The sequence below is a fragment of the Bufo gargarizans genome, chromosome 1 (genome assembly GCF_014858855.1).
Source record: "Bufo gargarizans isolate SCDJY-AF-19 chromosome 1, ASM1485885v1, whole genome shotgun sequence".
Taxonomy (NCBI): Eukaryota; Metazoa; Chordata; class Amphibia; order Anura; family Bufonidae; genus Bufo; species Bufo gargarizans.
In genome coordinates, this window is record NC_058080.1 from 542990804 (window position 1) to 543125563 (window position 134760).

The following is a 134760-nucleotide window of genomic DNA, read 5'->3' on the forward strand; positions in this document are numbered from 1 at the left end:
TCGCATTTCTGCACCTTCCAGTCCTTAGCTTGCTTTCTTCTGACCAGGGCATGGACATGGTCACTGCAGCTAATGCCTGGCTTAAGCAGTCATGGGCTTCAGTGCCACATGTGGCCATGTCCATGCAATAGCTGGAAGAAACCAAGCCAAAGATCTGAAGATGGAGGAATGGCAGCAATGGAGCGGTGGGAAGGAGGTAAGTATGACTTTTTCGGGAAATAATGCAGGCTAGGGGCCTTCCCTTAAAGGTATTATCATGTATTATATATGATTACAGTGCTCCTCTGAGCCAGCCTCAGTGAGTTTTGTTGCTGCAGGGCGAGGTCAGACAGCCCAATGCTACTCTCCAAGCCACTGAAAAGGAGGACTCTCAGACGTACATCCAGGCCTTAAACCTGAGGGAGGACCGCAAGGGAGCCAATAAGCCGGACATCTGGTCACTCTATATATGCCCCTGGGGTAGAGTTAGCGTAGTAACACATGACTGCCTGGTCACACGACACAGAATGCAAAAAAGTGAGGTAGGCCTGGATTCAGACATTAAAGGGGTTATCCGAGTTATTTTTTGTTCTTTCTATGTTCCTAACTAAGCAAATGTAACAGCATTCCAATTAACTCACTTTATCTGCAGTGCCTGGTTTATCAGATTTCACTGAGGGTCACATGACCTGTGATGTCAGCTTCTCTCCCTGCTCTGATAAAGGTCGTTTACAAGCCTGTAAACCAGTGGTTCTCAACCTTTCTAAAGCCGTGAACCCTTAATACAGTTCCTCATGTTGTGGTGACCCCCAACCATTACATTTTTTCCTTGCTACGTCATAACTAATTTTGCCACTGTTATGAATTGTAATGAAAATATCTGATATGCAGGATGTATGCCAGTCTATTACAAGGTGTTAGGTAGTTCTGTAATTGGCGCTGTGTTGTGGGGGATCTGTGGAGGGCGCTGTGTTGTGGGGGATCTGTGGAGGACGCTGTTATATGGGGGATCTGTGGAGGACGCTGTTATATGGGGGATCTGTGGAGGGCGCTGTGTTGTGGGGGATCTGTGGAGGGCGCTGTGTTGTGGGGGATCTGTGGAGGGCGCTGTGTTGTGGGGGATCTGTGGAGGGCGCTGTGTTGTGGGGGATCTGTGGAGGGCGCTGTGTTGTGGGGGATCTGTGGAGGACGCTGTTATATGGGGGATCTGTGGAGGACGCTGTTATATGGGGGATCTGTGGAGGGCGCTGTGTTGTGGGGGATCTGTGGAGGGCGCTGTGTTGTGGGGGATCTGTGGAGGACGCTGTTATATGGGGGATCTGTGGAGGACGCTGTTATATGGGGGATCTGTGGAGGACGCTGTTATATGGGGGATCTGTGGAGGACGCTGTTATATGGGGGATCTGTGGAGGACGCTGTTATATGGGGGATCTGTGGAGGACGCTGTTATGGGGGATCTGTGGAGTACGCTGTTATAGGGGATGTGTGCTATGACACATAGGGCCATGAGGGGGGCCAGCATAAGACATATAGCATCTTATGCTGGTCCCCCTCATGGCCCTATGTGTCCCCTCATGTGTCCTAAACTGCGCACATAACTGTCTTTGCATGTAAAGTATGTTACTTCTGTGTGAAACAATCTCTCGTTATACTACCCTACCTCGTGAGATTTCCCTACCTGAGTTTTGACGATCTGCGCACGCGCAAACCGACAGTTTATGGAAAATCTCAGCGGAGTTCAGCTTTACACCGGGACACTGCGCATGCGCAGGAGAGCCTTAGTAGGAAAATATTACGGCCCAGTGCGCAAGCGCGGCTAACTCCGGACGGCGCATGCGCAGTGTCCCGGTGTGAAGCTGAACTCCGTTGAGATTTTCCATAAACTGTCGGTTTGCGCATGCGCAGATCGTCAAAACTCAGGAACGCCTCCTCACATCATTAGCAGTGCGACGGGAAGTCAGGAGGTAGGGAAATCTCACGAAGTAGGGTAATGTAACGCTACAATCGTGCAGCCCTAATAGGAAGCCTCAGGCGACCCTCCGGAAAGGGCCGATCGACCCCCAAAGGGGTCGTGACCCCTAGGTTGAGAACCGCTGCTGTAAACGAAAGGTCACTGTGCTGGCCACGCCCCCCCCCCTTCACTGCCGTCTACTCTCTGCTAGGATTCTTAACCCTTTCAGCTGCACAGCTCTGCAGGCAGGGACAATTCTGGGCACTGGAGCTGATATACTAGAGACAGCATTGCACAAGAAGGTAGGGGGAAGATCCTGTGTGTATTAGCAGTGTCATTATACAGCTGGGAATTGTAGTTCTACACATATAACATGCTGCAAAGTCTCCCAGCAGGCGGACATGTCACTCAGGGCAGCACTTGTATTCACTCCCTTAGCAGTGACATTATACAGCTGGGACTTATAGTCCTACACATACAACATGCTGCTGAGTCTCCCAGCAGGCAGACATGTCAATCAGGGCAGCTCTTGTACCCACTCCCTTAGCAGTGTCATTATACAGCTGGGACTTGTAGTCCTACACATACAACATGCTGTAGAGTCTCCCAGCAGGCAGACATGTCACTCAGGGCAGCACTTGTATTCACTCCCTTAGCAGTGTCATTACACAGCTGGGACTTGTAGTCCTACATATACAACATGCTGCAGAGTCTCCCAGCAGGCAGACATGTCATTCAGGGCAGCACTTGTATCCACTCCCTTAGCAGTGTCATTATACAGCTGGGACTTGTAGTCTTACACATACAACATGCTGTTGAGTCTCCCAGCAGGCAGACATGTCACTCAGGGCAGCACTTGTATCCAGTGGTGTATCTTGGTTTTATGCTGCCCTAGGCGAGACTAAACTCGGGCACCCCCCTAATATAAAATTGACCCACCCCTTCCTGTCACGGCCAAACCCCCTTCCTCTGTAAACCCCACCCCTTCCTCTTTAGGCTCCACCCTTTCCTGTTTTGCATAACAATATTAAGAAATTTATCATGATAACGATATATATCGCAAGAAATACCAGTTTAAAAGAAAAAACACAAGGGGACATTATACTGTATGGGGCAGCCTCAAGGAGACGTTATACTGTATGGGGCAGCTTCAAGGAGACGTTATACTGTATGGGGGGCGGGGGCAGCCACAAGGAGACATTATACATACTGTATGGCATTGGGGGCAGACATAAGGAGACATTATACTGTATGGGGGGCCGGGGGCAGCCACAAGGAGACACTAAACTGTATGGGGGATTGGGGGCTGCCCGGCTGCCACAAGCAAATAGTGCACTGTGTCATAAATAAAGGTGGGATGTCAGACTATCTATGGTGACCCTGGCCTCTCCTCGAGGCTGCCCCAGGCCATACAATCTGTATGGGGCAGCCTCAAGGAGAGGCCAGGGTCACCATAGATAGTCTGACATCCCACCTTTATTTATGACACAGTGCACTATAGACAGTCTGACATCCCACCTTTATTTATGAGTCTCACTCTCACTGTGAACCTGCAGTATTTGCTTTTTAACTCTCTTGTCTCACTCTCACTCACTCCTGTTTGTTCCTCTGCCTGGACCTGGTCCTGGTCTGGACACTCCTCGCAGGGTAGGTAGGCCAGGAGTCAGGCAAAGTGGCCAACTGTCTGAGGAGGGAGCCGGTCTGGGCAGACTTTTCCCGGCCGGCTGTGGCTGCCGCTTGTGTTTTGAATATTCTGACCCACTGCGCATGCGCAAATAAGACGACTCGGCGCAGGCGCAGTAGGAGCCGGAATTTTCTGCTACTACGCCTCCTACTGCGCTTCGGGCATGCGCACTGGGCCGGAATATTCTGCTACGGGGCCTGCGCCAACAAACCCCCAGCAGAGCCAGTCAGGAGCGGAGGGAAGAGACGCACCTCCCACGTCACTACTGGAAGTGACGTGGGTAGCAAGGCCGGGTAGGAAAAAATTCCGGAAACACCTGGGGTCGGGAGGAGGAGGGAGGAGATAAGTAATAAGTCACTCCTTCACTATGCGGCGCCGGCGATGCTGCCGCTCGCAGCGGCATAGTGAAGGATCGGATCGATCGGCAAGTATTTGTGTAGGCAAACAAGGCATTTTGCCGCCCCATTGGCAAGTGCCGCCCCCATCAAATGCCTTGTTTGCCTCGCGATAGATACGCCTCTGCTTGTATCCACTCCCTTAGCAGTGTCATTATACGACTGGGACTTGTAGTCCTACACATACAACATGCTGCTGATTCTCCCAGCACTCAGGGCAGCACTTGTATTCACTCCATTAGCAGTGTCATTATACAGCTGGGACTTGTAGTCCTACACATACAACATGCTGCTGAGTCTCCCAGCAGGCAGACATGTCACTCAGGGCAGCTCTTGTATTCACTCCCTTAGCAGTGTCATTATACAGCTGGGACTTGTAGTCCTACACATACAACATGCTGCTGAGTCTCCCAGCAGGCAGACATGTCACTCAGGGCAGCACTTGTATCCACTCCCTTAGCAGTGTCATTATACAGCTGGGACTTGTAGTCCTACACATACAACATGCTGCAGAGTCTCCCAGCAGGCAGACATGTCACTCAGGGCAGCTCTTGTATCCACTCCCTTAGCAGTGTCATTATACAGCTGGGACTTGTAGTCCTACACATACAACATACTGCTGAGTCTCCCAGCAGGCAGACATGTCACTCAGGGCAGCACTTGTATCCACTCCCTTAGCAGTGTCATTATACAGATGGGACTTGTAGTCCTACACATACAACATGCTGCTGAGTCCCCCAGCAGGCAGACATGTCACTCAGGGCAGCTCTTGTATTCACTCCCTTAGCAGTGTCATTATACAGCTGGGACTTGTAGTCCTACACATACAACATGCTGCTGAGTCTCCCAGCACTCAGGGCAGCACTTGTATTCACTCCCTTAGCAGTGTCATTATACAGCTGGGACTTATAGTCCTACACATACAACATGCTGCTGAGTCTCCCAGCACTCAGGGCAGCACTTGTATTCACTCCCTTAGCAGTGTCATTATACAGCTGGGACTTGTAGTCCTACACATACAACATGCTGCAGAGTCTCCCAGCAGGCAGACATGTCACTCAGGGCAGCTCTTGTACCCACTCCCTTAGCAGTGTCATTATACAGCTGGGACTTGTAGTCCTACACATACAACATGCTGCAGAGTCTCCCAGCAGGCAGACATGTCACTCAGGGCAGCACTTGTATCCACTCCCTTAGCAGTGTCATTATACAGCTGGGACTTGTAGTCCTACACATACAACATGCTACAGAGTCTCCCAGCAGGCAGACATGTCACTCAGGGCAGCTCTTGTATCCACTCCCTTAGCAGAGCAGGGGAAGGGGCAGAGATTGTTTTTATTGCATGTAAACGAAGAGCCAGAAAAGAACCAGGGAAATGAGGAAAAATACAGTGGGATGCGAAAGTTTGGGCAACCTTGTTAATTGTCATGATTTTCCTGTATAAATCGTTGGTTGTTACGATAAAATATGTCAGTTAAATATATCATATAGGAGACACACACAGTGATATTTGAGAAGTGAAATGAAGTTTATTGGATTTACAGAAAGTGTGCTATAATTGTTTAAATAAAATTAGGCAGGTGCACAAATTTGGCCACCACAAAAAAAGAAATGAAATCAATATTTAGTAGATCCTCCTTTTGCAGAAATTACAGCCGCTAAATGCTTCTTGTAGGTTCCAATGAGATTCTGGTTGAAGGTATTTTGGACCATTCCTCTTTACAAAACATCTTTAGTTCATTCAGGTTTGATGGCTTCCGAGCATGGACAGCTCTCTTTAAAGGGGTTGTCCAGGTTCAGAGCTGAACCTGGACATCCCTCCATTTTCACCCCGGCAGCCCCCCTGACATGAGCATCAGAGCAGTTCATGCTCCGATGCTCTCCTTTGCCCTGCGCTAAATCGCACAGGGCAAAGGCATTTTTCTGAGTTCTGGTGACATACCGGGCTCTCTATGGGGCTGACAGGCAGCCCGGTGACGTCACCGGCACTGATGGGCGGGATTTGGCTCTGCCCTAGCCAGTAAAACGGCTAGGGCAGAGCTAAAGCCCGCCCCTCAGAGCCGGTGACGTCACCGAACACACTGCTGGGCGGAAGTTACCGCCCGGCAGTGTGTTATTGAAAACACAAGAGCCTGTGCCCTGCGCGATCTAGCGCAGGGCACGGGAGCGCATCGGAGCATGAGATGCTCCGATGCCAGGCTCAGGAGGGCTGCCGGGGTGAAAATAAGGGTATGTCCGGGTTCAGCTCTGAACCCGGACAACCCCTTTAAGTCACACCACAGATTTTCAATGATATTCAGGTCTGGGGACTGAGATGGCCATGCCAGAACGTTGTACTTGTTCCTCTGCATAAATGCCTTAGTGGATTTTGAGCAGTGTTTGGGGTCGTTGTCTTGTTGAAAGATCCAGCCCCGGCGCAGCTTCAGCTTTGTCACTGATTCCTGGACATTGGTCTCCAGAATCTGCTGATACTGAGTGGAATCCATGCGTCCCTCAACTTTGACAAGATTCCCAGTCCCTGCACTGGCCACACAGCCCCACAGCCTGATGGAACCACCACCATATTTTACTGTAGGTAGCAGGTGTTTTTCTTGGAATGCTGTGTTCTTTTTCCTCCATGCATAACGCCCCTTGTTATGGACAAATAACTCAATGTTAGTTTCATCAGTCCACAACACCTTATTCCAAAATGAAGCTGGCCTGTCCAAATGTGCTTTAGCCCACCTCAAGTGGCACTTTTTGTGCTGTGGGCGGAGAAAAGGCTTCCTCTGCATCACTCTCGCATACAGCATCTCCTTGTGTAAAGTGCGCCGAATGGTTGAACGATGCACAGTGACTCCATCTGCAGCGAGATGATGTTGTAGGTCTTTGGTGCTGGTCTGTGGGTTGACTCTGAATGTTCTCACCATTCGTCGCTTCTGTCTATCCGAGATTCTTCTTGGTCTGCCACTTCGAGCCTTAACTTGAACTCCATTTCCTCAATATGTTCCTAACTGTGGAAACAGACAGCTGAAATCTCTGAGACAGCTTTCTGTATCCTTCCTCTAAACCATGATGGTGAACAATCTTTGTCTTCAGGTCATTTGAGAGTTGTTTTGAGACCCCCATGTTGCTACTCTTCAGAGAAAATTAAAAGAGGAGGGAAACTTACAATTGACCCCCTTAAATACTGTTTCTCATAATTGGATTCACCTGTGTATGTAGGTCAGGGGTCACTGAGCTTACCAAGCCAATTTGAGTTCCAATAATTAGTTCTAAGGCCCCTTTCACACGGGCGAGTATTCCGCGCGGGTGCGATGCGTGAGTTGAACGCATTGCACCCGCACTGAATCCTGACCCATTCATTTCTATGGGGCTGTTCACATGAGCGGTGATTTTCACGCATCACTTATGCGTTGCGTGAAAATCGCAGCATGTTTACGTAACGCAGGCCCCATAGAAATGAATGGGGTTGCGTGAAAATCGCAAGCATCCGCAAGCAAGTGGGGATGCGGTGATTTTCACGCATGGGTTCTAGGTGACAGTCTATTCACTGTATTATTTTCCCTTATAACATGGTTATAAGGGAAAATAATAGCATTCTGAATACAGAATGCAGAGTATAATAGTGCTGGAAGGGTTAAAAAAAAAAAAAAAAGTTAACTCACCTTATCCTCTTGATCGCGTAGTTCCCGGTCGGTCTCTTCTTTAGCTGTGGGCTAAAGGACCTGTGGAGATGTCAGATCACATGCTCCATCACCACGGTGATGGACCATGTGATTGGAGCATGTGATCTGACATTACCACAGGTCATTTAGCCCACAGCTAGTAAAGAAGGGACAGGGAACTACGCGATCAAGAGGATAAGGTGAGTTAACTTTTTTATTTATTTTTTTAACCCTTCCAGCCCTATCATACTAAGCATTCTGTATTCAGAATGCTATTATTTTCCCTTATAACCATGTTATAAGGGAAAATAATACAATCTTCAGAACATCAATCCCAAGCCCGAACTTCTGTGAAGAAGTTCGGGTTTGGGTACCAAACATGCACGATTTTTCTCACGTGAGTGCAAAACGCATGACAATGTTTTGCACTCGCGCGGAAAAATCGTGCATTTTCCCGCAACGCACCCGCCTCTTATCCGGGCAAAAAACATGACGGCCGTGTGAAAGAGGCCTAAAGGTTTTGGAATCAATAAAATGACAACAGTGCCCAAATTTATGCACCTGCCTAATTTTGCTTAAACAACTATAGCACACTTTCTGTAAATCCAATAAACTTCATTTCACTTCTCAAATATCACTGTCTGTGTCTCCTATATGATATATTTAACTGACATTTTTTAATCGTAACAACCAACGATTTATACAGGAAAATCATGACGATTTACAAGGTTGCCCAAACTTTCGCATCCCACTGTATATATTTTTTTGCATAAAACTTGCTTAGCTCAGTTATATATCAGATTTTCAGTGCTATATATATTTTTTCATAACTCGGACAACCCCTTTAAGGCGGTCATTTACGATCAGAAATATGCCTATATTAGGTGTATTTCTGGCGCATATTGCGGTGCAAAGGTTTTTTCTACGTCTGTTTTAGGCCTTATGCACACGGCCGTTGTTTTGGCCGTATCTGAGCCGCCATTTTGGCGGCTCGGATGCGGACCCATTCGCTTCAATGGGTCCGCATCCATTGCTCCGTTCAGTGGCCCTGCTAAAAAAATATAACATGTCCTATTCTTGTCCGCAATTTGCGGACAAGAATAGACATTTATATTAAAGGCTGTCCGTGCTGTTCCGCAAATTGCGAAACGCGCACGGACACCATCCGTGTTTTGCGGACTGCAAAACACACCACGGTCGTGTGCATGAGGCCTTAGGCGTAGAAAATGGTCTAAATGTAACCCAGCAAGGAAGTTGGCTCACATTTAGACCGGGACTGGATACGCCAAAGTTATGCCTAAAACGCCGGTCTTAATAAGTGACCCCTTAAGTTGTGATGTGGCGTTAAGGGCAGTTTTGATGTTTCAAAAGTATTTATTTGATTTTTAAGGGCAACAATTTGCCCAAAAAAAAACTCTTGCAGGGGATAAACATGAACATGAGGTAACATTATAAAGTATACCAATGAAATAGAGTAAAAATAACAAGCATAGTAATAGGATTTTCACGAGCATCTTCCACAGAGGCCTATATAAGAGCTTGAAGAACCATATTAAGCCTCATTCACACTTCAGTGTTTCACAGACGTGTGCTGTACGTGTTCTCCACGGACAGCACACGTCCCTATTCATTTGAATGTGTGTATTCACACATCAGTGTTTCAGTGCGGTCCGTGGGTCCGTTTTTTTAGCATGGATGCAAGCTCTATTTTGTCCGTATTCACGGATCAATCACGCCCAATATAGTCTATGGGTCCATGAAAACCACGGATGCCATCCGTGTTGCATCCATGTTTCACGGATCATTAAAAAGAGATTCATTGAAAATTATTTTTCAGCTGTTCAGTGTCAGTAAAACACGGATGCAACAGCAAAAAAACGGACCCACAGACCCAACACGGATCTGTCACGGGAGAAAACACGGATTGAACACAGTCCGTTTTACCACTAATCCAAAACTGACACGGACGTCTGCATGAGGCATTACAGAGTGAAGCTAAACTTTGGACACACATTGACTTCCAATGTGTGAAAGTATTAACTTTTTGCAAATCTGACATGTGTCACTTTATGTGGTAATAATTTTAACCCCTTAGTGACCACCCATACACCTTTTTACGGCGGTCACTAAGGGACCCTAGGCTGGGCAGCCGCGTTTTTACGGCCCAGCCTAAGTCTGGGCCGTGCAGCAGGGAGCGCGGACCCAGCTCTCACATGAGAGTCGGGGCCCTGCTCTAACAGCCCGGACCGGCAGGAGTGCGTATTCGGGCTGTTTAACCCTTTACATGCCGGGCACAATGGTGCCCGCTGCTTGTAAAGTGGTGACAGAGGGAGCGGACTCCCTCTGTCTCCCATCAGCACCCCGAAAATGCGATCGCGGGGTGCTTATGTGTTGGGAAGCTTACCTCGCTTCAGATCAGGGCCCCAATCTGTCTTCAGTTATCTCCAGTAGCCTGTGCCTCTCTGGCTCAGCCTGCTGGTCAATGTTTGAATAGCATTGCTATCGAACTGTAATACATTATAGAGATAATGCATTACATTTTAAAAGCAATCAAAATACTGTATATTATAGTCCCCTTGTGGGACTATTAAGTAGTAAAAAAACTAAAACACATTTATTAAATAAAAAAAATTCCATAAAATAAAAAAATATGCATTTTTTCCATTAAAATTACACTTTTCAATGATAAAAATTGCAAAAAGAAAATATCCCCCATATATTTGGTATTGATGCGTCCGTAACGACCCGGACTACATAAATATTACATAAATTATCCCCTACGGTGAACGCCGTAAAAATAAAATAAAAAAAAGACAGAATTTCTAATTTATTCTTAGTTTCCTCTGAAAAAAACTTAATAACAAGCGATCAAAAAGCGGCATTTACTCCAAAATGATACCAACAACTCCATAGAAAAAAAAAAGCTATGGGTCTTGTGAAGTGGCAATGCAAAAGCATTTTTTGGTTAATAAAAGGGGTTTTATTGAAAAAAAAAGTAGTAAAACGTAAAACAAATTATAAGTATTTAGTATCACTGTGATCGTACTGACCCAGAGAATAAAGATATTATGTTATTTGTACCGAAAAATGAACACTGTAAAATTTATAATGTAAAAACGCACTGGCAGTATTGCTATTTTTCCCCATCTCCCTCCAGAAAGAGTTAATAAAAGTTAATCAGAAAGTTATGTGTACCCCAAAATGGCGCCATTAAAAACTACATCTTGTCCTGTAAAAAACAACCCCTTAGGCCTCTTTCACACGGGCGTCATGTTTTTTGCCCGGATAAGAGGCGGGTGCGTTGCGGAAAAATGCGCAATTTTTCCGTGCGAGTGCAAAACATTGTCATGCGTTTTGCACTCACGTGAGAAAAATCGCGCATGTTTGGTGCCCAAACCCGAACTTCTTCACAGAAGTTCGGGCTTGGGATTGATGTTCTGAAGATTGTATTATTTTCCCTTATAACATGGTTATAAGGGAAAATAATAGCATTCTGAATACAGAATGCATAGTATAATAGTGCTGGAAGGGTTAAAAAAATAAAAAAGTTAACTCACCTTATCCTCTTGTTCGCGTAGTTCGTTCCCGGTCTGTTCTTTGCTAGCTGTGGGCTTGGGCTAAAGGACCTGTGGTGATGGACCATGTGATTGGAGCATGTCATCTGACATCACCACAGGTCATTCAGCCCAAGCCCACAGCTAGCAAAGAACAGACCGGGAACGAACTACGCGAACAAGAGGATAAGGTGAGTTAACTTTTTTTATTTTTTTAACCCTTCCAGCACTATTATACTATGCATTCTGTAGTCAGAATGCTATTATTTTCCCTTATAACCATGTTATAAGGGAAAATAATACAGTGAATAGACTGTCACCTAGAACCCATGCGTGAAAATCGCACCGCATCCGCACTTGCTTGCGGATGCTTGCGATTTTCACGCAACCCTATTCACTTCTATGGGGCCTGCATTGCGTGGATTATCGCACCGCAACGCACAAAAGAGGAGCATGCTGCGATTTTCATGCAACGCATAAGTGATGCGTGAAAATCACCGCTCATGTGAACAGCCCCATAGAAATGAATGGGTCAGGATTCAGTGCGGGTGCAATGCGTTCAACTCACGCATCGCACCCGCGCGGAATACTCGCTCGTGTGAAAGGGGCCTTATAAAGCTATATAGACGAAAAAATTGAAAAGTTATAGCTCTTGGAACGAGACCATGAAAAAAGGAAGAAAAACCCTTGGTCATAAAGGCCCAAACAGGCTTGGTCACTAAGGGGTTAAAACGCTTTTACTTATCATGACAGTGGTAAAATTGAGTCAAAAAAATTTATAATTAAAAAAAAAATATACCAAATTTACCAAAGATTTTGAAAAATTTGCAGATAGTAATAACTCCAAATATAGTTATTACTTTAGATTCCCCATATGTCTACTTCATGTTTGGATCATTTTGAAATTTATTTTTTTGGGACGTTAGAAGGCTTAGAAGTTTAGAAGCAAATCTTAAAATTTTTAAGAACATTTCCAAACCCCAATTTTTTCAGGATTACATATTAGAAACCACCCATAAATCACCCCATTTTAGAAACTACACCACTCAAGCGATTGAAAACTGATTTTACAAACTTTGTAAACCCTTTAGGTGCCCCACGAGAATTAAATGAAAAAAAGTTTCACTTTTTTTTTTAGCAGATTTAAATTTCAATCTATTTTTTCTGCAACACATCAAGAGTTAACAGGCAAACAAAACCCCAAATCTATTACCCTGAATCTGGAGTTTACATAAATACCCCATGTGTGCTCAAAAACTGGGCGCACACAGGGCCGGCCTTTGTGGTGTGCGAGCTGTGCGGCTGCACAGAGAGCCATCGCAACAGGGGCGCCTGGCGGCCAACACAGCCACTGGCGGATCCAGGGGGGGCAACGGGGAAATTGTGGCACGGCGGCAGGGGGGGGCTCATCTCCATAGTCATCTGTATTGCCATCCTCAGGACAGCGATACAGATGGCTGTGCTGAGGCAGGGGAGGGAGAGGCGTGTTCCTTTCTCTGATAGGCTTCAGGCACTAGGCCGGCAGCCTATTAGAGGCCGGCACAGGGGGGGACACAGGCCAAAAGAGGCCTGCATCGCATTGCTGACACTGAGGTAAGTATAAGTGTTTTTTTTTTAATATATATATGCAATACTTTTACTGGCACATTGGGGGTCTATTACTGGCACATTGGGGGTCTGTTATTACTGGTACATTGGGGGGCTATTACTGGCACATTGGGGGGGCTGTTATTACTGGTACATTGGGGGAGGCTGTTATTAATGGCACATGGGGGGCTGTTATTACTGGCACATGATGGGGGGGCTGTTATTACTGGCACATGATGGGGGGCTGTCATTACTCACACATGATGGGGGGGCTCTTATTACTGGCACATGATGGGGGGCCGTTATTACTGGCACATGATGGGGAGCCGTTATTACTGGCACATGATTGGGGGGGTTGCTCTTGTTACTGGCACTATAGGGGCATCTACTGAGGCCACAAAGAAGGGGTATTTTATGTGGGGGCTCTGTACAGTAGAATTGTATACTGGGACACATTATGGTCGGCACTATGGGGAAGGGGGAGATAAAACCGTAGCATGCTGCGGTTTTCTCTTTTGCCTGATCAGTCAAAACGACTGAACTGAAGACATCCTGATGCAAACTGAACGGATTGCTCTCCATTCAGAATGCATGGGGATAAAACTGATCAGTTCTTTTCCGGTATAGAGCCCCTGTGACGGAACTCTATGCCGGAAAAGAAAAACGCAAGTGTGAAAGTACCCTAAGCCCTTAGGGCTCTTTCACACTTGCGTTCTTCTCTTCCGGCATAGAGTTCCATCGTCGGGGCTCTATGCCGGAAGAATCCTGATCAGTTTTATCCTAATGCATTCTGAATGGCGAGAAATCCGTTCAGGATGCATCAGGATGTCTTCAGTTCCGGACCGGAACGTTTTTTGGCCGGAGAAAATACCGCAGCATGCTGCGCTTTTTGCTCCGGCCAAAAATCCTGAACACTTGCCGCAAGGCCGGATCCGGAATTAATGCCCATTGAAAGGCATTGATCCGGATCCGGCCTTAAGCTAAACGTCGTTTCGGCGCATTGCCGGATCCGACGTTTAGCTTTTTCTGAATGGTTACCATGGCTGCCGGGACGCTAAAGTCCTGGCAGCCATGGTAAAGTGTAGTGGGGAGCGGTATACTTACCATCCGTGCGGCTCCCTAGGCGCTCCAGAGTGACGTCACGGTGCCCCACGCGCATGGATGACGTGATTGCATGGCACGTCAGAGCGCCCCATGCGCATAGATGACGTCATTCTGGAGCGCCCCGGGAGCCGCACGGACTGTAAGTATACTGCTCCCCCGCTCCCCACTACTACTATGGCAACCATAATAAGCGTCCTGGCTGCCATAGTAACACTGAATGCATTTTGAAGACGGATCCGTCTTCAAATGCTTTTAGTTCACTTGCGTTTTTCTGGATCCGGCGTGTAATTCCGGCAAGTGGAGTACACGCCGGGTCCGGACAACGCAAGTGTGAAAGAGGCCTTACCTGTGCCTGTGCCCGGAGTCGGCCTGAAATCAAATGCTGTCACCGGGAGCAGGCAGTTCCGGGAACAGCCGCCGGGGGCCTTCATTAGGCTGTTCTTGGAACTGCCTGCTCCCGCTGACCGCGTTTGATTTCAGACCGTCTCCCGGCACAGGTAAGGGCTCACCTGTGCATCGCCGGACGGGTGAGTCAAGATGGCAGCCCGCATGTGTTCATTGGCGAACACTGCGAACTGACCATCACTGTTTATTATAGGTTGACCCCGAGTTGTCCAATTATCTCTTGAAACCTGACCACCCCTTTAAGTTGTCGTGCGGTACACACCAGATTATAGGGATGCTGCTGAACACATTCACAGCAGTATGTACACACATTTCATATTACAGTTTATTTTTGTATTTATTAAAGTGTACCTAAACTTATAAATAAAATACATAATTTTTTCTAATATGCTTTTTTTCCCCCATGTGATTTAGGCACCTAAGGTTCAGGTACTTATAGCGCTTTGCAATCCATATTCCAGTACGGAGTACGGATTCCCCTGCAGCCACATTGAGCACTGTACAATAAGCTCCATAGCACATGGCAGGCAGGAGCAACAATATGCTATGGAGCAGCGCTCAGTGCTGCCGCAGGGGAATCCGTACTCCTATACACAGCAATGTACTGGAATATGGATTGCAAAGTGCTATAGTCATCTCAACGTCCGGTGCCTATATCACATGGAAAGCAATAAACAAATAAATAAAGTATATTACAAAAAATCATTTTAGGGTATTTACAGTAGGTTTTAATAAACTTTATGTATAAGTTTAGGTACACTGTAACCATTTTCCAGGATGAGCTGTAATAAAAAAGCAATGAATTTCTAGAGTTAATCACACACACCAAAGGGTAGGTGAGCAGAGATCACACTCTCCTACAGATTTCGGTGTCAGAAAATAGAACAAATGCCTTTCCCTTTGTATAAGGAATTAAGGGATTTGGAAACAGATCTATCAAAAGGATTTGAGTTATCTGAGGGTAATAAAAGCGAAGAGGAGGGGGAAGGATTAAGTCAGGAGCTGTTTACTTCGATAAGATCATTGTAATGTTCCAGCAAAGCACAAAAGATGTGAAACCATGTAACGTGCCACACAGGAAAACAGTTTAGAACATACGATAAGTATCCTACAGTTGATACCTGTATTTGCAATCAAGTCCCTCAAACACTAATGTCATTGGGCTCCGGACTTGAATGGCTTGAATCAACATATTCCATAATTCGATTTTGCTACTGCAGGTTTGCAGGAAAATGTGTGGCGCAAAACCTCTACTACATCTTAAAGGGAACCTGTCACCTCCAAAACACATTTTAAACCGACATCATTACCTTACAGTAGCCCCCAGTGAGTTCCTAATCATAGTTTTCATTCCTCCACTGGTTGTTGTATACTTTATAAAAATGCTGTTTTAGGCTACATGCACACGAACGTTGTCTCCGTGTCCGTTCCATTTTTTTTGCGGATAGGATGCGGACCCATTCATTTCAATGGGTCCACAAAAAATGCTGTCCGCATCAGTATGTCTGTTCCTTAGCCCGGCAAAAAAAATAGAACATGTCCTATTCTTGTCCGTTTTAGGCATTGTTACAATGGATCCGCAAAAAAAAAAACGGATGACATATGGATGTCACCTTTTTTTTTTTTTGCGGACCGTAAAACACTTACAGTCGTGTGCATGTAGCCTTAATCTGTGTTTTCGCTAACCTCAGAGTCAGTTTGAAGTCAAGTGGGCAGCGGCCTCCTTGCTTCAAGTCAAGCTAAGCCCGCCCCTTACCCGTCCTCCCTTCACTGCGATTGACATCCTGCTGTGAGGCTGGGATCGTGCAAGTCTCACGCATGCGCGGTGCGCTCCTTGTCACTGCGCGATCCCGTCTCCGGCTCCCGCACTCAACCGCCCGCTTTCCTCTCTCTGCGCATGCGCCGGGCTTTTCCATCGTGCGCGCTCGCCCGGCACATCCGCAGAGAGAGGAAAGCGGCCAGCTGAGTGTGGGAGACGGGATCGCGCAGTGACAAGGAGCGCACCACGCATGCGCGAGACTTGCACGATCCCAGCCGCACAGCAGGATGTCAAACACAGTGAAGGGAGGACGGGTAAGGGGCGGGCTTAGCTTGACTTGAAGCAAGGAGGCCGCTGCCCACTTGACTTCAAACTGACTCTGACAGTGTTTTTATAAAATATACAAGAACCAGTGGAGGAATGAAAAACATGATTAGGAACTCACTGGGGGCTACTGTAAGGTAATGATGTCGGTTTAAAATGTGTTTTTGAGGTGACAGGTTCCCTTTAAGAAAAGGAAAGTTACTTATAGTCAAAATACAAGACATTGCTTTCAAGTTTTTTGTACCCACTACTTTGGTCCACACCGCAGCTGCTTCAGAGGTTAGTGCAGGAGGGTGGCTGTCAATCGCGGACGCTCTCACTCCTGATCGCAGGTATTCTACACGCACAGTCAGCAACAACTTACACGTATGGAATCCTGCAGGAACTATTACCACTGATGACGATCTTGTAAATTGTTCTGCATTAAGGGGCTAATTAAACTGCCACAGTTTTGGTTCACATATAGCCTTACAAATTATCTTTTGTTAACTTTTTCTGGGAGGAAAGAAAAGAAAACCAGGAATTGTTTTTGCCTTATACACTTTGCGCTGTTCACCATGCAGCAGAAGTAATATGATAGGCTTATTCCGCAGTCAGTACAGTCACAGCAATAACAGATATGCACTGTATATTTATTTTGTTTTATTACTTTTGCATTTTGACGTTGCCATATTTTAAGAGCTATAATTTTTTCATTTGCCCATGAACAGAGCTGTGCGAGGGGGATAGGTTGACATTTTAATTAATGATTTCACAGTTTCATGGGTTGACATTTTAATTTTGGGGTACATGTGACTTTATGATTACTTCTTATTTCATTGTCTTGTGAGGCAAGATCAACAAAAGTATTTATGCCATTTTCTATTTTTCTGTTTTATGGCATTCATCATGTGGGTAAAATAATGTCATAATCTGATATTGATGACCTATCCTGAGGATAGGTCATCAATATTACAAAAGTGGACAACCCTTTCAATACCAGCCATGTATACGTATGGCATTTTGTATTAAGGGGCTAAAGGAAATGTATCATCAGAAACTTTCCCATTATTTACAGCTAAAGGGTTTTCTGAGATTTTTTTTACTGATGAACTGTCCTCTGGATAGGTCACCAGTATCTGATCGGTGGGGATCTAACACCCCCGCCGATCAGCTGTTTTGAGAAGGCATCAGAACTCCTGTGCGCTCCGCTGCCTTCTCACAGCTTACCAAGCACAGTGCCATACATAGTATAGTGGCTGTGCTTGGTATCGCAGCTCAGCCCCAGTCACTTGAATGGGGCTGAGCTGCTCCTAGGCCACGAGAACGATGAACGTGACGTCACTTGCCTAGGAAAAGCAGAGAGAAGGCTGTGGAGCTCAGTCCCTGGTGTCAGACCCCCACTGATCAGATACTGATGACCTATCCTGAGGATGGGTCATCAGTGTTAAAATCTTGGAAAAAACCTTTGACTTTTTTTATTTTTCTATCAATGTGGTTGTAAGAGGGATTGTTTTTTGCACCATTTTGAGTTACTGATATATATACTGTGTGTGTGTGTGTGTGTGTATATATATATATATATATATATATATACACACACACACACACACACACAAATACACAGCAGTGAGTGTGTGTAGCACAAGTTGCATGTGTCACTCACAACCCCTGAATCACAAAAAATCTAACTCTGATGGATTTTTTGTGATCCAGGGGTTGCGGTCACAGCACACATGCAACTTCTGCTGTGATCCCATGCATTTCTACAATCATATCGCTACAGAATTTTAATAATTAATAAGTAAATAATAATATGTGAATATTAATATCCACTAGTAATAATTCCGCCTATCTGCAAAGGTCACAAGGGGTTGCCTCGTTTCTTTCCTCTTTCCTTGGTATAACTATCTCTATTACCTTTCCTTATTTGTGTACGAGCTAAGTCACGAGACTGTTAATAACAAGAATACTTTTATTGTACACAAATCTAACACACAGTACTGCCACGGTCCCGCCTGTGACAGGGACTAGAAGATCGAGGAGACTGGCTGCATGTGATTGACAGCCTCTTTGGTTTCACTTTTCTGTGTTCTTGCTGCGGATGACCACACCTCTTGTCTCAGGTGTAGCTAAGGGCTCTTTCACACCTGCGTTCTTGTCTTCCGGCATAGAGTTCCGTCATCGGGGCTCTATGCCGGAAGAATCCTGATCAGGATTATCCCAATGCATTCTGAATGGAGAGAAATCCGTTCAGGATGCATCAGGATGTCTTCAGTTCCGGACCGGAACGTTTTTTGGCCGGAGAAAATACCGCAGCATGCTGCGCTTTTTGCTCCGGCCAAAAATCCTGAACACTTGCCGCAAGGCCGGATCCGGAATTAATGCCCATTGAAAGGCATTAATCCGGATCTGGCCTTAAGCTAAACGTCGTTTCGGCGCATTACCGGATCCGACGTTTAGCTTTTTCTGAATGGTTACCATGGCTGCCAGGACGCTAAAGTCCTGTTTGCCATGGTAAAGTGTAGTGGGGAGCGGGGGAGCAGTATACTTACCGTCCGTGCGGCTCCCGGGGCGCTTCAGAGTGACGTCAGGGCGCCCCACGCGCATGGATGACGTGATCGCATGGATCAAGTCATCCATGTGCATGGGGCGCTCTGACGTCATTCTGGAGCGCCCCGGGAGCCGCACAGACGGTAAGTATACTGCTCCCCACTACTACTATGGCAACCAGGACTTTAAAGGGCTTCTGTCACCCCACTAAACCGTTTTTTTTTTTTTGTTTACTTATAATCCCTACACTGCGATTTATGCCTACATAATCTAATTAATCATTTTGGTCCAGTAGATTTTGTTTAAAACGTGCTTTATCTTGCTACCAGCAAGTAGGGCGGCTACTTGCTGGTAGCAGCCGCATCCTCCGATCCTAAAGACGCCCCCTCCGCATGTTGATTGACAGGGCCAGCGAACGGGATCGTCCTCTGCTGGCCCTGTCTGCTATCAAGATCTCGCGCCTGCGCCGTAACGGTATTCAGTCGGCGCAGGCGCACTGAGAGGTGGCCGCTCCATCCTCAATGCGCCTGCGCCGATGACGTCACATCTACACCTGGCGCAGGCGCATTGAGGATAGAGCGGCCGAGTGAGCGGCCGCCTCTCAGTGCGCCTGCGCCGATTGAAGACAGGTAAGGCGCAGGCGCGAGATTTTGAATGCAAACAGGGCCAGCAGAGAACGATCCCGTTCCCTGGCCCTGTCAATAAACATGCGGAGGGGGCGTCTTTAGGATAGGAGGATGTGGCTGCTACCAGCAAGTAGCCGCCCTACTTGCTGGTAGCAAGGTAATTTGCATATTTTAAAAGCACGTTTTAAACAAAATCTACTGGACCAAAATGATTAATTAGATTATATATGCATAAATCGCAGTGTAGGGATTATAAGTAAAAAAACAAAAAAAAACGGTTTAGTGGGGTGACAGAAGCCCTTTAATAGCGTCCTGGCTGCTATAGTAACACTGAACGCATTTTAAAGACGGATCCGTCTTCAAATGCTTTCAGTTCACTTGCGTTTTTCCGGATCCGGCGTGTAATTCCAGCAAATGTAGTACACGACGGATCCGGACAACGCAAGTGTGAAAGAGCCCTTAACTGGTCATTCGTTCTCCTCTATTTAGTCTGGCCTCACCCATCATGCTATGCGGTTGATAGCTCCTTGTTTGTGCAAGTCCTGGTGTTGGTTCTCTCTGAGTTCCTGCTCGTCCGCATACTTCTGGAAGTTAAGTTTATCTTCTTTGTTTGTTGTTTTCCCCTACCTGCTGATATTAGGCCTGAGGGGGTCTCCTATTCCTTCGTCTGGGAAGGAATAGGCCATCCGTGTCCTGATACTATCTGCAGGGACCTGTTAGGGTGAGATTGGGCTTAGGTTCCTGCGTATGAACATTATTACCAACAAGGTCTGTTCATAATGATAGCAGTCAGGGCTTGGCGTAGGGACTCACTAGGTGTGACCATTTCCCTTTCCCTAGGTTCCAAGGCCTAATACCTTTTCCCTTCCCTTCTGTGTTCAGTGTGGAGTGTATTTACTACACTGTGCCGTGACAAGTACATTGCATAAAATATATATAAACAGAGTATAGTATCAGTATACTTCAATACACATAATAACCATCAATATGTATTAAGTATACTAACACTACCTGTGGCACGATATATATATCTACAACGCATCAACTATCCCCTTACAATACTACTACACACCCACAATTCTACAAGCACAATACAATACACCACTTAAAACTTCACCAATGACCACAAAAACACACCTGGCTCTAACTGTCTCTATAACTAAGGGTACACAATAAGGGGCTGAGAGAAAAGGAGTTTGCTGGGCAGATAACAGCAGCACAAGGGGTTAGGGCTATTAGCGGATCGTAAAGTAGGATAGGATTAGTAGGGGAGAGGAAAGTCACTTAGAGGGCGATTTACTAACCAGAAATATGCCTATATTAGTCATATTTATCACGCAGATTGCGGCGCAAAGGTCACGCCAGGTCTAAAAAAGTGGGTCGGGGGAAAACTATTTTAAAACTGAGATGTGAAGTACCAAAGCCGACTTCGGATCCCAGTTTTAATTGTTTTCAAGTTGAATGATTGATGTCCGAATTTATTCACCGAAGTCTCCCGTGACTTTGGAGATAACGAATTTCACCTCGGCGGAGCCCATACATTTGAATGCTGTACGGAGACGATTTTGACAGAATCGACTTCAGATTCGTTTACCACTAGATACAGTAGAACAATGGGTGATCCTCAGTATCTATATACCTCCTGTGGCTTCACCCACAGAAGAACAAAAAGGGATCTGACTAGCATTTTCCTGTGCAATGTGTCAGGAACATCTCCCTGCATAAGTAGGCCTGAAACTAAATGAATGCGCACACACACACACACACACACACACGTGTATATTAACACATAACACTTCCCTTTATAACACGCAACATTGTCCTCCTGACAAGCCTGTTTTAATAGCTTCATGCATCCCCCATGTAATAATTCTAGAACATCTAGTCTTATGGCTGTACGTTGTGCCATTCCTTTATTATTTGTACTAGAAGTTATGGGTAAATTGCTAGCAGTCTGCAGTAAGGGTACAGAGGGGAGGTAACCAGTTAGGGGGGGGGGGGGTACCTGCACAGTGTACACCCCCTAACTGGTTACCTCCCCTCTGTACCCTTACTGCAGACTGCTAGCAATTTACCCATAACTTCTAGTACAAATAATAAAGGAATGGCACAACGTACAGCCATAAGACTAGATGTTCTAGAATTATTACATGGGGAATGCATGTGGCTATTAACACAGACATGTCAGGAGCGGTGAACAGTTCTATTTAATTGTTGAGGAGTGTATACATACAATACATTCGGAAAGTCACATTTTTTCTTACATATTATGTTGTGGTCTTGTCTTAAAAAAAAAAAAAAATCATGTTGTTCCATCATTCTGCATTCAGTACCCCATGATGAAAAGTGAAAACAGAAGGTTCAAAATCTTTGCTAATTTATTTAAGAGGAAAAACTAAAATCTTGCATTGACATAAGTATTCAGGCCCTTTTGTCTCCACATCCATTCCGCAATTTTTCAATGGGGCCGCAAAAGATGCGGACAAGAATAGGCATTTCTATCACAGGGCCGGCTACATTCACACGGCTGGTATCCGTGTTTTGCTGATCCGCAATTTGCAGACCGCAAAACACATACGGTCGTGTAAATGTAGCCTTACTCTGTACTTAGTGGAAGCACCTTTGCCAGTGATTACAGTCTCCAGTCTTCTTGGGGATGATGCCACAAGGTTTACACATCTGGATTTGGAGATTTTCTGCCAGGCTTCTCTTCAGATCCTCTCAAGCTCTCTCAGGTTGGATGGGGACCATTGGTTAGACCTCCATTTTCAAGTCGCTCCGGAGATGTTTGATTGGGTTCAAGTCAGGGCTCTGGCTGGGTCACGTGGTTGTTGGGTAAAGTGCGGTCGGTGAATGGTGGAGCAGGGAGCTCTCTGTGTCACCACTGCATCCTCAGAATGCAGATTCAGCTGAAATCAGGACATACCTCGGCCACTGAAATGCAGGATGGTTGGGGAGGTATGGACTTAAAAAAAAAAAAAAGTTTACTGTTGTGAATTCTAAAGAAAAGTGGTTTCCTCTTACAGGAAAAATCAAGAAATGTTTTGAATGAACTACAGTGTGGATAAGAAGGAGTCACCAAGCAGGGCTTAGGGTACTTTCACACTAGCGTTGCTGGATTCCGGAAGGCAGTTCCATCGCTATGCAAACAGACAGCATTTGTAGACGGATCCGTCTCACAAATGCATTGCAATACCGGATCTGTCTCTCAGGTTGTCATCCGGAAAAACTGATCCAGTATTTATCTTTTTCACATTTTTAAAAGGTCTGAGCACGCGCAGACTGCAAACCCCAATCCGTTTTTCCGAAACACTTGGGGTCGGATTCGGCATTAATGCATTTCAATGGAAAATAATGCCGGATACGGCATTCCGGCAAATGTTCCAGAATTTTGGACTGAGAAAATACTACAGCATGCTGCGGTATTTTCTCCGTCCAAAAACCGTACAGTGACTGAAGACATCCTGATGCATCCATTCAGAATGCAAGTTCAGGATAAAACTGATCAGTTTTTTTCCGGTATTGAGTCCCTAGGACGGAACTCAATACCGGAAAAGTTTAACGCAAGTGTGAAAGTACCCCTACACCATGTACCATTCTCTGACCTTCATTTTTCATAAATTACTCTTTCACTGTCCTGTGTAGATCCCGAAGTAAACGCAGGTTGGTGACAATACTGACCCAGGTTTCACCCTGTATAAGGGATGCTGCTGTCCTGTCACCACGACCCCTCAGGATTGCAGCACAGGCTCCTGCTGTAATATATCAACTGTATTTGCATCACAAGACACAAATACGGTGGGAAACTGCTCTGCTTTCATAGAGACCGGTGCACGTCGGCCCCATGGTCAAAGCTGCAGAGCAGCTGCTGTCCGGTGTCAGTTCTCCTCCGCGTCAGCAGGGGGCGATGTGCAGCGCGTACATCGTTACCACTGGTGGGAAGTACACTGTGGTGAGGGCAGGGCTGACAGCTGATGGCTGCTTCCAGGATGGCCCACGCTGGAGAGATGGAGCCCGGGCAGTGTGCTCGTTTCTATCAGGAGCGGGGGCTGCATTCCCTGTGTTCAGTGGCGCAGGCGCTCAGCCAGTTCGCAGAGTGAGTGCCCCGTCCAGCTTCCCTCTCATATAGCCTTGCAGTGTGTACTGACGAGCTGTCCGTGCATTACTACACATTGCCTGATAGCAGTGAGCAGGTTATGTGCTTTCTGTGGTGGAAGGCGTATGCCTGCTGGAGCACAAGTTTTCATGTAGATTTCTCAGCGTTTCCACACCAAAATGTACATGTTATGGTAGATTTACATCACCATTTCGTTAGCCTTTAATTTTGGCGCGGACAAAAGTCTGCTGCCTTCTCGAAACCGCCCAGCCTGCCGCCTTGAGACCGCCCCCCGGCCTTTCGCAGCGAAACCGCCCCCTTGGCCTTTCGCAGCGAAACCGCCCCCCGGCCTTTCGCAGCGAAACCGCCCCCGGCCTTTCGCAGCGAAACCGCCCCCCCCGGCCTTTCGCAGCGAAACCGCCCCCCCGGCCTTTCGCAGCGAAACCGCCCCCCCGGCCTTTCGCAGCGAAACCGCCCCCCCCGGCCTTTCGCAGCGAAACCGTCCCCCCGGCCTTTCGCAGCGAAACCGTCCCCCCGGCCTTTCGCAGCGAAACCGCCCCCCCGGCCTTTCGCAGCGAAACCGCCCCCCCGGCCTTTCGCAGCGAAACCGCCCCCCCGGCCTTTCGCAGCGAAACCGCCCCCCCGGCCTGCCGCAGCGAAACCGCCCCCCGGCCTGCCGCAGCGAAACCGCCCCCCGGCCTGCCGCAGCGAAACTGCCGCGAGACCTCCCCAACCTTCTGCAGTGAAACAGTTTTTGGTGTCTAAGGGTACAGCCACACGTTCAGGTTTTTTGATGCAGCTGTTGAAGCCAAAATCGGGAGTAAACGAGAAGTATCAGCCCTTGATATGTTCTCTCCTTTTATGATCCACTTCTGATTTTCACTTGTGAAACTGCATAAACCTGAACGTGTGACCATACACTTAGGCCCATCCCAGGCAAGTGAGTTGACAGTGGGGAAACACGCTCCGTGTGGGAGCATAGTTTCCTGGCCTGAACTCTGCTCTTGTAATGGGACTTCACTGCATAAGGCCTCATGCACACGACCGTTGTTGTGGTCCGCATCCGAGCCGCAGTATTTGCGGCTTGGATGCGGACCCATAAGCTTCAATTGGGCCGCAAAAAATTGCGGACAGCACTCTGTGTGCTTTCTGCATCCGTTGCTCCGTAAAAATTCTCAAATTGTGGAATGCACACGGATGCCATCTGTGTTTTGCGTATCCGCAATTTGTGGACCGCAAAACACACAACGGTCGTGTGCATGAGGCCTTTTAATGATTTTTAATGCTGTGTGTCCCTGCCCGTCATCAGCTGTAATGATTTGAACTGATGGCATTATGTGAGTACAGTTCATTACAGCCGCTGTCGGGCTGGGATACGCAGCATTATAGATCATTATAATGCTGTAAGGTCCCATCACAGGGGCAGTGTTCAGGATGGGAAATGACTACCAGACAGAGCGTCTTTGGTCATCCCCTTTAAAGACTATGGACACTTGGGAGTCATCTTTTTGGGGCTAAAAAAGCAAAAGGTTTCTTACCTTGGTTTCCTGAATAGCAATCCGACTAATTATCCTACAGTATCCTGCAGTATATCTGTGTGTACCTAGGCAGAACTGGTATTGTGCAGTGAGAGAAAGCTGGGTAACATCCTGTGTGGGGCTGTGATGTCCTGCTGCTCTGATACTGTATCATAGACACACACAATGTATTGGGGCTCAGTAGTCTGTGCTGTGCAGGGTCGTAGGAAAGCAGGGTGATAAGTCAGTCTGGCCATATGGGGGGAATTATCACTACATAACAGTGTGGGAGATCTGGGTAAAAACCTCTACAGGGTCATCATAATGGTGACCACACTTGGTACATACATATGGCATCAGGACAACAGTGAGTATGCTATATGACTACATTGGTCTCCAGTATACCTCATTGGTGGTTACCTTGCTGGTGAAACCTCCCGAATGGCAAACCTGCCTGATTAGGCAGCAATATGGGAAAAGGGAATTATAATGGAGGAATTATCTTTCCGGATCTTTGGAGAGCTGGGTGGCTTCCTGAGGACTGTAATGGAGGCCCCTAGACTGTGTTGATGCTAAATGTATGTATACAGAGGCAGCATATTTAATATCAGATAGCTGGGACCCCCGCCGATCCCACACATTTCAATGGGACGGATCGCTCCTATAGAAGTGTATAGGAACGAGCCGTCCCATTGAAATGAATGGGACGGCTTGGGTGTAATTACACCTGCTCACCGCTGCAGATGCGACAGCGAGCAGGTAAACAATGAAAAGAAGGCAGCGCTGGCACAGCGCGCGTCTTCTCTTCAAACAGCTGATCGGCGGGGGTCTCGGCTGTTGGACCCCCGCCGATCTGATATTGATGACCTATTCTGAGGATAGGTCATCAATAAATATAACTTGGACAACCCCTTTAACATTCCGGAGTAGCTCCGGTGCTGGAGCCACCAATCTCTCTCCATTGTGGAGTGGACAGAGCTGGATACTGCAGCGCTGCTCCCAAACAGCTGACTGGTGACAGCGTGAAATGTAGGACCCACCGATCTGATTGATGGCTTATCCTGAGGATATAAACATCCTGGAAAATCCATTTAAAGATTTCTGCATTTGTATATAGTATTGGGACAATGATACAGTTCTGATCAAAAGTTTAAGACCACTTGAAAAATGGCAAAAAGTCATATTTAGCATGGCTGGATCTTAACAAGGTTCCAAGTAGAGCTTCAACATGCAACAAGAAGAAATGGGAGTGAGACAAAACATTTTTTGAGCATTCAATTTAATGAAAACAACGAATAAACTGAAACAGGCTGTTTTTCAGCTGATCAAAAGTTTAGGACCACACCTCCAAAAAAAAATAAACCCCCCAAAACAGAAATCCAACTTCCAAACATGAACTCAGTAATGAGTAGCTCCGCCGTTATTGTTTATCACTTCAAAAATTTGTTTCGGCATGCTTGATGCAAGCGTTTCCATGAGGTGAGTGGAAACATTTCTCCAAGTGGTGAAGATGGCCGCACGAAGGCCATCTACTCTCTGGAACTGTTGTCCATTTTTGTAAACTTCCCTTTCCATCCATCCCCAAAGGTTCTCAATTGGATTTAGATCAGTGGAACACGCAGGATGGGCCAAAAGAGTGATATTATTCTCCTGGAAGAAGTCCTTGTCCTGCAGGCATTGTGTACTGTAGCGTTGTCCTGTTGAAAAACCCAGTCGTTACCACACAGACGAGGGCCCTCAGTCATGAGTAATGCTCTCTGCAACATCTGGACATAGCCAGCGGCCGTTTGATGCCCCTGCACTTCCTGAAGCTCCATTGTGCCACTGAAGGAAAAAGCACCCCAGACCATTATGGCGCCCCCTCCACTGTGGCGCGTAGAAAACATCTCAGGTGGGATCTGCTTGTCATCCCAGTAACGTTGGAAACCATCAGGACCATCAAGGTAAAAAAAAATTCTCATCAGAGAATAAAACTTTCTTCCACCTTTGAATGTCCCGTGTTTGGTGCTCTCTTGCAAAGTCCAAACGAGCAGTTCTTTAGCGTTCAAGGAGGACGAGGTCTTTGAAGACTTTTTTTTTTTTTAAGCCCTTTAGTCTCAGATGCCGTCTGATGGTTATGGGGCTGCAGTCAGCACCAGTAAGGGCCTTAATTTAGGTTGAGGATTGTCAGTGTCTTGACGGACAGCCAATTTGAGCCTCCGGCTCAGTGCTGGTGAAATTTTTTTGGGTCTTCCACTTGACTTTTTTGTTCCATAACCCTCAGGATCATTTCAGAAATTCCAAATGACTGCCTTACTGCGTCCCACCTCAGCAGCGATGGCGCGCTGTGAGAGACCCTGCTTATGCAGTTAAACAACCCGACCACGTTCAAAAAGGGAGAGTTTTTCTGCCTTTGCCATCACAACGTGTGACTACCTGACAGAAAATGACAATGAATCCACATCTTTGCACAGATTTGTCCTTTTAAAGGCATGCGGTCCTAAACTTTTGATCAGCTGAAAAACAGCCTGTTTCAGTTTATTCGTTGTTTTCATTAAATTGAATGCTCAAAAAATGTTTTGTCTCACTCTCATTTCTTCTTGTTGCATGTTGAAGCTCTACTTGGAACCTTGTTATGATCCAGCCACGCTAAATATGATTTTTTGCCATTTTTCAAGTGGTCTTAAACTTTTGATCAGGACTTGCATATATGTGATCTGTAGCATTGCTTCTGCCACAGAAACACCTTCTGCTGCGTCCAAAAATGCACTGCACTACAGCCGGCAAGTTCACTATGTGTGATGTGTGTTGTACTGATCCTGGAACTGTTACTACCATTGGTAGCTATGAAATTCCTAGCAACGTAAAACCGCCATGCTCACTGTGTAGACAAAAATGATACAGTCTGAACCCAGCCTCTGCCTCTTCCAGGCTCACTTGTAGCATTAGAGGGGATAATGGTAAAAGTCCATGCAGATGTTGGTCACATTGGATCCCCGAACCCCGGGATTTCAGCAGTGCTAACTATGTACCGAGCCACCGTGCTGCCCACTCCCACATCTTCTGCTTTTGGCAATCCTTTTGTCATGGTATTGTCTATTCCTCCGCAGATCATCAGTGAAGCGCTGTAAAGACAAGCATCTAGATGAGGCTGTCCAGGCGTTAGAAGCAGCAGCACGTGTACTGAAAACCCTTTCTGGTGATGAGCTGCTTCCATTACTCCATTATATCTTCACCACGCAGATGGCTTGTAGCAGCTCTTCCAGTTTTTTCCTGAAGCTAGAAAAGGTAAATGAAAGGGGGTCTGACAGCAGGTAGGTAGTTGCATGACAGACCTATATTGCGGCATTCATTACAGGCAGGACTGAGGAAGTGAAGTTTTCTTCTGTCGGGATCCACTTACAGATGCCTAAAATAATCTATATGTACAGTGCCTGTAGAATTCAATAGGCTTGTATTATCCCTCTGTGTGTCTTCTATTCTATATAGAGACTCATACAGGTTTTCCCCTATATATTCTGTCCTTTGATGCATGCTGTATTATTCCCTTGCATTACTTCTAGGAGAGAATGCTTCTATCGGAGACACAGGATCCATAGTGTAGTCTTTTTGCCTCCGTGTCAACTCCATTCACAGAATGAAGCCTTTCCAGGACCAAAAAAGAATAGGTCATCAGTATGAGATCAGTCAGGGTGTCACCCCACCGATCAGCTCTGTACACTGTGTATTGGCTGTTTTGGGGTATTGCAGCTCAACTCCTTTTCAAGTACATTGGAGCTAAGGATAGGTTCTCATCTCTGTTAGGTAAATCCGGTACTCTGACTACCAGAGCTACCGAATCGGGCATAGCCAAGCACCGCCAGATCCCCATTCACTATAATGAGATCCGAATGCCGGCGTTCTCCAGAGAAATACTGCTGCGTGCAGCAGTGGTTTTCTGGCAGACATCTGGTATTTATGCTGTAGACCAGCCTGATGTCTGTGGAATCCCTTTATAGTGAAGAGGGATCTGGCAGTGCCCCTCTGCCAGGACAGAATACTGTATTTACCTAATGGACATGTGAATGAACCCTTAGATGATATACTTGAGAATTGCCATTACACAGTGCACAGAGCGGTTGTCTATACGCTGTTTACTTCTGGAACCACTACTGCTGCCAACAGCTGATTGGCGGGGGTGCTGGGTGTAACCCTCGCTGACCTGATGACCTGTCCTGTGGATAAGTCATCGATGTGTTGGTAATGTAAAACCCCAGAAATCCTTGATTAGTAATCCTGGATACTAATGTTTCTTTACGTGTATTTAATCTATATGTTTATATTAATGAATAGACTGACTGGAAACACATGACATCTACAGTTATACAATTCTGTTACTTTACAAACGTATATGAGGTGCTCTTATAGTGTTTTGTGCAAAGGAAATGATTCCTTATTGATTGGTTTAATAAAATGACGTTCTGAGTGAACATATGCACCTCTGTTGTTTTCCTCAGGTTCTAGAAAGGATTTCCCAGGACAGACCAAACCTTGTGGCACAGCACAGAGAACCATTTTTGACTCGCCTCTTACAGAGTAAAGAGGTGAGCTTAAAGGGGTTGTCCCTCTTCATTAAATATGTTTTATCTAATTTATTTACCCCCACAGAACATATCTTCCTATCTATGTCATTATCAAAAAGCTACCTTTCTTTCAATAAATCCAGATATGCGATCCCTTTTTTTTTTTTCAGTATCCCATGGATACGGCCTCTTCTGGCCGGCCGCATCGCTGTGCCGCGCCTGCGCACAACTGCTGAACACAGTCATCGGGCCGCCTCTCTATTCGTACGAGTACGCGCACGTCCGCGCATGCGCAAATACAGGAGGCGGGTGCCGGAATCAAATAGCCGGCACCCGACCTCTATGACAGGGAGCGGCACCTTAGGGGTTAACTGCCGCTGATCGCAGCCCCCTATCATAGAGGTCGGGTGCCGGCTATTTCACTCCGGCACCCACCTCCTGCATTTGTATTGACATTGGTGGCGCAGTGCGCCCCCCGAACACCCCAGTATAATAAACATTGAGTGCGGCCCCCCCCCCCCAGTATAATAAACATTGAGTGAGGCCCCCCCCCCAGTATAATAAACATTGAGTGCGGCCCCCCCCCCCCAGTATAATAAACATTGGTGGCGCAGTGGGAAGTGCCAATGAGGGTTAAAAAATAAAATAAAAAATTAACTCCCCTCCACCAATTGATAGCGCAGCTGCCGGTCTCCTGTTCTTGCTTCAGGACCTGTGGTGACATCACTGAGCTAATCACATGGTCCATTACCATGGTGATGGATCATATGATGTACCATGTGATGACCACAGTGATGTCACCCAGGTCCTTTGACAGGTCCTAAAGAAAGAACAGGAGACCGGCAGCTGCGTGATCAATTGGTGGAGGTGAGTTAATTTTTTATTTATTTTTTTAACCCTCATTGGCACTTCCCACTGCGCCACCAATGTTTATTATACTGGGGGGGGGGGGGCCGCACTCAATGTTTATTATACTGGCGGCGGGGGCCGCACTCAATGTTTATTATACTGGGGGGGGGGGGGGCCGCACTCAATGTTTATTATACTGGGGGGGTGGGGCCGCACTCAATGTATATTATACTGGGGGGGGCGCACTCAATGTATATTATACTGGGGGGGTGCACTCAATGTATATTATACTGGGGGGGGGGCCGCACTCAATGTTTATTATACTGGGGTGGGGGGCGGCACACAAGTTTATTATACTGGGGGGGGGGCCTCACTCACTTATTATACTGAGGGGGGGGGCCTCACATACATTGTCGGCTCCAGAAGGATGACTCATCCACATGAACGAGCACGCAAGGACTGAGCTCTCAGGGTGAGTCATGAGGAGGCGTGGCCGGCCTTCACTCAACTACAGGAGCCAAACCAGGAAGTTATCAGGACATTTACTGCTGGTAAGATTGAAAAAGCAAAGTGGGACAACCCCTTTAAGTTGACATAAAACACTTCTACTAGAGTTTTCTTACATTTTAGTTCATATTTATTAAGGTAAATGTACGCAAGAAAACATCTTCCCTCCACAGGTTAGTACCATGTGCTAATTAGACAAAATGTCATGAGAACCCCTGTAGGGCCCATGCACATGGCGGTTGCCGCTTTTGCGGTCTGCAAATTGCGAATACGCAAAACACAGATACCAGCTGTGTGCATTACACATTTTGCATAACAGAAGGACCAGCTTCCTATAGAACTGTCCAATTTTTGTCCGTAATACATTTTTTGGCGGGTGATGCGACATGGATGTGGTCAGCACACCAGGTTAACCTGTTAAGAGATGGGCAGGAATATATATATATAGTACAGACCAAAAGTTTGGACATACATTCTCATTTAAAGGGAGTCTTTCACCTAAAATGACAATTATACACCACAAACATCATGATAACCATTACATTCCCCATATTATAATCTTACCTTTCATATTGCTGTCCGTCGCCTATTCTCTCTTAAAAACGCTGTTCAAATCAAACCCCTCCCCTTTCACCCCTCTGGCCCGCCCTCGGTTCGTCAGATACCATCCTCCAGTTAATGACAAATCCGGCGCCTGCGCACTCCATTACCCACTAGGGCAGAGGCAGCAGAGCGTTTAATGCGCATGCGCCGGCCCGTACATCCCGATATTTTGGTAGTTTACTTCCGCCGGCTAGATCGGGCCGGCGCATGCGCATTAAACGCTCTGCTGCCTCTGCCCTAGTGGGTAATGGAGTGCGCAGGCGCAGGCGCCGGATTTGTCATTAACTGGATGATGGTATCTGACGAACCGAGGGCGGGCCAGAGGGGTGAAAGGGGAGGGGTTTGATTTGAACAGCGCCGTGGAGCCTGGGCACCGGCCGCATAAACGCCGCCCCTGGGCACCTTCAGAAACTAATTAGCATATGGATTAAAAGTGTTTTTAAGAGAGAATAGGCGACGGACAGCAATATGAAAGGTAAGATTATAATATGGGGAATGTAATGGTTATCATGATGTTTGTGTTGTGTAATGGTCATTTTAGGTGAAAGACTCCCTTTAAAGAGTTTTCTTTATTTTCATGACTATGAAAATTGTAGATTCACACTAAAGGCATCAAAACTATGAATTAACACGTGGAATTATATACATAACAAAAAAGTGTGAATCAACTGAAAATATGTCATATTCTAGGTTCTTCAAAGTAGCCACCTTTTGCTTTGATTACTGCTTTGCACACTCTTGGCATTCTCTTGATGAGCTTCAAGAGGTAGTCACCTGAAATGGTCTTCCAACAGTCTTGAAGGAGTTCCCAGAGATGCTTAGCACTTGTTGGCCCTTTTGCCTTCACTCTGCGGTCCAGCTCACACCAAACCATCTCGATTGGGTTCAGGTCCGGTGACTGTGGAGGCCAGGTCATCTGGCGCAGCACCCCATCACTCTCCTTCATGGTCAAATAGCCCTTACACAGCCTGGAGGTGTGTTTGGGGTCATTGTCCTGTTGAAAAATAAATGATGGTCCAACTAAACACAAAATGTATGGAATAGCATGCCGCTGCAAGATGCTGTGGTAGCCATGCTGGTTCAGTATGCCTTCAATTTTGAATAAATTCCCAACAGTGTCAGCAGCAAAGCACCCCCACACCATCACACCTCCTCCTCCATGCTTCACGGTGGGAACCAGGCATGTAGAGTCCATCCGTTCACCTTTTCTGCGTCGCACAAAGACACGGTGGTTGGAACCAAAGATCTCAAATTTGGACTCATCAGACCAAAGCACAGATTTCCACTGGTCTAATGTCCATTCCTTGTGTTCTTTAGCCCAAACAAGTCTCTTCTGCTTGTTGCCTGTCCTTAGCAGTGGTTTCTTTGCAGATATTCTACCATGAAGGCCTGATTCACACAGTCTCCTCTTAACAGTTGTTCTAGAGATGTGTCTGCTGCTAGAACTCTGTGTGGCATTGACCTGGTCTCTAATCTGAGCTGCTGTTAACCGATTTTTGAGGCTGGTGACTCAGATGAACATATCCTCCGCAGCAGAGGTGACTCTTGGTCTTCCTTTCCTGGGGCGGTCGGCATGTGAGCCAGTTTCTTTGTAGCTCTTGATGGTTTTTGTGACTGCACTTGGGGACACTTTCAAAGTTTTCCAAATTTTTCGGATTGACTGACCTTCATTTCTTAAAGTAATGATGGGCACTTGTTTTTCTTTTCTTAGCTGCTTTTTTCTTGCCATAATAGAAATTCTAACAGTCTATTCAGTAGGACTATCAGCTGTGTATCCACCTGACTTCTCCACAACGCAACTGATGGTCCCAACCCCATTTATAAGGCAATAAATCCCACTTATTAAACCTGACAGGGCACACCTGTGAAGTGAAAACCATTTCAGGTGACTACCTCTTGAAGTTCATCAAGAGAATGCCAAGAGTGTGCAAAGCAGTAATCAAAGCAAAAGGTGGCTACTTTGTTATGTATATAATTCCACATGTGTTAATTCATAGTTGTGATGCCTTCAGTGTGAATTTACAATTTTCATAGTCATGGAAATAAAGAAAACTCTTTGAATGAGAAGGTGTGTCCAAACTTTTGGTCTGTACTGTATATATACACATATATACAGTACAGACCAAAAGTTTGGACACACCTTCTCATTCAAAGAGTTTTCTTTATTTTCATGACTATGAAAATTGTAGATTTACACTGAAGGCATCAAAACTATGAATTAACACATGTGGAATTATATACAGGTCCTTCTAAAAAAATTAGCATATTGTGATAAAGTTCATTATTTTCTGTAATGTACTGATAAACATTAGACTTTTATATATTTTAGATTCATTACACACAACTGAAGTAGTTCAAGCCTTTTATTGTTTTAATATTGATGATTTTGGCATACAGCTCATGAAAAAAATTAGCATATTTCATCCGACCAATAAAAGAAAAGTGTTTTTAATACCAAAAAAGTCAACCTTTAAATAATTATGTTCAGTTATGCACTCAATACTTGGTCGGGAATTCTTTTGCAGAAATGACTGCTTCAATGCGGCGTGGCATGGAGGCAATCAGCCTGTGGCACTGCTGAGGTGTTATGGAGGCCCAGGATGCTTCGATAGCGGCCTTAAGCTCATCCAGAGTGTTGGGTCTTGCGTCTCTCAACTTTCTCTTCCCAATATCCCACAGATTCTCTATGGGGTTCAGGTCAGAAGAGTTGGCAGGCCAATTGAGCACAGTAATGCCATGGTCAGTAAACCATTTACCAGTGGTTTTGGCACTGTGAGCAGGTGCCAGGTCGTGCTGAAAAATGAAATCTTCATCTCCATAAAGCTTTTCAGCAGATGGAAGCATGAAGTGCTCCAAAATCTCCTGATAGCTAGCTGCATTGACCCTGCCCTTGATAAAACACAGTGGGCCAACACCAGCAGCTGACATGGCACCCCAGACCATCACTGACTGTGGGTACTTGACACTGGACTTCAGGCATTTTGGCATTTCCCTCTCCCCAGTCTTCCTCCAGACTCTGGCACCTTGATTTCCGAATGACATACAACAGTCCAGTGCTGCTTCTCTGTAGCCCAGGTCAGGCGCTTCTGCCGCTGTTTCTGGTTCAAAAGTGGCTTGACCTGGGGAATGCGGCACCTGTAGCCCATTTCCTGCACACGCCTGTACACGGTGGCTCTGGATGTTTCTACTCCAGACTCAGTCCACTGCTTCCACAGGTCCCCCAAGGTCTGGAATCGGTCCTTCTCCACAATCTTCCTCAGGGTCCGGTCACCTCTTCTCGTTGTGCAGCGTTTTCTGACACACTTTTTCCTTCCCACAGACTTCCCACTGAGGTGCCTTGATACAGCACTCTGGGAACAGCCTATTCGTTCAGAAATTTCTTTCTGTGTCTTACCCTCTTGCTTGAGGGTGTCAATGATGGCCTTCTGGACAGCAGTCAGGTCGGCAGTCTTACCCATGATTGCGGTTTTGAGTAATGAACCAGGCTGGGAGTTTTTAAAAGCCTCAGGAATCTTTTGCAGGTGTTTAGAGTTAATTAGTTGATTCAAATGATTAGGTTAATAGCTCGTTTAGAGAACCTTTTCATGATATGCTAATTTTTTTAGATAGGAGTTTTGGGTTTTCATGAGCTGTATGCCAAAATCATCAATATTAAAACAATAAAAGCCTTGAACTACTTCAGTTGGTGTGTAATGAATCTAAAATATATGAAAGTCTAATGTTTATCAGTACATTACAGAAAATAATGAACTTTATCACCATATGCTAATTTTTTTAGAAGGACCTGTACATAACAAAAAAGTGTGAAGCAACTGAAAATATGTCATATTCTAGGTTCTTCAAAGTAGCCACCTTTTGTTTTGATTACTGCTTTGCACACTCTTGTGTAGTCACCTGAAATGGTTTTCACTTCACAGGTGTGCCCTGTCAGGTTTAATAAGTGGAATTTCTTGCCTTATAAATGGGGTTGGGACCGTCAGTTGCGTTGTGGAGAAGTCAGGTGGATACACAGCTGATAGTCCATCACTGTCGATTGGAACGCTATATTTCTGTTAAAACTGTTACTTTATTAATCAGAAAACAAAAAGGGGAAGGGAGACTAACCTATATAAAAATTCTAGGACGCCATCCATTCAGTATAGGGTCGATGAATAGGACCTATAAACCGCACTGCGGTGGATACAGCTATGGATGGGGTCACTAGAAATACCGCAGGCTAGTGCTGTACTGCTGGTTGAAGCATAGGGCCATGGGGCCGTGCTTAATCAATACCACAGAAGTTAGGCACTATGGCGCGGTCGAGGTGCTCTGAACCACTACCAGCTGTTGGATCCCTGGACTAAAATAATTCATAGACTAATCCAGTGATAGACATCTGCCTGCAGAAGCCGATCTCAATTGAAACCATCCGTTCATATAAAACGGGTGTCTGAGAATCGGCCCTGCAAACACGAATCAATGGATCTAAGCTACAGCTGGGTGGAACAGGAAAAAACTGAATTGCCGTTGCTCATCTACCTGCAGAGGGCTGAGAACCGCAGACCTCAACTGCAGTGTGAGCGCAATGCAGATACATATGAACATTATTTCATCCCCACACCACACTCGACGCGTTCCGCCATAAGGCTCGTCAGGAGCGTGTATCTGTGGTTATCAGGAGAAATATTCAAAGCTGCTGAGCCTCCGTTACAGAGACTGCAGCTGTAAGTACGAGGTGGCCGGCCACCTCGTACTTACAGCTGCAGTCTCTGTAACGGAGGCTCAGCAGCTTTGAATATTTCTCCTGATAACCACAGATACACGCTCCTGACGAGCCTTATGGCGAAACGCGTCGAGTGTGGTGTGGGGATGAAATAATGTTCATATGTATCTGCATTGCGCTCACACTGCAGTTGAGGTCTGCGGTTCTCAGCCCTCTGCAGGTAGATGAGCAACGGCAATTCAGTTTTTTCCTGTTCCACCCAGCTGTAGCTTAGATCCATTGATTCGTGTTTGCAGGGCCGATTCTCAGACACCCGTTTTATATGAACGGATGGTTTCAATTGAGATCGGCTTCTGCAGGCAGATGTCTATCACTGGATTAGTCTATGAATTATTTTAGTCCAGGGATCCAACAGCTGGTAGTGGTTCAGAGCACCTCGACCGCGCCATAGTGCCTAACTTCTGTGGTATTGATTAAGCACAGCCCCATGGCCCTATGCTTCAACCAGCAGTACAGCACTAGCCTGCGGTATTTCTAGTGACCCCATCCATAGCTGTATCCACCGCAGTGCGGTTTATAGGTCCTATTCATCGACCCTATACTGAATGGATGGCGTCCTAGAATTTTTATATAGGTTAGTCTCCCTTCCCTTTTTGTTTTCTGATTAATAAAGTAACAGTTTTAACAGAAATATAGCGTTCCAATCGACAGTGATTTAATTTTGATAGGTGGAACGTATACCTTATACCAGTTATACCAGTGAAATTTTTTTTTTTTTTTTACAGCTGATAGTCCTACTGAATAGACTGTTAGAATTTGTATTATGGCAATAAAAAAGCAGCCAAGTAAAGAAAAACGAGTGGCCATCATTACTTTAAGAAATGAAGGTCAGTCAGTCCGAAAAATTGGGAAAACTTTGAAAGTGTCCCCAAGTGCAGTCACAAAAACCATCAAGCGCTACAAAGAAACTGGCTCGCATGTGGACAGCCCCAGGAAAGGAAGACCAAGAGTCACCTCTGCTGCGGAGGATAAGTTCATCCGAGTAACCAGCCTCAGAAATCGCAGGTTAACGGCAGCTCAGATTAGAGACCAGGTCAATGCCACACAGAGTTCTAGCAGCAGACACATCTCTAGAACAACTGTTAAGAGGAGACTGTGTGAATCAGGCCTTCATGGTAGAATATCTGCTAGGAAACCACTGCTAAGGACAGGCAACAAGCAGAAGAGACTTGTTTGGGCTAAAGAACACAAGGAATGGACATTAGACCAGTGGAAATCTGTGCTTTGGTCTGATGAGTCCAAATTTGAGATCTTTGGTTCCAACCACCGTGTCTTTGTGCGACGCAGAAAAGGTGAACGTATGGACTCTACATGCCTGGTTCTCACCGTGAAGCATGGAGGAGGAGGTGTGATGGTGTGGGGGTGCTTTGCTGGTGACACTGTTGGGGATTTATTCAAAATTGAAGGCATACTAAACCAGCATGGCTACCACAGCATCTTGCAACGGCATGCTATTCCATCCGGTTTGCTGTGTAAGGGCTATTTGACCATGAAGGAGAGTGATGGGGTGCTGCGCCAGATGACCTGGCCTCCACAGTCACCGAACCTGAACCCAATCGAGATGGTTTGGGGTGAACTGGACCGCAGAGTGAAGGCAAAAGGGCCAACAAGTGCTAAGCATCTCTGGGAACTCCTTCAAGACTGTTAGAAGACCATTTCAGGTGACTACCTCTTGAAGCTCATCAAGAGAATGCCAAGAGTGTGCAAAGCAGTAATCAAAGCAAAAGGTGGCTACTTTTAAGAACCTAGAATATGACATATTTTCAGTTGTTTCACACTTTTTTGTTATGTATATAATTCCACATGTGTTAATTCATAGTTTTGATGCCTTTAGTGTGAATCTACAATTTTCATAGTTATGAAAATAAAGAAAACTCTTTGAATGAGAAGGTATGTCCAAACTTTTGGTCTGTACTGTATATATATATATATGTAAAATAGTAATGAAAGCGGCACAGCGATCAGAAGAGTTCAAGGGCTGGATTTTATTTGGACTGGGAAGATAGGTTTGGTAGTGGGACTTCCCCAGTCCACCCCCTTTAGGGCATGTTTTCCCTGAGGGATACCCAGGTGTAGTCCAGCTGGGATCGTTAGGGGGAAATAAAGCACATCCCAGGCTGTCAGTCTGGGAGTTATGCCGGGAAAGCAGGCTGACTTGCTGGCTATTGAAGCCTGATTCCCTGTGTGTGATCTGCGCTCAATAGGTGAGCTAGAGACAATTTTGTGTTAGTTAGAGCCCAGAAGGGCAGGAGTTTATTTTGCTGTGTTTGTGCTTTGGGGTGCTGGAACCTCACCTTACCCAGTGCCAATATAACTGGGTGATCATCTGTATTACTGAAGTGCCAAAATAAAGCACAATTTGGACTTTAACCTCGTTGTCTGAGGAGGAATCTGTCATCGCCTCCCTGCTTGAGAGAGCAATCCCTTACTATATATATATATATCTATATATATATAGATATATATAGAGCAAGGGATCACTCATTATATATAATTAAAAAAATTCCACGGCACTCCAACTGATGTGATTCAAAAGTAGTGTTCTTTAATCACCAAAGAGACGTTTCAGTCCTCTTACTGGGACTTTTCTTAAGCAGCGGTATTTTCAGTGCAGAAGCTCCAACAGTCCTCCCAGTCTGCGTATACAAGAGGTCAACTTGAGACTGCTGCAGCTAATCAGTGGCTACAAAAGTCAAGTCTTTTACTTGTAATTGTAATGGAACCATTGCTTAGCATTGTGCTAATTGTAGGGCAAAAAAAGGATAGGATCACACATCCACATGCCATGCACAGATGCATTGCTTCTCAGCGCAGTCTATAAACATATATATTGAGGCACCTAGTATAGGTTTTGATCAAAATGCAGAGGCCCACTCACCACATCAAGACAGCCTCTTGTGAGTGGCTCCCTACTCTATACAGTGCCACATGGTGACCGCCACAACACAGCAGGTGGCAAGGACCAGCAGCCCAAAAACACCCTGCACGGTGCCAAAATGCCGGCAGCATGCATGTAACTGCTGCAGCCAATAGTTGATCACTAGAGGAAGGAAGAAGAGAGTAGTGTATCTCTTTTTTTTTTGTTTCTAACGTTTACATTAGTTTGTATTTTTTGCTTTTCTTGAAGTTTGATAACCCTTTTAATCCCCCAGATCTGTAATGAGATGACTATGCAAACTATGTCAGCCTATTGTTCTCTAATGGCACATACGTTTATTCAAAGATTTAAATAATGGCATTTTCCTTAAAATGTTTTATGATGTGCAGCTATTCTTATAAATAATTTGTCATTGTGGTTTTTATCATAGGTGTTCCAGCTTGTGGAACTGCATACAGGTAGGACTCCCTAATATATTATTCTTGGGCTACTTTCACACTTGCGGTGGAGCGATCCGGCAAGCAGTTCCATCTGCATGCAAACGGACAGCATTTGTAGATGGATCAGGATGCAGATCCATCTTACAAATGCATTGCAAGAATGGATCCGTCTCTCCGTATGTCATCCGGAGAAATTGATCCGTTATATATTTGTTTCACATATTTACCGGTCTGCGCATGTGTAAGGACGGATCCGGCATTGCGGTATTTTTAATCCGGCACTAATTCATTTAAATGTAAATTTAATGCCGGTTCTGGCATTCCGGCAACTGATCCAGACTTTTGGACGAAGATAATACCGCAGCATGCCAAAACGCTGTTCAGTGGCTGAACTGAAGACATCCTGATGCATCCTAAATGGATTTCTCTCCATTCAGAATGCATGGGGATATGCCTGATCAGTTCTTTTCCGGTATAGAGCCCCTTTGACGGAACTCAGTGCTGGAAAAGAAAAATACTAGTGTGAAAGTACCCTTATAACGTGTCCTATTGACTAGAATTGTACAGTATGTATGTATCTGCCTATATCTGTGCTTTGTGCTTATATTTATTTGGATTTTGTTGTTACATATGTAGTCATTGCAGTCTGCATGTGTTTTTCTTTTTCAGTATGTATGTGTTTGGAAGGAAGCCCCTCTGGACGGACATATTTTGCAAAAAATCTACAAGCTTTACTTTCAAAAATGTCTTTAACTTTATCTTCAGTGTTACATGGAGAATTTGCTCAAAGTGCTGATTACTGTCATCTCAGTGTTAAAGTAAGTTTAAAATCTTGCTGTTCTATACTGTTTGCGTAGTTCCCATTCACTGCTATGAGAGTCATGGAAACAGCATATACAGCTATTCGGCCATGTATATAACTCAGCCTCCACTGGCCAACGCTTATGGTGGTTATTACCAGGGCTTTTTTTTCTCAGAGAAAAGGTGGTGGAACTCACCCCCCCCCCCCCCCGCCTCCCATGGCCACGCCCCTACCCACCCCTAGGACCGCCCCCTAAAACCGCCCCTTTAGAGAACAGGGATGCAAGTAAAATTTGGGGGGCTATAAAAGTCCAGCCCAGCTAAGAAACCTCCCAGATGGGGATGGCACTGTTAATGGGGGATCTGGGGATGGCATCCACAGATCCCCCATCCTATAACAGTGCCATCCACAGACCCCCCCCCCACCCCATAACAGTGCCATCCACAGACCCCCCACCCCATAAAAGTACCTCCACAGACCCCCACCCATAACAGTGCCATCCACAGACCCCCCCACCCCATAACAGTGCCATCCACAGACCCCCCACCCCATAACAGTGCCATCCACAGACCCCCCCACCCCATAACAGTGCCATCCACAGACCCCACCCCTTAACAGTGCCATCCACAGACCCCCCCCACCCCATAACAGTGCCATCCGCAGCCCCCCCACCCCATAACAGTGCCATCCGCAGACCCCCCCCACCCCATAACCGTGCCATCCACAGACCCCCCCACCCCATAACAGTGCCATCCACAGACCCCCCACCTTAACAGTGCCATCCGCAGCCCCCCCACCCCATAACAGTGCCATCCGCAGACCCCCCCACCCCATAACCGTGCCATCCACAGACCCCCCCCTTAACAGTGCCATCCACAGACCCCCCCCTTAACAGTGCCATCCACAGACCCCCCCTTAACAGTGCCATCCACAGACCCCCCCCCCCCCCATTGCCGCTCCAGTACAGACTAGTTATAAAATGTGTACAATTAATAAGAATTCTATTCATAAGGCCCCCTCTGTAGTAGAACATTCAATATAGCCACCCATCCTACTCACAGGGTTGTTATTATCTTAATGCAGGGCGGCCGGGCAGACGAGCGGCAGCGTCACTGACTGACGTCACGTGGCTGTGCCGCCTACTTCATTCATAAAGTAGGCGGCGCAGGCACGTGACGTCAGTCAGTGACGCTGCCGCTCGTCTGCCAGGCCGCCCTGCATTAAGATAACAGCCCTGTGAGTAGGATGTGGCTATATTGAATGTTCTACTACAGAGGGGGCCTCATGAATAGAATTCTTATTAATTGTACACATTTTATAACTAGTCTGGAGCTGGGGGCCGGAGCACAGTGAACGCACCGGCCCCCAGCTCCTCCTCCCAGTCCCTCCCCGCTGATACATCGCAGCCTGCGATGCTGGAGCATAGCAGGCTGCGATGTCAAAAGGTGGCGGAACGCCGTTCCGGTGCGTTCCGTCAGAAAAAAAGCCCTGGTTATTACCATCACGGCCATACTAGGCTGAGAGAGGAGAACCCCTTTAAAAGGCCAAAATAGGCTGCATCCGTAAAGGGTAAATTGTTGAGTAATTGAAATGCAAAATATACTAAAAAGTTGCATCCTTTTCAATTTTTTCACATATGGCTGGACAGCACCTTTTTTCAAATTGTACTTTATCCTCAACTCCTGATTAAATAAAAACAACAGTAAAATTAATTTAAAGTTTCTTTTTTTAACATTGGTTTCTCAGATTAGTTTTTAATTAAGAAGGCTGGGTCTGTTTTTAGGATATTCCTTCTGTCATTGTGTTCCCTCTAGTTGTGCCTTCAGCTGTTTCGAGAGCTTGCAGACAGTATTGGCCCACTGGTATGGGATTCTTCCTGTACACCAAACCTTGTGGAAAGCATACTGGAATCACTCCTGCAAATAATTACAGACCAGGTATAACTATTTTAGTACTTCATGGCAATTCTATACATCTGATCCATTGATTATATCAAGACGTAACTAAAAAGTCTATCTTTTCTTCATTTTGCTCTGCTGTATGCATGTTTGAAAGGGTTTTCAGGACCCCCGCTGATCAGCTGTTTGAGAAGGCACCAGAGCTCTGTTAAGTACTGCAGCCTTCACTATACTCGCCAAGCACAGCACAATGCATTCTATAGAAGCTGTGCTTGGTATTGCAGCTCAGCCCCATTCAATTCAATGGGGCTGAACTGCATATCTAGGCCACACGACAGATGAATGTGTCATTACTGGCCTAGGAAAAGCTAAAAAAAAGCCATAGCGCTCACAGGATCACCCGTGCCAGAGGATAGGTCATCAGTATTAAAATCTCACAAAACCCCTTTAACCCTTATGGACTTTAAATATGGCACCCGCTCATAGGCGCCTTAGCCAGCAGGTCTCTTTTATTTCAAACAGCAGAGGCCCCGGGCTAATGTCTACGACCGGCAATAATGCTGACCACAGCATTTACCCCTTTAGATGCCAATGATCAAGCGTGACCACAGCATCTAAATCTCAAAAAATTCTAAGCACACGCTTACAGGTTAGGACCTACTCCCCTGTGTGGCGATTGTTGGAGGCATTCCTTCTTTCTGATGCACTGAGTCTCTCTGACTGAGCGTATCAGAGCTGCAGTTCCTATGCGGCAGGATGCAGGCCTCCATAGGATAACCGCAAATAGAACTTATACTGTAGTTCTATGGCAGTATTACATCCAACTTAAACAAAAACAGGGTGCACGCCCGAAGGGACTAGACTATTGCCCAATAAACAAACCTGTAAAACTGTGGCAGAATTGTGCTTTTTTCCCGATTCCAACCAATTTTGTTTCCTGCTTCCCAGTACATTGTATGCCATGTCAAATGGCAGCATTAGAAAGTACAACTTGTCCTGCAATAAAAGAAGCCCTTATGTGGCTGTGTGAACGAAAAATAAGGTGAAGACAGGGAAGAAAAATGAAAACGAAAAAAACTCTGGTATTCAAGGGGTTGTCTCACTTCAGCAAATGGCATTTATGATGTAGACCAAGTTATTACAAGACACTAATGTACTGTGATTGTCCATAATGCCTCCTTTGCTGGCTAAATGTATTTTTTCATCACATTATGCACCTCTTGTGTCCAGGGATTACGACCACCCTGCAATCCAGCAGCAGTGGCCATACTTGCATTTTATAGGAAAAAGAGCTGACCTACGCACACAGGTTGGCCACTGCTTTTTTCTATAGTCGCATGCTTAAAAAAATACATAAAAGTATCCTATATGTGTCTGAATTCTGCCACTATGTACACATGTACTGATTTTTCATTTTCATCTTTGTATAGCACCTTTGTTGTGATGCTGCAAGGGTTTGCTGAGGGGGTAGTATTACCAATTTAAAGGGCTACGGTTTCCTCTACCCTCTTACAAACCCTCTTACGCTATTTATTATTAAACTTTTGGGTTATGGTGAAGACATAGAGAAGTTACTAAAAATTATTTTACTTGTAGTGACACTTGAGAGGACATGTATGTGTTGCCCTTGGTGTAACATAATACTGACATTGTCTGCTATAATGCAATATATATTTAAACTATTATTATTATTTTTTTTTAAGAATGTCAGCCGTGATGCTCGATTATTAGCTGGGACTGCTGTGGCCTCCCTGGCAAATACAGGACCAGTAGTGGAGTCAGCAGCTCTTGCTGCTCTGAACCTTGTACAGCATTTTGAGACTGGTGAGGAATTGGAACCTATATTGTAAATACCTATTTTACATAATATACTTTTTCTTTTCAATTTTCTTTTTATTATGGTTTAACAATCATTTATATGAAAGACAATACAAGGCATTATAATGGGAAGGCAATATAGTGCAATCTACTGTAGTACACAATTAGCATATAAACCATTATAATATATTCCAGTCTACATTGTTTGGATGAGTATTGCATAGTAAATAGTTAGACCGTTCCTATTGGTATACTAGAGGAAATAGTGCCGCAGTCCCAGTTCTGATGTTGGAATCTGAAAGACTTTGATTTGTGTAGTTTGGGACAAGTCTTGTCTGTCTTTGTCTTGTGTTGATTGACTTCAGTAAAACAACTTTAATAACTAGATGAATTGCCTTGTGTAAACAAAAGTATGAGTGAAATAACTTGTACAATACCAATGTGGTAAGTGTGTAATGTTTGTGTGTGATAGGGAGTAGAAAGGGGTAAGAAGAGGGGCGAGGGAGAGGGGATGTGAGCCCGAGACCACTAATTAATATATACGGAGGTGTAGAAAGAGTGAGTATTGTCACTGTTGGTTGTTTCGTCTCATATATCTCTTTTGGCAACTTCCTGTGGGTTACTTTCTTCCGACATGTGGTTAAGGAAAGAGGTAGAGTTGCGATATGCAACCCATGAGGCCCAAAGTGTCATAAATCTCCTCTGGGTGTATTGGGTTATCACGACAATCTCTTCAATACTGTATATATGGTTCACTTTATGCAACCATTGAGGTATTGTGGGGTAAGTTGTCGGTCTCCACAACGGGGGGATTAGAAATTTAGCGGCTGCTAGTAGAAAAGAAAGAAGGGATTTACTTTGCACATTTTGTTTCTCTTCATTCCAACCTAAGCATGTCAAGGCAGGTGAAGGTATAGTTGTTCATAAACAGATGTTTTTGGCAGTCTCTAAGACAGAGTTCCAGAACATTGTTAGTTTCGAGCAGGACCACCAAATGTGTATGTCCCTCTTTCCAAATTACATCTCCAGCAAGTGTCAGGGATAGATGGATACCAAATGTTAGTTTTAGGCCTAGTTCACACGAACGTATGGCTTTTATAGTTTTTTGCGGTCCGTTTTTCACGGATCCGTTGTTCCGTTTTTGAGTTCCGTTGTGTTTCCGTTTCCGTTCCGTTGTTCCGTTCCGTTTTTCCGTATGCCATGTACAGTTTACAGTAATTACATAGGAAAAATTGGGCTGGCCATAACATTTTCAATAGATGGTTCAGAAAAAACGGAACGGAAACAGAAGACATACGGATGCATTTCCGTATGTGTTCCGTTTTTTTTGCGGATCCATTGACTTGAATGGAGCCACGACCCGTGATTTATGGCCAAATATAGGACAAGCTCTATCTTTCAATGGAACGGAAAAACGGAAACGGAAGGCATACGGAACACATTCCGTTTTTTTAGCGGAACCATTGAAATGAATGGTTCCGTATACGGAACGTATACGGAACACAAAAAAACGGCCCGTACACCCGCAGAAAAAACGTTCGTGTGAACTAGGCCTTAACCGGGGTTATATACCATCGGGACAGTATCAAGAATTTTCTTGTATTTATATACAGGAGGATGGTCCATGTGAACATTTGTAAATGTTAGAGATTGCTTTGGGTGATTAAGCAATCTCTATTCCTAAGTCTCTTTCCCAGAGGCATATACAGTATAGGCTCGTTTAGGTGGGACAGGTCTAGTTAGGAGTACATTGTAACGTTTTGATAGCACCTTGGCCGGTGTGTTCTGTTGTGCCATTCGGGTTTTGAGTTGTGTCAGTTGTCTGTCCAATTGCCCATGTGATATATAGGAGTGAAGTGCCTTTTTGAGTTTATTATATTCTAGGAAGTTTCTTTTGTTAAATTATTTATGTCGGCAAGAGACTTCACCGGTCCATTTTCCATGACGTTTTCTAGTTGTATGTCCGTGGTGTGTAAACGGTCTGGGGAATCCAGGTGTCTTTGTGCAGTGTATAGCCTCGGTAGGAAGGGGCCGGTAGGAGATATGATGCCTGTACTTTCCATAAGTGTGTTACTTCTTGAGTTAGGGCTTTTTTAAAGGTTAGTATGAGTAAGGCTACTTTCACGCTCTCGTTTTGGCTTTCCATTTGTGAGATCTATTCAGGGCTCTCACAAGCGGTCCAAAACGGATCAGTTTGCATTCTAATGAATTCTGAATGGAAAAGGATCCGCTCAGAATGCATCAGTTTGCCTCCGTTCAGTCTCCATTCCGCTTTGAAGATGGACACCAAAACGCTGCTTGTAGTGTTTTGGTGTCCGTCTGATGAAACTGAGCCAAACGGATCCGTCCTGGCACAGAATGTAAGTCAATGGGGACGGATCTGTTCAGAACGGATGCAGACGGTTGTATTATCTGAACGGATCCGTCCATGACGCGAGTGTGAAAGTAGCCTTAGTAGGCAGTTGGTGCTATTACAGCAGTGTCTTCAGGGGTATTGGGGAGGAAGATTCTTCTAGTGCTACATGTAATTTGTTTGTTGTGGGTCTAGCCCAGTGAATTATTCTAGAAAGTACTGCTGCCGTATGATACAAGGATAGATCTGGTACCCCGAGGCCACCTAGTTGTTTGGGTAGTGTTAGTTTCGAGAAACCTAATCTGGATCGCTTGTTTTTCCAAATGTAATTTGAGAATAGGGATCTGTTTTTTATAAAATATGTCTTGGGTATCTTGATCGGTAACATCTGAAACAGGTAAATTACTTTTGGTAGAATGAGTCCTTTTAGTAAGTTTTTCCTTCCTATCCAGGATATGAAGGGAGCCATCCAGGATTCTATTTCATTTAAAGAGTTTTGTAGTAGTGCTATGTAGTTAAGTTTAGCCAGGTCTGTCCAACGTGCGCTTAGTTTAATTCCTAAATACGTTATATCATTTTTTGGCCATTTAAATGGAAATTGGCTTTCAAGTTTGTTCTTTATTTCTTGAGAGATATTTATGCCTAGTGCTTCTGACTTTTCCAGGTTTATTTTGACGTTAGAGAGTGATCCAAATCTGGTGAATGTATCTAGTACTGCTGGTAATTCTTTTACAGGGTCTGTGAGGATCAAAAGAAGATCGTCAGCAAAGGCTGCTTTGTGATCTACTGCGTTAACTTTATATCCTGCTATGGCAGGGTGTTGTTGAACGCTTTGAATTAGAGTCTCCATCGCTAGAATAATAGCGAGGGGGGCAGAGGGCAGCCTTGCCGAGTACCGTTTAGGATATCGAATGGGTCTGACAAAAGGCCATTGACCCAGACTCGTGCATATGGGCGGGAGTATATAGTTGGGAGATAAATTTGATAAAGGGTTTGGGAATATGGAAATGTTTTAGGGTTTTAGTCATGAATATCCAGTCCACCCTGTTGAAGCTTTCTCCGCATCCGTACCTAAGAGGATCAATGGGGAGCGAGATACATTAGCTTGTTGCATAAGATTTAGGAGTCTGATGGAATTGTCCCTGCCCTCTCTACCTTTTGCAAAACCAACCTGTTCGGGAGATATCAGAGTTGGTAGCAAAGGGCTTAAACGCTGCTACACAAGGCTGGCATATATTTTTAGGTCATTATTCAAAAGGGATATTGGTCTGTAATTACTGCATAATTCTGGATATTTCCCTTCTTTGTGTACGAGGGAGATATGTGCTTCAAGTACTTGTCTCGGTAATGCAGAGCCTTGTAGCACATCGTTACAAAAGCGCAGGAGAAGGGGTTGAAGAATTTCTCATAGGGATTTATAATATGAGACAGGGAGACCATCGGGTCCTGGGCTTTTGCCCGCAGGGCTCTTCGACAGGATGGACTGGACTTCCAGTAGCGTAAACGGCCTACTGATCTCTCTTTGTTGGTCCTCCGACAATGTTGGGAGACTAAGAGATGAGAGGAAGCCTTTGATCTCTTCCTGTCTCCTAATTGTTTGATCAGTAGTGTCTTGTGCTCTCAGTTGATATAGGGATTTATAATAATGACAAAATGCATCAGATATACCTTTGGCGTCCGTAACTCAGGAGCCTGTAGGATGTTTTGTTGAGAGTATGTACGTGCGCTTTGCGTTTTTTTATGAGGGACATCATTAATTTAGACACTTTGTCACCATGTATGAAAAGTCTGTTTTCCCATGCCATATTGCACGTTTAGTATGTCTCTCAATTGTTGTCGTTTGGACTCTAGAGTTAGATGATTTGTGTGTAAGTTCTAGTTGTTGAATCTGACTATATAGTTTCTTGTTTAGATTTATTGAGCTGTGAAGGTATTGAAATAAATTCACCTCTGACTGTTTTGTGGGCTTCCCAAACTGTTGTAAAGGGTAGTGTTTCATCTATATTCCTTTGAAAGTAATCTATTAGGGCGCTTTCTATGCGGCTTTTATATTGTTGGTTGCTGAGGATGGATTCATTCAATCTGCAATGGATATGTCTCCAAGTATCTACTAATTGGGCAGAGTGTAATGTTTTATGTATCCTGTTTAGCGCCTTCTTGGACAGCATTGAGCGTCCTGTGGATGTGTCCATATGTGGGTGGAAAGCTATGTTTAGGTCTCCTCCTAGTAGGAAAATTCCTTCAATGAAAGGCTTGTATTCTCTTATGGTGCATGTAATCCAGGTGTCTTGATTCTTGTTCGGAGCATATAGGTCATTTTATTCCAGTTTTGACAGATCATGCTGATGTATTTGTCAGTGTGCTATCTGGGCTCAAAGGAGTGAACTCTCCTCCGTATTTGCATACAGAGGCATGTGAAAGTGTCCATTGCTAAATTAAGAGTAATACCTGATGTCCAAACAGCTTAAAGTGAACCTCCACTTCTTACCCCAATTTATTTTTAGGTTTAATATTTTGAACTGATTAAGTTGTGACTGGTGGGAGTCTAAGAGCTTCTGTGCATCAGGGGTCAGAAAGTCGGCAATATTCCTAGTAACTGGTGCCTTCAGATACTCATGTAAAATAATCATGAAAATTATGGTAGAAGCTCAAGGCATATATACCAATATACATTTAGAAAATGATGAATGAGATGGACCTGCTGTCTCCACCCATGCCATGTCCCCTTTTTTTTATAGATCTGGCAGGAATAGGGAAGAAGTCCCAGATTCTGCCGTAACATGCCATGCGACAGAATCTGCGCCAGACATACGCCACGAAAGTAGCATATATCTCTTAATTAATGACTCACATAGTCTTTTCCTGAAACAATATTGCAAAAATGTATTGATGTTGATGTAACTAGTGTTGCAGAATTGATACAGTTATATCAACATCGATCCATTTTTGCCATATTGGTTAAGGAAAAAACTATGTTCTATTCATTTTTACAGCATGAATCCATGAATTAGCTGCTTGGCCCGCAGCAAGTGACTTATCTGGATATATATTGTAATTTTTTTTTTTTATTGTTAATCCATTTTATTATTGCCAGTCTATTTTATGTCAATATGTAATCATTTGTTTATTGGTATGTACGCCTTGAGTTTCTCACCATAAGGGTCCATTCACACGTCCGCAATACATCCGGCCAGCACCCCCATAGAACTGCCTATTCTTGTCCGCAATTGCGGACAAGAATAGAACATGTTCTATTTTTTTCAGGAGCTGCGGACTGGAAGATCGGGGCCGCGCTCCGGAAATGCGGATGCCGACAGCGCACTGTGTGCTGTCTGCATCTCTTCCGGCCCCATAGAGAATGAATGGGTCTGGATTTGTTCCGCAACGTTGCAGAATGGATCCGGACCCATTCTACAGATGTGTGAATGGACCCTAATTTTCAATAAAAAAAATAAAAATAAAAAAAACCTCATCCAACAGTCTTGATCAAGTACTCTTGCTTGTCCTCTGAGTGAGATCTAGTGATAGTACTTCCTACTAAGGTTTCACAGCTTAGCAACACCCTGCAGCAGGTACCACTCCTAGAAGCTTTTTTATAATTTCCACCTACTCCCATCTTCTTATCAGACTCAGTTGTGCTTCTTTTGGATTACCAGATGCTTTCTTGGGGAACAAGATGCTTGTTATTATCCATTTGTGATCAAATTAGTTTCACTTAGGGACCTTCCCTGCTGGAGGACGGCCTCTAATGCTGTGGACTGAACATCTGCCTTAGAAACTAGAGCGTTTTCTACTAATTATGATCCTTCTAGGCTGCTCCTCATCTAATGATTTGTTACATTTGTTTCAGGAGCATTTTTCCTCATCATTCATCTTTCCCTTCCTTGGGCAATAAAAACTGCTAGGCCAAGGCATGCTCCCCCATGTATTCTTTTTTCGGATTGCTAACCCTGCTGTTCTGGTTCTTTGTGTACCTTGTGCCTTTTTTCTCTTTCCAATATTACTTGTGCTTGTCATCTTTTTTACATCTCCTATAGAAGGTGTCAAGATACTGATTTAGTATAAAAACACTGCTATTGAGGCATCATAGCTATCATGTCATATAGACATTTTACCTGTGAGGATTTTATGGACAACTTCAGATGTATTTCTTTTACATCCATCTTGCAGCCACCGGTGCCTTACAGTTTGGAGAACTACATGTGTCTCACCCTAGGCACACAACCAGTGACGTTGGACTGTTAGCAGTATTACGAGGGCTGCTCACCTGTGGTCGTGGAGATCTTCTAACCTGTAGATTCTGTTCTTCAGGCCAGGTAACATCATTAAATATTGTTGTAACAGGAATGAGCTTAGTGGATTGTCTCTGTATTGAATTTTAATATCAATCAAATTGAAATGAAGGCTGGCACTCTGGAGTTCCTCTTTTGTATCTAAATGCACATGAAATTATATATGTTAAAGTGTATATCCAGTTAGGAGTGTAGCTGACTGTAAGGAACGTCTGGCATAGCACATTCGCCTATACATCAGACCACTTGCTCTCTCAGCTGCAGAAAATGCAGCCACATCTTTTAATGTGTAGTTCTGTTATGTAACATGCTTTGATTTAGAGAATGATAAAAGATGTATTGCAAAAAAGCTGAATATCTACTGTACGTGTATGCACGCAGGTTTATAGCTAGTATCTTTACTGTATAATTTGTCTATCCTCAGACTACGACCTTGCTGGAGTGCCTGTTTCCTGCTGTAGCCTGCCTATGTGCACAGCAAACTGAACCATATTACAGTTTTCAAGGTATAATATCCAAAGGTTAGCACATTTATGGGGTCATTTATCAAACTGGTGTAAAGTAGAACTGGCTTAGTTGCCCATAGCAACCAATCAGATTCCACCTTACATTTTCCAAAGGAGCTGTGAAAAAATAAAGGAGGAATCTGATTGGTTGCTATTGGCAAGTAAGCTAGTTCTACCTTACACCAGTTCGATAAATGACCCTATTAGTTTTGTAAAGGAAACCTGTCAGCGGCAAATACCCCCCCCCCCCCAAGCCGCCAGCAGTACCTTCAAGTAGCCGGCAGTGTTTTTCTAATGATGATTTTCTTCCTGCAGTCAGATGCGGGGAAAGCAGGAAAAAACGTTCTTTTATCCCTTGCGTTTGCTATTTTTCAGTCATGTTTGAAGTCAAGGGGGCAACCCTGTCTCCTTGCTTCAAGTCAAGGTAACCGTGCCACCTTCCCTGCCCCTTCTCCTGTGACTGACAGCGCATATGCAGAGAGATCAGCTTGCTTTGCCGAACAGCTGTCAGTCACAGGCGAAGGGGCAGGGAAGCCGCTGCCCCCTTGACTTCCAGCATGACTGAAAAATAGCGAACGCAAGGGATAAAAGAACGTTTTTTCCTGCTTTTACCACTTCTGACTGCAGGAAGAAAATCTGCATTAGAAACACACTGCTGGCTACTTAAAGGTACTGCTGGCGGTTTGGGGTGGTTTTTGCCACAGACAGGTCCCCTTTAAAAACAACAAATGACTGAAATTGCCCCTTTTTTTTTTGTAGTGCTTTGCCTCTGGTTACAGCGTATACGGGAGCACCTGACTGTACTGCTCAGAATGCAGGGGGCTTCTCTATTGACAGGTACTAGTGAGACTGCCTCTCGTGTGATGAATCTTCTGTGGACTGGTGCGGAAATGCAGGTAAGAATTTCTTGTTACATTATTTGTCCAAAATATTACTTATAGTCTTAAAAATATCATTTTTTAGTGGGGGTTGCCATTTGCAGTATCTTGATTTATAGTGTAGCTATTCCTGTGATGTTGTCTTAAAGGGGTTATCAAGGAGTTAAAAGGGTTGTCCGAGTTCAATCAAAATTCAGGCAGCCTATGGGTTAAAGGGGTTGTCAGAGTTCAATAAAATTCAGGCAGCACCTGTAAGTGTGCTAAAATAAGCGATTCTTAGCCTTTTTCTCCCCTGCAGCTTCCAACGATGAGCTCCGGTGCTCTACATTGCTGTTTGTTTTCCTGGCTGCAGCAGTGCCGTCTTTTGTATTGCTGAGGCCACTGATGGACTGCACAGTGACCTGTGTGCACGGATATCATTGCTGCAGCCAGAAAGATGACGTCAGCGGTGCAGCACAAGTGCATATCACTGGAAGTGGCAGGTGAGAAAAGGCCTGAGCATTGCTTGATTTGTTATATAGCACATTACAGGGCCGGCTCAAGTCTTTATTGAACTCTGACACCCCTTTAAATATTGATGGCCATCAGATCAGAGGGGGTCTGACTCTCTCCCCTTCTCAACTCAGTGAAAAGACTCCGGTACTCAGCTGAGCGCTGCAGCCTCTTTATAGCGGCTGGGTTTGATATTGCAGCTATATGCCAATCACTTACATGGGACTGAGTTGCAGAAAGCCATGCGACCAATTGACGCAACGTCGCAGACCAAGGAAAAGGCTGCAGTGCTCACCCAAGCTCTGCGGCCCCCTCAAGCAGCTGGTCAGCAAGGGTGACAGGAATCTGACCCCCACAGATCTGATATTGATATATCCTGAGGTCATAGGTCATCAGTATTTAACTTTCTCTTATTCTAACACTTTTACCATATATATCAAAGGTGTTATGTAACCTTATTCATGCACAGGTGGATGGTATGACCGCTCTGGTGCTCTGCTGCTTCCAGCACTATTTACACATACACCATAACGAGTGTCAGCTCTTGGCAATAAGAGAAGAGACAATGCTTCAAAATTTGCTGCAGAAAATCACCGAAATCTCCTGGCAGGCACGATCAAGATATACAGTACTTTGCGCTCTGTTGCCATTTCTGGGTTCTAAGAAGGTCAGAACTAATATCCTGTATATTATCAGAAATCATCTATAATATGTACTATTGCCATGTTTCTGTTAGAGTTGACAAGTTTGGTTTTGCTTACAGGTTTTGGCTCTCTACCCTTTGCTCCCTTCCCATCTGTTTTGCTGTTTGGAGACAAACTACCTCTGCCCTCCGGCTGCAGAGACTTACCGTACTTTTATTTCTCTTCAGAAACAAGAATGGGTTCAGGTGGGCATAGTGGATGAAGGGGAGCTAGGTAAACTTTGGGCAGAAATTTGGATTGCACCTCTTTCTGATGCACTATGCTCCACTGAATGTAGTCTACAAAATAATGCAGCTACTTATATTCTCCCGTGTACTCTGCGCACATTTAGCGACTCATCCAAATTTTTGGCAAAACAACTGTGTGGTTCAGGTATACCACATCTACGTGGCTGGATCAGCCTTGCACGGGCACAGAAGGTAGTCTCAGGGCAAATGGTAAAAGCAGAAGAGAGGATGCAGCTGTGTCTGGAATCTGCTGATGATGGCGTACGTCTAGATGCAATGAGTTTACTGTGTTGTGGTCCTCGGACTAATCAACCCCCATCTTCTCATGAGCTGCAACTACTCAAGAAATATCTGCCTTACAATATGGGTTGTGATAATCCAGGGTTTCGACAGCAACTGCAGGCTGTGCTACGCAGAGTTCTAGAGAGGCTTCGGGATGGAGCCATGTCTGCCCTCCGCAAGGGACGTACTGAAGAGGAAACTGTGGCCCAAGCAATTGGTGAGAGCTGTATTTAAGTTAAAGCAAAATGATATACATCTGCATGATGTCAATAATTGGACAGTGTTTATTTTTTTCGACATATACATTACATTATGTCAACTTTACAAATATCAGTTTAACTACTAATATACATGGCCAGATCAAAGATCTTGTAGACTAAATTGTGGGTTCATTGCAGCCTAGTCTGAATACGACCACACTTAGGCCCCATGCACACCGCCGTGTTTCACAGCCGTGTGCGGGCCGTGGAACCGCGGCCTGGATCCCTCCTGAGAGCAGGAGCGCACGGCGTCATTGGTTGCTATGACGCCGTGCGCTCCCTGCTGTCGGCACAGTACAGTAATACACTGGTATAGATCATACCAGTGTATTACTGTATTGCGGCGGCAGCAGGGAGCGCCCGGCGTCATAGCAATCAGTGACGCCGTGCGCTCCTGCTCTCAGGAGGGATCCAGGCCGCGGTTCCACGGCCCGCACGCGGCTGTGAAACACGGCCGTGTGCATGGGGCCTTACAAGGAGTCTGTCGGCTACCTTTGACCCAATTAACTACTCCCAGGGCTGTGTAGATGACTGAAAGTTTTTAGAGCATACCTGCATACCTTTTGTTCCAAGGACAGAGGTACAGTGCAACAGAAAAAAAAGTTCGAAGCAATATGCAGTTTGTAAGAAATATTATTTATGAATAAATTAGATACAATATTGCAAAAAAGCTACCATATTTTTGTTTTAGAAGACACTTTTTCCCCCAAAAAAGTGTGGGGGGGGGGGGGGGAATGGCAGTGTGTCTTATAAAGCAAATACTAATGAGTGATTCCATTCTGGAAGCGTTCATTAGTACAGTAGGATCAGGGAGAAGTGAGTGTAGCGCTGCTAGCACTGGTTTTACTCGCCACTCCCTGGTCTTTAACCGGGTCCCGCACTGTGTTCTGACAGCATCAGGACATAGTGCACTCGTCAGATCACAGTGCAACGCAGCAGGAAGAGTGAGCTGGATCTCTCAAGTGACGGCTCTGTCCAAAGCAGGAGAGGTAAGTTTTATTTTATTTTTTTGTCCGATATGAGGTCTGATGAATATTGGGGGGTCTGATCTAAGGTCTGATGAAGATTGAGGGTCTGATCTGAGATCTGATAAAGACTGGGGCTCTGATGAAAAATATTTTTTTTATTATTTACCTCCTCTAAAATCCAGGTGCGTCTTATAGAGCGAAGATACCGTATATTGTATAACACAAATATTGCTGCTACAGCTATTGTCAGTTATATGAATATACAGAAGAAAAGAAATGTCATATTCAGAGAAACATTTTTGTATTTATGAAAAACAATAATTACATTTTCTCAGCTTATCAACAAAGATTACAATTAGAAATGAGCAAATTTCATATTTTGAAATTCGTTTACACTTCGTTTGTTGGTAAAAGGTGAATTGCGTTATGGATTCCGTTACCACGGACCATAACGCAATTCTATAACGGAATGCATAACGGAATGCCTTAGAGGTATAATAGAAGTCTATGGGCTGCAAAACAGATTCGTCCCGTTTCCGTCATGCAGGGGAGTCCTCAAAATATAAAATTCGCTCATCTCTAATTACAATATAAGCTTATAAAATCCCTTAAAATTTACAGTAACAGTGATACATAGTTACCACACATGGACACTTCACATACTTTGGTTCTCTCCTCCAGTTTGTCTCTCCCTCTTTTCCATCCCCTCCTGGTCCATCCACTTTATGAGTTTTGCTTTGATCATTTATACCCCCAGAAGTAGGGCTGGGCAATTTTGAAAAAAAATTTAATCTCAATTTTTTTCAACCTTATGGACAATTTTTAATTTGAATCTCGATTTTCTTATTTTTGTTAATTCAACTTAATATATATATGTTTTCAGTTTAATTTTGTTAATTAAACTGAAAACATATATATAATAACCCATGCACTGCCGGTCTATGTACAGTAACCCCTGCACTCCCATTTTTTTGGACTGGCCGTGCAGGGGGTTATTACACATCTATAAATCAGCAGTGAAGGAGAAGGCGGCAGCGAGGCAAAACAGTGGGTCGGACAAAATTATTTTGACAATTCTGTTAAAAAAAAATTAATTGTCAGAGGCCTCAAAGGCAAATTAATCAAATAAATTAATCAACAAAATTTGCATATTAAAGTCCTCTTGTAGGACTAATAAATAGTGTAAAAAAAGTTTTATTAAATAAAAAAAATTCTGTTAAATTTTTTTTTTTTTCATTGGTAAATAAAGCTTCTTAATTGAAAAAATTGCTAAAATAAAATCCCTTCCACATATTTGGTACCGCCACGTCTATAATGGCTAGCACTACACATTTATTAAGCAATTTATCCTGTACGGTGAATGCAAAAAAAATTTGCCAGAATTGGTGTTTTTTGCTTATTCACCACCAAAGTTGAAATAAAAAGCAATCAAAAAGTGTTATGAATTCTATAATTTTGTCTCTTAAAAATAAAGCCCCCACACAGCCCTGCAGAAACAAAAATAAAATAAAAAAAGATATTGGCCTTTGGATATGGTGATGCAAAAACATTTTTTTCTCGCTAGTATCATTGGGGGACACAGGACCGTGGGTATAGCTGCTGCTGCCACTAGGAGGCGACACTAGGCTGAAAAGTGTTAGCTTCTCCTCTGCCGCTATACCCCCTCCAGCCAAGAGAGAGCATATCAGTTTTTATCATCTTAGTGTCTTGAGCGTCCGCGAGGCAGTTTTCCATGGGGGTGTGTTCTTCCCGCCCAGTGGACTGCTTTGGAACGTCCCACGTTCCTGTGTCCCCAATTATACGAGCGAGAAAACGAGATTTTTGTGGACTCACCAGTAAAATCTTTCTCGCTTAGTTCATTGGGGGACACAGCTCCCACCCATTATTTTCCATGATTGCCGCAGGTGCTAGCGGTTTGTTTGCCGGTGGGGTCCTCAGTCTGGTTCGGCCCTTCCGGCATTAGTTATGTTTTGGTTTATTTCAGGTATGTTTTTTTTCTCCTACTCTTACTGCTTGGGCACAAACTGATATGCTCTCTCCAGGCTGGAAGGGGGTATAGCCGGCAGAGGAGGAGCTAACACTTTTCAGCCTAGTGTTGCCTCCTAGTGGCAGCAGAAGCTATACCCACGGTCCTGTGTCCCCCAATGAACTAAGCGAGAAAGAAATTTTTACAGGCGAGTCCACAAAAATCTCATTATTTTTTATTTATTTTTTTAAAAGGTTTTATTTTGCAAAAGTACTAAAACATAAACTAATCAGTAAGTTATGTGGCACCACTAAAAAACTACAATTGTCCCGCAAAAAACAAGCCCCTAATATAGCTATATCAATGAAAAAATAAAAAAGTTACAGCTATTGGAAAGTGATGATGAAAACTATTTGGTCACTAAGGCCCAAAACATGCTGGTCATTAAGTGGTTAAACCAATATAGTCGGTTTCCTTTTAAACATCCCTTCTATAAAACAACTTTCTTGATAGCCATTACAGCAGCAAGACGCTTTGGGAAGTTTCAAGCCTTCCGTATAAGAGAACCATGATTATGGAAGACAGAATTATCTAACATGACTCCACTTTTTTATCTAAGATGCTTATAAATTTCCATAAAAACCATGAGATCAGTTTACTTCATTCTGTACAGATCTGAAAAACAATGATTTGACTGTAAGGTCTCACAAGCCATGGTCCCTCCATAAATTATTTCATCGGGAAAGTATCCAGGTGGTGTGCGCCATCCACAGAAATCGAACACTGATACAAAATACGGTTGTGTGCATGAGGCCTAGTTCTTATATATCTGTGGCACTGAACTTCTGCCCATGGAACAATAGGTTTGTTCTAACAACTATTTCACTCATCTGTATGGCACTGGGAGTAGTGTTGAGCGAACTTGTGTTTTAAGTTCAGCGTCCGGGTTATGAAAGAATCCTGTTATGGATTCCGCTACTATGGACCTTAACGGAATTTTATGACTGCATGCACCACCTATAAGAAGCATTCCGTCATAATAGAAGTCTATGCTGGCTATATGACGAAATGCCTCTTATAGGATAGAATATTATTGCATATTGCTAGCATATACCATAGTATTCTTATCAATGATTCCTGATTCTGAATACAAAGGGGCTAAGGTCCCTTTAGCAGTTTTGCAGCACTTCAGACTACCCACTGTGCAGGGAGTTGAAACACTGCTCCTTCAACTGAGCAGTGGTTGAGAGCATCTTCATGGAGAATATCTGAAAAAAGTCTTATGGTAAATGCACACATTCAGGATTTATGTGCGGACAATCCGAACTGAAATCCGCAGGTCTTCTCAAGAAAATCCGTGCGGTCAATCCGCATCAATTGGTGCGGATTTGGTGCAAAAAATCTATTCGAGATGGATTTTTCTGCAACTGTCGCAGTCGCAGCGCGACACCATGGACTACCATTATAAAAATTGTTGCGCGATATTGGTGCAACAAAATGTTGCGCGACAAATGTTGCAGTGTAGTTGTGCCCTAAATAGTAGGCAAGAGTATACAGTGATTAGCTACAATTATATAAACCTTACACTGCCTGTAGTATCTGTGTGTGCTGACCCTCCAGTATAGTTCTATGAGACGTAGCTTCACACTGGTCTCCCTGCCTCCTTCATGTAAAAGCTCACAGGGGAAAGAAATGCCTAAGGCAGAGAGGGCAGACAGGCAGCTGCATCACACAAGAAAATATTGAGACCCTGAAGCATGAGGGGACAGCAGCAGTGATGGCCAGTTCGCAATTTTCACCCGCAAACATATGCAGGCTGCCATCTTTTTTCACAAGTCTGGCGAGGCACAGGTAAGTCCTTACCTGTGCCACGGGCCGGTCTGAAAACAAATGCGGTCCCCGGGAGCAGGCAGTTCCGAGAACAGCCCGATGAAGGCCCCCGGTGGCTGTTCTCGGAACTGCCTGCTCCTGCTGACCGCACTTGTTTTCAGACCGGCTTAGTGCCTCGCCGGACTTGTGAAAAAAGATGGCAGCCCGTATATGTTTCTGGGCGAACACTGCGAACTGGCCATCACTGGACAGCAGCTCTTTGTCACTGTGTGGTGAGACTCCACCCCTCTGTCTTATTCTTTAATGATGGCCTATACTGCACTATATAGGCAAATAAAAAAATATCCCAGAGTACTACTTTAATAATATTACTGAACATTGCAATCATTTTTAACATGCATGCTTCAGAATGATACTGGTTTTAGTAATTTAGATGTGGTTACTTATGTATCTTTCTTATCCGTATTTACTGCAACAGACTTCACAGACTGGATGTTTCATCTGAGCATTTCATCACTGACCCCTGCGGCCAATTACCAGAGACGATGCAGTGCCTTGATCACACTTTGCTCCGTGCTGGAAACTTTCACTGACCGTTGGAGTCCACAGAGGAAAAAAGGACAACCCCCACGTGAGTGGTGCACTTTCCATTTTGATGGAAAAAGTATAAACTGTTTCCAGGGTGGTGTTTACCACAGGTGCTACCCTAGGCAGGGATTACACTCCATATTCACAATTGAGCTGCATTTATCCATGGATACTTTAGTCTGGGTTCACAAGTGGTGTTTTAAGAGTGCTCTTTGACAATCTAGGTCAGGGGTATCAAACTCGACCTGATATATGGGCCGCACAAAGAATTTTTTTTATTTGACGGGCTGAGTTCATTTCAATATCATACAGTGCATTTGTCTCACACACCGCCCCGAGCTTCAACTCAGCCGGCGTTACCCTAGTAGTGAGAACAGTGGGGTGAGAGGTATCACTACTTTTTTGTGGCATTCTGATCACTTTTCTAAAAATAAATTTTACATGGCTGGACAACCCATTCTTAATACAGACCCAAGATGAGACCCCAAAATGAATATAAACTCCCATACCCCAAAATTAATACAGAACCTAAAATTAATACAGACACCAAAATTCATACAGACCTGCACACAGACCTCAAAATGAATGTAGACTGCAGATCAGCCACCAAATTCATACAGACCCAAGATAACGTACACCCCAGATCAACCTCCAAATTCATACAGAACCCAGGTAGATCCTAAATTTATAGTGATCCCAGATTAAACCCCAAATCAGCCCCCAAATTCATAGACCCCAGATCAGTTCACAAATTTATACAGATCCCAGAATAAACCTCAAATCGGAGCTTACATTTATACAGACCTCAGCTCATGGCAGTTCTTTGGAGGTTCTGGCTGTAAGGTTTCATTTGATCGTTATTGCCACTGAGGCCATCACCCTCCTCTTCTGATGTTACCTTCTCCTTAGCACCCTGATCTGACTACCAGGTCTTATCCAACACATAATCATCCTCGCCCCCACACCACTTTTCTCAGAATGTGATAAGTCATTGTGGGCTCCTTGCCCCACCTCACAATTCCATGCTTTGTATTTGCTCTGATTAACAGTGTTGCTACCAACACAGTTATGCATGGGTTCCCCCGCCTCCATCTGAACCTTCTTTTTATGGTAGTCCAAACGCTTACTGTTCTAACACAAAATCATCAACAGGTATACTATCTTGAGTATCTTCCACAGCACATGGAATGTTGTTGCCTCCTCTTAGGAAAAATGAAGTTGCTTCACTAGTGGGGTGGGGTGGGTTTGCTGGCAGTAAAGACAGAGAGGATGCAGATAAAACTGAAAGGCTTCTCTGGGGTTGCAAGGAGTAGCAGGGGGAATGTTGTGTTCCAAAGCTCAGACTTGCATCATCCTTTTGTGACTGAGAGGAGGAGGGAGTTATCCTGTTCACTACATCATCTTATTTGTCCTCAGTAATAATTCGTTGCCTATCGTAAGCCATGGAGGACTGTGGCCTACTACTACTACTGACTGGATTGCTGGTGCTACTATGCGCATTCTGACTCTTGGATGATAAGATCTTTCGTTTAGCATTTTTCTGTTTTACCGACATTTTATTATGAGGCCTATAAATGAAAAGTCATGGGTTTGGTACACAGATTATTAAATGCTACTTACAAAATTGCAAGTTTTTTTCCTGTAATTTACCGTATTTTTCGCCCTATAAGACACACCTGCTCATAAGAGGGTGAAAATAGGAAAAAAAATATTTTGAACAAAAGGTATAGTGAATGTGGGCTTGTGTTAGTATGCATTCGGCAGTCTGTTCCTGCCGGACACTGCTAACACTAATGTGAAAGTAGCCTATTCTGCTGCTGATAAAATGTTATTGGGGGGGACCGAAAGGTGGAGCAGGCATGTGTGACAGGGAAGCCTGCTCCACCCCTCTTCTGCCTGCTAACGTGCTTCCATCAACCTCTCACAGTGCATATTCTGGCCGGCCGATTAATATCACCCAACACCTGCTGCGGCTGGCCGGTCGGTCCATAACACGGAGCACCCGCAGAGCCAGCTGGTCCCTGCCTTCCCCACCATCTGCAGCGATGTCAGGCCACTTCCTCCCAGCACTCGCAGCTGCGGCCAGGTAGTATAAGATGTCCGGCGGCAAGCCGCCAATTTTTTTTTCCCTGTATTCACCCCATAAGACATATTAATGTTTTCCCCGTCTTATGGGGTTAAAAATACGGTAAATACATAGATGCAATTAAACTGGTATTGACTATTTACTTTGGTAATAACGCAACATTTTCATTAAATATTGGACTACACGGTCTGAAGCAGGAATGTGTTCACTAACATGGATATAATAATGCAATGTTTACGGCAAAATTTCTTTGAACTATGCACTCACAAACACGGTTACAAAAATGGCGTTATTGCAGTATTGCTTTTGCTGCAAATACACGTTATCCTTATCTTGCAGCAGTTATCAATGCCTTTATTAACACAGGGATCATAATGGCGTTTATTGCAGTAAAATGCTTTTGCTATAAATGAATGTTAACTTGCAATAATATGCATTTAATAAGATGGGTATAATGCACTGAAATGGTTTTTAGAAGAAAAAAATGTGCAATAGCTCAGTGTTTGCAGCAGAATGCGATTGAACTGTAGAAACTTTTTATATACATTATATTGCTATATTATAGACCTTAAATAGATGTTCTCTAATTAATATGGTTTATTTGCTAGTATGAATGCTTTTTAGATGTTTTGTTCATAATCTAAAGAATGCTCAGCTTTACCTATGTGCTATGTTTACAGACGATGTTTCTATTCTACTAAACTCTGCAAAGCAGAAAGGATGCTGGGATTTCCTGTCAGCTGGCAGCATGCAGGCACTGTTAGGATGTATGCAGGACAGCACTAATGAGGTAAACCAACTTCAAATATTAAACATCATTTCTCGCCCAATTCCTTGGGGGACACAGACCTTGGGTATAGCTTATCTCCATAGGAGGCGTGACACTAAGTAAAAGACTGTTAAGCCCCTCCTCCATCAGCTATACCCTCAGCCTGGAGAGAGAGACTTCCAGTTTTTTGCTTAGTGTCAAGGAGGCAAGACACTCTCTGCACTGCAGAGTTGTCTTGTGAAGATTTTAGAGTTTTTAATTTTTTATTTTACTTTTTTCACTTGGATATTTCCACAGGGACAACAGAGTCGCAGTAGACTTCTCTGTTTTCCCGGGGTTGAGCTGCACCAGGGCCGGTTATCCGCCCTGCTGCCTCCCCCACAGAAGAAAAGGAGGACCAGGGCAGCTCATGCTCCCCTGCATCCCGCCAGCACTGGGTCGCCCACCTGCAAGCCCCTCTCCAGCTACTGTCACTCTGTGCCAGTGGCTGAAGGGGCGTCCCAGCTGGATGGACTAGAGGGTGAAGACGTCGCAGGTGAGGTGGCTAGTGCAGCCGTTCCGCTCCCCTCCCCCTCCCTCCCTCCCTCCCTCCCCTCTCCTCTCCGGTCACGGCTCCCCTTTACTGATGGCCTCGTTTAACGTTCTGTTGGCGCGATTCGGCGGCCTGGCGCCCTGTTTTGTACAGTCTGGGACAAGTCCCAGGAGAGCTGAGCGGCGCTCATGGGGGAGACTTGTTTGAGGGCGGCCGGGTATGCGACCGCTGTGCCGTTGCATGGCAGGACGCCGACACCCGGTCCTTCTCTTTGGGCTTCCTACCTCGCTTCCGCTGCGGCGGGGGCCATTGGGGAGACCTGTAATGGTTAGGCGCGGCATTTGAATCGCGCGCGCGCGCGATAATTTTTTCGTTGGGGGGCGGAGTTTCGGACCGGCCCAGCGCTGGCTTGGTCTTCATTCAGGGGCCGGACGCCTTTCTTCCCGCGCCTCTTTGGTCCCGCCCACTCTCGTGCCTGCGTGCTTCTGGGAGCTCACTGCAGGACGGACCATTGCTTTGATTGCACACCGCCGTTCTTCTGCTGCTGCCGCTGCCGTTCAGCTTCCTTCCTTCTGTGACCTGGTAGGACTGTTGACCCTTCCTCACTGTAGCCCCCTGGCCTGGACTCGGGTTTTTTTCCTTGCTCCTACCAACATGTCTGACCCCTTAGTGCCGGTGGGACCTTGGTATCATACCTGCACCGCATGTAAGGCGCCCTTTCCTCAAGGGCAGTCTGACCCGCATTGCTCGCTTTGCAAAGACCCATCGCAGGGTCCGCCATCTGTTGTGTCACCCCCTGGCCTCTTGGATCCCCCTGACTGGGCTAGATCCCTCTCCCAGGCTGTGGTTAGTCTCACTAGCGTTGTGGGCCGACTTGCAGATGTGTTGCCCTTATCGCAGCCGGATGATTCCCCTGCTGGGCCCTCCGGGTCCGCTGTCCTGGCCGACCCGTCTGAGTCTCTCTCTGCAGGCGATTCCTCTAGAGCCCGCCAATCCCAGAAGCGGTCTAGGGCGGATCACCGGTCATCCTCGGATGCTTCGGTATCCCCCCCAAGGGTGCGTTCTCAGTCGGGCCCTTCCTCCTTGCAGGATTTGCCCTCTGAAGGGGAGCTGGTTGATTCCGATTGGGATATGGATTCGGCGCTGCCTTCAAAGCTGGCTTCCGCTGTGGGCCACCTTATAAACAGTATCCGTGATACCTTTAAAATTCGCGATGATCCTCCTGATCCTGAGAAAACCAGTGTTTCCTTTTTTCGCCAGAAGCAGGCTTCTGCGGTTTTTCCCCTCCATGCTGACTTTTCGTCAGTGGTTTCTAAGGCCTGGGCCCGTCCTGATGCACGGTTTACCCCGCCAAAAAAGTTAGATGTTTGTTATCCGTTTCCGGCGGATTGCATCACAAACTGGGCGTCTCCTCCTAAGGTCGACCCCCCTGTGGCCCGTTTGTCCAAGAGCACGGCTATTCCCGTCGCAGATGGTTCTTCCTTACAATCCACTGAAGATCGCCGTATAGAGGCCCTTACAAAGGGTATATTTTCGGCCTCCGGATCCGCGCTTAGGCCAGTCTTTGCTTCCGCTTGGGCGGGTAAAGCGGTTTCAGAATGGGCATCTCAGCTGGATCTGGAGCTTGAATCTGACGTCCCTATTCAAGACCTCCGTGCCCTGGCTCAACTTATCGTTCAGGCTGGAAAATTTGTATGTGAAGCATCCCTGGATGCAGGGGCTCTTATTGCCCGTTCGTCTGCTCTGGCCGTGTCGGCTAGGAGAGAGCTTTGGTTAAAGGTTTGGTCGGCGGACGCCGCGTCAAAGCGGTCTCTTACTAGCCTTCCTTTCTCTGGTGCTCGTTTATTCGGAACCCGTTTGGATGAAATCATCTCGGAAGCCACGGGGGGGAAGAGTACCCATCTTCCCCAATCCAAGGCTAGGAGCTCCACTCGTGGTCGTCCCACCTTCTCCCGTTTCAGGTCTTCTCGTAGGGCTTCCGCTCCTCGCTCCGCCTCTGGTCCGTCCGCTAACCCTGTCCAGGACAGGCGTAAGAAACCCTTTTTTCGGACCCAGCCCTCCTGGCGCAAATCTCAACCTGCTCGCGCTCCCGCGACCAAGCAGCCCCCCGCCTGAAGGTGCGCCCCCACCCACCCGGGTGGGGGGACGTCTCCTCCTGTTCAGGGACTTCTGGCAGGCGCACGTCTCCGACGCCTGGGCTCTCGAGGTTGTGTCTTCCGGGTACAAACTCGAGCTTGCGTCCCTTCCCCCAGTTCGGTTCTTTCGCTCTCGGGTTCCCCGGGATTCCCGAGGGGCGGCCGATTTCTTTGCTGCCGTTCAGACTCTTCTAGACAAAGGAGTCATCACCCCGGTTCCTATGGGAGACAGGTTCAAGGGGTTCTATTCGAACCTTTTTGTGGTCCCCAAGAAGGAGGGTTCGGTGCGACCCATTCTGGATCTAAAACGGCTGAACCGCTTCCTTCGTCTTCAGCGTTTCCGGATGGAGTCTCTCAGGTCGGTGGTGGCCTCTCTGGAACAGGGGGAGTTCCTGGCCTCCATCGACATCCAAGACGCCTACCTTCACATTCCAATCGCACGGTGTCATCAGTGCTTTCTGCGTTTTGCAGTGGGGTCCGAACACTACCAGTTCGTTGCCCTTCCCTTCGGGCTGGCGACGGCCCCTCGTGTTTTCACGAAGGTCCTGGCCCCGGTCCTCGCCTTACTTCGTTCCAGGGGAGTTTTTCTGCTTCCATATCTAGACGACCTCCTAATCAAGGCGCCTTCTCTGTCACTGACTTCAGCCAGCGTGGATCTCTCGCTGCAGACCTTGCGCCGGTTCGGTTGGGTTATCAACCTACCCAAATCCTCTCTTGTTCCTTCCCGGCAATTGGTCTTTCTGGGGATGCTGCTGGATACCGATTCAGCGGTGGTTCGACTTCCGTTGGAGAAGCGCCTGCTCCTCCATCGGTCGGTTCGGAGCCTTCTGTCCCACCGCCGTCCTTCTTTCCGGTTCAGCATGCGGGTCCTGGGTCAGATGGTGTCCTGCTTCGAGGCGATTCCTTACTGCGCAGTACCACTCCCGCACCTTTCAGACGGCCATTCTGTCCGCTTGGGACAAGTCCCAGGAGAGTCTGGATCGGCATTTTCCCCTTTCCCCCCAGGTTCGTTCCTCTCTCCTCTGGTGGCTGCGGACCCCTCTTCAGGGGAAGTCTTTCCTGCCAATGACTTGGCTGGTGATTACCACCGATGCCAGTCTGCGGGGTTGGGGGGGAGTGTTTCCTCCTCGGTCCGTCCAGGGCACTTGGTCTCCGTCGGAGTCCAGACTGCCGATCAATGTTCTGGAGCTGAGGGCCATCCTCTTCTCGCTCCGACACTGGACTTCGTTGCTTCAGGGTCGCCCTGTTCGGGTCCAGTCGGACAATGCCACGGCTGTGGCGTACATAAATCACCAGGGGGGCACTCGCAGCGCGGCGGCGATGAGGGAGGTGTCTCTGATCCTTCGCTGGGCGGAGGTTCATGTTCCGGCCCTTTCGGCCATTTACATTCCGGGGGTGGACAATTGGGCGGCGGATTTCCTCAGTCGGACGACGATCGACCCGGGGGAGTGGTCTCTGCACCCCGACGTCTTCGAGTCTCTTTGTCTCCGTTGGGGTCGTCCGGACGTGGATCTCATGGCCTCCAGATTCAACTACAAACTTCCCATCTACGTGGCCAGGGCCAAAGATCCGGACGCTTACGGCGCGGACGCGCTCGTCCTCCCCTGGACGGAGTTTTCGCTCCTCTACGTGTTTCCACCCCTGCCTCTTCTTCCGCGTGTCCTTCGGAAGATTGCGGCGGAGGGCACGCCAGCAATCCTAATCGCCCCGGACTGGCCGCGTCGTCCGTGGTACGCCGACCTTATGTTGCTTCTGGCAGACGCTCCCTTGCCTCTGCCTCTCAGAGAAGACCTCCTCTCTCAGGGGCCGATCTTCCACCAGCATTTAGGGTCGCTACGTTTGACGGCGTGGCTATTGAAACCGCGGTCCTGACGCGGCGGGGGTTTTCGGCTGACGTGGTCCGTACCATGATTCGTGCACGGAAACCGGCCTCGGTCAGGATTTATTATCGTACCTGGCGGGCCTATTTGGCTTTCTGTGAGGCCTTGGGGACTCCCCCTCTGAGGTTTTCCCTTCCTACGGTTTTATCCTTTTTGCAATCTGGTCTGGTTCTGGGCTTGGGTCTCAGTACCCTGAAGGGTCAGATTTCGGCTCTTTCGGTCTTTTTTCAGCGTCCACTGGCTCCGCTCGGTCCGGTTAAGACCTTTCTTCAGGGGGTTGCTCACTGTGCTCCCCCCTATCGCCCTCCTGTTCCTGCTTGGGATCTCAACGTTGTGTTGGCGGCTCTCCAATCTTCCCCTTTCGAGCCTCTGCGCAAGGTTTCCCCTCGCTTGTTGTCTTGCAAAGTTTTCTTTCTCGTCGCTATCACGTCTCTTCGGCGTGTGTCTGAGTTGGCGGCTCTTTCTTGCGTGGAGCCCTTCTTGGTTTTTCACCAGGACAAGGTGGTTCTCCGCCCTGTTCCGGAATTTCTTCCGAAGGTGGTGTCCGCCTTTCACCTGAATGAGGATATTGTCCTTCCTTCTCTGTGTCCGTCCCCGTCGCATCCCCGGGAGCGGGAGCTTCACCGTCTGGATGTTGTTCGGGCTCTCAGGATCTACCTGGATGTGACCGGACCCTTTCGACGCTCGGATTCTCTGTTTGTGATTCCGGAGGGTCCGCGCAGGGGGCTGGCGGCGTCTAAGGTGTTTGTTGCCCGCTTCCTCAAAATGGCTATCGTTGAGGCTTACCGTGCTCGGGGCAGGGATCCGCCCTTTGGTGTTACCGCTCATTCTACCAGAGCGGTCGGGGCTTCCTGGGCTCAGCGTAATCGTGCCTCGGCTGAACAACTGTGCAAGGCGGCCACCTGGTCTTCTTTGCACACGTTCACCAAGTTTTACAGGGTGAACACTTATGCCTCGGCGGATGCTGCTTTGGGCCGCTTGGTCTTGCAGGCGGCGGTGCCTTAATGTTTACGGTGCCTGGTTCGCTTTTGATTGTGGTCCCTCCCTGTTTGTGGACTGCTTTTGAACGTCCCAAGAGTTCCTGTGTCCCCCAAGGAATTGGGCGAGAAAACGAGATTTTTGTATAACTTACCAGTAAAATCTCTTTCTCGCTCTTCCTTGGGGGACACAGCGCCCGCCCATTGTTTTTTTGTTGGCCTTCGGGTGTTTTTTTCTGACTTGTTGGTATTGGTTTGGTTACTCCTTGCCTTTGTCTTGCACTACTTGGGCACATAACTGGAAGTCTCTCTCTCCAGGCTGAGGGTATAGCTGCTGGAGGAGGGGCTTAACAGTCTTTTACTTAGTGTCACGCCTCCTATGGAGATAAGCTATACCCAAGAGTTCCTGTGTCCCCCAAGGAAGAGCGAGAAAGAGATTTTACTGGTAAGTTATACAAAAATCTCGTTTTCCATGAGCAAATCTGTTTTATGGTGGAGTCAGAGTAAAAAAAAATAAAAAATAAAAAATAAAGGGGGGGGGGGGGGCAAGGATATGCTTTTTAGCTGCAGTGTTGACACCTTGTATACTACATGTAACCACTGCAGCCAATCACTGGCCTCAGCCATTTATGGCACCAAATGAGACCAGTGATTAAAGTGGTCACTTGTGGTATACAGGTAAGTCATAGATGCAGGCAAACAAGCAAGGCCTGGCTGGCATGGAGGATCGAAGTTTTGGGGGTGACATAGAGGAGTAATATTTTATTGAGGCATTTCTTGCCTGAGGGAGCTTAACCAACCATGGTAAAAGGAATTTGGTGCATGCCAAGTTACGACAGTCCTTTTTTTATTTTTTATTTATTTATTTATTTCGGTATTACTACCATTGAAGATTCAATACAAGATATTCTTCCTCTTTAGAAGTTAGCACAGATAAATCTAAGGACTCTTGCACACAAAGCTATGTTCTTTCCGTGTCAGTTCAATTATTTTTGCGGACCGTATGCGGAACCATTCATTTCAATGGGTCCGCAAAAAAAACGGAAGGTGCATTCTGTTTCCGTATTTCGGTATACCCGTCCTGCTAAAAGATTGAACTTGTCCTATTATTGTCCGCATAACGGACAAGGATAGTACTGTTCTATTAGGGGCCAGCTGTTCCGTTACGCAAAATACGGAATGCACCCAGACGTCATCCGTATTTTTTGAAGATCTGTTTTTTGCGGACAGCAAAATACATATGGTCGTGTGCAAGAGGCCTAACTATAAGGGGAGTTTTTACCTATTTTTTTATTTCTTTTTTATGTCTGTATAGCAGTACATTCTTGCCTGTGCATGTAAAAGTACAGACACCCGATAAGCTAAGGGTCCTGTTATATGAGCCAATGGTGGCACGTTCAAACAATGCTCATTTAAAGGGCTTTTCACACGAGTCAATGCAAAATGAGGGGACAAACTATCATCATTACTATCATTCGCACCCGATTCAGTTTGCATATTGTCATTATCACGTCCCCTGTTTACACAGGGAGATATGCTGCTGACAAACAACACTTTTAGGTACTGAATGAATGATGTGATCACCCATTTCTCGCCCATATTCATTGGGGGACACAGAGACCTTGGGTATAGCTATGTCCTCTAGGAGGCGTTGACACTAGTAAAAGCTGTTGGCTCCTCCCCTGGCAGCTATACCCCCTCCAGCCTGGAGAGAGAGCTTCAGTTTTTTCTAGTGTCAATAGGAGGCAAGACCTCCCTGCTCTGCAGGGATCTCCTGAAGATTTTTAGTTTATTTTTGTCCTTCCTTTTCAGATGGGACAACAGTGGTCGCCTCGCCTCCCTGTTCTCCCGGGGTCGAGTTGCGCCAGTGCCGATTCCGCACTGCTGCCTCCCCCACAGAAGACAAAGTGGACCAGGGCAGCCTCGCTCCCCTGCATCCCGCCAGCCAAGGGGTCACCTAGGTCCGCCAAAGAGAAGACCCTCCCGCCATACCAGACGCCTGCCACTCCGGTGCCAGCTGCTGAGGAGGTGACCCTGCTGGAGAAGGTGACCTTGAGGGTCCACTTAGGGAGGGTGAAGAGAAGAGGATGAGAGAGGTGAGTACATGGGACTAGGTGAGTATGAAGCCCTCTTCCCCCTCCCTCCATCTTTGAAAATCTGGGTCGCCCTAAGGTTAATGGCCAGGGGACTTTATTCAACTATGACAAGACCCCTAAAGAGAGAAGGGGTTAATCCGGCGGGCGCCATGCGACACGCGGTCCCCCTCTCACTTGCCCTCTAGGCCGACTGCTTCCGGCTCATAGAGGGTTAATGTATCTTCTCCCCGGGCACCTCCGGCGAAAGACTGGAGCGCAGTCCGTCTCCCACTTGCTATTTCTGGCGGCAGTATCCTTCATTTTACTCTTTCGGGAGCAGGCGTCAAGCACGCAGCTCCGAAAGGGTTAATGCCCCTGGCCGATCGCGGACATCTGACCCCTTGCGGTAGTCTCGCGCCGCGGGGCACTTACTTAGCATGGACCTCCGGCTGTCACGATTCCGGCCGCGGGGTGAACATCCCGGTCCTCCGGGCGCCGCTGAAAATTTAACCCCTTCCTGCCTCTTATCCACTTGAGGCTAGGCAGACCAGTTTTAAAAAAAAATAAAAAATAAATAAATAAAATGAAGCTGGAAATAAATGTCTACCTCCATTCAGGCCCTACTCCCCTCAGTCATGTCCACTCTGACTGTGCGGCACAAAAATGGGCCCGTGTCCTGCCCCGGACATGTGACGACCTCTCTTACCGTAGTTTCCCACTCCGCCCTCTGGGCCGTTTGGTTGATAATCCTCCACCTGCGTAGTCCAGTGGAGGACCTCTGACAGTTCCCAACCCACCCTCAGGGGGAGCTTGGTTGATTCTTTTCCACCGGTGCAATACAGTTGAGGACCGCTGCAATTACCAATCCACCCTCCGGGGTCGTTGGTTCATAATTCTCCACCTGTTCAATACAGCGGAGAGCCTCTGGAACTCCCATTCCACCCTCCGGGGTCGTTTGGTTGATAATTCTCCACCTGTTCAATACAGCGGAGAGCCTCCGCAATTCCCAATTCACCCTCCGGGGTCGTTTGGTTGATAATTCTCCACCGGCTCAATACAGCGGAGAACCTCTGGAATTCCCATTCCACCCTCCGGGGTCGTTTGGTTGATAGTTCTCCACCTGTTCAATACAGCGGAGAGCCTCCGCAATTCCCAATCCACCCTCCGGGGTCGTTTGGTTGATAATTCTCCGCCTGCTCAATACAGCGGAGAACCTCTGGAATTCCCATTCCACCCTCTGGGGTCGTTTGGTTGATAACTCTCCACCTTCGCAACTCACAGGAGGACAGCTGAAGTATTCCCGTAATTCTCCACCTGCGCAATTCAGTTAAGGATCTCTGCGGGATCCCAATCCGTCCTCCGGTGCCGTTTGGTCGATATTCTCTACCTGTGCCATACTGTGGAGAACCTCTGGAATTCCCAATCCACCCCATGGGGTCGTTTGGTTGATAATTCCCCACCTGCGCGATTCCAGTGGGGGAAAACTGGAAATTCCCAATCCACCCTCTAGGGTTGTTGGGTTGATAATTCTCCGCAGGTTCCTTTTGTATACAGGACCTCTGTTCCCAATCCACCCCCAGGTAGTTTGGTTGATAAGCCCCCAACTGCGCAGTCCGTGACTGCTAGGGGCGATTTTCTAATGCGTATACCTGCGCGCAAGCGGACCACAGCAGGTCGTCTTCTCCTCGATATCTCCACACCCCCTCCCTTCCTCCCAGGGTCACACTCAGGTGCACCCTCTCTCTCACGGGAGTGGGTCCGCCCAAGGGAGGGGGGGTGAGGAGAATCACTGATTCGGGCCTTGACGTGAATCCGAATCAATCTCCTTAGGTTGCATCTACGGTGGCCAGTAGCACTCGTCGTGGGCATTACCCCCTTCCTTAGGCGGTATAATTGCACTACTACGATACGGTTTTCACCTTTATACTTTGTCCCCTGCCATAGGTGGACTAGGTACAATAACACTATTTTCAGTGCATTCCCCCTTCTGTAGGTGGCGGAATTGTACCTCCACTGGGTTCAGTACCTGCCGTATTCATTAGCTCCTTCCATTGGTGGAGCGATTCCATTCTCACTGGTTACAAGGGGTACTGTATACATTACCTCCTTTCTCGGGTGCTAATTGCTCTCCCACAGGGTACAGGATTGCCATATGCACTAGTTCTCACCGTGGGTATTAACCCCCCTTCTTGGTGGGGTGTCTTCCTGTGGCACCAGTTTGGATACGGTCCGACTGTCGCACTATCCTTCCTTAGGCGGAGTGTTGCGCGTCACTGTTCTTACTACTTGCCTTACCCTCTTTCGCTAGTGATCACTAGCGGGGGAGTATCTGTACATCTTCAGATTCTGCAATTCAACTGCGCCACGGCTCTAGGTGCCTGCGCTTATTTCATTAGGGGGCGTGGCAACAGTCGGTACTTGACGGTGCTCGGTACGCTTACTCCAGTACTATATGAGTCCCGCCAGTGCATACGGTGGCTATTCCTCATTGTGTTCCTTTGGAGCTGGTTTTGGGCAGGATTATAACTCCTGCCCAAAACCACTTGTGTCCTAGAGACTCCCATCTCCATGGGTTTCCATTGTCCCAGTCGGTAACGGTATTGTTCGCATCAGTAGTGGTGCGTACACCATTGCACATATATGGTGATTACGTGCCAACGGGCCAAGTGTTACACTGACTCCTTACTCTCTTCCACCAATCCTGATGTGGGAAGTGTTTGGGTTGGCACTCTGGTTTAGCTTTGCAGCCTGTTCAGCCTGTGCGGGTACTAGCGTTCGCAGTCGCTACAGTGGGGCATTCTATCAGGTAGGGGTTCTACCCTGACGCTTGCTGGGCAGTTGTTCCTGTTCAGCGCCCTTCCCGGGTGGAGCGTTTAAAGTTAGCTCTCCTTCCCTGGGGCGGTATGGTACCGTGGCTTCTACCGGATTCCTCTACGGTATGGGGGTCCTGTAGTAGCCGTTGCGTAATCTGGCTCCTCCTGTACGGCTCCTTCGTCAGTTGACGGATTCTTCTGTCTCCGTATTCGGTGGCGTACGCTGCATAGGCTCCTCCTTTGGCGGAGTATGGCATCACTGCTATCATCCGGTGGCTACTTCTGTATACTGCTGGTCTCGGATGGGGAACGGGCTTCGTCCTTCCCCCCTTTCTCCTTCCGTTCTTCCTTCTCTGGCTCGGGGTTCACGGCCATTCCGCAAACCTTGGTGGTTCCTCTGTTGCTACTCCCCCTCATCTATGTGATGCAGGGTTTTGGTTCTGTGGTTTTTTCTTTTTCTTTCGGTCTTGTTCCGGACCGACTGTTGGCCTGTGACGTTTCCTATATTCCTCCTTCTACAGGTGACTCCTACCGTTGGTCCTGGGCGCGCTACCAGTGTGTACCACTACCTCTCTTGATACTTGACTGGTGTCGGCATGTCTGTCCGATGTAGTCATACCTTTTCACTGCACATTCCGTGGCTAGACTATGAGACTCCCCACGCCAGGATGTGCGGGGGTGCTGTCGCGTCTGTTGATGGAGTTTTGTTCCTGGAACGGGACACCCCTTCTATTCTTCCTCCTTGAGGCAGAAGTTTTTTCTCTCTAATCTTGGTTTGGTTGTTTGCTTCCGTCAAGCGGTTTTGCTGCACCGTCGATACACGGTCGCTAACGGAATTCTTCCGTCAATGATTCTCATATCGTCACTACTTTTGACTATCCAATGTGTTGATTCCTGGCTTGCGGTTGGACATGCCTCATTCAGGCAGCTTCTCAGTCTCCCGTCAAACCTGGTCGGCTCGGGGGGACATTGGTGGACCACTTCCGTTTCCGTGGAGCGCTTCCCCTTAGCAGGGGTGGATCCGGGGTTTTTTGCTTGGGCTTTAGTTCTTGGCTGGGTAGGTTCGGCACTGTGTGGCCTTCCAGCGTCCTCTGACCCACCCGGGGTCCACAATTCCTTCCTACAGGGAATGGCCGAACGGTTCCTCCATGCCGTCCTCCTTTTACCGCCTTGGGATCAGACCTTGGTCTTTTTAGCACTCCGGAATTCTCCCCTTGAACCTGTCCTGGTTCTGCCAGGGGTAGGAGCTTCCCTGGGGCCGTTCTTCCTTTCTCCCGACGGTGGTCTCTGATTTTCATCTCAATGAAGAATCTGGCCTTCCATCACTGCGTCCCTCCCCTTCACACCCTAGGGAAAGGGAGTTGGGTCATTTGGCCGTTGTCAGGGCTCTGACTGTTTATTTGCCAGCCTCCAGTTCCTTCCGGCGTAAGTGCTCGCCTTTGTTTTTGTCTTTCCGGAGGGTCCTCGCATAACATTGGCGGCCTCCAGGGTGTCAATTGCACGTCTGCATTTGTTTGAACATTCTGTCCCCGGGGCAGGGTTCCACCCTTCAGTGTTGCGGCTCCTTTCACCAGAGGGGTTAGCGCTCTTGGGCTCGGATGATTCAAGGTTCAGCCGTGCAGTTGTGCGGGGCGGCTACTGCCCTCCTTCCGCTCATTCACAAAAATTTGCCAGGTGCATACTTATGCATCGGCGGGCACCGCCTCTGGAAGCTTTGTCTTGCAGGCAGCAGTTCTCAGTTGCCTGCAGGGGCGCTGGCTCCATGGGTCTGTGTTTATTCCCCCCCCCCTTGTGGACTGCTCTTGGACGTCCCAAGGTCTCTGTGTCCCCCAATGAATATGGGCGAGAAAAGGAGATTTTTGTATAACTTACCAGTAAAATCTCTTTCTCGCTCTTCATTGGGGGACACAGCACCCACTCAGTATTGTTGTTTGGTCACAGTTGTGGCGGTTGATGGTTTGAGCCCGTTGGGTCCTTTGCCATGGTTGGTGTTCCGTGTTTTTTCTTAGCTTGCTTCTCCTACTGCTTCTCACAAACTGAAGCTCTCTCTCCAGGCTGGAGGGGGTATAGCTGCCAGGGGAGGAGCCAACAGCTTTTACTAGTGTCAACGCCTCCTAGAGGACATAGCTATACCCAAGGTCTCTGTGTCCCCCAATGAAGAGCGAGAAAGAGATTTTACTGGTAAGTTATACAAAAATCTCCTTTTTCATGCTTGTTGGGTGATCAGTGGCACATTGACATGGGCCAATTATTGGGAACGTGCTTGACCCATCCTTGACCTGTGTAATATGGCCCTTAGACAGCCCTTTGTCCATGGCTTTCACGATTTCCCGGTCTCCACCGATGATCATATTGCTTAGGTTACAGGGGGGGCCCCCTCTTGATAATGCAAGGAAGCTGAATTACATCAGGCTGTTGTTAGGGGCTATAGTCATAGAAATGTACACACAATGAAAAGCTGACAAATGTAATTCCCATTTTTAGCTCTCTAATATGTTGCATTACTCTTTACCCCACAGTTACGTGAAATGGCGTCTGATTTGCTTGCCCGTTTCTTCCTGCCAGCCTCAGAAGAGCTGACTGTTAGTCTGTTTGAACTAGGGCAGGCATTTCTCTGTAGTCCTCGTGTACCGATGGCAGAATCTGGAGCTCTTCTAATGAAGACTTTGCTGCAAAGGTGCTTAGGGAATCATAAAATGAGAAAACAGCAATGGAAGGGCTAAGATTTACTGTATTTTCCTTCATTTCTGATACATTATTCACATTATAATGATAGGCACATGGCATATATAGCTTGTTTTAAATGTAAAGAATTTAATGGTATTACTAGTAGAACTTCAAGGGACCTTTTAATCTTTTGCTTGTCACTTGAGTCCAAATTCCATTTTACACAGTGCTGTTCTTATGAAAATATTTTTTATTTTTTTTTATTCAGAATGCTTGTGAAAGACTGACATTCATTTTCGGAGCAGTCTTACCTCCTGTAATATAAACTTAATGCGATTGAGCTGAGACTGACAGAGTATAAGCTGCTAGTGGGGCACTGATCCCACAACCAGTGATGGCCAGTTCGCATTGTTCGCCCGCGAACACATGCGAGCTGCCATCTTGACTCACAAGTCCGGTGAGGCACAGGTAAGCCCTTACCTGGGCCTGTGCGCGAGCCGGTCTGAAACAAATGCGGTTAGCGGGAGCTGGCAGTTTCGAGAACAGTCCGATAAAGGCCCCCAGCGGCTGTTCTCGGAACTGCCTGCTCCCGGTGACCGCATTTGTTTCAGACTGGCTCGCACACAGGCACAGGTAAGGGCTTACCTGTGCCTCACCGGACTTGTGAGAAAAGATGGCAGCTCGCATGTGTTCGCGGGCGAACAATGCGAACTGGCCATCACTGCCCACAACCATGGTGGTGCATCCTTTATTTTGAGTTCTGCAGCAGGGTACACGATAAGGCAGGGTCACATTAATACTGGGTGGCATAGCGTCCTTGCTATGATACAGGCTGCCACTCTGGCATGGTAACAGTCATTCAGATGTTGAATATCCTCCTATGATATGTAATTCCAAGCTCTTTCAACTTAGACCCATAATTTAGCCAAGATCGTTGTTGGGTGCAGTGCATGGGAGATCCGTCACCCCATCCCAGGGGCGGACTGGGAACTTAAAGTGGCCCTGGCAAAAATGTTGTAGACGGGTTTAAATTGACAGAAGATGGGACAATAGAAGTAGGCGGGGCCAGCAATACTGTAGTGCAGAACCAAATACCATAGTGCAGCAAAAAAATACTGCCGCCCGCACCACATTATGAAACTGTATCATCGCCCTGAGGAGGGCAATACAGTAGAATTCAGGAGGGCACCTGCGGCCACTGGCCAGGTGCAAAAGTGTCTGATGCTCCTACATTAATTAATGCTGAAAGCATCAGATCTTTATGATTTTCAGATGTGGCTGGCGGCCCGACAGGATGGCTAGTATGTACAGTAAGGCTCTTGGATCTTTGAACAGGTAACACCCCAGTATTGCCATATTGTAAAATAGGCTTTTTATCCTAGCTCCTTCTAGCTGATCTCTTTTCATATTCCAGCAGTATATAACTGCGTTGCCCTTATTATTTGTATAGTTGGCTTTCTGGAATTTGTAGTGCTGGAGGGAAGTTCCAGACAGGTGATTAGTATTTGTGCCCTATCAACTAGTTTATATGAAAAACATGTAGATTAGGGCTTGTTAACACGAACATTTTTGCGTTCTTTATATGGTCCGTATACAGAACCATTCATTTCCGTTTTTTCCGTTCCATTCAAAGATAGAACATGTCCTATTATTGCCCGCAAATCACGTTCCGTGGCTCCATTCAAGTGAATGGGTCCGCAAAAAAAACGGAAGACATACAGAATGTACTCCATATGTCTTCCGTATCCATTCTGTTTTTGCGGAACCATCTATTAAAAATTTTATGCCCAAACCAATTTTTTCTATGTAATTACTGTATATGCCATACGGAAAAACGGAACGGAACTGGATACACTACTGAAACAAAAAACAGATCCGTTAAAAACAGCCCGCAGGACACTGAAAAAGCCATACGGTCGTATGAACGAGCCCTTAGATTGAGATGGTTTAGTATAGATATCTATATTTATGAATTTAAACATGTGAATTATGTAACAGATGCAACACTCCATTTAGCATCTGCATTCAGTTTTGTGTGTGATGCCCTCTTCTGCACCAAATAATGACTTCCTGTCTGCATCTAAAGACAAAGGTTGATTAGACCTTTAAGAATGTATTTTTATTTGGTCACCCGTTTATAACCCTGTTAAGAGTAGTACTTCAAGGAAAGACACTACCAGCCATTTTAAAATATCTGTCTCAGTGCTGCAGTTTGACCACCGGACTAATACAGCCTGTGTCATGCAAGTCTGTGAATCTGACATTGAAGCTGTCATAGACTTGGATAGAAAGGCTTATTTCCTTCTGACTACCATGTGGTGGTCAGACTGCAGGTCACATGGGAAGGGTATTATTTTATGCAAGAATAAAGACGTCCTTCAATGTACTATTCTCTCTGTTATTGGGGAACGAATAAAGAAGAAAAATCTGTGCTTCCTTAAAGGGGTTGTCCCATCTCAGACAATGGGGGCATATCGCTAGGATATGCCCCCATTGTCTGATAGGTGCGGGTCCCACCGCTGGGACCCGCACCCACAATGAGAACGTAGCGGGGAAATGAACGGAGGGCACACTGTGCATGCGCAGCTGCACTCCATTTCTATGGGGCCGCCGAAAATAGCTGAGCGCTGGCTCGGCTATTTCCGTCTGCCCCATAGGAATGAATGGAGCAGGGGCCGCGCGTGTTCGGTTCACTCCTATTCACTTCTAATGGAGCAGTGCTTGGTGGTGGACGAACCCCGGGAAATCCCCGCTCCGTTCTCGTAGGTGCGGGTCCCAGCACTGCTCCATTAGAAGTGAATAGGAGTGAACCGAACACGCGCGGCCCCTGCTCCATTCATTCCTATGGGGCAGACGGAAATAGCCGAGCCAGCCCTCGGCTATTTTCGGCGGCCCCATAGAAATGGAGGGCAGCTGAGCATGCACAGTGCGCCCTCCGTTCATTTCCCCGCTACGTTCTCATTGTGGGTGCGGGTCCCAGCGGTGGGAGCCGCACCTATCAGACAATGGGGGCATATCCTAGCGATATGCCCCCATTGTCTGAGATAGGAATACCCACTTTAATATAATTTTTGGGTTTCAAAACCATTTCAAGTCCTGTTTGTATAATGTGAATATCATCAGATCTTTACAAATGTTCGACAATATGTGTATCTGGCAGCTGCTTCACCTCTTTTTGTAAAATACACAATAACAGCAAAACATTCATAGTGTCACTTTTTATGCAGAAAGTTGTTTTTTTTTTATTAAATATTGATATAGCTTCACTTTTGTTCCCTGTAAAGGCCAAATGAGTGTCTGTTTTTGGCCGAAGGTGTCCCTCTGTCTGCTCTAGGACTTGTTACCTATCTCACCATGATGCTCAAGGATCATTATTGTTGTGCACAGAAAAACCTCTTACATGCAGCTAGCAAGAAGCCCATCCATGGTAAGCATCTGGTTACTGGTTGGTTTTGTGTGGTTATTCTCATTGCTCACAGAAACTCTATGTGTATCATTAAGGCTCTGTTCACATCTGCGTTGGAGGCTCCGCTCGGGGCAGAATTTGATACAAATAGTATGCAAGACTTTTTCTCTGCTAAAAAAAAAAAAAAAAAAAAAGCATTCTCCTGAACACGTCAGTATTTTGGTCAGTGATTTCCATCAGTGATTGTGATCCAAAACCAGGAGCGGAGCCTCCACAGACATAAGGTATAAGGGAAATAGCTGCTCCTGTTCTGTGTATAGAGACACACTTGGTTTTGGCTCACAATCACTGATGGAAATCACTGACCAAACACTGATGTGTGAATGAGGCGTTATAGCCAATAGGGTCTGTTTTGCTTCATTTGCTTCAGTCGTGTGCCGAATCTGGCACTGCCATTAGTTTTGTTGTTCTGCTCCTATAACAGAGCAGAATGACAGAAATAGCAAACACTGATGTGAAAGAGCCCTAACATTATAGTGAATACGGTAATTGTTTTTGTGCAAGAAGAAGTTAAAGAGGACCTGTCACCACGCCTGAAATTCCTATTTTAATAGCTTCATGCATTCCCTGTGTAATAACAATCATGGAGCATCTATTCTTATGGCTCTATGTTGTGCCGTTGCTTGATTATTTCTACTAGAAGTTATGAATGAGTTGCTATTAGCCTTTAACCACCTCCCGACCGCCTAACGCACGGATGCGTCCGGAAGGTGGTTGATCTATTCCTCCTGGACGCATCCGTGCGTCATCTCGCGATAGCCGAGATTTCCTGTGAACGCGCGCACACAGGCGCGCGTGCTCACAGGAACTGAAGGTAAGCGAGTGGATCTCCAGCCTGCCAGCGGCGATCGCTCGCTGGCAGGCTGGAGATGTGATTTTTTTTTAACCCCTAATATACCTGCTACCTGGTCCTCTGGTGGTCCCTTTTGTTTGGATCGACCACCAGAGGACACCGGCAGCTCTGTAAAGTACCACAAAACACTACACTACACTACACCCCCCCCCCCCCCCGTCACTTATTAACCCTTTATGAACCACTGATCACCCCATATAGACTCCCTGATCACCCCCCTGTCATTGATCACCCCCCTGTAAGGCTCCATTCAGTGGTCCGTATGATTTTTACGGATCCACGGATACATGGATCGGATCCGCAAAACACATGCGGACCTCTGAATGGAGCCTTACAGGGGGGTGATCAATGACAAGGGGGTGATCACGCATATAGACTTCCTGATCACTTCCCTGTCATTGATCACCCCCCTGTCATTGATCACCCCCCTGTAAGGCTCCATTCAGACGTCCGTATGATTTTTACGGATCCACTGATACATGGATCGGATCCACAAAACACATGCGGACCTCTGAATGGAGCTTTACAGGGGGGTGATCAATGACAGAGGGGTGATCACCCATATAGACTCCCTGATCACCTCCGTCATTGATCACCCCCCTGTAAGGCTCCATTCAGACGTCCGTATGATTTTTACCGATCCACTGATACATGGATCGGATCCGCAAAACACATGCGGACGTCTGAATGGAGCCTTACAGGGGGGTGATCAATGACAAGGGGGTGATCACCCCATATAGACTCCCTGATCACCCCCCTGTCATTGATCACCCCCTGTAAGGCTCCATTCAGACATTTTTTTGGGCCCAAGTTAGTGGAAATTTTTTGTTTGTTTTTGTTTTTGTTTTTTCTTACAAAGTCTTATATTCCACTAACTTGTGTCAAAAAATAAAATCTCACATGAACTCACCATACCCCTCACGGAATCCAAATGCGTAACATTTTTTAGACATTTATATTCCAGACTTCTTCTCACGCTTTAGGGCCCTAAAATGCCAGGGCAGTATAAATACCCCACATGTGACCCCATTGCGGAAAGAAGACACCCCAAGGTATTCCGTGAGGGGCATATTGAGTCCATGAAAGATTGAAATTTTTGTCCCAAGTTAGCGGAAAGGGAGACTTTGTGAGCAAATACAAAAAAAATCAATTTCCGCTAACTTGTGCCAAAAAAAAATAATAATTCTAGGAACTCGCCATGCCCCTCACGGAATACCTTGGGGTGTCTTCTTTCCAAAATGGGGTCACATGTGGGGTATTTATACTGCCCTGGCATGTTAGGGGCCCGAAAGCGTGAGAAGAAGTCTGGGATCCAAATGTCTAAAAATGCCTTCCTAAAAGGAATTTGGGCCGCTTTGCGAATCTAGGCTGCAAAAAAGTGTCACACGTGGTATTGCCGTACTCAGGAGAAGTTGGGGAATGTGTTTTGGGGTGTCATTTTACATATACCCATGCTGGGTGAGATAAATATCTTGGTCAAATGCCAACTTTGTATTAAAAAAATGGGAAAAGTTGTCTTTTGCCAAGATATTTCTCTCACCCAGCATGGGTATATGTAAAATGACACCCCAAAACACATTCCCCAACTTCTCCTGAGTACGGCAATACCACATGTGTGACACTTTTTTGCAGCCTAGGTGGGCAAAGGGGCACACATTCCAAAGAGCACCTTTCGGATTTCGCAGGCCATTTTTTACACATTTTGATTGCAAACTACTTCTCACACATATGGGCCCCTAAATTGCCAAGGCAGTATAACTACGCCACAAGTGACCCCATTTTGGAAAGAAGACACCCCAAGGTATTCCGTGAGGGGCATGGCGAGTTCCTAGAATTTTTTATTTTTTGTCTCAAGTTAGTGGAATATGAGACTTTGTAAGAAAAAAAAAATATATAAAATCATCATTTTCCGCTAACTTGTGACAAAAAATAAAAAGTTCTATGAACTCACTATGCCCATCAGCGAATACCTTAGGGTGTCTACTTTCCGAAATGGGATCATTTGTGGGGGTTTTCTACTGTTTGGGCAGTGTAGAACCTCAGGAAACATGACAGGTGCTCAGAAAGTCAGAGCTGCTTCAAAAAGCGGAAATTCACATTTTTGTACCATAGTGTGTAAACGCTATAACTTTTACCCAAACCATTTTTTTTTTTGCCCAAACATTTTTTTTTTAATCAAAGACATGTAGAACAATAAATTTAGCGAAAAATTTATATATGGATGTCGTTTTTTTTGCAAAATTTTACAGTTGAAAGTGAAAAATGTCATTTTTTTGCAAAAAATCGTTAAATTTCGATTAATAACAAAAAAAGTAAAAATGTCAGCAGCAATAAAATACCACCAAATGAAAGCTCTATTAGTGAGAAGAAAAGAAGGTAAAATTCATTTGGGTGGTAAGTTGCATAAAAACGATAACGAGCAATAAACGGTGAAAGTAGTGTAGTGGCCTGGTCATTAAGGGGGCTTTAGCTAGTGGGGTTAAAGTGGTTAATAAGGGTACAGAGGGGTGGTAACCAGTTGGGGGGGGGGGGGGGGGGTGTACCTGCACAGACTCAATCAGTGCTGCCATTTTCAGACTGTGCAGGTACACTCCCCCCAACTGGTTACCGCCCCTCTGTACCCTTACTGCAGACTGCTAGCAATTCACTCATAACTTCTAGTAGAAATAATAAAGGAATGGCACAACATAGAGCCATAAGAATAGATGCTCCATGATTGTTATTACATGGGGGATGCATGAAGCTATTAAAACAGGCATGTCAGGAGTGGTGAAAGGTCCTCTTTAATCAAATCTGTGTAATAATAGATAATTTCCAGTAAGTTTTTCCTGTTCTAGATAAAGCATTAATGCTTAAAGGGGTTCTGCACTTAGTTTAAACTGATGATCTATCCTCTGGATAGATCATCAGCATCTGACCGGTGGGGTCCGACACCTGGGACCCCCGCCGATCAGCTGTTTGAGAAGGCAGCGGCAGTCGTGGCGTCACTCGGCCTGAGGTAAACAGTGAGAAGGCAACAGCACTGCTGGAGCGCCGCTGCCTTCTCAAACAGTTGATCGGCGGGGGTCCCGGGTGTCGAACCCCCACCGATAAGATGCTGGTGATCTATCCAGAGGATAGATCTTCAGTTTAAACAAAGTAGAGAACCCCTTTAATGATCAGATCAGTGACTACATCATTGTTGATGAAGACATGGATTTTTCTATTTACTTTTGTTGCTGATATCACTTTGCACTGGCACTTTATTTTCTGACCCACCAATCATGCACCACCAGCCCTAGTGTCTTTTTTAATTGTGTTTTTAATTTTGTGTTTTTGTGATATTTATTTTTGTGATAATTAAAATAAAATTGTGTATGGTTTCATTATATTTTGCGTTGGTATATTATTTTATACGATTCAGTGGGGATCCATATATTCTTTTTGGTTGACTAGATAAAGCATTGTACAGCTGGAGAACATATTACTTGCTGGTCATATAGACTCCATTTACATGTTGTCATCCCTGTTGTCACCACTTAGGGGTGCTCTCTGCTCTGCGGTTATGCCTGTTGGATGTCTCTTCCTTCTCACAAGCCATCTTACAAGCTCATGATTCCACCTGCTGGCGTTACCTCTTACAAAATCTTGTTAGCTTGTTGCAAGAAATAGCATCCTTCATCCTGAGCACGCTGCACAAATCATGGAGGGCAGAGCCTTCAGGTAAGGTGCTAATAACGTTATACTCACAGGTTTTCTAGAATTATTTCTTTTTATTAAAGGGGTTGTATAGGATTCAAATAGCATTGCTGCTTTCACACCGCCACACCGTGCACAGGTTGTGTGTAATTTTACAGCTCAACCTCCTTCATTTAAGTGATGAAATACCAGCGAAACCACAAGTACGGATGAGGAAGCTGTGTTCTTACAGGGTTATTCACAATTCTATAGCATATCATGCACGCAGCAGACTTTATGGTGATCACTGCAATGGAAAACAACTAAATTATGCAATCATTGCTCACTACCACATTTGGTTAGACTTTCAGCAAGTCATCATTGTGAGACCGTGACAAGTACATTTATTGAGGGAAGGTACATTTCCCCCAGAATCTTGTCATATGTCTTAGGAAGCCAGAGAAAAGGGGTTCCCAATCCTCGGTCCATCTCTGCCTTTAGGATTAGTCTGCTGAACAGTTGGCTGCACCTGCAGCATGTGCACAAGAGGTGCAGATTCTGTGTTGGAGGACTCATTACTGAGCTCGGACATTGCATGGTGCCTGTGAGTAAAAACTCATTTTGAGGAAGGAAGGTGCCTTGTGTAGTTAGTGCTCAGACAAACAGGTTTCTGTTCTGGACTGAAAAATAAATCACAGATAAGCCCTGAGTGGACTTCGCTGTGTCACTGTCTAGGGATCGACCGATTATCGGATTTACCGATATTATCGGCCGATATTCAGGATTTTGAACGTTATCGGTATCGGCATTTATTTTGCCGATATTCCGATAACGTCCTGGGAACACAGATCGCGCTGCTGACAGCGCTCTCCGTGTTCCCTCAGCAGCAGCACAGGGGAGAAGGAGCAGTGTCTCCTCCCCCTGTGCTGCTGCTGCCGCTCCAGCCAATGGGAGGACAGGGGACAAGAGGAGGGGAGGAGCTATGGCCACTGCGCCACCAATGAAGCTTAATCTCACATTAATTCATATACAGGAGGCGGGAGCTGCAGGATCACATAGCCAGCTCCCGACCTCTATGAGCTGTAGCTGCGATCTGCGGTAGTTAACTCCTCAGGTGCCGCGGATCGCAGCTACAGCTCATAGAGGTCGGGAGCCGGCTATGTGATTCTGCAGCCAGCTCCCGCCTCCTGTATATGAATAAATTAGAGATTAAGCTTCATTGGTGGCGCAGTGCGCCCCCCCAAGCCCCCCGATATCAGACATTGGTGGCGCAGTGCGCCCCCCCTCCCCCCCCAATATTAGGCATTGGTGGCGCAGTGCGCCTCCCCCCCAAGCCCCCCCAGTATTAAGCATTGGTGGCGCAGTGCGCCCCCCCTCCCCCCAGTATTAAGCAGTGGTGCGCCCCCCCCACCCCAGTCGCAGTGCGCCCCCCACAGGATTCCCTCTCCCCTGCTCCTCCGATCGGAGCCCCAGCAGTGTAATGCTGGGGCTCCGATCGGTTACCATGGCAGCCAGGACGCTATTGAAGCCCTGGCTGTCATGGTAAGCTCCATGCTGCTGTGTGCACAAAGCACACAGCAGCAGGGACAGTGTGAGCTCCTATTCACCCTGATAGATCTCTATCAGGGTGAATAGGACAAGGGTTCTAGTCCCTAAGGGGGCTAAAAGTTAGTTTAAAAAAAAAAAAAGTAATAAAAATAAAAACACCAAAATATTAAATATAAATGAAAAAGAAAGATTTACAAAAAAAATAAAAATACACATTAACAATAAACATTAATTTTCAGCAGATTTGTGGGAATTTATTTTTTTTTTTCAAAAATGAAAATTCCCAGAATATCGGTATAAATTATCGGCTATCGGCCTGAAAGTTCACAAATTATCGGTATCGGCCCTAAAAAATCAATATCGGTCGATCCCTATCACTGTCTATCTGTTGTAAACCCCCTTTGCCTACCTCCGGGGCGGACTGTCTATAGACCTTATACTGAAATCTCCTGGTGGGTCAAAGCCCTCCTGGCAGCTGTCAGCGGTAATTAACGTTGTGAGAACCAGGTACTCATGTCCCTGGCCAGTGATGGCACATGCCCTCCTGAATTCAACTGTTGTGCCCGCATCTCGCCTCCTAAGCCCCCTGCTCCATATCTTAATCAGAGACAAGTAGAAGCCGAGAAGGACAGATAGCAGATATTGATATCCACCACGGAGGACCAGCATTTGGGGCAGTATATTGTGCTGCACTGTGGTATTTAGTTCTGCTAGGACGGTATTTTGCACTATGGTATTGCTGACCCCCCACCTACTTGTGTTGTCCTTCCTTCTGTCAATTTGGACCCGTCTGACCCTGCCTACCTCTCCTGATGCTTAACCGTCACATCATGTATTTGTCTCTGTCTCGTACCTCACACAGAGGTAGCTGCGCCATCTTTTCAGGATATGGGCAAGGCTGTTGGTGCTTTGATTGCACATGGTAGAGGCCTAGATGAAATCCAGGAAGACCTTCTCATTTCAGAAGAGCACAGCCTCATCATGACTTGTTGCTGGGTCTCCTTAAAGGTGAGACTCCAAGAACCTACTAATAGTCTGCTTGGCATGAATGGCAATGTCAACTTATTTTATTAACTTGCTTGTCCGTCTAACCCTGCCAGGAAATTGGAATGTTTCTTGGGCCACTTGTAGAGAAGTTGATTACTGCTCCTACACCAATACTTTCTGACGCCACAGTAGAGGCTTCTATGGCAACCTATCACGATATATTCATGAGATGTCGTCACTGGGTAAGTTTCATGGACGAATGGCTTAAATGGGTTGTTGCACAACATGTCAACTTCTATGACTTGTCAACTAGCTGGGTCATAAGTATAATGCAATCTCCATCTTTTAGGCCAAGTTCTCACATACTTGGCTGCAAATCCCCAACAAATCTGTGGCAAAATCTTCTTGGGTCACATGTAGATTTTGGTATTGATTTCACCCTGATGCATTGCAAAAAATTGAAATCCTCTGTGAAAATCCACAGTTTTTCTGCACAAGCATGAGTATGCTGTGGACATCTGCTGCATACTCTTATTTTCTTGCAGATTTGATATTTTTTAAAAGCCCCTTTTACTTGTGCTGTAAATTACTGTAGATTTGCAGTCCTGAATCAGCACTGGGAATCTGCAGCAAATCCTCTGCATGTGAACTGAGGAGGAGCAGCTAAACCTGAGTAATGGACTGTTTTAGGCTGTTCCATTCAGATAAAAAAAATATATGAAATGATTTTAACATGTGCAGAGGTGTATGCAAAATTTTCCATTCTTCTGTATCATGACACTATTTGTAGAATTATATGGTTAAACTTGTATGGAGACGCAGTCGATTTTTCCAAAAGCCTGAAAAAAATAATTACACAAACCATATTGAATGGCCAGCCCTGTGTAGTAATAAGAGTGCGATGATAAAATCTTTTACATTATCACATAGTAGTAGTTTACCCGCCTCACTGGAAATGGTTAAATATCTATGTCTTTACAAGATCTCTTTAAAAAGACAGTCCTGTGTTGGATTTTCAAGGCTGTATGTTCCTTTTTTTGCCTGCAGGGGGCTGTAGACGGATGCAGCACAGGATTTACCAGGCTTTGTTCTGCATTACTTCACCATGAGGATCAAAAGTTTAGAGAGATGCCAAGAAGAATGATGGAGCAGGTGTGGTATACACTATATACCATATAAATCAGGCTTTCCTGCCTTTTCTCTGTTACCTCTTAACGTGCATTATGTTTTGCAGGCCTTGTTACTGGCAAAGTCTCAGAATTCTCTCTCTGTTACCCGCAGAGCTGCAGGCTTTCCAGTTCTCCTGCAGGGCATCCTATCTGCAGAGGGACCACAGCATCCACTTCTTGAAACCTGTGTTCTGTCTTTACTCACGTTAGCTAAAGAGCCCTTGCCCTCTAACTGGGACCAGACACGAGACCTTCCACAGGTACTAAGCCTGGAGTCAACTAAAGAGTAGTACATATGTTCATTTTGTGAAGGTAGGACACATCCATGACTTTTTCAATATTTTTTTTTTTCCAGGTATCTGCAGTTCATGCCCTACAGACCATGCTCCGATCTGCTAGCCTTCGCTCTACACTGCTCTGTCATGCAGTTCCTATGATGTCCTTGTCAGTCCACAGTCTGTGCTCTCCCTGCTGGGCTATGCGCAATGCAGCTCTACAGCTGTTCAGTAAGTTGTGGTTCACCAAAGCCTTACCCGATATTAACTGTGAATTATTAAAGGGGTTTTCTGGTACTTGATTTTGATGGCCTGTCCTCAAGAGAGGTCATCACTATCAGATTGGTGAGGGTCTGGCACCTGCCAGCACCAGAAACTATACAGTAGACGGAACAAGAAGCATAAGATTCTGTACCCACTTCAGCTCAGCTCTCGTTCAAGTGAAAGAAAGCTGAGCCTCAGTATGGCTGCTCTGGAAACTTCACAGTGAATAAAACCTTCTGACCACTATATAGTTTCCAGCACCTGGCAGAAACAGCTGATTGGTGGTGGTGCTGAGTGTTGGACCTTCAACCTATCTGATACTGATGACCTATCCTGAGAATAAGTTCTCAGTAACTAAATGAGTATATCTATCTCTTCCATTTTACCCAGCTGCCCTCACTGTTGGAATGCTGGGACTGTCCCGTAGTGATGTGGATTGTTCTGTACCGAGCACACTGCATGCTGGAGCTCTTCTGCGGAGATATCCAGGATTGAGTGATGTATTGCTGGAGGAACTGCAGAAGGCTACAAAGACAAAAGAAATACTGCATCCCAGTCTGCATCCTATCCTTACACTGCTTGCCAAGCTACAGCCTGGGGGAGACAGTGAAGCCAGGTGATGGGCCTTTGGAAAGGTGTTTCTTGGTGATCATTGCTAGGCCTACTACAATATGTTATTAAGTAAAATCTTTGTAGGTAATCTTTAAAAACCTGCAGCACTTGCAATAAGGAATATGTCCATAAAACAAGGTATTTATTAGTAAACTATATAAAACGTGGCATAGTCCCGGGACGGCCAACCTGAAACTCCCCAGCTGCGGCTAAACTACAACTCCCAGCATGCCTAGACTACCTACAGATATCAGCAGGGCATGGTGGGAGTTGGCCAGTTGGCCTGGCATAGTCCATTGATAAAAAATGGACATAATCCTTATTTCAAGTGCTGGAATTATTTTTTCAAGCTTACACAAAGTTCCTAAGGCTGAGGTGACGTTACTCCAAGCTAAATAACTTCTAATACGCAGCAGGATCATGGAATGCATTTGATGAGCTGAACTTTATTTTCTATTATGTTTATGCAGATGTTTTATGAAGCCTCTGCTGTACCTGAGAGAAAACCCCATTTATGCTGTGCGTGTCATGGCTGCCCATGCTCTTGTGCCTGTTGTCCAGGTGATGGACTATCAGGCACTAATTGTTCAACTGATAAAAGACCTTCCTCATACCAAGGATGGAGTATCCCACAATGCCTTACATGGACGACTGCAGCAGATTCATGCTCTGCTGTCACTAGCGTTGAAGGAAAACTGGTGAGAATGTACAAGTCCAAGTTGTATATGTTCTTACATTTTATAGCTTTCCTATATTAAAGCAGTTTTACGCTACAGTTACTATAAATGCCTGGTATTGCAGCTCATTGCTTCTCAGTCCCATTCAAGTCAATAGGGCAGAGCTGCAATACCAGGCACATTTGCTTCATAACTTACTGAGCTGTATCTGGTAAACAGTGACGGCAAAGCTCTATTCAGAGGCCCCTTCGATTAGCTGATTGTTGCGTGCTGGGATTTCAACCCCAACCAAACTGATAGGATAGGCCATCAATAAATTGTGATTAAACTTTTTATCATCCAAACCATTAACCACAATGGAGACATGTGTCCTAAAGATAATAAGTTTTGATAAAAATCGAATTAAAAAGGAAATTTTTTGTTTTGTTTTATGCTAATTCTGTTCCAGTGAGTCGGCTGGGCAATCCGAAAGGCATGCAAGTCTGGCATTATCGAGAACTCAGGGTAAATTGTTACCCATTCATGGATATTGTTGACAGCAGTATCATCACCGAGCCCATTGATATCATGTGTGTCCACAAAACACAGCAGGTGCTATTGCAAGTATAAAGGTAAAATCACACGGGGCAGATTTCTTGCTGAAACTTCTGCAACTGTCCCATTTGTTTGAATGAGCCTTGCAGAAATTCATGGACCAAAATAACCCCATTCAAATGAATGGAACAAATTTTCACAGAAATTCACCAACAGATCAGCCACACGTGAGTCTACCAGAGTACTGCACATGCCTGCTACTGTAAACTCATGCAAGTATGTGGAGTTTTACTCCCTGGAATCACCTTCAGTTCTTAGGGTATGGATGTTTTTTGCAAATATGATTGCATATTGCTCAAACTATGTGAAGCGATACCTCCACTGTATTTTTCTTAAAGGTTCAATCCGACTTGTAACTGAGGACGTATCTTGTGGATAGATCATCAGCATCTGATTGATGGTGGTCCAACACCCTGAACCACCGCCGATCAGCTGTTTGAGAAGGCCCCAGCAGAAGTGCCACGGCCTTCTCTCAGCTTACTCTAGGCCAGTGACTTCTAGACTATTGGTCAGGTGGCCTAGGCACAGCTCAGCCCCATTCACTTGAATAGAGATGAGCTGTGCCTAAGCCACATGACCAATGGTCATGACTAGGGATGTGCGAACTTGTGTTTTCAAGTTCGGCGTACAATGTTCTGGTTATTTAAGAATTCTGTTATGGGTTCCACTACTATGGACCATAGGTTATGATCCGTGGTAGCAGAATCCATAATGGAATTCTTAGATAACCCAAACCTTGTACACCGAACTTGAAAACACAAGTTCGCTCAACACTAGTCATGACGTCACTAGCCAAGGGTAAACTTCAAGAAGGCCACAGCGCTCACAGGAGAGCCGGGTCTTTCTCAAAGAGCTGATCGGCGGGATCAGATGCTTGTGACCCATCTAGAGGATAGGTCATCAGTTACCAAGAGTCGGATAACCCCTTTAATTTATATTTCTGTGTTTTCTATTCAGTATTTCAGAAGATGTCAGACAGGAAGCAGCAAAGCAGCTTCTCCCATTTCTTTGGCTGCTGTCACCAGTACAAACATGCTTTCTGGTTAGAAATGCATTTTTGGAAGTTGTTTGCCTGTTACTGCCCAGTTGTGGAGAGGACTTTGTAAGTCAAGTACACGAGACACTCTGTAGGGAGATGAGTGTAGAGGAACATCTATCTCAGGTGAGAGCATCTGTTGAGCAGTTGTCAACAAAATAATGATGGAAGTCTATGATTCCCAGATTTTGCTCAGTCAGCTTTAAAGGGTATTCTGGTAATTGCAAATTATCTGCTAGACCAGGGTTCAGCAACATTCTGCACTCCAGCTGCCGTGCACACTTAGTTGGCTGTTGTTGTAACTATCATAGAAGTGAAATAATGACTTGTAATTTCAGAACAGCTTGGAGTGCAGGAGATTGCTGATCTCTGCACTAGGCTATCTTAGTCTGTGCCACAGACAATGAAAACGGAGCAGAAGTATAAATTCTCAACCACCACTCCATTCAACTGCTCCTGGTCACATTCCTAGCACTCAGAGCCCCACCAGTCTACCAGATCCAGTAGACAAGGAGTAACTTCTATTTGCCAGAATACTCTTTGAATGTCTATTTATCTCTTACAGGTGGGAGCTGATGCTTTTCATAAGGCACGGGTCCAGTATATCTGCAATGAGGCCATCAGTTCCTTTGGACACTCCAGTTGTAAACTAGTGTCACAGCTCCTTCAGGCTGGAGATACAAATGTACTTAGATGGCTAATTGAGAAGCAGATTGGAGATGTCCCTGTTCCATTTGGACAGTTTCTAAAAGACATATTGCAGGTATGCCCAAATAAAATAAAATCACTTCAGGATGGATCACTTCAGTATTTAATCATTTTCATTTTCTCTTTCAGGATATGTTGTGTAAACAGCTGACCATGGATTCCTCTAGGAGTCTCAGGCTGCTTTTAGAAGGTTTTGTTCACCTGCACAGAATTTGTCCATCTCTGGCAGTTCGTCATCTTTCCTTCACTAAGACCATTCAGTGTGCACACAGCCTCCTGTATCTACTGGAATCAAGAAAAGGAGGACCACAAGTCCGCGGCCATGTCCTTTGTACTCTAAGCTTGCTGCTAGTACATAGGTAATTGAAAGTTTTAGGCTGATGTCATTGGCTTTTCCTGTAGACGAGAATTTGTAATGATCAAAAGTATGGAAAGAATGTGAATATATTTTTTATTTTTAGGACTTACGGTAAAATGTACTGCCCTTTAGTGTTTATCTTGGTATATTATCAACTGGGCTACTTCTACAAGGTCTGGCTAAACCAGGTTGGGCCTCCCAGTATCTAGGAATACAGATCACAAAATCACCATCACACTTATACAGGGCGAACATCACTCCTTATCTTTCATCCTTGGAGGCCACTGTAACAAATGTTGGAGAAATCTACTGCTTTCATACGTTGGTAGAGCCTCCTCCTTAAGATGGTTGAATTCCCGCGTGTCCTGTGGATGTATACAATCATCCAAATAATAGACATGGAAACCCATGCGTTTGATAATTTCGAGTGGGAGTACCTGTGACAGCTCCTCTTTTATTAAATGGGTAAAACTTTTATATGTTGCCCCCATAGCTAGAATCATGGTGAACAATGCCTTGTCGCCCCATTATCGTTGGGGAGAGGTACCCGCCAAGGTTGTCCTCTCTCTCCATTGTTACCTGCCTTGACAATAGGGCCCTCAGCAGCCCTACTACCGTCATCTACAGATATAGCAGGGTTTAAATATGGTGTTACAGAGGAACGGGTCTCACTTTATGCAGATGATATTTTGCTATTTGTGAATGATCTTCATCGCTCACTTCCTACAATAATGGGTATCATAGATGGATTTGGTAAGTACTCAGGCCTTACCATCAACTGGGCAGAATCAGTGTTGATGCCATTACGGCCAGCGGATGATAATCTCATACTCCCTGCTACTATGGTGATACCATTGGTGGATAAGCTTAAATATTTGGGTATCTGAGCTACTATGTTCAATTGAATCTTATACCTCTGTTCTATCGAATGTGGTCTAAATTGGATGCCTGGGTCAAACTTCCTTTGATGGAAGGTGCTAATTTAATTGAAATGATTTGGATGACGCAATTACTATACGTTTTGCACAATGACCCCCTCTTGCTTCCTTCATACCTGTTTAGATGTATAGAAAATATTTTCCGAGATCTTTTTTGGTGAAAGTGCACCTCTAGAATCAAACTGTGCAAATTACAACTGGCCACAGAAAAGGGAGTGGTGGCACTGCCTTATGCTTGGACTTATTTTTTGGCTTCACAGCTGCAACATCTACAAGGATGGGGCTTAACTGCTGACCGAGACTCTAGGCAGTGGATACTGAGGCACATTCTAAATACTGATGATTTGGTGGGGTCCTTGCATACCCATAGATTTAAACTGATAACACCATCTATGCCCACTTCGTCTCTATTGCATAGGATCTGGTGGAAATTTAAAGATCTCTTGGAGCTCGGAGGCTGTATAAAATATACTCCACTTTGGCATAATCCCTATTTAGGAGAGTTGTTTCTACTGGATGGTTTTGATATATGGGAACGAAAGGGGATTAAATATGTCCACCAGTTGTACGATAAAACTATGTTTAAATGCTTCCAAACCTTGCAAATTTGGATTGGCACATTCCATCTTTTATTAGTAACTGCGACACGCGATCCAAATAATAATAATAAAATGTATTTATATAGCGCCACCATATTCCGCAGCGCTTTACAAATTCATAGGGTTCATGTACGAAACAAAACTAACTGGCTAATATGCAACTGAAACACTAGGAGTCAGGGCCCTGCTCGCAAGAGCTTACAATCTTTGAGGAATTGGAGCTGACACATAAGGTAGTTGATTGTGATAAGTAGGATTTGAGCCATTATTGAACTGACAGGAGTGGTGCCGGTCTGCTTCAGGTTTGGGACTACTAGAGGATCGAGTTTAGGCCAGAGGAGTTGGTGGGGGAGAGGTTTAGTCGGGCAATAGTCAGTTTAGGTAGCTTGATAAGCCTGCTGAAAAAATGTGTTTTTAAGGCACGTTTGAGGGTGGAGAAGTTGTGAATTGACCTAGTATTCCGGGGCAGAGTATTCCGGGGCAGAGTATTCCAGAGAGTAAGTGCAGCTCGAGAAAAGTCTTAAAGACGGGAGAGAGAGGTACGAATTATGGAGGTTATTAATCTTAGGTTGCTAACAGAACGGATCCAATCAGAACGTCTGTCCAATCTCAGGGACGCAAATTGACTATGTCTATTTTTGGTATGCGGGTCCTTGACAGAGTAGTCCTGGCTACATCTAAGACTTTATTTTCACTCTCTTATGGGGCTCTTCCATCCAGATTTCCTGAGTAATCCTTTGCAAGGTCTGAAGGATAAATGGGAGGTTGATGTGGGCCCTATTTCTAATAAAAAGTGGGAAGATGTTCTGGCCTGTAGTCCATCACTTTCATTGGGTGTGATGTAGCGCAGGTCACAATTATTTGTATTACATAGGGCATACAGAACTCCTATTCTGCTTTTCAAAATGTGTTTTAGAACTGACGCTGTTCATATGCTGTGGTCTTGCTCAGTATTACAAGACCTATGTCTGCTATATTTGCCCTTTTAGAAGATGTATATACTGTTTAGTTGCCGAAAGTGCCAAAGGTTGGGTTGTTAGGTCATGTGATGGACATTTCTACTGATATGCCTAAACTGGCTATAGCTAAGATTCTTTACTTGACTAAGAAACTTATTGCCAAATATTGGTTGCAGTTCACATCTCCTAATATGACAGAGTTAGGCTACTTTAACACTCGCGTTTGGTGCGGATCAGTCATGGATCTGCAAAAACGCATCCGTTCAGATAATACAACCTCATGCATCCGTTCAGAACGGATCCGTTTGTATTATCATTAACATAGCCAAAACGGATCCGTCTTGAACACCATTAAAAGTCAATGGGGGACGGATCCGTTTTGTATTGTCAGTAAAAACTGATTCGTCCCCATTGACTTACATTGTGTGTCAGGATGGATCCGTTGGCTCAGTTTCGTCAGACGGACACCAAAAACGCTGCAAGCAGCGTTTTGGTTTCCGCCTCCAAAGCAGAATGGAGACTGATAGGAGGCAGACTGATGCATTCTGGGCGGATCCTTTTCCATTCAGAATGCATTAGGGCAAAACTGATCCGTTTTGGATCGCTTGTGAGAGCCCTGAACGGATCTCACAAACAGAAAGCCAAAACGCCAGTGTGAAAGTAGCCTTAACGTACACTGCTAAAAACTAAAAACATGATTTTTATGGCAGTCTTAAGAAACTCAAGAAACAATGTAATGCTTGGATTGCTAGGCCAGGGTTGGCTTCAGTGGCCTTGCTGCATATATGGTTATTGCCCTATTGTTGACCATAGATTACTGTAGTGGAAGTGAACCAATCAGTGACTGCATTGAGGTGGGGGTGATTTTGGCGATGGGGTTGGGGTTTACGGTATGGTGGTTGCACCACAATTGTTTTGTACTTTCTGTATTATTTGTTTTAAAACCTAATAACATCTGATAAAAAAAAGACATGGAAACCCACAAAATCTTGTTGCTATCTGACCTCCAAATGAAAGTTCAGATAACATTTTTCCCTCATGTCCACTCCAAGCCCATAGTTAAATCTCTAAAATATTTTTATTTTATTTTATTTCTCAGACCGAATGGAACTCGGCGTTAGAGAAAGAATTATCACCATTTTAGCATTATCACATTCAGACACCTCCTTAACCGCCTCCGGACCGCCTAACGCAGATGTGCGGTCCGGAGGCGGCAGCGCTGCGCACATGCGCAGTTCGCGCCGGCATTTCGTAGAGGGGGGTCGGGTCACCAGCCTGTCAGCCAATGATCGCGGCTGGCAGGCTGGCGATTTTTAAAAAAACCAATCAAAGGCCAGATATCAGATCATATTAGTAAATATGATCTGATATATGGCTGCCTGCTCCTCTGCTGGTTCTTTTCGTCGGTTGGATCCAGCAGAGGAGCAGGCTTCACAGTGAGTACACCAAACAGCACACTTTAGCCCCAGATCACCCCCCTGAACCCCAATTAACCCTTTGATCACCCCTTTGTCAATCACTAGTGAAAGGAAAAAAGTGATCAGTGTAAACTGTCACTTTTTTTTTTCACTGGTATTGACCGTTAGGTTTTAGGTATAGTTTAGGCCCCTTGGTTAGGTAGTTAGCGATCAGTTAGCGCCCAGCCCACCGCACCGCAGTCCGTTATTCGCTGATTAGCGTATCGCTAATCAGCATTTGTACTTTTATAGTATCTGGAAGTGATCAAAACTGATCACGGTCAGATCTATAATAGTACTAGTGTCACTTTAGTTCGCCCTCCACCCAAAACGCAGTGTTTGCCCGATCAGGCCTGATCGGTCGCCCACACGTGCGTTCGCCCACACCCGCCCCACCGCAGTGACAAAAAAATTTTTTTGGGGGGTTCACTGCACAATCACTTTACACGCACTGCGGCGATAAAAAAATCAGTTTTGATATTTTTTATCAACTGCAGCGGCCTCCGGTACTTCGCTAGCCTCCCCTTTGTAAGACAGGCTTGCTTTTTTTTTCTTGGGTAGTCTCAGGGAATACCCCTAAATTTAGTTGCCCACATGTCTAACAGGGGGTATTCTTCTGAAGAGGCCTACAGGCTTCTGACCCAGTCGGATGAGGAGTGGGAACCCTCATCTGATGAATCCAGCGGGTCAGAATACGAACCTGTAGAAAGCAGTGGCTCTCTGACCCAAAGTTCGGACGAGGAGGCTGAGGTCCCTGATACCACCAGGCGTACCCGGCCCCGTGTCGCTAGACCACAGGTTGCGCAGGATCCGCTTCAAGAGCAGCAGAGTGGGGCTGGTGCTGTCGGATTACGTGGTGAGGCATACACCAGCAGCCCAGCCCTCCCTGGACCTAGTACCAGCACTGCTGTACAACCTGGTGAAGTAGCGAGCACCAGAAGGGCAGTTGAAGCTGGTACGGTGGCACGTGCAGTAGTGACCCCGTCGCAGCCACCGCAAAGACGTGCCCGTAGAGCCCCTAGAATCCCTGAGGTGCTGGCAAACCCTGATTGGCAGTCCCCAACTTCAGCCGCACCCGTAGTTTTCCCTTTCACTGCCCAGTCTGGAGTTCGGGTTGAGACAGCTCAGATCGGTTCGGCCCTGGGATTTTTTGAGCTGTTCTTGACTGCGGAGCTTTTAGACATAGTTGTGGCCGAAACAAACAGATATGCCACACAATTTATCACCGCTAACCCGGGAAGCTTTTATGCCCAGCCTTTCCGGTGGAAACCAGTCCAAGTTTCCGAAATTAAAACTTTTCTGGGCCTCCTCCTCAACATGGGCCTGACAAAAAAAGCATGAATTGCGGTCATATTGGTCCACGAACCCGATTCATCACATGCCCATGTTCTCTGCTGCTATGTCCAGGGCACGTTTTGAGGCCATCCTGCGTTTCCTGCACTTTAGTGACAACACCGCCTCCCGTCCCAGGGGCCACCCTGCTTTTGACCGGCTCCACAAAATTCGGCCCCTCATAGACCATTTCAACCAGAAATTTGCAGATATTTATACCCCAGAGCAAAACATCTGCGTAGACGAGTCCCTGATACATTTTACCGGGCGCCTTGGCTTCAAACAATACATCCCAAGCAAGCGCGCCTGGTATGGGGTCAAATTGTATAAGCTCTGTGAAAGGGACACAGGCTATACCCACAAATTTCGGATCTATGGGGGAAAAGATCAGACCCTGGAGCCGGTCGGTTGCCCTGACTACCTGGGGAGCAGTGGGAAGACAGTTTGGGACTTGGTGTCACCCTTATTCGGCAAGGGGTACCATCTTTATGTGGACAATTTTTACACAAGTGTGGCCCTCTTTAGGCATTTGTTTCTAGAACGGATTGGCGCCTGTGGTACCGCGCGAACTAGTCGCGCGGGCTTCCCCCAACGGCTCGTTACCACCCGTCTTGCAAGGGGGCAGAGGGCCGCACTGTGTAACGAAGAACTGCTTGCGGTGAAATGGAGAGACAAGCGTGACGTTTACATGCTCTCCTCCATTCACGCAGACACGACAATACAAATTGAGCGAGCAACCCGTGTCATTGAAAAGCCCCTCTCAGTCCACGACTATAACCTCCACATGGGAGGGGTGGACTCCATGACCAGATGTTGTCTCCGTATTTAGTTTCCCGCAGAACCAGACGCTGGTATAAGAAGGTGTCTGTATATTTAATTCAATTGGCTCTGTACAATAGTTTTGTTCTCTACAGTAAGGCTGGGAGAACTGGATCCTTCCTCAAATTTCAGGAAGAGATCATCGAGAACCTCCTGTACCCAGGAGGTTCCGTGGCCCCATCCACCAGTGTAGTTAGCCGTCTACACGAGCGACATTTCCCCAATGTCGTTCCTGGTACCTCAACCCAACCGTCACCCCGAAAAAGATGTCGTGTCTGTAGCAGGAGTGGAATAAGGCGTGACACCCGCTATTTCTGTCCTGACTGTCCTGACCACCCTGCTCTATGCTTTGGAGAGTGTTTCCGGAAGTACCACTCACAGGTACACTATTAGCATAGGGATCATCTCACCAGGATAGGCACACAGGGCTATTAGGGCCCATTCACTCACTGCTGCTGCAAACGTCTCCTTTCACATGGGACAAAGTGCATAACGCACTTCGCCACATCTTTGGGTGATTTGCGCTTTGCACATTGACCCATGGGGAAGGAGAGGTTTGTTCTATAAAGGTAAGAAAAAAAAAAAAAAAAACACCAGTAAGCAAAAAGGTTAATGTTCAGTTAAAAAGTTAAAGTTACATGTTCTGTTGCAAAGTTAATAAAATTATTGTGTTGCGGCCTGGTTTTTTCTTTTTTTTTTTTTTTTGTCTTTTTACCTTCCAGGTGGACCAACCGATCGATTAGCTGCAGCACCGATGTGCATTCTGACAGAAGCATTGCGCTGCTGTCAGATTACACGCAAGTCGGTGTATGCGGCGCTGCAAGACGGGATTTTCTCCTCTGCAGTAACAGATATGTTTGCCGAGGCATACGAGCTGAGGAGGAGGCGGCGTTCCTATGCTTTGGCAAACACTTTGTATATATATATATATATATATATATATATATAAAAAAAAATAAAAAATCCCGGCAATGATTTATTCATCCACATCGATTGATGTGAATGGAGAAATCTGGTTTGCCTATGTCCTGGCAGACGCCTTTCCCCTCCATTTTTTTTTTTTGGCAGAGATTTTTTCATCCACATTGATCGATGCGAATGAAGAAATCTGTGCCGTTCATTTTTTTCTTTCAGCCCAGAGGCTGAACGGAAAAAAAAATCTCATTACCTGTATGCTCAATATAAGGAGAATAGCAGAAACTCCTAATGCTGGCCATACATGTAATGATTGTGGAGACCCTCAAATGCCAGGGCAGTACAAACACCCCACAACTGACCCCATTTTGGAAAGAAGACACCCCAAGGTATTTGCTGAGGGGCATATTGAGTCCATGAAAGATTTACATTTTTGTCCTAAGTTAGCGGAAAGTGAGACTTTGTGAGAAAAAACAAAAAAAAAATCAATTTCCGCTAACTTATGCGAAAAAAAAAATATTCTATGAACTTGCCAGGCCCCTCATTGGATACCTTGGGGTGTCTTCTTTCCAAAGTGGGGTCACATGTGGGGTATTTATACTGCCCTGGCTTTTTAGGGGCCCTAAAGTGTGAGAAGAAGTCTGGGATCCAAATGTCTAAAAATGCCCTCCTAAAAGGAATTTGGGCACCTTTGTGCATCTAGGCTGCAAAAAAGTGTGACACATCTGGTATCGCCGTACTCAGGAGAAGTTGGGGAATGTGTTTTGGGGTGTCATTTTACATATACCCATGCTGGGTGAGATAAATATCTTGGTCAAATGCCAACTTTGTATAAAAAAATGGGAAAAGTTGTCTTTTGCCAAGATATTTCTCTCACCCAGCATGGGTATATGTAAAATGACACTCCAAAACACATTCCCCAACTTCTCCTGAGTACGGCGATACCAGATGTGTGACCCTTTTTTGATGCCAAGGTGGGCAAAGGGGCACATATTCCAAAGTGCACCTTTCGGATTTCACCGGTCATTTTTTACAGATTTTGATTGCAAAGTACTTCTCACACATATGGGCCCCTAAATTGCCAGGGCAGTATAACTACGCCACAAGTGACCCCATTTTGGAAAGAAGACACCCCAAGGTATTCCGTGAGGGGCATGGCGAGTTCCTAGAATTTTTTATTTTTTGTCGCAAGTTAGTGGAATATGAGACTTTATAAGGAAAAAAGAGAAGAAAAAAAATTCTAGGAACTTGCCATGCCCCTCACGGAATACCTTGGGGTGTCTTCTTTCCAAAATGGGGTCACTTGTGGCGTAGTTATACTGCCCTGGCAATTTAGGGGCCCAAATGTGTGAGAAGTACCTTGCAATCAACATGTGTAAAAAATGGCCTGCAAAATCTGAAAGGTGCACTTTGGAATATGTGCCCCTTTGCCCACCTTGGCAGCAAAAAAGTGTGACACATCTGGTATCGCCGTACTCAGGAGAAGTTGGGGAATGTGTTTTGGGGTGTCATTTTACATATACCCATGCTGGATGAGAGAAATATCTTGGCAAAAGACAACTTTTCCCATTTTTTTATACAAAGTTGGCATTTGACCAAGATATTTTTCTCACCCAGCATGGGTATATGTAAAATGACACCCCAAAACACATTCCCCAACTTCTCCTGAGTACGGCGATACCAGATGTGTGACACTGTTTTGCTGCCAAGGTGGGCAAAGGGGCACATATTCCAAAGTGCACCTTTTGGATTTCACCGGTCATTTTTTACACATTTTGATTGCAAAGTTCTTCTCACACATTTGGGCCCCTAAATTGCCAGGGCAGTATAACTACGCCACAAGTGACCCCATTTTGGAAAGAAGACACCCCAAGGTATTCTGTGAGGGGCATGGTGAGTTCCTAGAATTTTTTATTTTTTGTCGCAAGTTAGTGGAATATGAGACTTTGTAAGAAAAAAATTAAAATCATCATCATTTTCCGCTAACTTGTGACAAAAAATAAAAAGTTCTATGAACTCACTATGCCCATCAGCGAATACCTTAGGGTGTCTACTTTCCGAAATGGGGTCATTTGTGGGGTTTTTCTACTGTCTGGGCATTGTAAAACCTCAGGAATCATGACAGGTGCTCAGAAAGTCAGAGCTGTTTCAAAAAGCGGAAATTCACATTTTTGTACCATAGTTTGTAAATGCTATAACTTTTACCCAAAACATTTTTTTTTTATCAAAGACATGTAGAACAATAAATTTGGCGAAAAATGTATATATGGATGTCGTTTTTTTTGCAAAATTTTACAGCTGAAAGTGAAAAATGTCATTTTTTTGCAAAAAAATAGTTACATTTTGATTAATAACAAAAAAAGTAAAAATGTCAGCAGCAATAAAATACCACCAAATGAAAGCTCCATTAGTGAGAAGAAAAGGAGGTAAAATTCATTTGGGTGGTAAGTTGCATGACGATCGAGTGATAAACAGTGAAAGGAGTGTAGTGCCGAAGTGTAAAAAGTGCTCTGGTCATGAAGGGGGTTTCACCTAGCGGGGCTGAAGTGGTTAAAGGGGTTGTGCCATAAACTACTTTTCACTCTAAAGTTTATTTTATCACTTATTTTCATCAAGTACTTTAGCTCCCATTCCTCCTTGGACAGTTTTTCCCCCCAATATTTTAAAAATGTACCCAATTTGCAGTTTTCTTTTATCCTCCTATGCTCGAATCCCACTTCCTGGTTTGTCCTCTGATATAAATTTTGTTTCTTGACAGTGACCTTTGGAAAGATCTGTCCGTTGCTACCCGCTGGTTCTCTGCTCTCCTTGCGTGTGCAGATCCAGCAATTTCGTGTGAGAAACTGCGCCTAGCTGCAGCAGAGGCTTTGCACATTGCTGGAGGTGACCTGGTGAGACAAGCACTCCAAACTACTACGCCTGGTCTCACACAGCTGGCTGTGAGGTTAGACAACTCCCAGGAGGTCTTCTCTTTATCTTTCTGTTATGCTATATTGTTTTAAAATAAAAAAAATATATATTTATTTTGTTCAGTGCTATACTGTGTGGAGTTGATCTACTACAAGATGAGGACCGAGGTGTGCGGGACCTTGTTTCTAGATTTGCTGTTTCTTCCCTGAACGATACAGCTGAGAGATCCTTGCACAGTGACTGGGCCATTCTTGGCCTCTTGAAGCTTTTAAGAGAGAATTTCTGGAGCTGCGAGGAGACCTTCCATTCTCTCTTATTTCGCCTACCTTCTTATGATCTTCATGCTGCACTGTCCTCTCTTCATGACAGGTTATTTGAAGGACACTACTTTGGTATCACCAATTGTAAAAAGAATCAGATAAGGTGTGAATAAAATGTATTCTTCCCCTTGTTCTTGCAGGTCAATGACACTCTATGAGGAGGATGAGCCCAACGTATTTGCTGACCCCAATTTTCTTTGTAATCTGCTGTGTCCATTGATCCAGCATCTGCTGAGTCTTATGGCTCAGGAATCTTCCCTTTGCTCTGTAGTACAACATTGGGTAGCAAGTACAGCAATTCCAGTGAAAGAGCAGATTGAAAGATGGCACAGCTGGGTGAATGAACAGGGTAAGTCAAGACGGTAGGAGCAAGCTGTGCCTACCATGAGGTAAATAATGAATGTACACTAAATTCAATGTTTCCCATGTTCTGGGCTCCCCTGTTCATATTTTATAAAATGTAGAATTCTTTAGTGAAAGAAATATAAAACACACTAAAAAATTAATATTCCGTTCTGTAGTCAACACTGAAAAAAGCAGTGGACCTGTGGTGAGCACTGTGGTGAGCACTACTTACTGATAAAATACTGAAGCATATAGTCTGTGATCATTGTAACCCTAGGGTAGAAGCATTTTAAGAACTTATGAATCTACTCTTGTTGTATCCACTTTTTTAAATCCTGATGCTTATACAGAAATGTTTTGCATTTTTCTTCTTCTGTAGGATCTGTATCGCTTCTGTCAATCAGAGCCTCTGCTTGTCCTCGTGTACATTCTGCTGTCCTAGGTTTATTGGTTCGAAGTCAACTGCTCCTTAAGACTCATGAGATGTTACTAGAGAATGGTATCCAGATAGCACACTTAAAGGTCTGTCCAGGTTCTTTGACCAAGGAGCTATCTCAGCTAAAGACAGAGCTTGAACTTCATGGTATTTCTGGATTTTCCAATATAGTGACTAATGTAAGACTGTGCCGGAAACATTTCCTGTCTAATGGAGATTCAGTGTCTTAGCATGTATACTAGAATATAGTGAAAATGATGATAAAAAGCCATCATTGTTGTATGTCTATTAAAGGACTATGGTTATTGGTATTTTTTTATGCCCACCACTAGATCTGTCGAGAGCAGGGAAAGAAATGCCGTTCTCTAATTTACAAAGATTTTCTTGCTGGTGAAAAAAAGCCATGTCTCGAATGCTGATTCTTATTAGCTGCCTGGCACAATAGCAGGAATCATTCTGCCAATTATGGATTTGGGTGGCAGGGGCCAGGCATTCTGAGAAGAAATCCAAAGAACACCCAGCGGCTCCTTAACTAGCGTGTAACAGCGATATATAGTCACAGATGTATTATGTTTAAATCCAATTGATAAAAAAGTCATTTTTTATTGATGGGCCACCTCTGTTATACAGTGAATATTCACTCTTTAACACCAAGTAATTTTAGGTCTAACATTCTGGTTTATTTCTGTAAATATATATATATATATATATATATATATATATATAATTTTTTGTGGTCTCTTTTATACAGTATAAAGGGAGGGAGCTTCCTGCATACTGTGTTTTATTATGGTAAATGTATGTAGTAAGCTCCTAAGCTTCACTCAGCGGGAGCTATTGGAAGACAAACCTAAATCATTGAAGTACTGTATATGACTATGCGAGGGATTTCCAACTCTGTCAACTTCTCTGCTAGCTCTATAAACCCTTCAGTCAACATTTTTTTGGAACCCTTCTTTTGACCATTCTTTTTGAATGATTCTTTTACAGCAGTAATGCCACAGTGGATGATATTTATTGACTGATATTGTCTGGAACCTCAGCAGTATTTATCACAAAGTGTTTTTGTCGCACAATAAAATCTATTTTTATAATTTTGGAGATCTGCAATTTCTGCCTGCTATAGACTACTTCGAACATGATAAAAGATCCTGTCAGATTTGCCTGATGGCCCTACACAGTGTAATTATCTGTTGAGGGGTTGTCAGAGTTAGGGCTCATGCACACGAACGTATTTTCTTTCTGTGTCCATTTAGTTTTTTTGGCGGACCGTATGCGCTTCAATTTTTTGAGTCAGCAAAAAAAACAGAAGTTACTCTGTGTGCATTCCGTTTCCGTAAGTGTCCGCATGTCCGTTCCCCCCTGAAAATAGAACATGTCCTATTATTGTCCGCATTACGGACAAGGATAGTACTGTTCTGTAAGGGGCCAGCTGTTCCGTTCCGCAAAATACGGAATGCACACGGATGTTATCCATATTTTTTGCAGATCAGTTTTTGCGGACCGCAAAATACATCTGGTCGTGTGCGTTAGCCCTTATGGAAAATGTGCCCAAAGGCAGGATCTGTGGCAACATTCAAGGGGTTGTGCAGGGGTTTTATATTGACCTATCCTCAGGATAAGTCGTCAATATCTGATCGGCGGGGGTCTAACACCAGGCACCCCTTCCTATTAACTGTTTGAAGAGGTGACTGCGCTCCATGCGAGCACGGCTTCCTCTACATTACACTACTCGTCATCTTCCCTGTAGCGGTGGCTTAGTATAATTAATTCAAGTGAATGTAGCAAGTAATTGTGATTAAACACTGCACTTCTGAGATGATGGGTAATGTAATGAACTGGAAGCAGCGCTAGCCTTCTCTTTAAACAGCTGATCAGCAGGAGATCTGGGTGGAGAGGTCATCAATATAAAACCCTTTAACAACTCCTTTAACAACAACAAAAAACTCTCGCACTTTACACTCCCCTTACCCTGTTGCTTGCTGCACCACCTCTACTATGCCTCCCTCTGGTATCTGTTTACTTGGCTGTAGCTGTGATGTGCCAGTATATGGAACAAGACCACTGTGGCGGCTATAGATCTATACGTATAAGGCCTCATGCACACAAACGTATTTTCTTTTCGTGTCCGTTCAATTTTTTTTCTTGACCGTATGCGGAACAATTCATTTTAATCGGTCCACAAAAAAAAAACGGAAGGTACTTCATGTGCATTCCGTTTCCATATTTCTGTTCCACAAAAAAATAGAAACTGTCCTATTATTGTCTGCATTACAGACAAGGATAGTACTGATTTATTAGGGGCCAGCTGTTCCGTTCCACAAAATACGGAATTCACACGGACATCATCCATATTTTTTTGTGGACTGCAAAATGCATACGGTCGTGTGCATGAGGCCCAACAGTATGGAGTCAAGAAGGCTACAAAATTGATTAACGTTCAAAAAAATAAATATATGGCTGAAACAATCTTTCCAATTTTGTAATATGTTTTGAGAGAATATTCAGTTGATTTTACACTTTCATCTCAGTTTTAGTCAGTGGTAATATAAATTACTACTGCCAGAGACAATATATGGAGTCATAAGTTTAAAATTATAGTACCGTATATATTATTGAAAAAACTGTCAAGGTAGGGAGGCTCAACACTTAGATGGACGGATAGCGGTGGGTTCACTGCTCACTGGGTCACCCACCCAGTTCAAAGTGAAAATGTAGCAAAAGAGACTAGCAGGCACACCACCTTCAGGAAAAATGTGGAATACTGTATTTGAATATTTATTCAATTGTATAGTAAACACTTCAATGGTACAAGATATCACACGAATGTGCATAAAAACACTGAGTTCTTCTGTACTTTAGGTCCGGACCAGTACTAGATGTGGAAAATCGGACTACGCATTTTCCACATCTAGTACTGGTCCGGACCTAAAGTACAGAAGAATTCTGTGGACATTGAGTATATCTCTTGAAGCGACTATTTGCCAATACAGACTCCTACTGCGATGCAAGACCTGGACGTTTGCAATACTAATTGTTGCTGTGGTATAAGGACCTGTGTACCACATGATCGGACTTTTGCACCAGCTGACGTGATCACCTGATCCGTCTATCAGGATCACCTGACCTAAACACGCCTCCCAAGCAACGGATCCGTGCGCTCCAAACCAAACTCATCCAGCGTCTCGGTGACTATACCTTACCTTCCACCTCTCCGTGCAGGTATATGATCCAGCGATTCTGCTGATATATCAACAGACACCGATACTACGGAGTGGTAAGAGTCTCATTGGCAATTATCTATCTAGACACCAATGGGCAGCCTATGAGAAAAGTGGAGTGCATCTATATATGTTTGTTACAGCTGGACATTTCTATGCGATAATTGTGATATGTTTCAGGAGATTTTATACACTGAACTCGGCACAAGTTGAGAGTGCCATACCTCTGAACATTCCTTGTTTGGTCATTCAGTGACGTTTTAGTGATTTTATTTAGTGGTTTTATTGAATGTATTTTTATTGAGTGTTTTTATGCACATTTGTGTGATATCCTGTACCATTGAAGTGTTTACTATACAATTGAATAAATATTCAAATACAGTATTATATAGTATTCCACATTTTTCCTGAAGGTGGTGTGCCTGCTAGTCTCTTTTGCTATAGTATATATTATCTCTTATATACAGTGTGTGTATATATATTTCTGTCTGCCTGTTTTTATTGTGCACAGCCAAATTACTGGACCGATCTGCACCAAATTTGCAAATAGGTACATTGGGTTTTCATAATGGTCTCGGCTCTCTAGTATATACGATTCTTGAGATATTCCCAAAAAATGTATTAGCCAATAGGAGCTTGCAGATTCTTCGCTTATATCCTAACTGCCACACACACGGTCACATGACCCTTATTAGCCAGTAGAAGCTTGCAGGTCCTCAGTTTTGAGATACACACAGCTTTAGACCAGGTTTCCATAACAACTCAACTATTTTTCTTCACTGTTATAGGTTACTGTTAAGGGAGCATGGTTCTGTGAAGGTCATTGGTAAGGGGGCAGGCTGCTGTAGAGGTCACTGTAAAGGGCAGGGCTGCTGTGAGAGTATGGGATGTTGTGGAGGTCACTGTTAAAGCAGCAGGTTACTGTGAGGGGTCACTGTTAAGGGGGAGGGCTGCTGTGGAGGTCACTTTTAAGGGGCAGGGTGCTGTGGAAGTCACATTTTAAAAGGGCGGGGAGCTGTGGAGGTCACTGTTAAGGGGACGGGATGCTGTGGAAGTCATTGTAAAGGGGGTGGGATATTGTGAGCGGGGTAACAGTTAAGGGGGTGGGCTGCTGTGGGGGTCATGTTAAGGGAGTGGGCTGCTCTGGCAGTCACTGTGGAGGAGAGCTTCTGTGGAGGTCACTGTGAAGGAGCAGGGCGCTGTGGAGGTGACAGGTGGGTGGGCTGCTGTGGAGGTCACTATTAAGGGGGTGGGCTGCTGTGGATGTCACTGTTAAGGGGGCTAACGCTGTGGAGGTCACAGTCAAGTAGGTAGGCTGCTGTGGAGGTCACATTTTAAGGGGGTGGGGTGCTGTGGAGTTCACTGTGGTATGTACACTGTGGATATCTTTCACGTACACACACACACAAACATTAAATGAAATAGTCAAAATATACCCATGCGAAGCTGGGTCATTCTGCTGGTCTCTTATATACAGATGCAGCAGAGTTACCACACATACTTGGTGAATTATCACATTTATTTAACGTGTTATGACTGTGACTGTTAACTTTGCTACATCTGCACAGTGGGGAAAATAAGTTTTTGATACACTGTTGATTTTGCAAGTTTTCCCACCTACCAAGAATCCCACACTCCAACCTCTCCACCATGGCCAAGACCAGAGAGCTGTCTAAAAACACCAGAGACAAAATTGTAGACCTGCACAAGGCTGGGATGGGTAGCAGGACAATAGGCAAGCAGCTTGGTGAGAATGCAACAACTGTTGGCACAATTATTAGAAAATGGAAGAAACACAAGATGACTGTCAATCTTCCTCTGGTGCTCCATGCAAGATCTCACATCATGGGGTAAGGATGGTTCTGAGAAAAATTACCATTAGTAACACAATATGCCAGCATGGATTAAAATCCTGCAGGGCACGCAAGGTCCCCTTGCTCATGCCAGCACATGTCCAGGCCTGTTTGAAGTTCACCAATGACCATCTGGATGATCCAGAGGAGGCATGGAAGAAGGTCATGTGGTCAGATGAGACCAAAATAGAATTTTTTGGTATCGACTCCATTCACTGTGTTTGGAGGAAGAAGAAGGATGAGTACAACCCCAAGAACACCGTCCCAACCATGAAGCATGGGGGTTGAAACATCATATTTTGGGATTGCGTTTCTGTAAATGGGACAGGACGATTGCACCGTATTGAAGGGAGGATGGATGGGGCTGTGTATCGAGATTTTGGCCAACAACCTCGTTCCCTCAGTACGAGCATTGAAGATGGGTCGTGGCTGGGTCTTCCAACATGACAATGACCCGAGACACACAGCCAGGGCGACTAAGGAGTGGCTTCATAAGAAGCATTTCAAGGTCCTGCAGTAGCCTAGCCAGTCTCCAGACCTGAACCCAATCAAAAATCTTTGGAGGGAGCTAAAACTTAATGTAGCCCAGCAACAGCCCCAAAACCTGAAAGATCTGGAGAAGATCTGTATAGAGGAGTGGGCCAAAAAACTACAGAAAACATCTGACCTCTGTAATTGTAAACAAAGGTTTCTGTACTAAATATTAAGTTCTGTTTTTCTATTGTATCCAATACTTATTTCATGCAATAAAATGCAAATTAATTATTTAAAAATGATACAATGTGATTTTCTTGATTTTTTTTTTTTTTTTTTAGATTCTGTCTCTCACAGTTGAAGTGTACCTACGATAACAATTACAGACATCTCCATTGTTTGTAGGTGGGAAAACTTGCAAAATTGTCAAATATTTATTTTCCCCACTGTATACAGTGCAAGAAAAAGTATGTGAACCCTTTGGAATGATATGGATTTCTGCACAAACTGGTCATAAAATGTGATCTGATCTTCTTCTAAGTCACAACAATAGACAATCACAGTCTGCTTAATCTAATAACACACAAAGAATTAAATGTTACCATGTTTTTATTGAACACACCATGTAAACATTCACAGTGCAGGTAGAAAAAGTATGTGAACCCTTGGATTTAATAACTGGTTGAACCTCCTTTGGCAGCAATAGCTTCAACCAAATGTTTTTCTGTAGTTGCAGATCAGACGTGCACAACGGTCAGGAGCAATTCTTGACCATTCCTCTTTACAGAACTGTTTCAGTTCAGCAATAGTCTTGGGATGTCTGGTGTGAATCGCTTTCTTGACGTCTTGCTACAGCATCTCAATTGGGTTGAGGCCAGGACTGACTGGGCCACTCCAGAAGGCGTATTTTCTTCTGTTTAAGCCATTCTGTTGTTGATTTACTTCTATGCTTTGGGTCGTTGTAAATATAAATTTCTCCATACCCTCATTCTTCCCTTTTTGGTGAAGGTCCACCCCTTGTTGAGCTTGTCGGAAAGAAGCATAGAGACCGTAGATGCATCAGATAGTGGCAATTTGTGTACAAATACACAATTTGTACTATTTACTTACACTGGGTCTTTGAACCATAAACTAATTAAAGAGAACAATAAAGCCGCCGTACACTCTCCTGAAGTGTCACCAGAAGATGCTTCAAACTCTAATGACAACCTAGGCAGTCCAGAAATATTGGAGACATACAACATGACATAAAAAATTGACATATTGTTATTGCTTATTTCTCTGTATCTCACAGTCAGGTATTAAGGGCTGATTTATACAAATGTGATCAGCTCGGGAAACATGGCCCTTGTGTCGGCCACAGCTTTCCTAACCCGAACTCACTGCATTATAGATTTATGGTGCTGTCAATATCTGATTGCACGTGATGATGTAATAGACCTGCAATCATATAGGAACTATTTTAAAACACTATGATGCAGTCGGCTCTTTTTTTTTTTTTTAACCCACTCCTAATTTTGGCTTCAAACACTATACTAACCCCAATTCCCAAAAAGTTGGGACTCTGCGTAAAATGTAAATAAAAACAGAATGCAATGATTTGCAAATCTCATACACCCATATTTTATTTATAGTAGATCATAGAACACGTATTAGATGTTTAAAGTGGGAAATTTTACCATTTCATGAAAAGTATTAACTCATTTACAACTTGATGGGTCAGGGCCATGTCTACCTTTTTGTGTAGCATTCCCTCTTCTTTTAACAACAGTCTGTAAATGTCTGTGAAGACCAATTGCTGTAGTTTTGGGAAATGAATGTTGTCTCTTTCTTGTCTAATGTAGGATTCTAGAGGCTCAAGGACATGTCTGCTCTGCAGTACTGCAGCAGTTTACCTGTATTTAGATTTTAATATGTGGAAATCCAATAGAAAGAGAGAATCCAGCTTCTTGTGGTTTAAAAAAATAGTTCTTTTTTGGCTCTTCGTATATAATCCACCAAAATCACAGGAAAAAGGTGTACAGTGTCATGTCTTGATGAAGAGCTGGATTCTGTAGCCCGAAACATGTTACTACACCTTTTTCCTGTGATTTTGGTGGATTTTATATGATGAGCAAATAAAGAACTATTTTTTACTCCACAAGAAGCTGGGTTCTCTCTTTCTATTAGATATTCTATTCGGCCCAGTTCTGGCCTTTTTTCCATGCTCCGTGGATTAAAGTCAGAGGTGAGAGCTGCAGCCATTTCTGTCATTGTTTTTGTAATATGTGGAAATAAATGAAAGATTGTATTACATGCTGGATTCTGCACTTTTTCATTAGTTTATGGGCTCTTGAACAGTGCGTTAAATGCAAAGGGGTGAGCTGGCTATTACATTATATTGCTTACTACACATTTAGATTCATTTGACCACAGAACAGCTTCCATTTTTTTGTTTCAGTCCATTTTAAATAAGCTTTGGCCCGGATAAGATTGCTGGATCGTGTTGACATATGGCTTCTTCCCTGCATGATGCCGCTATTTGTAGATTGCATGGCAAACTGTGTTCACAGACAATGATTTCTAGAAGTGTTCCTGAGCCTATGCAGTGATTTCCAGTATAGAATCATGCCTGTTTTCAATTCATCTGAGGGCATCAATGCCATCTGAGGGCCCATAGATCACAAGCATCCAGTATTGACCATCGGTCCTTTCCTTGCGCATATGGATTTCTCCAGATTCCCTAAATCTTTTGATATTATGTACTGTTGATGGTGGGTATGTCCCAGGAATGCTCTACAGTGGAATATCATGGCATATAGCATGACACCCAAGGCAAACCAGTTTACACCCCCATTATATGACTGTCCCAGTATCATTTCAGGAGCCCCTTATCCACGTGTTCCAGGTAGTCTTTGGCATTGACTCATTTCATAGACATTATAAAGAGCTAGTCCATTTGTGATCTTTATATAGCCGTCTCCAGTCAGCAGAATGTTATCTAGTTTTATGTCCTGGTAAACTATTATTGTGCAAGAACTGTAAGCCACATATGATTTCTGCAGTTAAAAATATGGTGTTGATGTGGAGTTGGTTCACATAGGAGTTGTACTATATTACCTACAGAAATCAGTTCGGTGATGTAATATGCATTGTTTTTAGTGTGGAACACAGAATTAATGTGAATTAGAAAGTTGCTTTTGTGGACAGGACTCAGGGTTTTTTACAAGGTATTGGCTTAAGATTATTAAGCTTCTCTTCTTCACTGTTGTTAGGGCCACACTTGCATTACGGATGAAATCTGTAGCCAGTATCACTTTGCCATAGGTGCCTTCTCCAAGGAAACTATGGAAGATAAATGTAAGAGGTCTACTTTTGTTTTCTACTTGGACCTTGTGACGAATATCACACCTCACGTGGAGCTCACGAGATACGGTATAGTCACTGGTTATCAAGACGTTGCGTTACGCCCTCCCGGAGGAGCAGGTAAGGTGAGCTTAGTACAGTTTACACAGTTGCCTCCTGTCCACGTGGGCACAGAGATGAAGAGGGTTAGAGACGCTCGCTCACAACCCTGACAAGCTGAGAGAGCCTTTTCACTGCCCCAGTGAAACAGCGCTTCCTCAGCCCGGGTATACTGCCACCAGTTTCTCGTTTGATATAAGCCCGGTCCGCTAACGGGATTATATAGGGTGAGAAACCAACCAGCGGTAACGTATAACTATGCCAAAACATGGACATGGATTATTCGTGACCGAGATACAAGACCGCACAAGATTAAATTATATATTTAATCGCCTTAAGGGCTCACTAGACAGTACACAATATAACAGAATATATACAGTGGTCCGATGTGCAGAATACAGGTGGTATGGTACAAACAGGATTAAACAGAGCAAAAAGTCAGTTTACCAGATGGATGAGTCCTTTGGGTTGATGAATAATGGTTCCTGTAATCCTTGGCTCACGTCGTCACATGGGAGGCAGTGATGTCAGCAGTTTTAAAGGTCCCTCCAAACACGATGCTCAGTGTGACCCCCCTTCAGAGAAAAGACGCTGGACTCTGCCTGCATGGGTCTTTTCACCTGTAGTCGGCCACGCCCCTCCCTGCCTCTGGTCCTGGCAGCCAAACGACCCACAAAACCCATTAGGGCCCATAGCTCCAGACCAGAATGTCACAGGGAGATGGTTCTGGGACCAACGGGTCTGCCTTGGTTCCGGCTACAAGTAGAGTCCACACATGGTACCGTTATTAGGTTTCTGTGGGGAGGTCTCCGTATCTCCCCTCCCTGGCATCCTACCACCCAACTACGAGCAGGAGCCTGTCCATCTTGGCCACAGGGTCGCAAATATATATCTGGTTTATGCCTGTGCTGGACGGACAATTCATAGTTCCTTATGAATCGCCGGTCCATGATGTCTGATAGTTGCTTTTGTTCTGAGGAATGACTTAGACCCCCTGCAGGGAAGTTTTCCTGCAGGATCCGTGCTGTCTGAATAGAGGTGTGAAATGTAACCAAATGTGGCCTGCTATGAGTTTTCTGCTATTTGGCTGTGCTTTGAAGCAGGGCCCCCCTGTGGAGTTTGATTTCCTCTGCCACTCGTGGAGCAAATGGTGGGAATGAAATCGAACTCCATATTCCTCACAGACTTCTTCTACATTCATTTGAAGCATGATCTTGAATGGGGGGCCAGATCTTTCTTTTTCTTCCTAATTCCCTCTTCTCCTGGTTTTGCACTACCTTTCTCTCCCCGGGTCTCTCACATGGACTCTTTTTTAGAGTGTTGTCAGCTTGATTTTAATCTATCCTACAAGCTCGTCCCATCTCTTTTTTACAGTTTTTAGGAAATAAATATTCTCTGGGACCTTTTTTGTCAGCGAGGCATGCTTGACCAACCTGCTCACCAGATTTCTTACAATTAATCTTCCTACTTTTTGGTGAAAATTCCTTCTTTTTGTATGTCTTCTCCATCTGGCATGTCTGGTTTCCCTATCTGACTTCTTTCTCTTTCTTTCAGTTTTTTGGCGCCCAGGTTGTATCAAAAAATGACAACAGGGCAATAATCCAAGTAGTTCTGCATTAGCTGGAGAGCCACGGGTTGGTAAACATATGTCTACAGTGCTGAAAGGTATGCGACAGCGCTTCTTATAAGTTTTGAAAAGACCAAAGAGGGACAATAGCAGCAGCACCGCCATAGTGCCCCTACACAGTATTTATACCCTCATAGTGCCCCCTACACACTAGTCATGCCTGCATAGTGCTGTTACATAGTATTTATGCTCATATAGTGACCCCCTACACAGTGGTCATACCCCTATAGTGCCGTCACACACTATTTATACCCACTAGTGCACCCCCACAGTAATTATGCCCCTACATAGTATTTATATCCTCATAGTGCCCACTACACAGTGATCATGCCTGCATAGTGCCCCAACACAGTATTTATACTCCCATCACGCTCCCTACACAGTGGTCATACCCCCTTAGTGAACCCACACTGTAATTATGTCAATAAAATATAAAAACACTTTGGTACGTTGCCTGTATTCCCAGCATCGCAGATCCAAAATGTGAAGTGGGAAGTGTTCACACCGAAAGCCAAAAAGTTTTCAAAACTGGACCGCGCTGCTGTATTAGCCAATCTGGGAATCTTCACTCTAGCACAGAGCAATCAGCATATTGGGACACAGAGAACCAGACCTCCTTCCACAGGCACACTCCTCTCTTCCAACACACTCCTGTCAGATATCGAGAGAGCGCATCGATAATGAAGTTCTGCTTAGTCCAGTCAGATAAAAAGGTGTATTATACTCACAAGAGTAGATCTTGGTAAAAGCATATCACATATCCATAAAACACCTACTCCTGCCCGACCCGGGTTTCGCTTTCACGCTTCATCAGGGTCATCTCTCGATATCTGACAGGAGTGTGTTGGAAGAGAGGAGTGTGCCTGTGGAAGGAGGTCGGGTTCTCTGTGTCCCAATATGCTGACGGCTCTGTGCTAGAGTGAAGATTCCTGGATTGGCTAATACGGCAGCGCGGTCCAGTTCTGAAAACCCACACTGTAATTATGCCCCCCACAGTGCCCCTACACAATATTTATACCCGCATAGTGCCCCATATACAGTGGTCATGCACCCATAGTGCGTGAAGCACCTCCCAGTAGGGAGAGTGTCAAAATCCTATTCACCCTAATAGAATCTCTATTAGGGTGAATGGGACAAGGGATCAGGTTCTTGCCCCCTGAGAGGGTTAAAAGTTATTAATATAATACAAACATTAAAATATTAAGTTTTCTCAATTTTACATGTAAAATAGATAAACAATAAAAAATAAACATATCAGGTATGGCTGCGTTTAAAAATGTCTGAACTATTAAAATATTTTTTTTTTAAACATTCCTGTGCAGAATTCGCAGTCCCCCCCCCGCCCCCCCAAAGAAAATGTTAATAACAGTAATCAAAAAGTTGTACCACAAAAATGGTACCAATAAAAACTACAGTTTGTCCTACAAAAAAAACAATCCTGGATTGAAATATAAAAGTTATGGCTGTCAGAATATGGTGATGCACAGAATTTTTTTTTCAATGGTTTTTATTTTTTTTAAGTAGTAAAAAAAATATATTTACAAGTTTGGCATCACCGTATACCTATTGAGCCCCAGAATAAGAACGTTATGTCATTTTTAGTGCACAGTGAATGTCATGATGTCAAAGCCCCAAAAACCTTGGTGGGGTAGTGAGTTATTTTTTTTTTTTTTTCATTTAACCCTACAAAAAAAAAAATCCCCATTTTCCAATAACAGAAATGGAAAATGTAATGGTGCCCTTAAAAAAATACCACTTATCCCGCAAAAAAAATGCCATCATATGGCTATATGAATGAAAAATATAAAAATTTATGGCTATTGGAACGTGGGGAGGAAAAAATGAAAATGAAAAACCAAATATGGGCCCGGTACATAAAGGGGTTGTCCCACAAAAATATTCTACAGTTTTCAAACCAGTACCTGGATCTTAATACTTTTGTAATTGCATGTAATTAACAATTTAATATAACCATTGAGTTATTCAATAAAATGTATCGGTATAGTGGCACTTAATTTCTTATTTCTTTGACCGGCTCACTGAGATGGCCGCACATGCTCCGTTTCATCCTTCAACTGCCTCCTGAGCTGTGATAGGGAGAGCATGGACACGCCCCCTTAGCTGCAGCAGAAAAGACACTCCCCTTGGGCTCTCAGCTTGGTATAAATCTAGCAGAGCAATGAATGGAGAGATCTCTGGACCCATGTGAGGTACAGGGCTGGTTCTAGCTTTGTTAGAAAGAGATCGGCATTGACTACATTCTATCTGATTTTCACTTTTTACACTAGTCATGGTATAACCCCTTTCAGGGGTTAGGCTAGTTTCACACTAGCGGCAGGACGGATCCGACAGGCTGTTCACCATGTCGGATCCGTCCTGCGGCTATTTCGCCGTGCCCGCGGACCGCCGCTCCGTCCCCATTGACTACAATGGGGACGGGGGCGGAGCTCCGGCGCAGCACGGCGCTGCACGGAGAAAGGCCGCCGGACTAAAATTACTGCATGTCAGGCTTTTTAGTCCGGCGGCTTTCTCCGTGCAGCGCCGTGCTGCGCCGGAGCTCCGCCCCCGTCCCCATTGTAGTCAATGGGGACGGAGCGGCGGTCCGCGGGCACGGCGAAATAGCCGCAGGACGGATCCGACATGGTGAACAGCCTGTCGGATCCGTCCTGCCGCAAGTGTGAAAGTAGCCTTAATGACGTTTCCATTATTATGAAAAATACATAAATGTATCTATGTGTCTGAAGGCTGCCACGTACTTCATTTTCATCTCTATATAGCACCCTTGTTTTGATGCTCCCAGGGTTTGCTTATGGGATGATTACCAATGTAAAGGACTACAATATCCGTGATTCCTCTAACCCCCTTACAAACATTGCCTCTATTTACCACTGCCTGCATTCCCCTCTATAAGGGGGTTTTGGTAGTTCTGTATATTAGTAACTCATCTTCCTGCATATAAACGATTTGCACACAATTGTTAAAAAACAAAAAATCCCTTTAAAGAGTCCTATCACCACAAAAGTCATGCAGGCAGCAGGTTACAGAGCAGACGCAGAGAAGATTGCCATGTAGTTTTGAGGGAACTGAGTAAAACTTGTATTTTATACATTTTAAACTTCACTATTTCTGCTCTCTGTTGTACATGGGGAGGTATATTGGTGATTGATAGCATTCACTGCTTTAGGGTTCATGCACACACACAAAGCAGTCCACAATGCACGGGCACCGGACATGAGCACTTTGTGCTGCGGATGCGGACCCATTGACTTGAATAGGTCCATGATTCGCAAGATACAGCCAAAGATAGGACATGTCCTATCCTTTGCAGTGCGGAGGCATGCACCCGAAAGTCCACGCAAACGCTTCAGTGTTTCCGTGGGCTTCCAATCCATGCCACAGCTCTGCAAAAGATAGGACATGCCCAATCTTTGGCCGTATCATCTGCAGCATGGAGTGCATACGGCCAGTGCCCGTATATTGCAGACCCGCTGTTTGCAGTCCACAATATGAGCACAGAGCCCTTGTGTATGAGCCCTTAGGCCACTTTCACACAATCAGCGTTTCATCAGTGATTTCAATCAGTTATTGGGAGACAAAACCAGCAGTGACTCCTACACAGAGATTAGATATAATGGATGCACAGGCTGCGTTTCTCACTGGAAATGGTTAAATAGCTATGACTTTAAAAAGACAGTCCTGTGTTAGACTTTTAGGGTTGTATGTTAAATTTTTGCCTGCAGGGGGCTGTAGACGAATGCAGCATGGGATTTACCAGGTTTAGAAAGCTGCCAAAAATGATGGGGCAGGTGTGGTATACACTATATACTGTATAAATCAGGCTTTCCTGTCTTCTCTCTGTTACCTCTAAATGTAGATTATGTTTTGCAGGCCTTGTTACTGGCAAAGTCTCAGAATTCTCTCTCTGTTACCCGCAGAGCTGCAGGCTTTCTAGTTCTCCTGCAGGGCATCACTTCTTGAAGCCTGTGTTCTGTCTTTTCTCACATTAGCTAAAGAGCTCTTGCCCTCTAACTGTGACCAGAGACTAGACCTTCCATAGGTGCTGAGGCTTGAGTCAACTAAAGAATTTTTACAGTAGTACAGTTGTTAATTTTGTGAATGTAGGACACATCCATGACTTTTTCTATATTTTTTGGTTTCCAGGTATCTGCGTTTCATGCCCTACAGACCATGCTCCGATCTGCAGGCTTCCACTCTACGCTGCTCTGTCATGCAGTTCCTATGATGTCCTTGGAAGTCCGCAGTCTGTGCTCTCCCTGCTGGGCTATGCGCAACTGTTCAGTAAGTTGTTTCACCAAAGACTTTAGAAAAATCACGGTAAAAAGATACAAAACATCCTGCACGATATGATAGTAAATAAGCGTATGTGCATGGCTACATTTATAAAGTCACAGAAAATAATGCACTAAAACAATAGATGCAAACATAATAAATGGACTAAGTAGGTTTAGAGTAGGACCACCTGACGAAGCTTTTAAGATGAACCACGCGTCAAGGTCCTGTGCTTGGGGCTTTTCACCTCTTTTTGGTCAGACCATGTCTTCAGGTATGTCACTTGTATAATGTGTCTATGGTTACACTGTTATGCCACATTGTCTATATTAGACCTATGTTACATACTGAGGTTGGACGTTGGTTATTTCTCATCCACTTGGTATGTATTTTTTTACTTTGTTATATTGGGTCTTATACTGTGTGCCTCATATCAAATGGTGATTATAGCTTGTTTTGCAGCAATAGTTTTACAGCACAATCCCTTATAGGGGTAGGTGGTGCATATTATTACCACTTGTGTTATTTTTCTGTTTAGATAATTTATGACCATTTTCTGTGAGGCACAGTGTGTAGCCTTGTATCCGGAGACAACATGGATGTCCTATGAGGTTTTGCCCCTCGCTTCTCTGTATATCTTTTTCCATCTTGCCCTCTTTCTCCATATTTTATATGTATTATTGAAATAAAGTTGGTATCATTTTTCGATTACAGGCTCCACAGTTTTTTTTTTTTTTTTTTGCTATGACATTGTGTGTTGTCTCAGGTGGAGTGTAGTGCTGTCGGCGTTGGACAGAGAGGTTCTGTAGGTTTATAAATAATTAGAGTAGGACCTGCCTGACTGAGACCACCGTGGCGCGGGTAGGTGCGCACAGATGGGTTTTGATCAAAATATATTGGCTAAGAGTCTCATATGTTATTATCAGAGTGAGGGCTTAGTCCATATATTATGTTTGCATCTATTGTTTTAGTTTATTATTTTTGGTGACTTTAAAAATGTAGCCATGCACATCATCATATCGTGCAAGATGTTTTTTTCAGTGATTATTTTGATTTGTCTTGAAGGAGTGGCACCTTCAGGTTTGAATGCGCTTCTATCCTGGGAGTAGCATTTATGTGCACTTTTGTCCCACCTAATAGGCCACCTTGATTAAGGTGGTACATGTAGCTGTGCGTGCTCCTCCTCTCATTGGTTGCTTGGTGCACACAGAGGTAACGAGGAGCAACACACTATATGTGCAGGGTCTGCTGTTGTGAATATAGATGCCTGTACGGCATAGGTAGGTTTAGAGTAGGACCTGCCTGACTGAGATCACCATGGCGTGAGTAGGTGGGCACAGATGTGTTTTGATCAAAATATATAAGAGTCTCAGATTTAATTATTAGAGTGAGTCCATATATTATGTTTGCATCTATTGTTTTAGTGCATTTTTTTCCATGATTTCACCAAAAACTTTCCCAACATTAACTGTGAATTATTTAAGGAGTTTTCTGATGCTAAGATATTAATGGCCTGTCCTTAGGGGAAGTTGTCAATATCAGATCAGTGCGGTCACACAGGCTACTGATATGTCATTTAAAGCAGCTGCCAGCACCAGAAACTATACAGTGGTTGGAACTGGAAGCATAAGTTTTCATCCACTGTGTAGTGGTGAATGAAAGCTGAGCTGCAGTACATCAGTACTGGAAACTACACAGTGGATGGAGCCTTATATCCACTGTGTAGATTCTGGAGCTTGTCTGGTAATTGGTGGGGGTGCTGAGTCTTGGACCGCCAGCCATCTGATTATTCATGACCTAAGTCCCAGAAATCCCCTTTAATGTAATGAATGTATCTGCCTCTTCCATTTTACCCAGCTGCCCTCACTGTTGGAATGCTGGGACTGTCCCATAGTGATGTGGATTGTTCTGTACCGAGCACACTGCATGCTGGAGCTCTTCTGTTGAGATATCTAGGATTGAGTGATGTATTGCTGGAGGAACTGCAAAAGGCTACACATGCAATAGAAATACTGCATCCCATTCTGCATCCTATCCTTACACTGGTTGCCAAGCTACAGCCTGCGGAAGACAGTGAAGCCAGGTGATGGGCCTTTGGGTAGGTTTTTCTTGGTAAGCATTGCTGGGCTTACACATTGGTAATTGAAAGTTTTAGGCTGATGTCATTGGCTTTTCCTATAGATGAGAAATGGTTTGATGATCAAAAATATGGAAGGACTAAGACCGATTTTTTGTTTATGACTCATAGGAAAATATACTGCCCTTTGGGTAAAATGTTATCCTAACGTAATAAAGGTATCCCTCAGCTTTATTTTAACTACGGGAAACTACTTGTTTTCACATATCAATTTAATATTTTGACCTTTGGAAAGATCTGTCCCTTGCTACCCACCAGCTCTCTGCTCTTGTGTGTGTGCAGATCCATTAATATTGTGTGAGATATTGTGACTAACTGGAGGTGGCATAGTGAGATGAGCCCTCCGAACTACTCCACCTGTTCTCACACAGCTGGCTGTGAGGTTAGACCCAGGGTTGCCAACCATCCAGAAATTTCTGGAAAATCTGTAAAAAATAGGCAACTTTTTTTGGTAATGTTGTTTTATCAGTATAGTGTGGTATAGACAAGGATTACTCATAATCTTTATCATACATTATGGTTTTCCAATTTGTCTGTAAAAAAAGGTTGGCTGTCCATGATTTTGGAATAAGTTGTCCTGAAAAAAGAAAAATTTGAGTTGGCAACCGTGGTTAGACAACTCTCTGTCACCGCCAGTTCTGTGAGAAGATCTGGCAGACGTTCTTCTCTACCTCTTGTATGATGTTCTTTGTTTTGGTTTCACTTTCTCATCTCCTTTTCTTCTGCCAGGTGTCACTTATTTCGACTAATTGTCTTCCTTTATAATCCCTCCCATACTGCCTCACTTTGCGGTTTATACTACTTCCTGGATGAGGTGTTCACTGCTGGAGGCTGCTTCTGCTGTTTGTTCAGATAAGTCAGTGTTTCCTTGCTGGTTGGATTCTAGGTGACCCTGACTCCGTCCGTATTAAGTGCAGGGAGCCGGTGGTCGTGTCCCCTCACTATTTATAGGGTTTTCAGGTGTCACACAGTATTAGGTACGCGGGCATGCAATCGTCTACCATACAGACCCTTGCATGTGCATAGCAGTCAGGGAGAGCTCTTAGGCCTCATTCACACGGGCGTTGCGGGAACACGCGCAATTTTTCCTTCTTCACTGAAGTTCGGGCTTGGGATCGGTGTTCTGTAGATTGTATTATTTTCCCTTATAACATGGTTATAAGGGAAAATAATAGCATTCTGAATACAGAATGCATAGTAAAATAGCGCTGGAGGGGTTTAATCCACTTGATCGCAAAGCCGGCATCTCCTTCTGTCTTCATCTTAGCTGTGTGGAGGAACAGGACCTGTGGTGACGTCACTCCGGTCATCACATGATCCATCACATGATCTTTTACCATGGTGATGGATAATGTGATGACCGGAGTGACGTCACCACAGGTCCTGTTCCTCCACACAGCACAGAAGACAGACAGAAGAGATGCCGGGCTGAGCAATCAAGTGGATTAAGGTGAGTTAAATATTTATTTATTTTTTAACCCCTCCAGTGCTATTGTACTATGCATTTTGTATTCAGAATGCTATTATTTTCCCTTATAACCATGTTATAAGGGAAAATAATAATGTTCGGGTCTCCATCCCGATCGTCTCCTAGCAACCGTGCGTGAAAATCGCTCCGCATCCGCACTTGCTTGCGATTTTCACGCAACCCCATTCATTTCTATGGGACCTGCGTTACGTGAAAAACGCAACAAAATAGAGCATGCTGCGATTTTCACGCAACGCATAAGTGATGCGTGAAAATCACCGCTCATGTGAACAGCCCCATAGAAATGAATGGGTCGGGATTCAGTGCCGGTGCAATGCTTTCAACTTATGCATCGCATCCGCGCGGAATACTCACCCGTGTAAAAGGGGCCTTAGGGTTTTATAGGGCTTACCTATAAGCTCCTTAGTTTGGGATCAAGCCAGTCGCTTGTTTATTTATATGTTCCAGCTATCTGCTAACTTCATCCGTGACATTATAAACCGCCATAACCGTCTTAAGCATGGAACCGGTTTTAGCCTTGATTGACCATATGCAAAGTCTTTCGCTGGAGGTAGCAGATCTCCGTAAAACTGTGTCTCAGTTTCAGGTGACCGGTTCTGCTGGCGTTCATGAAGTTCCGGGCCTAAGATCTCGCTCTCCTGTCATATTCAGCCCAAGGACAGTGGGGCTGTCTCATTCAGTGCGCAGGGGGTCTGTCTGTCTCCATCCCCTCTGAGGAGGAGGCCATGCAGCTAGGTTTACTTGTCTCTGATAGAGGATTCAGCTCTCAGAGAAGGGTTTGTTTCTGTTGTGGGGGTATAAATCATTTGGCTAAGAGATTCATGGCGTTTTCTGAGGGTAATAAAAGCAAAAACAAAAAAAAACTCTAAAACCTTTCCATTTGCTACTATTGGCAAGGTTAATGTGGAAATTGAAGGTTTTCCGTTTGCTTGTAGTTCCCATTTTCTCCTACCTGCCAGGGTGGCGCTAGACAGCAAGAACATTGTTTGTAAAATTTTTGTAGATAGTGGAGCAGCTGTCAATCTCATTGATATGCACTTTGGAAAAGGATATACCTGTTTTTGCTATCGATTCCGCTCCACTTTCTCAAAGATCATTAACCACCTGCCGCAGCGCTAACGCCGAAAGACGTCATTGCGGCAGCTCTCCCAGGTCACACTAACGCCGATTGGCGTCATCTCTCGTGAGCCGAGATTTCCTGTGAACGCACGCACACAGGCGCGCGCGTTCACAGGAACGGAAGGTAAGCGAGTGGATCTCCAGCCTGCCAGCGGCGATCGTTCGCTGGCATGCTGGAGATGCGATTTTTTTAACCCCTAACAGGTATATTAGACGCTGTTTTGATAACAGCGTCTAATATACCTGCTACCTGGTCCTCTGGTGGTCCCTTTTGTTTGGATCGACCACCAGAGGACACAGGCAGCTCTGTAATAAGTAGCACCAACCACCACTACACTACACTACACCCCCCCCTGTCACTTATTAACCCCTTATGAACCCCTGATCACCCCATATAGACTCCCTGATCACCCCCCTGTCATTGATCACCCCCCTGTAAGGCTCCATTCAGATGTCCGTATGTGTTTTACGGATCCACGCATCCATGGATCGGATCCGCAAAACACATACGGACGTCTGAATGGAGCCTTACAGGGGGGGGTGATCAATGACGGGGGGTGATCACCCCATATACACTCCCTGATCACCCCCCTGTCATTGATCACCCCCCTGTCATTGATCACCCCCCTGTCAGGCTCCATTCAGACAGCCCGTATGTGTTTTACGGATCCACGCATCCATTGATCGGATTCGCAAAACACATACGGACATCTGAATGGAGCCTTACAGGGGGGTGATCAGGGAGTCTATATGGGATGATCACCCACCTGTAAGGCTCCATTCAGACGTCCGTATGTGTTTTACGGATCCACGCATCTATGGATCGGATCCGCAAAACACATACGGACGTCTGAATGGAACCTTACAGGGGGGTGATCAGTGACAGGGGGGTGATGATCACCCCATATACACTCCCTGATCACCCCCCTGTCATTGATCACCCCCCTGTAAGGCTCCATTCAGACGCCCATATGTGTTTTACGGATCCACGCATCCATGGATCGGATCCGCAAAACGCATACGGACGTCTGAATGGAGCCTTACAGGGGGGTGATCAGGGAGTCTATATGGGATGATCACCCCCCCTGTAAGGCTCCATTAAGACGTCCGTATGTGTTTTACGGATCCACGCATCTATGGATCGGATCCGCAAAACACATACGGACGTCTGAATGGAGCCTTACAGGGGGGTGATCAGTGACAGGGGGGTGATCACCCCATATACACTCCCTGATCACCCCCTGTCATTGATCACCCACCCGTATGTGATCACCCCCCTGTAAGGCTCCATTCATCAATGACAGGGGGGTGATCACCCCATATACACTCCCTGATCACCCCCTGTCATTGATCACCCCCCTGTAAGGCTCCATTCAGACGTCCGTATGTGTTTTGCGGATCCGATCCATGTATCCGTGGATCCGTAAAAAACATATGGACGTCTGAATGAAGCCTTTCAGGGGGGTGATCAATGACAGGGGGGGTGATCACCCCATATACACTCCCTGATCACCCCCCTGTCATTGATCACCCCCCTGTAAGGCTCCATTCAGACATTTTTTTGGCCCAAGTTAGCGGAAATAGTTTTTTGTTTTTTTTTCTTACAAAGTCTCATATTCCACTAAATAAAATCTCACATGAACTCACCATACCCCTCACGGAATCCAAATGCGTAACATTTTTTAGACATTTATATTCCAGACTTCTCACGCTTTAGGGCCCCTAAAATGCCAGGGCAGTATAAATACCCCACATGTGACCCCATTTTAGAAAGAAGACACCCCAAGGTATTCAATGAGGGGCATGGCGAGTTCATAGAAATTAATTTTTTTGGGCACAAGTTAGCGGAAATTGATTTTTATTTATTTTTTTCTCACAAAGTCTCCCTTTCCGCTAACTTTGGACAAAAAATGTCAATCTTTCATGGACTCAATATGCCCCTCACGGAATACTTTGGGGTGTCTTCTTTCCGAAATGGGGTCACATGTGGGGTATTTATACTGCCCTGGCATTTTAGGGGCCCTAAAGCATGATAAGAAGTCTGGGATCCAAATGTCAAAAAATGCCCTCCTAAAAGGAATTTGGGCCCCTTTGCGCATCTAGGCTGCAAAAAAGTGTCACACATGTGGTATCGCCGTACTCAGGAGAAGTTGGGCAATGTGTTTTGGGGTGTCATTTTACATATACACATGCTGGGTGAGATAAATATTTTGGTCAAATGCCAACTTTGTATAAAAAAATGGGAAAAGTTGTCTTTTGCAGAGATTTTTCTCTCACCCAGCATGGGTATATGTAAAATGACACCCCAAAACATATTCCCCAACTTCTCCTGGATACGGCGATACCAGATGTGTGACACTTTTTTGCAGCCTATGTGGGCAAAGGGGCTCACATTCCAAAGAGCACCTTTAGGATTTCACAGGTCATTTTTTACAGATTTTGATTTCAAACTACTTACCACACATTTGGGCCCCTAGAATGCCAGGGCAGTATAACTACCCCACAAGTGACCCCATTTTGGAAAGAAGACACCCCAAGGTATTCCGTTAGGGGTATGGTGAGTTCCTAAAAATTTTTATCCCAAGTTAGCGGAAACTGATGATTGTTTTTTTTTTTCTTTTCTCTTACAAAGTCTCATATTCCACTAGCTTGTGACAAAAAATAAAAAATTCCATAAACTCACCATACCCCTCACGAAATACCTTAGGGTGTCTTCTTTCCAAAATGGGGTCACTTGTGGGGTAGTTATAATGCCCTGGCATTCTAAGGGCCCAAATGTGTGGTAAGTAGTTTGAAATCAAAATCTGTAAAAAATGACCTGTGAAATCCTAAAGGTGCTCTTTGGAATGAGAGCCCCTTTGCCCACATAGGCTGCAAAAAAGTGTCACACATCTGGTATCGCCGTATCCAGGAGAAGTTGGGGAATATGTTTTGAGGTGTCATTTTACATATACCCATGCTGGGTGAGAGAAAAATCTCTGCAAAAGACAACTTTTCCCATTTTTTTATACAAAGTTGGCATTTGACCAAAATATTTATCTCACCCAGCATGGGTATATGTAAAATGACACCCCAAAACACATTACCCAACTTCTCCTGAGTACGGCGATACCACATGTGTGACACTTTTTTGCAGCCTAGGTGGGCAAATGGGCCCACATTCCAAAGAGCACCTTTAGGATTTCACCGGCCATTTTTTACAGATTTTGATTTCAAACTACTTACCACACATTTGGGCCCCTAGAATGCCAGGGCAGTATAACTACCCCACAAGTGACCCCATTTTGGAAAGAAGACACCCCAAGGTATTCCGTTAGGGGTATGGTGAGTTCCTAAAAAATTTTATCCCAAGTTAGCGGAAACTGATGATTGTTTTTTTTTTTCTTTTTTCTTACAAAGTCTCATATTCCACTAGCTTGTGACAAAAAATAAAAAATTCCATAAACTCACCATACCCCTCACGAAATACCTTAGGGTGTCTTCTTTCCAAAATGGGGTCACTTGTGGGGTAGTTATACTGCCCTGGCATTCTAAGGGCCCAAATGTGTGGTAAGTAGTTTGAAATCAAAATCTGTAAAAAATGGCCGGTGAAATCCTAAAGGTGCTCTTTGGAATGTGGGCCCATTTGCCCACCTAGGCTGCAAAAAAGTGTCACACATGTGGTATCGCCGTACTCAGGAGAAGTTGGGTAATGTGTTTTGGGGTGTCATTTTACATATACCCATGCTGGGTGAGATAAATATTTTGGTCAAATGCCAACTTTGTATAAAAAAATGGGAAAAGTTGTCTTTTGCAGAGATTTTTCTCTCACCCAGCATGGGTATATGTAAAATGACACCTCAAAACATATTCCCCAACTTCTCCTGGATACGGCGATACCAGATGTGTGACACTTTTTTGCAGCCTATGTGGGCAAAGGGGCTCTCATTCCAAAGAGCACCTTTAGGATTTCACAGGTCATTTTTTACAGATTTTGATTTCAAACTACTTACCACACATTTGGGCCCCTAGAATGCCAGGGCAGTATAACTACCCCACAAGTGACCCCATTTTGGAAAGAAGACACCCCAAGGTATTCCGTTAGGGGTATGGTGAGTTCCTAAAAAATTTTATCCCAAGTTAGCGGAAACTGATGATTGTTTTTTTTTTCTTTTTTCTTACAAAGTCTCATATTCCACTAGCTTGTGACAAAAAATAAAAAATTCCATAAACTCACCATACCCCTCACGAAATACCTTAGGGTGTCTTCTTTCCAAAATGGGGTCACTTGTGGGGTAGTTATACTGCCCTGGCATTCTAGGGGCCCAAATGTGTGGTAAGTAGTTTGAAATCAAAATCTGTAAAAAATGGCCGGTGAAATCCTAAAGGTGCTCTTTGGAATGTGGGCCCATTTGCCCACCTAGGCTGCAAAAAAGTGTCACACATGTGGTATCGCCGTACTCAGGAGAAGTTGGGTAATGTGTTTTGGGGTGTCATTTTACATATACCCATGCTGGGTGAGATAAATATTTTGGTCAAATGCCAACTTTGTATAAAAAAATGGGAAAAGTTGTCTTTTGCAGAGATTTTTCTCTCACCCAGCATGGGTATATGTAAAATGACACCTCAAAACATATTCCCCAACTTCTCCTGGATACGGCGATACCAGATGTGTGACACTTTTTTGCAGCCTATGTGGGCAAAGGGGCTCTCATTCCAAAGAGCACCTTTAGGATTTCACAGGTCATTTTTTACAGATTTTGATTTCAAACTACTTACCACACATTTGGGCCCCTAGAATGCCAGGGCAGTATAACTACCCCACAAGTGACCCCATTTTGGAAAGAAGACACCCTAAGGTATTTCGTGAGGGGTATGGTGAGTTTATGGAATTTTTTATTTTTTGTCACAAGTTAGTGGAATATGAGACTTTGTAAGGAAAACAAAAAAATCATCATTTTACGCTAACTTGTGACAAAAAATAAAAAGTTCTATGAACTCACTATGCCCATCAGTGAATACCTTAGGGTGTCTACTTTCCGAAATGGGGTCATTTGTGGGGGTTTTCTACTGTCTGGGAATTGTAGAACCTCAGGAAACATGACAGGTGCTCAGAAAGTCAGAGCTGCTTCAAAAAGCAGAAATTCACATTTTTGTACCATAGTTTGTAAACGCTATAACTTTTACCCAAACCATTTTTTTTTACCCAAACATTGATAAAAAAAAAGACATGTAGAACACTAAATTTAGCAAAAAATGTATATATGGATGTTGTTTTTTTTTGTGCAAAATTTTACAACTGAAAGTGAAAAATTTCATTTTGGGCAAAAAAATCGTTAAATTTCGATTAATAACAAAAAAAGTAAAAATGTCAGCAGCAATGAAATACCACCAAATGAAAGCGCTATTAGTGAGAAGAAAAGGAGGTAAAATTCATTTGGGTGGTAAGTTGCATGACCGAGCAATAAACCGCTAAAGTTGTGGAGTGCCGATTTGTAAAAAAGGGCCTGGTCACTAGGGGGTATAAACCTGTGGTCCTTAAGTGGTTAAAGGGCATAGTTCACAATATCCGTTTGACTGTGGGTGACACTCATGTTGAGGATATGTCATGTTTCATCTTAAGCGGATTACCTACTCCTCTAGTGTTGGGGCTACCCTGGCTCACTAAACATAAGATTGGCAAGCAAGGCAAATAAATGGTTGGAGTGAGTTTTGCTGAGAGAATTGCCTCACGGCGTCTTTCAGAGGTTTCTACCAAGACTGTGCTATCTTTTCTCTCTGGATTTTCGGATGTGTTTTCCGAGAGTGGTGTCTAGGAGTTGCCCCCTCACCGGGAGTACGACTGCCCTATTAATCTCATCCCAGGCGCCAAGCTGCCAAAATCACGACTATACAATCTCTCCCAACCTGAAAGAGTCACTATGCGTACTTATATCTCTGAGAGCCTGAGAAAGGGACACATCCGACCCTCGAAGTCACCTGTTGCCGCAGTTTTTTTTTTTTTTAAAGAAAAAAGATGCTTCATAAAGACCTTGTCTGGCTTTCAGGGAGCTGAACCGTATCACGATTCGTGACCCTTATCCGCTTCCTCTGATCCCAGACCTGTTTAACTAGATTGTTGGGGCTAAAGTTTTTTCTAAGTTGGATTTAAGAGGGGCATACTACCGAGTCAGGGTCAGGGAAGGGGACGAATGGAAGATGGCCTTCAATACCCCTGAGGGTCATTTCGAGAATTTGGTTATGCCCTTTGGTTTGATGAATGCCGTCTTCCAACATTTTGTGAACAGCATTTTTTATCGTATAATGGGGAAATTTGTATTGGTGTATCTAGATGACATTTTGATTTTTTTCTCCAAATTTCAAGACTCATCGGGACCACCTATGTCAGGTCTTGCTGATTCTGCGGGAGAATAAATTATACGCTAAACTGGAAAAATTTGTGTTTTTGGTTCCGGAGATTCAATTTCTTGGTTTTCTTCTCTCCGCTTCTGGTTTTCGGATGGACCCTGAGAAGGTCCGCGCTGTGCTTGATTGGGAGCTTCCTGAGAATCAGAAGGCGCTGATGCGGTTTTGGGTTTTTGCCAATTATTACAGAAAGTTAATTTTGAATTATTCCTCTGTTGTTAAGCCACTCACTGATATGACTAAAAAGGGGGTGGATTTTTCCTCGTTGTCAGTAGATGCGCTTAAAGACTTTTCTAGTATTAAAGAGAGTTTTGCTTCCACTTCCATTTTGGTACAACCTGATGTCTCTCTACCTTTTATTGTTGAGGTGAATGCTTCTGAGGTGGTCTGATGTGGTTGTCTACAAAGAATATCAAACTGAAGGTTCCCTCCTGGAAGTTGGGTCCTAAGTTTATTGGGCCTTACAAGATCTTGTCCGTCATCAATCCCATTGCCTTCCGTCTTGATCTTCCTCAGACTTGGAAGATTCATAATGTTTTTCACAAGTCCCTATTAAAACCTTATGTCCAACCCACTGTACCCTCTTTGATTATTGTTGATGTAAGCTTGAATTTCAGGTCTCTTGGATTGTTGATTCTCGCATTATCTGCGGTTCATTTCAGTACCTCGTTCATTGGGAGGGTTATGGTCCTGAGGAGAGGATGTGGGTCCCAGTGGCGGACATTAAGGACACTCATCTCATCCTGAGAAGGTGGGCTCTGAGTGTCCAGGGTCCATCCGTAGAGGGAGGGGTACTGTCACCGCCAGTTCTGTGAGAAGATCTGGCAGACGTTCTTCTCTACCTCTTGTATGATGTTCTTTGTTTTGGTTTCACTCTCATCTCCTTTCCTTCTGCCAGGTGTCACTTATTTCGACTAATTGTCTTCCTTTATAATCCCTCCCATACTGCCTCACTTTGCGGTTTATACTACTTCCTGGATGAGGTGTTCACTGCTGGAGGCTGCTTCTGCTGTTTGTTCAGATAAGTCATTTACTTTATTGTGTTTCCTTGCTGGCTTGATTCTAGGTGACCCTGACTCCGTCCATATTAAGTGCAGCGAGCCGGTGGTCGTGTCCCCTCACTATTTATAGGGTTTTCAGGTGTCACACTGTATTAGGTACGCGGGCATGCAATCGTCTACCATACAGACCCTTGCATGTGCATAGCAGTCAGGGAGAGCTCTTAGGGTTTTATAGGGCTCACCTATAAGCTCCTTAGTTTGGGATCAAGCCAGTCACTCGTTTATTTATATGTTCCAGCTATCTGCTAACTTTATCCGGGACACTCTCATGACGTATTCTCTTTAATTTTCTATTATCCCATAACATTTTTTTTCCTTTTGCTTAAAGCTATACTGTGTAGTGGATCTGCTGCAAAATGAAGATGAAGGTGTGTGGGACCCTGTTCCTAGATTTGCTGTCTTTGTCCTGAATCGCCAAGCTTATAGATCCTTGCACAGTGACTGGGACATTCTTGGCCTCCCAGAGCATTTCTGGAGGTGTGAAGAGAACTTCCATTCTCTTATATTTTGCCTTTCCTGTCTTCATGATGGGTGGTTTGAAGGACATTACTTTGGTATCACCGAAGAAGAATCGGATACGCTGTGAATAGAGAAAATTTGGATTACCTGTAATTTTGCTTTCCTCGAGTTTAAAGACAGCACAGAGCGGTATATTCTGTCCCCTAGTCTCTACCCTAGGTCCAACCCACCTAGAATACTAAATTAAGAATTAACATAATTAATTGCCTCATGAGATGTTAGTAAGGACTAGCATCTAGATAGCACACTTAGGCCCCTTTCACACGGACGGGTGCGATGCGTGAGGTGAACGCATTGCACCCGCACTGAATCCGGACCCATTCATTTCTATGGGGCTGTGCACATGAGCAGTGATTTTCACGCATCACTTGTGCGTTGCGTGAAAATCGCAGCATGCTCCTCTTTGTGCGTTTTCCTATTTCCACGCAACGCAGGCCCCATAGAAGTAAATGGGGCTGCGTGAAAATCGCAAGCAAGTGCGGATGCGGTGCGATTTTTACGCACGGTTGCTAGGAGATGATCGGGATGGGGGACTCATTATTATTTTCCCTTATAACATGGTTATTAGGGAAAATAATAGCATTCTTAATACAGAACGCATAGTACAATAGGGCTGGAGGGGTTAAAAAAAATGTATTTTTTTTTTTTAACTCACCTTAATCCACTTGCTCGTGCAGCCCGGCTTCTCTTCCGCCTTCATCTGTGAGGAAAAGGACCTGTGGTGACGTCACTGCGCTCATCACATGGTCCGTCACATGGTGATGGATCATGTGATGAACGCAGTGACGTCATCAAAGGTCCTATTCCTCAAAGAAGAAGACAGAAGAGAAGCCAGGCTGCGCAATCAAGTGGATTAAGGTGAGTTATTTTTTTTTAACCCCTTCAGCCCTGTTGTACTATGCATTCTGTATTAAGAATGCTATTATTTTCCCTTATACCTATGTTATAAGGAAAAATAATAAAATCTACACAACACGAATCCCAAACCCAAGCTTCTGTAAAGAAGTCAGTGTTCGGGTACCAAACATGCCGATTTTTCTCATGCGCGTGCAAAACGCATTACAAATCGTGCATTTTAACGCAACGCACCCGCATCTTATCCGGGCTAAAAACATGACGCCCTTGTGAAAGAGGCCTTAAAACTCTGTCCAGGTTCTCTGACCAAGGAGCTCTCTCAGCTAAAGGAGGAGCATACAGGATCCTTCTAGAGCAGTGGTTCTCAACCTTTCTAAAGCCGTGACCCCTTAATAAAGTTCCTCATGTTGTGGTGACCCCCAACCATTCCATTTTTTTCCTTGCTACGTCATAACTAAATTTGCTACTGTTATGAATTGTAATGTAAATATCTTTTTGACCCACCAAAAACACGCACAGACACTAATACACCAAATGTTAATTCAAATACACAAGTATTCATTCATAACCACAGAACTTTAGCATAAATACAAAATATTTGTAAACCAAAAAAATAACTTTAAAATAAATAATAAGCAACAAATACCCCCTAAAAAATAAATCAGTGGTGCGCACAGTACCCCCCAAAAAAAAAATCAGTGGTGCTCAGGGTACCCCTCAAATAAATAAATCAGTGGTGCTTCAAGTCCCCCCCAAATAAATAAATCAGAAGTGCTCAGGGTCCCCCAAATAAATAAATCAGCGGGGCTTCAGGTCTCCCCCAAATAAATAAATCAGTGGTGCATCAGGTTTCCCCACAATAAATAAATCAATGGTGCTCAGGGTCCCCCAAATAAATAAATCAGAAGTGCTCAGGGTCTCCCAAATAAATAAATCAGCGGTGCTTCATGTCCCCCCAAATAAATTAAGCCTTCCTCAGCCAAATAATTAAAATAAAATTAGCCAGGCTCAATTAAATCATTGGTGGCAGTGGTGCTCAGCGGCGGTGTCATTAACGAAAAAACTCGGACCTCAGCAGACAGGCGGCCCGACTTACCCATCCAGACGTCAAGCTCCTTCAAGCACAGGCAGTGATAGGACATCACTTCCTGTGCGCGAGGATAAGGGGCCGCTGCCGTTGTGCGGGCGACCCACAATAGGAAGCCTCAGGCGACCCCCCGGAAAGGGCCGATTGACCCCCAAAGGGGTCGCGACCCCTAGGTTGAGAACCGCTGTTCTAGAGTTTCCAAAGAATTGATTAATTTAAGACAATGCTAGAGAAATTTCCTGTCTAATCAAATATGTGTTTACCCACATATAATAGAATGAGGTGTAAATGATGATAAAAAGCCAATGGATCAAACTGAAGTGATATATCATTGTTGCGTGTCTTTTATTAAAGGACTGCGGTTATTGTTTCTATGATGCCCGCCACTAGATTTTTTGAGAGCAAGGAAACAAAGGCCATTCTCTAATTCATAAAGATTTTATCCTATGCAATGCTGTTGAGAAGAAGCCACATCTAGAATGCTGATTGTTATTAGCTGGCTGGCACAATAGCAGGAATCATTCTGCTACTTATGGATCTGGGTTGCAGGATCCAGGGATTCTGAGTTCAAAGAACACCAGGGGCTCCTTAACAAGTGTATAACTATTAAATAATGTGACATACTATTAATTGGTATTTAATGTAAAGGATTTATTACACTACACACTGACACCATCTATAGTATTACACAAGTGTGACGGAAGGTCTGTATGGGGATGTCAAGACCTATATTTGAAGTTTCCATATATGACAATGTAAAAGCACATACATGTGTAAGATATCTATGCTATAAATGACTGACAGAGACAGACAAGGGGGGTCTTCGTCTTGCTCTCACTCTATTGGGGGGTTGCTGCTGAAGAAGATGGAAGTCACACATGGAGCCTGAGAAGGAGGTTTCTACCCTTCAGCAATGATACGGACCGTGTGATTTCTTGATATTTAGCGAAGTAACCTTATAAAGCAGAACCTTCCAATTGTATATATACAGGCAAAATACCGGATTAGCTATATATCCTCATCCGCCTCCAACTCCTGTGGGACATCAAAAACTGCACCAATAGTGAAGCACTGCAGATAATATTGGCTCTGTGCTGATATACTCACAAGGGCAGGTGGAATACAGGCACATCAAACAAATATACCGTCTTCTATTTCTCTTTATTTTCTCTTCCCACTTCCTATGGAATATTAGAAACCGGTCCCATAGTGAAGAATCATCATTAAATTAAAAAAAATCTCTTTTATTATACTCGCATGTGCAGGGGCGTAGCGTGGGGGGGGTCAGGGGGGCCGTTGCCCCGGGCGCCAAACTGCAGGGGGGCGCTCCGGCGCCAGCTGCTAAAGGTTATACGTTTTTCAGGAACAAGGCGGCTCTCTCTCTGCCGGAGTGCCGGGCCCTGCGTAACGGCCAGAGAGCTGTTTGAGTGCGCCCGGCAGACCCTGATGATTCATTTGTGCGGTGCGGTCGCTGCGCACTACTGGCCAGGTTAGTTAATGTTAATATAATGTACATACATAGGGTCGGCGTCGGGATAGGCAATCATTAGGCTGGCCTGGCTCCCTCCGACTCCGCCCACTTTCCAGGCGGGAAACACAGTGCGGAGCGTGGGAGCCAGAGCCAGCAGACACCAGTAGAGCTCTCAGAGAACTGTTGAGTCAGTCAGTGACTGACCAGTCAGCCGGCCCTGAGTGAGCCCTGAGCCAGTGAGCCTAGAAGAGTCCAGACTACAGAGCAGAGGTAGAGGCCAGAGGGGGAGCCAGGCAGCTGCTGCCCCACAGCGCTGAGGCTGAGTTAGTGTCACTAGTGATTAAGTTGGGTTGCCATGTCACCATGATGACCTCCCTCCCTGAGTCTGTGTGTGGGGGGATGGTGGCTGGTGGGTTTACAGTGTGCACCACTGTCTGGGCATGCAATAATAATGGTAATAAATCAATGAGTGAAGTGCCAGAGGTCTGCCAGGCCAAATAGGTGGCTGGCATTCATGGTACTGATGTGGCAGGATAATGGTAGAGAGGCACTGAGACAGTACTGCCTCTGGGATGCCATCTGCCCATCACTATACCAGGCCTACCCTGGGGCTGGGCTGGTATGGACAGCAGAGATGGGCAGAAGATGGCATCCTAGAGTCAGTACTGTCTCTAGTGTCTGGTCACCCTTCATCAGCACCCTGACTGCCACCTGCATGGCCTGCCTGGCTCTCATGGCACTTCACTGCATACCTGCTGTTTGGCTATCAGCTTCCTCTTCACCTCATGTCCAGACAGCTACTTTCACACTTGTGTTCGGAGCGGATCCGTCTGGTATCTGCACAGACGGATCCGCTCCTATAATGCAAACGTTGGTATCCGTTCAGAATGGGTTCGTCTGCATTATATTTAAGAAAAAAGTCTAAGTCCAATTTGTAGTCAGACGGATCCGTCCAGA

General features: G+C 45.0%; 1 protein-coding gene across 1 annotated transcript; it reads left to right on the plus strand.

The window, feature by feature from the left end:
• Positions 1-23516: 23516 nt before the first annotated feature.
• On the plus strand, positions 23517-103866 carry LOC122924447 (thyroid adenoma-associated protein homolog). The gene is made up of 31 exons (XM_044275541.1): positions 23517-23643; positions 28250-28427; positions 29636-29722; positions 39731-39758; positions 40410-40558; positions 42357-42479; positions 44144-44264; positions 50782-50927; positions 51328-51409; positions 52169-52305; positions 53249-53446; positions 53543-54209; positions 59495-59647; positions 62371-62480; positions 75391-75548; positions 78823-78965; positions 83380-83559; positions 85925-86070; positions 86163-86291; positions 87097-87201; positions 87284-87478; positions 87574-87724; positions 88148-88373; positions 88840-89067; positions 90598-90802; positions 91242-91439; positions 91514-91743; positions 101520-101705; positions 101795-102040; positions 102132-102340; positions 102716-103866. Exons 1-31 carry the CDS (start codon positions 23522-23524, stop codon positions 103000-103002), a joined length of 5523 nt encoding a protein of 1840 aa, XP_044131476.1. The 5' UTR covers positions 23517-23521; the 3' UTR covers positions 103003-103866.
• Positions 103867-134760: the final 30894 nt, after the last annotated feature.

Excerpts from the sequence above, each read along its gene's own strand:
- LOC122924447 (XM_044275541.1), top strand. The coding sequence starts at position 23,522 with ATGGCTGCTTCCAGGATGGCCCACGCTGGAGAGATGGAGCCCGGGCAG. Across the intron at positions 75,549-78,822 it reads ATGAAGACTTTGCTGCAAAG|GCCAAATGAGTGTCTGTTTT; the intron begins GTGCTTAGGGAA and ends TTCCCTGTAAAG. Across the intron at positions 87,479-87,573 it reads AGACACGAGACCTTCCACAG|GTATCTGCAGTTCATGCCCT; the intron begins GTACTAAGCCTG and ends TTTTTTTTCCAG.